The sequence below is a fragment of the Anabas testudineus genome, chromosome 17, assembly GCF_900324465.2.
Source record: "Anabas testudineus chromosome 17, fAnaTes1.2, whole genome shotgun sequence".
NCBI classification, from domain to species: Eukaryota; Metazoa; Chordata; class Actinopteri; order Anabantiformes; family Anabantidae; genus Anabas; species Anabas testudineus.
Genome location: NC_046626.1, coordinates 22,675,509 through 22,819,687, shown reverse-complemented (window position 1 = coordinate 22,819,687; position 144,179 = coordinate 22,675,509). Strand labels below are relative to the sequence as shown.

The 144,179-nt window shown below is 41.2% G+C and overlaps 1 pseudogene and 4 gene segments (V, D, J or C); all 5 read left to right on the top strand.

Moving 5' to 3' along the window:
• Positions 1 to 2,167: 2,167 nt before the first annotated feature.
• Positions 2,168 to 2,723, top strand: LOC113163359 (the record flags this gene model as incomplete). The annotated part of the segment is given in 2 exon segments: positions 2,168 to 2,328; positions 2,419 to 2,723. Coding segments are annotated over 2 exon segments (423 nt in total), but the record flags the coding sequence as incomplete, so codon positions are not given.
• A 9,332-nt stretch (positions 2,724 to 12,055) lies between these two features.
• LOC113163360 lies at positions 12,056 to 12,803 on the top strand. The segment is given in 2 exon segments: positions 12,056 to 12,193; positions 12,297 to 12,803. Coding segments are annotated over 2 exon segments (396 nt in total).
• A 12,874-nt stretch (positions 12,804 to 25,677) lies between these two features.
• On the top strand, positions 25,678 to 93,161 carry LOC113163896. The segment is given in 4 exon segments: positions 25,678 to 25,786; positions 71,469 to 71,558; positions 90,315 to 90,508; positions 93,120 to 93,161. Coding segments are annotated over 4 exon segments (381 nt in total).
• On the top strand, positions 44,531 to 45,588 carry LOC117152981 (annotated as a pseudogene).
• Positions 93,162 to 142,747: 49,586 nt separating the features above from the next.
• Positions 142,748 to 144,179, top strand: part of LOC113163877 — a 4,888-nt gene continuing 3,456 nt past the window's right edge. Inside the window, 2 exon segments of the V gene segment in view lie at positions 142,748 to 142,865; positions 142,956 to 143,259. Coding sequence covers positions 142,748 to 142,865; positions 142,956 to 143,259 — 422 coding nt within the window.

Sequence of the window (144,179 nt, the reverse complement as noted above, 5' to 3'; positions counted from 1 at the left end):
TCAGAACATCAACATCAATGACTACCGGACAGTTGCACTCACCCCAGTGGTCATGAAGTGCTTTGAAAAACTGACATCACTTCAGTACTCCCACCATCCTTCGACCAACACCAGTTTGCGTACAGGGCGAACAGATTCACACAGGATGCCGTAGCCACTGCCCTCTACATTGCACTGTCCCACCTGGAGCAGCAGGGGAACTATGTGCGGATGCTCTTTGTGGATTATAGCTCTGCATTTAACACAATTCTTCCTCACAAACTGGTAAACAAACTGTTGGACCTAGGACTCCCACACTCCACCTGCTCTTGGATCAAGAGCTTCCTCTCTGATCGCAGTCAGAGGGTGAGAGTGGGCCCACACACCTCCAAGGTCCTGGCTCCCCACAGGGCTGTGTGCTGAGCCCCCTGCTCTACACTCTGTACACCTATGACTGTACTCCTGCTCACCACAGCAACACTATCGTCAAGTTCGCAGATGATACCACGGTGGTGGGACTCGTCTCAGGGGGGATGAGTCTGCCTACAGAGACGAGGTGGAACAGCTGACATTGTGGTGCAGGGGGAACAATCTGCTCCTTAACACCTCCAAGACAAAAGAGGTTGTCCTTGACTTCAGGAGGACGAAAACTGAGGTTCCTCCACTGTACATCAGTGGGCACTGTGTTAAGAGGGTGTCAGACTTCCACTTCTTGGGGGTCCACATAGAGGAGGATCTAACCTGGGGAGTACACACCTCTGAGCTGATAAGAAAGGCCCAGCAGAGACTGCACTTCCTAAGGGTACTTAGGAAGAACAACATCTCCCAGAGAGAGCATCCTCACGTACTGTGTTTCTGTGTGGTTCAACAGATGTACAGTGGCTCAGAGGAAAGCTCTCCAGAGAGTGATCAAAACAGCACAGAGGATCACCGGTTCCACTCTCCTCCCTCCAGAAGAACTTCACAGTTCCCGCTGCCTCAAAAAAGCTCAAACCATTCTCAGGGACACTACACACCCTGGACACTCTCTCTTTGAACTGCTGCCATCAGGGAGAAGGTTCAGATCAATCAAAACTAGGACTGACAGACTCAAGAAAAGCTTCTATCCAATTGCAATAACTACATTAAACACTGTAAAGAACGGACTATAGAAACTAGTACTGTAACTGTGACAGTATGCTCACTTGTGGGAGTGAGAGCTGGTCCGCAGCACAATGTGAGGTTCTTTTGTTTACTTGAATGGTTGCTTGTGTCTTATTTTGTCTTTTTGACTGTCTCTGATTATTTATTCTGTTTTTTTTATTATTTCTTTTCATTGTATATATGGCACAGACTGGTTGGCACCTTAATCTCGTTGTACGATGTTGCAATGACAATAAAGTTTATCTTTATCTTTATCTTTATCTTTAACATCAGAAATCAATAAAGTGCAAAATGAAAAGCAGCATTTAGGCAAATATAATTTAGTTTTTTACATCATGACTGCAGAACTAAAAATAGTTTATCATAAAGTTCATAACAACCATGAAAACAAATGCAAAGTCAGACTGGTTCATCTAATGTGTTTCAACTTACTTTTAACTTTACACATGACTTTGATGATACTATTCTGGTAAAAAGAATGAGTTTCCATTTGTAGTTTGATTCAACAGAATATTAAGAAAAAACAACAAATCAAAAGAACCCAAATAATATTTGTTGGTACCAATATCTATCTATATCAATCTATATTTCCTTTTATGAACATCCATTATTGATTCTTTTGTCCTACTGTGACTGTAACGAGGGTAACAAGTGGTGTCACAGTTAATCTGTGCTAGTGACACAGAGACCTCTGTGGAAAAGTCATGATGATTGAACCTGACAAAAAGCTATTAGTCTCATTAGAAACAGAGAGGAGCATGAAGAGAGACTGATCAAAGTCAAGTGCAGCACAGGAGATCCTTTCTACCAGTGGCTATAAAACTGTACAACTTCTCCCCGCTCTGTAAGGGGGAGGGGAAGTGACAATGATCAAATGTATTTTTGTTGGTGTGGCTCTTTTCTTACCTTCTGAACAGAGAGCAGCTGTAACGAGCTAAAACTATTTCCCTCTGGGATCAATAAAGTTTTTAATCTTGGTACAAAGTGTGTTTAGTGTCCAGTTGTCAGCAGAGGGAATAATACAGAGCTGTGAATGAGCCCTGTCACTGTGATCAGGTTCCTCCTTCTAATCCACCAACTTAGTGTTGATGAAGACTAAACAGAGAGATCACAGCCTTCTTTCTACTCGCTGTAGCTCCCAGTTCCTCAACACTGCAGATATGACGCCTCTGTTCATCTCAGTGCTGCTGGCTGCTATGTGCCTTGGTATGAACACAAGTCTGTTTCTTTGATATCAATCCAACATTGACATGATTCTTTAACAGCACACTGATACTGTTTGCTGGTGTTTTACAGGATGCAGAGCACAAAAAGACAACGTGCTGCAACCAGAAGGAGACGAGACTCAGACTGAAGGAGACACAGTAACACTGGACTGTCTGTATAACAGCAGTTCAACAAATGATTATCTGTTCTGGTACAAACAGGATGGAAACAACAGACCCAGATTCATCTTGAGCCTCTTTAAGATCGGCCAGGGGAAAACAGAGGATGAATTTAAGGAGAGATTTTCTTCTAGACTGAATTCCACCTTTAGATCAGTTCCTCTGAAGATCCAGAAGCTTCACGTGTCTGACTCTGCTGTGTACTACTGTGCTCTGAGGTCCACAGTGACAGGAAACAGAAAAACTCTGTATAAAAACCTTTGGAGCAAAGAAACAGAAAACTCCACAACATCCACTAGAGGGACTCACACACTGTTCAACTTCAGTTACCAAGATAAAGAGCATCCAGAACATTTTGACTTACCTTTTTCCAAATTTCGTTTTGCTACAGTTTTTTTTCCAAAAAGGATTTAATTAATGATTTTACTCAAAATCTTACAAATAAAACCCCATAATATCAATGTTAAAGACCTTTGCTTGAAATCTTCGCAAATTTATTAAAAATTAAAAAAATCATGTTTTCACAGTCTTTGCCATGATTTTCAAAACTGAGCTCTTGTTCATTCTGTTTCCACTGATCTTCTTTGTCATGTCAACTTGTTTGGAGTCCACCTGTGGGAAATTCAGTTGGTTGGATATGATTTAGAAAGACATACACCTGTCTGGATGAGGTCCCACAGTTAACAGTCAGAGCACAAACCAAACCATGGAGTCCAAGAATTTATATGTAGAACTTGGAAACAGGATTATATCAATCACAGAGCTGGAGAAGGGAACGGAAAAGTTCTGCAGCATTAAATGTTCTAATGAGCACAGCAGCCTCCATCATATAAGGAGGCAGGAGGTTTTTTACCTGGCTACTTGTAGTACCTCTGATTTGTACTGTCTGGCAGCTGTCCAACCACAATTTTCCCAAGGGGATCAATAAAGTATTTATTATTATTATCATCTGTAAAAGGAAGAACTTTGGACTACTAGTACTCTTCCTAGAGCGGCTGTTCTAGTGAATGACTGAAATGAAGCGAATGACTGAAAGAGGAGCATTAGTCAGGGAGTTGACCCATAACCCGATAGTCACTCTGAAAGAACTCCAGTGTTTCTCTGCGAAGAGAGAACGTTCTAGAAGAACAACCATCTCTGCAGCACTCCACCAATCAGGCCTGTACGGTAGAGTGGACAGATGGAAACCACTCCTCAGTAAAAGTTTGATAAAATGCACCTGAAGGACTCTCAGAACATTCTGAGAGAATTCTTTACGCTCATGAGACAAAGTTGCAATGAAGAGTCTCTGAGAGACTGAGAATTCTTATCTACACATAAACCTGGAAGCTTCCCATAAACGGAACAACTTCCAAAATCAGTCCAGGAACTGTTGTGAAAATCCTCTAACTTGTCTGAGAGAGACTCAGAGACATGAACTCAATACTGACTTCTAGTGTATAGGTCCTGTTCTGTACAAGAAGAAGTGCAGGCGTACAGAGGGGTAACTGCCATACATGGTACAGTGATGTGAAAACACATGACTTGAACTGTGCTTGGTAGGATTAAAGAGGAGCACTGAGCTGTATTTAAAGAGACGACTCGAAGGCATTTATTTAGACATTATTCAGCTGTGTCTCAGTATATTGACCTTAATAAACCCAACAACACTTTTTCTGTCTCTTTGTCGGATTTTTATGAAGAACTTCATTTTTGACACGGAGGGAAACATGATTCAAGATTCAAGTTTAAAAAAACTTTATTAATCCCAGAAAAAAATTATTTTGCCTAATTGCACTTGTTCTCAACACAGACAACCGCACAAGATCCACACCAACACAAATACACAATAACATTAATACAGAAACCCCTCCCCAAACTGCCACCTTACTGTGGTGGAGGGGTTTGCGTGTCCGAATGACCCTAGGAGCTATGTTGCCGGGGGCTTAATCCCCTGGTAGGGTCTCCCAAGGCAAACAGGTCCTAGGTGACGGGCCAGACTAAGAGCAGTTCATAAACCCTTCATGATGAATATAACATCAAGGTCGGTTACGTCGCCCGGATTGGCGTCACCGGGGCCCCACCCTGGAGCCAGGCCTGGGGTTGGGGCACGTAGGCGAGCGCTTGGTGGCCGGGACCTTTCCTACGGGACCTGGCCAGGCGCAGCCCGAAGGAGCGACGTGGGACCACCTTCCCGTAGGCCCACCACCCGCAGGAAGGCGCATAGGGGGTCGGTGCAGTGTGGATTGGGTGGCAGCCGTGTGGAGGTGCTTCGACAACCCAATCCATGGACAAGGAATCTGGCGATCAAGACATGGAATGTCACCTCACTGGGTGGAAAGGAGCCTGAACTTGTGTTGGAGGTTGAGCGGTACCGAACGGCCTCCCAGATCTAAACCCGAGTGGTGTTTTGTTATTGGACTTCTGTGCTAGTCACAGTTTGTCCATAACGAACACCATGTTCAAGCATAAGGGTGTCCATCAGTGCACGTGGCACCAGGACACCCTAGGTCGGAGGTCTATGATCGACTTTGTGGTTGTGTCATCTGACCTCCGACCATATGTCTTGGACACTCGGGTGAAGGGAGGGGCTGAGCTGTCAACTGATCACCACCTGGTGGTGAGTTGGATCCGGTGGCGGAGGACGGAGCTGGATAGACCTGGCAGACCCAAACGTATTGTGAGGGTCTGTTGGGAACGTCTGGTGGAATCCTCTGTCAGAGAGGTCTTCAACTCCCACCTCCGGGAGAGCTACAACCAGGTCCCGAGGGAGCCTGGAGACATTGAGTTCGAGTGGACCATGTTTTCCACCTCCATTGTCAATGCAGCTGTTCGGAGCAGTGGCCGTAGGGTCTCTGGTGCCTGTCGCGGCGGCAATCTCCGAACTCGGTGGTGGACACCGGAAGTAAGGGAAGCCGTCAAGCTGAAGAAGGAGTCTTACCAGGCCTGGTTGCCCTGTGGGACTCCTGACGCAGGTGATGGGTATCGGCAGGCCAAACGTGCCGCAGCCCGCGCGGTCACAGAGGCAAAAACTTGGACCTGGGAGAAGTTCGGCGAGGCCATGGAGGAGGCGCCTCAGAAGGGGAAAGCAGTTTCCTGCCAACACTGTTTACAGTGGAGGTGGGGAGCTGCTGACTCGGACTGGGGACGTTGTAGGACGGTGGAAGGAATACTTTGAGGATCTCCTCAACCCTGTCAACACGCCTTCTGTTGAGGAAGCAGAGGCTGGGGTCTCAGAGGTTGATTTCCCTGGTCGAAGTAGGTAGTCACCGAGGTAGTCAGTAAGCTCCTCGGTGGCACCAGGGCTGGATGAAATTCGCCCTGAGTACCTTAAGTCTCTGGATGTTGTAGGGCTGTCTTGGTTGTCGCCTTTGCAGCATCGCGTGGAGATTAGGGACAGTACCTCTGGACTGGCAGACCGGGGTGGTGGTTCCTCTTTTTGAAAAGGGGGACCGGAGGGTGTGTTCCAACTTATAGGGGGATCACACTCCTCAGCCTCCCTGGGAAAGTCTATGCCAGAGTGCTGGAGAGGAGAATTAGGCCGCTAGTCGAACCTCGGATCCAGGAGGAACAATGCGGTTTTCGTCCTGGCCGTGGAACACTGGACCAGCTCCATACTCTTGCTAGGGTGCTCGAGGGTTCATGGGAGTTCGCCCATCCAGTCTACATGTGTTTTGTGGACATGGAGAAGGCGTTTGACCGTGTCCCTAGCGGCATCCTGTGGGAGGTACTTCGGGAATACGGGATTCGGGGCCCTTTGTTAAGGGCCGTTCCGTCCTTGTATGACCGGAGTAGGAGCTTGGTTCGCATTGCCGGCAGTAAGTCAGACTTGTTCCCGGTGCACGTTGGACTCCGACAGGGCTGCCCTTTGTCACCGATCCTGTTCCTTACTTTTATGGACAGGATTTCTAGGCGCAGCCAGGGGCCAGAGGGAATCCGGTTTGGGGACCACAGGATCTCATCTCTGCTTTTTGCAGATGATGTTGTCCTGTTGGCCTCATCAGACCGGGACCTCCAGCAGGCACTGGGGCGGTTTGCAGCCGAGTGTGAAAGGGCTGGGATGAGAATCAGCACCTCCAAGTCCGAGTCCATGGTTCTCAACCGGAAAAAGGTGGCTTGCACCCTCCAGGTTGGGGGGGAGATCCTCCCTCAAGTGGAGGAGTTTAAGTATCTTGGGGTCTTGTTCACGAGTGAGGGAAAAAGGGAGCGTGAGATTGACAGACGGATTGGTGCATCGGCAGCAGTAATGCGGTCGGTGTACCGGTCCGTCGTGGTGAAAAAGGTTTCTCGATTTACCGGTCAGTCTAAGTTCCTACCCTCACACCTATGGTCATGAGCTTTGGGTCATGACCAAAAGGACAAGGTCGCGGATACAAGCGGCCGAAATGAGTTTCCTCCACAGAGTGGCTGGGCGCACCCTAGGGTGAGGAGCTCAGTCACCCGGGAGGAGCTCGGAGTAGAGCCGCTGCTCCTCTGCATCGAGAGGGGCCAGATGAGGTGGCTTGGGCATCTGTTTCGGATGCCCCCGGGACGCCTCGTAGGGGAGGTTTTCCGGTCATGTCCCACCGGGCGGAGGCCCCGGGGAAGACCCAGGACACGTTGGAGGGACTATGTCTCTCGGCTGGCCTGGGAACGCCTCGGTGTTCCCCCGGAAGAGCTGGAGGAGGTGTCTAGGGAGAGGGAAGTCTGGGCATCTCTGCTTAAGCTGCTCCCCCCGCGACCCAGCCCCGGATAAGCGGTGGAAAATGGATGGATGGATGGATGGATGGATCAATACAGAAAACTCAATATTTGTACAGAATATAACATAAATTGTCAGTTCCCCCTGCCTTTACAGAGTGGGGGAGGAATTGTAGACATTAATGGTCACAGGTAGAAAGGACCTCCTGTGGTTCACTGCGGAGCATTTAATGTTAATTAGTCTTTGGCTGAACGTGCTCCTCTGTCCAGCCAACAAACTGTGCAGTGGGTGGGAGGGATTGTCCAGGATTGAGAAGAGTTTAGACAGCATCCTTCTTTCAGCTACAACATGTAGAGGGTCCAGATCCACCCCCAGAACAGAGCCAGCCCTCCTGATCAGTTTGTTCAGCCTGTTGGTTTCTACCACCTTCATAATACAGAGATGGAGATGGCTCAGGTGACTCTGAACCATTTCTCAGTTATTGTGGTAGAGATTAGTTGGCTGGGGGACCAGACTCCTCTCTTATGTCCTCTCCAATTACAGTGTACTGTAAGAATAAGTATGTGAACTATGTCATTCGTCATAAAATGTGATCTGATCTTCATCTAACTCTAGAGTATTAATAAATTTAATGTGCCTAAAATAATAACACAAAACATTTTGATCCTTCATGTCTTTTATTTTTTAGAAGAACCATAAAATCCATAAAGTGTTTATGGAAAAAGTATGTCTGAACCCTCTCAAAAACTAACTGGAGTCAGGTATTAACATACCTGGAGGTGTATTAAGAAAATCTGTTTGTAGATGTGAAGTAGAGCTACTTTGACTGACAAGAAACACTCTACCTTTTTGAGTTTGCTCTGCACATGAAAATGACTCTTATGTGCCATGCCTCACCAAAAAGAGCTTTCAGAGGATCCACAATCAAGAATTGATGATTTACAAAAATCTGGAAAGGGTTACAAAGTGATGTGAAAGACTTTAGAAATTCACCAGTCTGCAGTTAAACAATCTACAAATGGAGACACTTTGGGACTGTGGCTACTCTACCAAGAAGTGGGCGATGAGTCAAAATGACCCCAAGAGCACAACAAACACTCATCAGTGAGATAAAGACCAGACCCTAAGTGACAGTCAAAGATTTGAAAGCATCATTGGAACTGGCTAACATCTGTGTTCATGAGTCTACAGTAGGTAAAACATTGAACAATCTGTGTCTATGGCAGGACACCACGAAGGAAGCTGCTGTTTACTAAAAAGAACATTACTGAACGTCTGAAGTTTAACAACGAGCACATTGACACTCCACAGCAGTATTGGTCAAACTAGACTGATGAAAATATATTAAACTATTTACTATTCAGAAAGAACACCCAGCACTACATCTGGTGTAAAAGGTCACTGCATATAACCATGAAAACATCTTCCCAACTGTAAAGTATGGTGGAGGAAACATCATGATTTGGGCCTGCTTTGCTGCATCACGACCTGGACTGCTTGCAGTGATTGAGAGGAAGATGAATTCCCAAGTGTATCAAAAAGTTCTTCAGCATATTGTGAGAACGTCTGTACGTCAGCTGAAACTCTGTAGAAGTTGAGTGATGCTACAGGACAATGACCCAAAACACACAACAGAACGACTTCAGAAAAACAAAATCCACCTTTTGGAGTGGACAAGCCAGAGCCCAGACCTCAACCCAACAGAGATGCTGTGGAACGACTTGTAGAGAGCCACACATGAGACGTCCAAAGAATATGACAGAGCTAAAGTAGTTCTGCAGGAAGAATGGACTAAACTTACTCCTGAACAATGTGCAGGTCTGATCGACAGGAACAACCTGGATGAGGTTTTTGCTGCCATGGGGTCATCCAGTTATTGATTCCAAGAGTTCACATACTTTTTCTTCTAGAACTAGGTTTTAATGGTTGTTCTCAATAATCAATTGATGTGATTAATACAGAAAACTTGATCTATCTGCAGCTTTCAACACTGAATGACCAGATCCTTCTTTCTGCACTCTCTAATTTCTGCTTCACTGGTAAAGCTCTGACCTGACTAAGGTCCTACTTATCTGGAAAAACGTTCTGCGTGTAGGAGGCTGTCATTGCAGAAAACGTCCTACAAGGAGCAAAGACAAATTACATCAGGCTTTGATCACATCATAGGTTTAGTTTTGAGCTACAACTGGCTCCATGGAGGAGAATGAAGGAGAATGTCCTTTGGACTGAACCAAACCTCCTGGTACAGTTCATCAGGTCAGTGAAACCGTCCCCAGTACTGCAACAGGTCGTCTCAAAGAGTTTGTTTCCATTTTAATGTGAAGCTCAGTGAATTTCACCAGGAACAAATGTTTCATTTTACTGTGACTTCCTAAAATAAAGAAATTTTACTGATTCTCTCGCTGCATGTTCTGTTCTTCAGCACAAACGTTTTATCTGAACATGAATCAAAGAGTCAAAACGGTCACAAGTTTCTGTAGATTCCTCCTTCAGTTCACACTTTATGTGGTGATGATGATGATGATGATGCAGCATCACTGTCATTCTACAGCTTCCATCAGTCTGAATGGAAACAGAGCACAGTAAGAGGAGGAGCTCCACCACTGAATATGAAAAGCTTCATTGAGGAAGTGAAGAGCTGCTGTCTTCTCTCTATTGTTCATTCAGTACAAGTGAAAATAATGTTACTGCTCTTCATCTGGATGATGATGGTCTCCTTTCAGACTGGTGAGTAATCAGACAGCATCAAGTTGTAAGAACAGCTGGTAACATGGGGACAAAGGTTTAGTTTATGAGTGGTTCGGGTTAGGGAACTGAATTTACTACTAAACTCACTTTAATGATATTTTAAAATTTTTCCAGGATCCTCTGAGGATTTACTGAAACCATTTAAAGATGTGATGATGGCTTTGGAAGGAGACCCTGTGACTCTGACCTGTAAATATTCAGGATCTGTCGACTACCTCTACTGGTATCAACAGGAGTCCAGTTCATCTCCACAACTTGTCATGGCAGAATATTCAGAGGAAACAGAAAAGTTCTCATTTAGACACAACAAAACAAGAAAGGAGTTTCATCTGCAGATCTCCTCTGCTGCAGTGTCTGACTCTGCTGTGTACTACTGTGCTCTGAGGCCCACAGTGACAGGAAACAGTAAAACTCTGTACAAAAACCTTTGGAGCAAAGAAACAGTAAAACTCCACAACATCCACTAGAGGGACTCACACACTGTTCAACTTCAGTTACCAAGATAAAGAGCATCCAGAACATTTTGACTTACCTTTTTCCACAATTGCACTTTGTTACAGTCTTTTTCCAAAAAGAATTCAATTCATGATTTTCCTCGAAATCTTATAAATAAAACCCATATGTCAATGTTATAGAACTTTGCTTGAAATCTTTGCAATTAAAAAAAAAAAAAAAAAATCATGTTTTCACAGTCTTTGCCATGATTTTCAAAACTGAGTTCTTGTTCATCCTTTTTCCACTGATCATATTTGTCATGTTTCTACAACTTGTTTGGAGTCCACCTGTGGGAAATCCAGTTGACATGACATGATTTAGAAAGACATTCACCTGTCTGGATGAGGTCCCACATTTATATTTATATCGAGAATTATATCAATCACAGAGCTGGGGAAGGGAACGGAAAAGTTCTGCAGCATTAAGTGTTCTAATGAGCACAGCAGCCTCCATCATATAAGGAGACAGTATCTCAGGTGGTAGAGCAGTCGTCTATGAACCTCAGGGTGAGTGGTTGGATTCCTGTTTTTTACCTGGCTACTTGTAGTACCTCTGATATGTACTGTGTGCCAGCATCCAACCACAATTTTCCTAAGGGGATCAATAAAGTATTTATTATTATTATCATCTGTAAATGGAAGAACTTTGGACCGCTGGTACTTTAACTAGAGCAGCTGCTCGACCAAACTGAGTGATATAAAGAGAAGGGCTTTAGTCAGGGAGCAAAGGCTGTGAATACTTAGGTACATGTGAGATTTTTTCATATTTTATTTGTAATAACTTTCAATTTTATTAAATTATTACATATTTCAACAAACATGAGTTATTGTTCGGAGAAAATAATGAATTTATTCCATTTTGGAAAAAGACTGAAAAAGAACAAAATGTGTAAAAACTTAAGTGAAAACTTTCTGGATGCTCTGGATATCTTGAATACTGTCCATGAACATGAAGAACATTGTCTGTGTATCAACATTAATACTGAGGTTTTATTTTGTTATCAGCAGATTCATGTTGCACACTGATCTCTGTACTTCAGGAGGGAAACATTTGTCTCCTTCTGTTTGCAAACCCTGAAAAGGTGATCCATCCTTTACATACACACAGCTTCATTAGTGAGTTGGTATCTAAAATACAATTTAAAGACATCATCACCTACTACTACTATCCATTTTAAAAGGTATGTAACATTCATAAAAACTGTCTAAATGTTCATGTTTCCATGTGAATGTAGAATATGAAGATTATCACCATTTTCCTTCATGATAGATGTCATGAAAATCACCTGGTCTCATATTTAAACTCATTTCTACTAAAATGAGTCGTGGTGTTCCCAAACTTTCTGCAGCTGAGTGAATCCAAATGTGAGAGTTTTTATTTGATGCAGTAACTTGTCAACTAGTTCAAATAGAGTTGTGGACACTGTCTACTGTTGTGAATTTAACATAGAGGTTTCATTTCAGTGCTGGAGACTCATCTGGAAGTTGAGTTCTGGTAACTGGACTTCCTTCTTGTTCAGTCGAAACGTTTCAAAACTCATCAAGTAGCTTCTTCAGTCTGAGAATAGTTGGTCAGATGAATCCTTCAGGTTTGTTTCACTTCAGACAGATCTAAGAGGAGACAGAGATTCAGGGAGGAGCTGAGCTGTTACTGAACTAGGGAAGAGAGAGAAACTTGTAGATTCTACAGAGTTTAATACACAAACCAGAAACATTCACTATACTCAACATGATGTCATCAAAGTATTTTGTACTTCTACTACTGTTATTATTCATTCTAAAAGGTTTGTAAGATTCTTAAAACATGTGTCAATGTTCATGTTCACATGTGAATTCCTTAAATTGGGACTTTTCAACATGTTATAACTGAGTTTTCTTTTTCTTTAGGTGTCAACTGTCAAGGACTCACTGCAGCCAAGGTTGAAGAGTTCAGTGTAGAAGGCAGCTCTGTTACTCTGTCCTGCAAATACTCCAAAGGTGCTGCTGAATATTTCTTCTGGTACCGACAACATCCAGGAAAACACCCAGAGTTCCTCATCTCTCACTTGGAGTCAGGAAAGATAACAGCAAATCCAGTTTCTGGACTGTCTGTGACAGTGAGAAAGGATAAAACCCTCATGGATCTTCAGATCTCGTCTGCTGCAGTGTCTGACTCTGCTGTGTACTACTGTGCTGTGAGGCCCACAGTGACAGCAAAGCCACAGTCTCTGTACAAAAACACCAGCTGACACACTGACAAGCTGCTGGAAGCCTTTCTCCACCTGTTGAAGTGAACGTTTTCCCTCCACTAGAGGGACACATTATCCAGTAGGCGGTGCTCTACTTGTGCACTGTGTTCAACCATTCTGTCAATAAGAACTGCTGCTGTGAAGAGAACAATTCTCCCACTGAATGTTGAACATCAAACACTTTCTCCTGCTGCTTTCAACCTTGTTGTACAGATGGAACATTGGCTGTGGATTATTCTTGCTGCTCTTTGCTTTGGTAAGATGGGAAATAAACCTACTGATTGTTCTCCTTTAATCAATCCTCTTTATTGATCCATCTCTTCCTCTGCATGTTCTGTTCTTCCTCAGAGTGTAAAGGAGAAGACAAAGTGATCCAGACAACAGGAGATGTTACTGCTACTGAAGGAGACGCTGTTACACTCAACTGTATGTTTGAGACCAGTTATACAGGTCCCACTTTATTCTGGTACAAACAAGAAGCAAATGGTTTCCCAAAGTACATGCTGAGATGTATCTCAAACACAGCAGATAAAGCTCCAGAGTTCCAGAGCAATAGATTTGATGCTGCAATCGAAGACAAATCAGTTCCTCTGAAGATCCAGAAGCTTCATGTGTCTGACTCTGCTGTGTACTACTGTGCTCTGCAGCCCACAGTGACAGGAAACAGCAAAACTCTGTACAAAAACCTTTGGAGCAAAGAAACAGAAAACTCCACAACATCCACTAGAGGGACTCACACACTGTTCAACTTCAGTTACCAAGATCTTGTCTCTGTCATGAAGTCTAGTTCTGTCTCAGTCACAGTAACAGTAAGCGACACTTCAAAGTCTCAAATTTACATGAGACAACTGATAATTATGTTCACCTTTACTAGTACAAACATCATTCTGACCTTCAGGCTCCTCAGTTTATTCTATACAAAGGATCTAAATCATGGAGTGATCATGAATATATCACTGATGAACGAAATCCCAAACATCAGATTCATCAACTGAACCGACCACAAGTTAACAAGTTAAAGACTTGGACCAGTTGGAGTTCAGTTATTTCAGCAGGATACTGATTTACCACTAGGTGGAGCTTTATGTACCACCAGTAGTAGGAGAACCACAGTTTGGGAACCAGTGAGTTAAGATTTTTGAAACACAATGAACTGACTCAAAACCCTTAAAAATAAGAATAATAATAATAAAAACTAAGTATTTAGATGTTTCGGGGATGTTTTAATCATTAATAATGTTCTCTATAGACTGGATGTTGATGATGATAATAATAATAATAATAATAAATTTATTTATAGAGCACTTTTCTAAACATATGTTACAAAGTGCTAAAAACTTAGGATTATGACAGTGAGCAGTGATCAGGTCTGAGAAGTATTTAGCGCTGTCATTCTTTACCGTCGTATTGTAGTGGAGTAATGCTTCTTTCATAGTTTCATAATGCACTTGAAGTCCAGTTTTCTTCCATCTCCGCTCAGCTTTACAACTACGAATGCTGACATCTATCCAAGGCTGTTTGTTGGTGTCTTTACGAGACACTTTTGCAGTTTTTAAGGGAGCAGCAGCCTCTAGCGCAGAGGCACAAATATTATTGATAAGGCGGACGATATCAGAATCATAGAAAAGGTGCTAGTGAATTTAGCTGCTGACTGGCTGTTAAATAGACGGCGTTTAACTGTGGATTTCTGAGGTACAGTGATTGGATGAAGACAAGTATCAAATAGGACACATTTATGATCAGAGATGGAGTCCTTTAACTCAATGGAATTTAGAGTCAAACCTAAAGTGAATATCAAGTCAAGGGTGTGGCCCTGGTTATGGGTCGGACCTTTGACATGTTGAACCAGGTTGAAAGATTCAGTAAGACTGACAAAATCATTTGCTAGAATATTAGTATTATTGTCAATATGAAGGTTAAAGTCTCCAGCGATAATGACCTTATCATACCTCACAACAATGTCAGCAACAAACTGGGAAAATTCTGACAAAAAGTTACCATTAGCTTTTGGTGGGCGGTAGATGACCGTACAACATACAGGAACAGAGCAGTGGATAAGAAACGACAGAGCTTCAAAGCTGTGAACCTGTTTAAGTGATAGCATTGAGCATTTGAATTGATTTTTAAAGACCACAGCGACACCACCACCCCGACCACTTAATCTAGGGGAGGTAAAATAAATGAAATTAGGGGGACAGAGCTCCTGCAACTGGATAGATTCACCTATCCTCAGACAGGTTTCATTTAAGAAAAAGAAGTCTAAATTCTGAGAGAGGATAAAGTCATTTAAGAGAGATGTTTTGTTAGAGAGGGATCTAACATTTAGAAGACCAAGTCTTGTAGTAGGAGAACTAATATTAGTACTGGGGTTGGTCAGAGGCCTAACAAGATTAGAATAGTTTCTTTGTGCTGCTCTGTGACCTGTTTGCTGTCTGCCATTGATGATAACTGGAATAATATTGACACTGATTGGACCTTTGAGGGAGCTGGTGAAATGCCTCACTGATGAGGAGTAACACCTGCTCCCCCCTTGATGATAACCTGTGACAGGTGTGTTGTCCTGAGGTGGTACAGAGTGGACAAGACAGCTAGAGGAGAGAGAACTTAGGTTAGTGGGGATCACAGAACAGAGAGAGGAGGTGAGGGGAGCAGATCCCTGAGGTGAAGGTAGGAGATGAGGATCTCCAGGTGGTAAAAGGACGGGCTGTCAGTCATGAGGAGTACACTGAATGGCGTGCTGTATATTAGCAGTGAGCATGCGGCTGCCATGACGGCTGGGATGCAAACCATCATTCCTGAAAAATGAGGGTCTATCCCAGAAGAGGTTAAAGTTGTCAATAAATCCAAGATGCTGAGACTTGCAGGCAGACTGGAGCCAGGTATGAAGACTAAGGATTCTGCTGAAACGTCCAATACCTCTGCCTAGAGTGGGAATGGGGCCAGAAACAAAGACAGACTTGCTAAAAAGCTAAAAAGGGCATTAAAGTCCTTCTTAGTCAGTTCAGAGTGCTGGCGAGTGGTGTCACATGATCCAACGTGAACGATGACCCGGACAATGGAAGACGGAAGTGAGTCTAACAGACTCGGGAGTTTATCCAGAATTACCGGGACTGTGGCACCAGGGAAGCAGTGAATAGCTGCTTTGAAGAACCGGATGTGTCTGGTTATGGAGTCTCCAACAATTAAAGTGGTCGGAGAGAAGAGGGGCTGAGGAGAGCGTTCCGAGCTGGAGCCGTTGAAGTTGTGTCCATGTTCAGACGCCGTGCACCTGAGACGAGCGCCGAGCTGTAGCCGCGGCTACAGACACGGGAGAGGGGGGGGGCGATGAGGAGCAGCCGGCTCCACCGACTCAGAGCTCGGGAGTCCTCCGGAGCGTCTGAGCACGGCCTCCTTCAGGATCCTCCGGCGTGCAGACCTTGTCAAAGTCCGGGAGCGTTGCGCCAGCCGAGAGCTGGTGGCGTTCCGGGCCGGGCAGTCGTTACAGTCGGCGGGCGTCAATGCTGGTTGGAGATCGGGAGCCGGGGCCGAAACTCCGTCCGCTGGGTGGTTCGGGGCGTCGGAGGTCAAGGCCGCATAGCGGTTGGAAATGTTTATCTGGAGACGTGAAGGCTCCTGGTCCTGGTTCTTCTTCCCAAGCGTCACAACTTCGGCCCACGACGGCTGATGGTTCGGAGTCGAGCAGAGGGAAGGCCGCGGACAGCTGGAGGGATCCCACGGAGCCGTATCCTGGAGGGCCGTGGTGAGTGAGAAAATCCGCTTGGACTGCTCCGAGGCCACATCGACGACGCTGGTCAACAAGGACTCCTTCTGTCGAAGTTCATCAGACAGGCGACGGATGTCTTCCTTCAAGTCAGCGATCTTCTTGTAGGCTCTCAGAAGCAGCACGTTGTCCTCTCTGGGCGAAGTTGGCGCTGGAACAGCGGCCGCCATGTTGAGCTCAGACAAGAGAAATGTTTGTTATTGTTAAATAACCACGAAAAGATGTAAAATAACCAGTTTGGAAACACCGTTTAAAGGTAGATCGAGTTTATATGGAGATATGAGAAAGTGAGAAATACAACGAGAGCAGTACAAAGAGATTAACAAAGTTTAGAGCAGAGGAGTTAGGAACCCAAATGACAAACTTTTTAATATGCTACAACTTAGAAGAGTTCACATTCTAAGGTCAAAACCTTTTAGAGTCCCTGTTGAGCAGCACTAGATAATAGTGAAGAGGAATCACTGTCCAATGGTTGTCAATGGTTAAGGGCAACTGATCAAACTTGTGAAGGGGCAGACTGATGACCAGCGTCTCAGTGTTATCTGAATTTTAGACCAGAAAATTAAGTGACTTCCAATTTGCCTATGTAGGTAGGCAAGATACTAAATTTGTAATTTCAGAAGGGTCATCAGCCTTTACAGGGACGTACAGCTGCACATCATCCACATAACAGTGGAACTGAATTTCATGACCGTGTGTAGTTTGGCCAATATGTGAAATATAAAGAGAGAAGAGAGGAGGGCCGAAAACCGAGTCCTGGGGTACTCCACATTTAACGTCAGAAAATATCAACATGCTGAATTGTTCAAAACAAACAAAATTTGGAAATTGACCTGTTGTTTCTAATCACACATGGATCTGCACACTTGTTATTGTACAGTAACAGTACACTTGGGGAAGTAGGAAAAGTCCGACTTTACAACAAGGGATTATTAATAATTAGGATGTTGTGTGCAAAAGAACAAAGAACAGTATAAAAAGTGTTGAGTCACTTGAATTGAAGGAAATTGGTAGAAAAGCTCACTTTTAATTTTAGAAATTAAAATGTAAAATAAAATAGGAAGATTTTAATTCTTGATTTGAATCAGTTACATTATTTTGTAAGTTTTTCCTGGACAGCTTCAGTGTTGATGGTTCAAAATCAGCAGAAGGTTTTTATCTGCTTATGAAGAAATGATCAAACACCAAAAGCAAACAGACATAAAACCTTCCGACCACCAGTTGATTCTAAATGCTGCCACCAGTCTGAGAACCAGGAGGAAGAGGAACAGAGAGAAGTGAAAGTACAGATCTAAGAGGAGACAGAGGTTCAGGGAGGAGCTGAGCTGTTACTGAACTATAGAAGAGAGAGAAACTTGTAGATTCTACAGAGTTTAATACACAAACCAGAAACATTCACTGTACTCAACATGCTGGGCTTGGTGTGTTATGTACAAACTCTGCTGTTATTATCTGTTCTAAAAGGTACGTTAGATACATACAAAGTATATTTCAGTGTTATATGAATATATAGATCTATGAATATGAACTGATGTTTCAATGTTTTTAGGTGTCAGCTGTGAAGATCTAACTCCAGTAAAGAGAGAAGAGTTCAGTTTAGAGGGAAACTCTGTTACTCTGATCTACACATTCTCCAAAAAAGCAGCTGCTGCTGATGAGTTTTACTGGTATCGACATCATCCAGGAAAACCATCAGAGTTCCTCATTTACATTTCAGGACTAAATATTACAAGAACAGGAGATTCTCTAAAGTCAGACCCAAGATTCTCTGCTAAACTGTCTGGAGAAATAAATGTGGATCTGCAGATCTCCTCTGCTGCAGTGTCTGACTCTGCTGTGTACTACTGTGCTCTGAGGTCCACAGTGACAGGAAACAGTAAAACTCTGTACAAAAACCTTTGGAGCAAAGAAACAGAAAACTCCACAACATCCACTAGAGGGACTCACACACTGTTCAACTCTGATGATCCAGACTCTTTGTTTTTGTATTGAAACAACTGATTTTTAGATATTAGATGTTAATCAACTTGTTTTAAACACAGATGAAAATATTAATTATGTTACTGAAGATTTACTGTTATTAGAAACAGGAAATATCTATTATATATCTATTAATAAGCCATAAAACTTGAAGTAGATTCCCACATAAAGTTACATCAAAGAAACTCTCAACACTACAACTCTACATTTACTAGAGCTGGAAAACAACAGCTACAAAGAAAACCCATTGTTTCCTCTCTCCTACAGTCCAACATGGTACAGTCCAACATGGCACAGTCCAACATGGTACAGTCCAACATGGGACAGTCCAACATGGTACAGTCCAACATGGGACAGTCCAACATGGTACAGTCCATACTGACAACACCTGGTGGAGCAAAGGGGGCGTTCATGTGCACTCGATAATGAGAGCATCATCCTGAACCAGGAAGTGGACCTGGAAGAAAAGAGGAACCAAACCAATGAACACATATTTAAGTGAAACCTACTGAATAAAGTCAAAGTATTAATGAACTAAAGTGGATCCAAAGTTTCACTGTTACATCATTTTAACCAAACCTTAAACTAAAGTGTAAATAAACATGGTTTCTACTGATTATTACGACCCTCTTATTTTAACTGCTTCATCATTGGTGGATCAAATGACCTGGTCCCACCCACTGAAGTCCAAGTCAACCAATGAGATTGTTTGTGTGTCCAGAGCAGAAATGTTGGAGGAACTAAAAGCACAATCAGCTTGATGTTGAGGAGAAGGGCTGTGCAGCAGAGAGGCTGTTTAGTTGCTTCATTCTACTGCAGTGGAAGAACATTGTTCATCTGCTGTCTGTTTGGCTTCAACTCCTCCAAAGACATGTTGCTTTACCTCTTTCTCTGTTTCTCTCACTTTATAGGTGAGTTTCCAACTAATCCGTGTCTCATTGAACAGAATGATGATCTCAGCTCCAGTTGACTTGTTTCTGTCCACAGAGTAACACTGTACAGGGACATTTTCCACTGTCTTCTCCTCTCAGCCTCATGGACAATGTTCATCTAATGGCTTCATTTTCTCCACTTTTTCCAGGACTAATAGCTGGAGACAGCATCTCTGCTGATCAACATGAAGTCAGTGGAAGAGAAGGAGAATCTGTCACACTCAAATGTAGATATCAGACAAGTGATAATTATGTTTACCTTCACTGGTACAAACATCATTCTGAGCTTCAGGCTCCTCAGTTTATTTTATACAAAGGAGCAAAATCATGGAGTGATAGTGAATATATCCCTGATAAACGATATGAATCCCAAACATCACCTTCATCAACTGAACTGACCATAAGCAGACTAACCCTGGCAGACACAGCTCTCTACTACTGTGCTCTAGAAACACAGTGATACAAAGTGGAGAAGAGGCTGTACAAAAACCTGAACACAGATATCTGACTACTCTTCAAAGAGGAGGGAAGTGGTATTCAAACCACAGCTTCATATCAGATGGATTCTGCTAATTCCTGTTTCCTCACAGTCACTGTGGTTCCAGCTGCTCATGAAACACTGTGGGAGGATTCACATGAGCAGCAAATCCACATCAACCACAAACCAACTGGATGAGGATTCAAACACAGCAGGAAAAGAAGAAGTAAATAAACACATTTGACATCATGTTCATTGGTTAAGAAAACCTTTGGGGAATAGCATGAACTACAAATCCTGTATAACTCTGAATCTGTACTGTGAGACCATCTGAAAAGAAAACGTTAGAATGCTGGATTTTGAGGCCACATATCACAAGGTGATAACATCTGTAAGAAGCAAATCAAAGAGAATAAAAACCCAGAAGAAGAACAGAAGAGGATGTTTTGATGCTTCAACCAATAAAATGTGTTGAGGTGTGGTTTTGGTGTTGATAACATCCAGTGATATGAGGAGGAACAGGTTGAGGGAGGAGCAGCTCTGTCAAAGAGCAGAAGACAAAAGAACTCCCACTGTCAGATCCATTCAATATCTAAAGCAGACAGAACCCAGATACTGTGTGGAAGATGCTCTCACTGCAGTACTGTGGAATTGTTCCTTTGTTTCTGATCCTACTAAAAGGTAGGTTAAAGCAGGAAGAACAAATGTCTGGAGAGGATCTGTTTGGTAGAAACCACTGGAACAGACAATCAGAGTTCAACATCATCTTTACCAACATTGCTCCTCCTTTAGGTGTCAGCTGTGAACATCTGACTGCAGTCAACCATGAAGAGTTCAGTTCAGAAGGAAACTCTGTTACTCTGTCCTACAAATACTCCAAGAAAGCAGCTGGTGGTGATTATTTCTTCTGGTATCGACAATATCCAGGAAAACCACCAGAGTTCTTACTGTCTCACACAGGAACAGGAACAAAACATTACGATGATCCTGTTAAGACTTTGTGTTGGTGATTAAAACAACAGAAAATAAAACACTGATGACAGTTATTTACAGTGAGGGAAAAAATTATTTGAACCCCAGCTGATTTTGTAAGTTTGCCCACTAACAAAGAAATGATCAGTCTATAATTTCAATGGTAGGTTTATTTGAACAGTGAGACACAACAATGACAAAAAAAATCCAGAAAAATGCGTTTCAAAAAGAGTTATAAATTAATTTGCATTTCCACGAAGGAAAGAAGTATTTGATCCCTTCGAAAAACGTGCTTTAGTACTTGGTGGCAAAACCTTTGTTGGCAATCACAGAGGTCAGCCGTTTCTTGTAGTTGGCCACAAGGTTTGCACACATCTCAGGGGGGATTTTGGCCCACTCCTCTTTGCAGATCCTCTCCAATGTTTGGCAACTCGAACCTTCAGCTCCCTCCACAGATTTTCTATGGGATTAAGGTCTGGAGACTGACTAGGCCACTCCATGACCTTAATATGCTTCTTCTTGAGCCAGTGATTTGTTGCCTTAGCCGTGTGTTTTGGATCATTGTCATGCTGGAGTACCCAACCATGACCCTTTTCAATGCCCTGACTGAGGGAAGGAGGTTCTCACCCAACATTTGACGGTACATGGCCCCAGCCATCCTCCCTTTGATGCGGTGCAATTGTCCTGTCCCCTTGGCAGAAAAACACCCCCAAAGCATAATGTTTCCACCTCCATATTTGACAGTGGGGATGGTGTTTTTGGAGTCATAGGCAGCCTTCCTCCTCCTCCAAACACAGCGAGTTGAGTTGATGCCAAAGAGCTCGATTTTGGTCTTATCTGACCACAACACTTTCACCCAGTCTTCCTCTGAATCAGTCAGATGTTCAGTGGCAAACTTCAAACGGGCCTGTAGATGGGCTTTCTTGAGCAGGGGGACCTTGCGGGCACAGCAGGATTTCAGTCCTTCACGGCGTAGTGTGTTACCAACTGTTTTTTTGGTGACTATGGTCCCAGCTGCCTTGAGATCATTGACAAGTTCCTCCCCAGTGGTTCTTGGCTGATTCCTCACCGTTCTCATTATCATTGAAACTCCACGAGGTGAGATCTTGCATGGAGCTCCAGACCAAGGGAGATTGGCAGTTAATTTATGTTTCTTCCATTTGCGAATAATTGCACCAACTGTTGTCACCTTCTCACCCAGCTGCTTGGCGATGGTCTTGTAGCCCATTCCAGCCTTGTGTAGGTCCACAATTTTGTCCCTGACATCCTTGGAAAGCTCTTTGGTCTTGGCCATGGTGAAGAGTTTGGAATCTGGATTGATTGATTGCTTCTGTGGACAGGTCTCTTTTATACAGGTAACGAGCTGAGAGGGCTGCCAATGTCAGCTCGTTACCTGTATAAGATCCACCTGGGAGCTAGAGATCTTGCTGACGGATAGGGGATCAAATACTTATTTCCTTCATGGAAATGCAAATTAATTTATAACTCTTTTTGAAAAGCATTTTTCTGGATTTTTTTTGTCATTGTTGTGTCTCACTGTTCAAATAAACCTACCATTGAAATTATAGCCTGATCATTTCTTTGTTAGTGGGCAAACTTACAAAATCAGCTGGGGTTCAAATAATTTTTTCCCTCACTGTATATAGATAATATTAGATTACAGATGTTTCATAGTTTCCTTTACGTTCAGATTAAAATAAATAAATATCTAATACTACAAGATGTAAATATAAGATTTAACATTTCCTCCTTAACTTTGACTTTTTGCCTTGTTCCTCACTTGTAAGTCACTTTGGATAAAAGCGTCTGATAAGTGACTAAATGTTAAAAAAGAAGCTAGTTCTCACAACACAGTTGACTTCTGATGAATAAAGCTGCATCTGGAATGACACCAAGATTTCTTGACTGGGAGTTAATTATCTATGACAAAAGACCCAAGAGTGCTGAGTACAGTTGAGATGAAGAGGTTTGTCATGTTCTGATCTAACTGTCAGAAGGTTTTGACCACTGAGGATTGTACATCCAGATAAGTTATGAATGGAGAAAACACAAATCACCAGGTTTCAGTGGGAGATACAACAGAGTGGTGATAGTAATTCAGACTCTTTGAACGGACCTGGTTGTTGTGGCTCAGTTTTTATTCCAAGAGCCGTTTGAAAGAACGATTCAATCTCATTCTTTTTCCTATTTATTTGTTAGAGGTAGAGGTTTCTGGGTTCAAATTCAAATTTTCAAATTCAAATTTTATTTGTCACATACACAGTACGATATGCAGTGAAATGCTTAGGCGACTGCCCGTGACCTTAAAAAATAAAAGACTATTAAAGACTTTGACTAAGAACTAAATATCTGTACAAGAATAAAATATTTGTACAGTACAATGTACAATATAGGAAAAATATAAGAAAAATATAAGAAGATAATAAAACCTGGGTGAACAAGGTAGAAAAAATATAGAATTTGGAATTGGGTTCTATGTGATATAATGTGTACATGTAAAATGTGTAGACCTATCCCCTTAAAACTAAAACATCCCATTGTGATAATTATCTTTACATGAGATGCGTGTACTTGGTTTAGCAGCACTAAATTACTCAGACGTCCTGTGATCTGTCAGTGAGCTGCATTCTAAACATTACATGTATCCAGGTTCAGGTCAGTGGCAGATGAACCCTGTGCATCAGTTTCATTCAAAGAAAGTCCTTCCTGGATGTTTGTGCAGAGCTGGTGTCATGTTCATTAGAGTTTTAAATCACCTGTTAGAACACAGATCTATTGTTTAGATCTGTAAGAGGGTGACATTTGTATCCAATGGTAACAAATATTGTACATTTTCAAAATAAGATATACAGAAACCTTTATAGAATACATATTACAAAGCCTAATATGGAGCCTTGTGGTACTCCACCTGTGATAGATCAGAGTAAGAAGTCATTATCAGTTTAAACAGGTCAAACAATCAGCAGGTCCAAGACGATGGAATGAGATTTGGTTCTGGTACAAAAAAAACAGCAGAGACTGGATGGAAAGTTACCACCAACAGTTAGCAGCAACCTGGAGAGAGAGACAGAGCAGACAGGGATCTTAAATAGTCCCTGGTCCTGGTGTAATCACTTACCCAGTAGGACCTACTGGGTAAGTGATCAGTAGGTGGTCAGTAGCACAGGAGCACCTCAGGGGACTGTCCTCTCACCTTTCCTCTTCACCCTGTACACCTCAGACTTTCAGTACAACACTGAGTCCTGCCATCTGCAGAAGTTCTCAGATGACTCTGCAGTGGTTGGGTGTATCGGCGGTGGGGAGGAGACCGAGTACAGAGGTCTGGTGGACAGTTTTGTGAAGTGGTGTGGGAACAACCATCTCACCTTGAATGTAAGCAAGACCAAGGAGATGGTTGTGGACTTCAGGAGGAAGAAAACTGGCTTTGACACTGTGTCCATTCTGGGTGAGAAGGTGGATGTGGTGGAGAGGTACAGATACCTGGGAGTTCACCTGGACAACAGACTGGACTGGAAGTTCAACACAGAGGCTGTATACAGGAAGGGACAGAGTAGACTCTACTTCCTGAGGAAGCTCAGGTCCTTTAATGTGTGCAACAAGATGCTGCACATCTTTTACCAGTCTGTTGTAGCCAGTGCAATATTCTTTGCTGTCGTTTGCTGGGGCAGCAGCATCAGAGCCAGCGACACTAAGAAACTGAATAAGCTGATCAGGAAAGCTGGCTCTGTGCTGGGGGCTCCTCTGGAACCTTTACAGCAGGTGGTGGAGAGGAGGATGCTGCACAAACTACTGAGCATCATGGAGAACAGCTCACATCCTCCCCACAGCCTGCTTATCAAACAGCGGAGCAGCTTTAGTCAGAGACTTCTCCAGCTCCGCTGTGACAAGAAACGGTTCAGGAAGTCATTTGTGCCAACAGCCATCAGTCTGTACAATGACTCCCTGACAGAGAGTCAGTGTCCACGCTGTTGGTTTAACAATGTGTAACTTAGTCACTTTACATTCAAGTCCTACAGTGTGTTTAGTTGTTATTATTGTGTATACTGTCTATTCTTGTACTGTGTCTCGTGTATTGTTGTGTAGATTATGTTATGTTATGTTACTTATGTTCAAATGTTTTCTGTGTAATGGCTGTTACAACACCAAAATTTCCCCTTGGGGATCAATAAAGTATCTATCTATCTATCTATCTATCTATCTATCTATCTATCTATCTATCTATCTATCTATCTATCTATCTATCTATCTACCTACCCAGTCACATGCAGCCAGGGACACAGGCAGGGAGCAGAAATGAACTGAAGGGAAGGTTTAGAAACAAAAAGAGGCAAGAATGAATTAAAAGACTGAAAATGATTCAAATAATTTAAATACCTGAAGTTCAGGACTAAAACAAATCCTCTGTTACCGTCAGGAGAGCGGACTCTGCTCTGCTCTGTCCTGTGATGTTCACAATGTTGAATTTGTCTAAGAACCGAGAACACAGAGAGCAACCTCTTCATAAATCGTAAAAGAGGAGAAAAGAATAAAAATGAAAGGTTTAGGTTTTGGTTTTTGTTTTCTAGTTTTATAAAGTAACCTCCTCTGTATTTTCAACATGTTGTAATTTGATGTGGTGTACCACATGGGTTAGTCCTGGGTGTTCTTAAGTACAAATGTTCAGTCACCACGTCACTTCAGATTATTTGGGAATAAACTAAGTTCAATAACAGTTGGTTTATAACACATGAAGTGCTGGTGACAAAGACCACTATTAAATTAAAGGAGTCAAAACCTGGGAAAAAACCTTTACACCTCTACATGATTCTAAATGCTGCCACCAGTCTGAGAACCAGGAGAAGTGAAACTACAGATCTAATAGGAGACAGAGGTTCAGGGAGGAGCTGAGCTGTTACTGAACTATAGAAGAGAGAGAAACTTGTAGATTCTACAGAGTTTAATACACAAACCAGAAACATTCACTGTACTCAACATGATGTCATCAAAGTATTTTGTACCTTTACTACTGTTATTATTCATTCTAAAAGGTTTGTAAGATTCTTAAAACATGTCTCAATGTTCATGTTCACATGTGAATTCCTTAAATTGGGACTTTTCAACATGTTATAACTGAGTTTTCTTTTTCTTTAGGTCTCAGCTGTCAAGGACTCACTGCAGCCAAGGTTGAAGAGTTCAGTGTAGAAGGCAGCTCTGTTACTCTGTCCTGCAAATACTCCAAAGGTGCTGCTGAATATTTCTTCTGGTACCGACAACATCCAGGAAAACACCCAGAGTTCCTCATCTCTCACTTGGAGTCAGGAGAGATAACAGCAAATCCAGTTTCTGGACTGTCTGTGAAAGTGAGTGAGGATAAAACCCTCATGGATCTTCAGATCTCGTCTGCTGCAGTGTCTGACTCTGCTGTGTACTACTGTGCTGTGAGGCCCACAGTGACAGCAAAGCCACAGTCTCTGTACAAAAACACCAGCTGACACACTGACAAGCTGCTGGAAGCCTTTCTCCACCTGTTGAAGTGAACGTTTTCCCTCCACTAGAGGGACACATTATCCAGTAGGCGGTGCTCTACTTGTGCACTGTGTTCAACCATTCTGTCAATAAGAACTGCTGCTGTGAAGAGAACAATTCTCACACTGAATGTTGAACATCACACACTTTCTCCTGCTGCTTTCAACCTTGTTGTACAGATGGAACATTGGCTGTGGATTATTCTTGCTGCTCTTTGCTTTGGTAAGATGGGAAATAAACCTACTGATTGTTCTCCATTAATCAATCCTCTTTATTGATCCATCTCTTCCTCTGCATGTTCTGTTCTTCCTCAGAGTGTAAAGGAGAAGACAAAGTGATCCAGACAACAGGAGATGTTACTGCTACTGAAGGAGACGCTGTTACACTCAACTGTATGTTTGAGACTAGTGACTCATTTCCCTATTTGTTCTGGTACAAACAAGAAAAAAATAACTTTCCTAAATACATTTTGCGACGTGACACGATTGGAACAAAGGATAATGCTCCAGAGTTCAACAAGCAAAGATTTGATGCTGCAATCGAAGACAAATCCGTTCTTCTGAAGATCCAGAAGCTTCATGTGTCTGACTCTGCTGTGTACTACTGTGCTCTGAGGCCCACAGTGACAGGAAACAGCAAAACTCTGTACAAAAACCTTTGGAGCAAAGAAACAGAAAACTCCACAACATCCACTAGAGGGACTCACACACTGTTCAACTCTGATGGTTTGATGAAACAGTTTCATTTCATTTTTGTAGTGATAAAAGTCAGAACATCAGACATCAATAAAGTGCAAAATGAAAAGCAGCATTTAGGCAAATATAGTTTAACTTTACATCATAACTGTAAAACTAAAAATAGTTTATCATAAAGTTCATAACAACCATGACAACAAATACAAAGTCAGACTGGTTCATCTAATGTGTTTCAACTTACTTTTAATTTACTTTACACATGACTTTGATGAAACCATTCTGGTAAAAATAATTTGAGTTTCCACTTCTTTTATTAAACCAGTTTTCAGCAACCTTTAACACCCAAAGATCCATTTGGACCCAGTTTCCACGGAAAAAACCCACAGAGCCGCAAATACCTTTTGGCATCTAAAATGAACATAATATTGTTTTTTTCACCTTTACGCTTTGTATAAAAAACTAAAGTGTGTTTCTTATGACATTTATGAAGTGCTACAGAGAAAATTAAATTTAATTTATCTAATGAACACATTTTGAACTTTCAAAAAAATATGACACAAATAAATAATTAAATAAATAAATAAATAACACGTCGAGTTGAAGGTCTCTTTCAAATGAATGAAAAAGCTGAACTTAAATTATCCACGCAGCAAACAGAAGATGCTGTTAGCTGCCGAGCGTGTATCGAACATTAATTAAAAAATTTAACTGGAAAAAAAAGCCCTACGTCACCAAACAATGAAAAATAAATATTTGCAAAACATCTGCATACACATTTATTTTACCAAGTCGTAGCTGTAAGAAGTCCTTTTCATCTTTACACAGGACTGTAAGCCGTCGTCTGTGTTTGTTTTTAACGTAGTTCATGGTGAAGAGTAGCTGCTCACATATGTATGTGGATCAGAAGATCGACAGAACTCCAAATGCATATTTCTTCATGTTTATGTAGCTGTCTGTGATGAATTCCATGTTTCAAACATGAGTTTGTCCGGCCTTTGAAGGCTCTCAGTATCACTCTATTTGTGATTCTATATTCAATTTAATACTTATACATTTATTTTCCCAACCCACGTGGAGCTTCAACAAAGATGAAGAATTAAGAATAAACAACAAATCAAAAGAACCCAAACATATTTGTTGGCACTAATACAAAACTTTATAGATAATGTTTCTGAGAACAACCTCCCTGATGTCAACCAGTCTGACTTAATGAGCGCTCACTCCACAGTAATGGTCCTTTGTACCTTTGACACTGAAGCACCAGATCCTTATTTCTCCACTCTCTGATCTGGGCGTCACTGGTGCAGCTCTGATCTGGCTCAGGTCTTACTTATCTGGACAAATCTCCAAGGTATCTTGGTGGGAACACATTTCTAATTCTCACAGTCTCCCAAACGGTGTACCGCAGGGCTGTGTTCTTGGTCCTCTTTTCTTTTCCATCTGTACTACACATCTCTCTGTACATTTCTGCAGGATTCCCCGACTTCAGAGCTAAATGTTTTCTGTTTGCAGTTACGGGTCGAACCAATGAAAGCAGATGGCCACCCAACCTGAGCCTGGCCCTTCTGAAGTACTTATAAATTGAGGTAGAATTGCTCTGATACAGAAATAATCTGAGTAAATGTAACTCTGAAAGGTAGAGAAATCTATTTAATGTCACCACCCACTGAAGTCCAAGTCAACTAATGAGATTGTTTTTGTGTCCAGAGCAGAAATGTTGGAGGAACTAAAAGCACAATCAGCTTGATGTTGAGGAGAAGGGCTGTGCAGCAGAGAGGCGGTTTAGTTGCTTCATTCTACTGCAGTGGAAGAACATTGTTCATCTGCTGTCTGTTTGGCTTCAAGACATGTTGCTTTACCTCTTTCTCTGTTTCTCTCACTTTATAGGTGAGTTTATAACATAGAGGAAAATCATGTTAACCTGTTGGTTAATATATTTTATCTGATATTGTTAATGTCAAATCTTAAAATGCATCCTAACATTATCAGTCTCTTGATGTTAGACTCTCTTACAGACTAACGGACATGAATGAAACTTATTTTGCAGCCATGGGTTCTATGAACAGCATCAGTCCAGAAAAAACTTTAGAAGTTGTTACAGAGGGAAGAAACATCAACCTGACCTGTAAATATGAAGGTGGTATCTACAACATCCAGTGGTACCGACAACATCAGAGATCCAGACCAGAGTTCCTGCTCTCCATCACAGAAGGAGGATTGATTCATCCACCTGATCCTGATTTTCCAGCTCGCCTTGATAAAACAGAGAAATGTGTGGATCTGGAGATCATCTCAGCTAAAGTGTCTGACTCTGCTGTGTACTACTGTGCTCTGCAGCCCACAGTGACAGGAAACAGTAAAACTCTGTACAAAAACCTTTGGAGCAAAGAAACAGAAAACTCCACAACATCCACTAGAGGGACTCACACACTGTTCAACTTTAACATATAATTTTTAGTTATACTTAGAGTTGAACTGACAGCTGAGACCCATTCACCAACGAGTTTAAATAGTCTACAGCTGTTTTCTGTGGGTTCCTGTTTTTGATGAATCCTGTTTAGTCTGGGTGGATGAGTATGGGGGTGACAGTCTCTACACCAGTAGCTTTGGTAATAACTTTTAAATCTGTGTTGATGATGTTCTTTCTCTCTCTTGTTTTTGTATCTTTAGAATAAACTGAATTTATTTGTGAGTCACAAATAAAAAGACAATGATCCTGACTGGTTTAGACAGAAACTATGTTTCCATGTTGACCACGTTTTTCAGTAAATTTCCAAATTGAAGAAAATGAGTTTTATCTAAGATCTAAAGACTTTACTGAACATATTTCTGTGTGTAGTTTCGACTCTGAGCTGCTGCAGAACAGTCGAATCAAAAGCTCAGAGCGCAGGATACTGTAGGATACCTGGTCCCAGGCCTGCTGCCCTGCTTCTCTTCCAGCCATCCCTGTACTACCCACTGCTGATTACCTGGATCAGGTGCATCTTCCAGATTCTGTGTCAGGTAATTTCTTCCACATACACAAGAGGCACCTCCACTCCTCACTGAAATAAAGTAAAGTTTCTCCCTATAGAAGATCAGCATGTCTGCTGATTCTCCTGATGTAGAGTTTAGCTGTGATGTCCAGTGACGAGGTGAAGAGTTTAGTGACCTGTGATTCAGAGTTTAGACATATGTCTAACTATTCAGGATTCTTGTACATCTGACATCCACAAATTCTTATCCAATTCAAACCATAGATTCAAAATCCAAATCCCAACAACACATTCAAGATCCAACACAGAAAAGCAGAGAGCCGTGTGCCAGTGACGAGGGGCAGGTGGGGACTGAAGACAGGAACAGACACAGGTTGGTAGCACAGGAAATCAGGGAGATAATCAGGCTGAAGAGTAGGTGCAGTCGTATCTTACACTGGATGAATGGAACAAAGCAAGTTAAGGAAACCAGTGACCGAGCACATATCATCAGAGAGTGGTCGATGGACTGAACAAAATCTCAGGAGGAACAGAGGGAATGAAGATGAAACTAATTCAAGAAAATAAAGTGTCAGGAATCAGGAAGTCAAGGACAAAACCCTGACAATGTCTGTCTTATAAATGATGACTTCATTAACTTTGTATGACAGTGATCACATGATGAGTTGAAGTAACAGCAACAGGCAGAAGTTGGATGGAGTCAAACACTAGTCTCTCTGTGAAAGTCCTGTTTTTGTTGTATCACCCATCAACCCTGCAGCACTGGGACAAATTAACTGTTAACATTTATTTTACAGGACGACAGTTTTGTACAAAGTGTGTTTACTGTAAAGTCACTGTAAAATATCAAGTTACTAAAATAAAGACAAAATCTGGAGGTGATGAAGCTTCTTTCTACCGTGACCTGCTTTGGTTTAACAATAGTCTGAAGAAGAGAAAGTGGACATTCAGCAAATATTTCTGAGACTGAGCTGATTAGGAATCAAATAATCTCACTGAGTGAACTGAACATTGGAAGGAGGAGAATCTCTAACGGGTTCTTACCTGGTCCCACCCACTGAAGTCCAAGTCGACCAATGGGATTGTTTTTGTGTCCAGAGCAGAAATGTTTGAGGAACTAAAAGCACAATCAGCTTGATGTTGAGGAGAAGGGCTGTGCAGCAGAGAGGCGGTTTAGTTGCTTCATTCTACTGCAGTGGAAGAACATTGTTCATCTGCTGTCTGTTTGGCTTCAAGACATGTTGGTTTGTTAAGTCACTCAAATCTTGGTTTAGATCCCTCCACCTGCTTCTGATGAGTCAGAGATGAAGATCTTAACCCTGATTTTTCAGGACATTTGAAAGTTGTTCAATGAAACAAAGGAAACACAAAGACAAAATCCTCTAAACCCAGATTCAGAGTTAGAGGGAATCCCAAACTTACAAACCTACTAAATAAAGTTAAAGTATTAATGAACTAAAGTGGATCCAAAGTTTCTCTGTTACATCATTTTAATGAAACCTTAAACTAAAGTGTAAATAAACATGGTTTCTACTGATTATTATGACCCTCTTATTTTAACTGCTTCAACATTGGTGGATCAAATGACCTGGTCCCACCCACTGAAGTCCAAGTCAACCAATGAGATTTGTGTTTGTGTTTGTGTGTCCAGAGCAGAAATGTTGGAGGAACTAAAAGCACAATCAGCTTGATGTTGAGGAGAAGGGCTGTGCAGCAGAGAGGCTGTTTAGTTGCTTCATTCTACTGCAGTGGAAGAACATTGTTCATCTGCTGTCTGTTTGGCTTCAACTCCTCCAAAGACATGTTGCTTTACCTCTTTCTCTGTTTCTCTCACTTTATAGGTGAGTTTATAACAGAGGAAAATCACATTGAGCTGTTGGTTAATATATTTTATGTGTCAAATCTTAAAATGCATCCTAACATTATCCATCTCTTGATGTTAGACTCTTTTACAGACATGAAATATTAACTGACATGAATAAAACTTATTTTGCAGCCATGGGTTCTATGAACAGCATCAATCAAGTAAAAACCGAAGAAGTTGTTACAGAGGGAAGAAACATCAACCTGACCTGTAAATATGAAGGTGGTATCTACAACATCCAGTGGTACCGACAACATCAGAGATCCAGACCAGAGTTCCTGCTCTACATCACAGAAGGAGGATTGATTCATCCACCTGATCCTGTTTTCCCAGCTCACATTGATAAAACAGAGAAACGTGTAGATCTGGAGATCATCTCAGCTAAAGTGTCTGACTCTGCTGTGTACTACTGTGCTCTGCAGCCCACAGTGACAGGAAACAGCAAAACTCTGTACAAAAACCTTTGGAGCAAAGAAACAGAAAACTCCACAACATCCACTAGAGGGACACTAGAGCTCCAATTGACAACAGAAGTTATTTAAAGGCACTTTACAGTGAAAGGTTTAAGATCTTCAGACCTAAGACCAGCATCACTTTGGGACAGGATGCTCCAAATTTTAAACTGTTTTTGTTAGTGTCTCTGAGATTTTTAGGCCCAAACAGTATAACCTCTGTCTTGTCTGGATTTAGGAGAAAGAAATTGGAGGACATCCAGGCCTTTATGTCTTTTAAGCAGCTTGAAGTTTGACTAATTGATTAGTTTCTTCTGGTTTCATAGATAAGTATAGCTGGGTATCATCTGCATAACAATGGAAATTTATAGAGTGTTTCCTAATAATCTTGCTTAAAGGGGACATATATAAAGTGAAAAGAATCGGTCCAAGCACAGATCCCTGTGGAACTCCATAGCCGACTTGGCTGTGCATGGAAGACTCATCATTAACGTGTACGAACTGAAATCTATCCAATAGATACGATTTAAACCACTCTAGTGCTGTTCCTTTGATTCAAATGACATGTTCCAGTCTGTGTAATAAAATGTTGTGATCTATAGTGTCGAATGCAGCACTAAGATCTAACATGACGAGTATAGAGAGTAGTCCATTGTCTGATGCTAGTAGAAGATCATTAGTGACCTTTACCAGTGCTGTTTCTGTACTATGATGTACTCTAAATCCTGACTGGAAATCTTCATACAAGTTATTGCTACGCAGGTGGTCGTACAATTGCTTAGAAACTATCTTTTCAAGGATTTTAGAGATAAAGGGCAGATTGGATATTGGTCTATAATTCGCTAAGACCCCTGAGTCCAGAGTAGGCTTTTTGAGTAGGGGCTTGACTACAGCAACCTTAAAAGCCTGTGGTACGTAGCCTATTTGTAAAGATAGATTGATCTGATCTAATATGGATGTGTTGATCAAAGGTAAGACATCCTTGAGGAGTCTAGTCGGGATGGGATCTAAGAGACATGTTGATGGTTTAGAGGAATTAATTACTGAAATTAATTCAGAATGATCTACGGGGAGGAAGCAGTCTAAGTACGAGCGTGGATCTAGAGTTGTTGTACAATCCATGCTATATGCAGGGATGATCTGATCAATTTTTTCTCTGATAGTTATGATTTTATTTGTAAAGAAATTCATAAAATCATTGCTGCTGAGAGGTGAGGGAATACTAGGCTCAACAGAGCTATGACTGTTTGTCAGCCTGGCTACCATGCTGAAAAGAAACCTGGGGTTGTTCTTATTTGACTCTATTAATATATTGATATAGTGCGCAGGCGCGAGCCTTGCTGCAGCCGATTTACCGCTGTTCTCATCTTGTGATGTCTTTTTCTGTATTTTATCTTATTATTTTTATTCCTTTTGTGTAGATAAGTTACTAGTTTTTGAAATTAAGTTTTACCCTCTCACATCATGTTGTTCGAGAGAGTTTTTATCTCCGTTTTTACCTTTGGTTTCATTCTCTCACTAATCCGAAAGACCGGAGCGCAACAGCTGCTCCATCACCATGGAGACAGCTCCTTTGTTTACACCCGGGATCAGCTGATCTTACTGAGGACGGCCGGAGTAAAGGATCAAACTTTAAACATTCCAGAGGAGATCAGAAGAAGGACAACGAGGGGATGTAGAGGAGGCAAAAAACAGCAAGGAGGAAATAAAGAACAGAGAAGAGCGATGTTCAGAGAGAAGGTGAGAAGATTCAAACCTCATCTCCCCTCTCTGATTATGGGTAATGTGAGATCACTGGACAATAAAATGGACGAACTGACAGCTCTAGTGAGGATGGAGAAAATCTTTACAGAGTGTAGTTTAATGTGTTTCACAGAGACATGGCTGCATGATGGTATTCCTGACTCCAGTGTTAATATAGACGGTTTTAGCACCGTGACCTGGGACAGGAGGAGAGAGGAGAGCGGTAAGAGGAGAGGAGGGGGGCTCGCCGTTCTCATTAACAACAGGTGGTGCCATCCTGGTCATGTCACTGTGAAAGAGCGTGTATGCAGCCCTGATATTGAACTGTTGGCTGTGGGACTTCGTCCATATTATTTGCCCAGAGAGTTTTCTCACTCCATATTAATCTGTTTACGTTCCTCCATCCGCTAACGCCGCTGCTGCGTGTGACGTCATTCAGACGGTCACCTCCAGCCTGCAGACCAGACACCCTGACGCCTTCTTTATGATCTCTGGAGACTTTAATCACGCCACCCTCAATAAGACACTTCCTACCTTTACCCAGTTTGTGAGCTGTCCCACCAGGGGGGAGAGGACATTGGACCTGATGTATGCTAATGTTAAAGATGCCTACAGCTCCACTGCCCTCCCCCCTCTGGGAAAGTCGGATCACAACCTGGTACATCTCCTCCCACAATACACACCTTTGGTTCAGAGGCAGCCTGCCACCATTAAAACTGTAAAGAGGTGGACAGAGGGGGCACACCTTGCCCTGCAGGGATGCTTTGAAGAGACAGACTGGAAGTCTCTCTGTGAACCTCACGGTGAGGACATTGATGGACTGACAGACTGCATCTCTGACTACATTAATTTCTGTGTGGACACCCAGGTACCTACAAAAACCATTTGCTGCTTCCCAAACAATAAGCCCTGGGTCACTCAAGACATCAAAGCCATCCTGAATGACAAAAAGAAAGCATTCAGATCAGGAGACAGGGAGGCAGCAAGGAGGGTCCAGAGACTGTTGTCTGTCAAGATCAGGGAGGGGAAGGAGACTTACAGGAGAAAACTGGAACAGAGTCTTCAACAGAACAACACCAGGGAGGTTTGGAGGGGCATGAGGACCATCACTGGCTACAAGTCCAGCAGCCAGGAGAATGTGGGGACAGTGGACCGAGCCAATGAATTGAATAATTTCTTCAATCGATTCCAGGCTGATCCACAGAGCCCACTTCAGTTCACCAACTGCTCCTCAGTCCCTCCCCTACACGACTCAGCCACCACCCTAACAATCTCAGCTGAGCAGGTGAGAAGAGAGCTGAACAGGCTTCACCCCACAAAGGCTGCAGGTCCTGATGGAGTCAGCCCAAGGGTGCTGAAAGCCTGTGCTCCTCAGCTATGTGTTGTTCTCCAACACATCTTCAATCTCAGCCTGCACCTGGAGAGAGTTCCTCTAGGGTGGAAAAAGTCGTGCCTTGTTCCAGTGAATAAGACGCCACGTCCCAGAGTCCTCAATGACTTCAGACCAGTGGCTCTGACATCACACATCATGAAGGCTTTTGAGAGGCTGATCCTGGAGTCCCTCCGACCTCTGGTCAAACCCTCACTTGACCCCCTCCAGTTTGCTTATCAACCCCATATTGGAGTGGATGACGCCATCATACACCTTCTCCATCGCACCTACACCCACCTGGACAAGCCTGGGGGCTTAGTGAGGATCATGTTTTTTGATTTCTCCAGTGCATTCAACACCATCCAGCCTGCACTGCTGGGAGAGAAATTAAAAAACATGCAGGTCAACACTCCCCTGATTTCCTGGATCATGGACTACCTCACCAACCGGCCACAGTACGTCCGCCTGCAGAACTGTGTGTCTGACACTGTGGTCTGTAGCACACGTGCTCCACAGGGGACAGTTCTGTCTCCATTCCTCTTCACCCTGTACACCTCAGACTTCAGGTACAACTCAGAGTCCTGTCATCTTCAGAAGTTCTCTGATGACTCTGCAGTTGTAGGATGTATTAGGGGTGGAGATGTCACAGAGTACCGTGGAGTGGTGGACAGTTTTGTTGACTGGTGTGGACTCAACCATCTGCAACTGAACATCAATAAAACAAAGGAGCTGGTGATGGACTTCAGGAAATCTGGGAGTCCTGTCATCCCTCTCTCTATACAGGGGGAGGAGGTGGAGGTCGTGTCCGAGTACAAATACCTGGGAGTGTACTTGGACAACAAACTGGACTGGACCAAAAACTCATCAGCATTGTACAGAAAGGCTCAGAGCCGGATGTACTTCCTGAGGAGACTCAGGTCCTTCAACGTCTGCAGCACCATGCTGCGGATGTTTTATGAGTCTGTGGTGGCCAGTGTCATCTTCTATGCTGTGGTCTGCTGGGGCAGCAACATGAAGGTGGCAGACACTAAGAGACTAAACAAGCTGATTAGGAGGGCTGGCTCTGTTCTGGGGGTGGAGCTGGACCCTCTACATGTTGTGGCTGAGAGGAGGATGCTGTTCAAACTCCTCTCAATCTTGGACAACCCCTCCCACCCACTGCACAGTGTGTTGGCTGGACAGAGGAGCACGTTCAGCCAAAGACTTATTAACATTAAATGCTCCACAGAGCGCCACAGGAGATCCTTTCTACCTGTGGCCATCAATCTGTACAATTCCTCCCCCCTCTGTAAGGGGTTGGGGAAGTGAAACTGTCATATACTTGTGACCTAATTTCATTTATCTATTTTCTATTCTACATATTCTGTATATATATTGACTTTTTCAGTATTGATGTTATTGTGTATTTATGTTGGTGTTGGATCTTTCCTGGTTGTGGTTCCTTTTCTTTCTGTCTGTTTTGAGAACAATGGTAATGAGGCAAAACAATTTCCCTCTGGGATTAATAAAGTTTTTTGAATCTTGAATCTTGAATTAATGAGGAGTAATATGAAGTTCTAGCTTTAATTGTAATTACCTGAAAGTTAACTTTGTGCTGTGGTTCATCCTGTGATGTTCAGTGTTGTCTATATAAGACTGACTTGACAGAAAACCAGTAAAACCTTTTTACATCATGGATTTTTTCATCATGAAATAACAATAATCTTTTCCTTTGGGTTTCAGCTATGAAGAGTTGAGTTTAGAAGGAGACTAACTCTGTTCCACAAATACCCTAAACTGTCAACTGGTGATTAACAATATTCAGGAAATCCACAGAAAAACTTCAAGAATCTTGGACAAACACAGAGTTTAGAATTTACTTTGAAATGACAGGAAGAAGATGGACGTGGATCAGTTAGAGTGTAACAGCAAATCCTCCAACATCTAATACAGACGACACTTCCAAACGTCGAACTATGTCAAACCAAAGTTGAAAACAATAAATGTTTAACAGTATTATTAACAATGACCTTTTCCCCCCATGAAAGATTTTATAACACGTGAAGTGTTGGTGTTAAAGACCATCCAAGAATCAGATGAGTCAAAATTAAATCAAATTATTACTCGTACCACTTATTGTCTGGATGTAATATTCAACACTGAGGTTTTCTGTCATTGTGAAATAATTAATGTTGTTTCCACCATAAAACAATAATTAACTTCTTCTTATGTTGTATGAATCTGATCTATTCTGTAAGTCACTGCAGCTACATTTATATTAATGTTGTTAAAAAACACATTTAAACACTAAAAACAAACATATATTAAACCTTCCAACCTTCACCTGATTCTAAATGCTGCCACCAGTCTGTGAACCAGGAGAAGTGAAAGTACAGATCTAAGAGGAGACAGAGGTTCAGGGAGGAGCTGAGCTGTTACTGAACTACAGAAGAGAGAGAAACTCATAGATTCAGTGGAGTTCAGCACACAAACCATTTCCTTTAATCATCATGCTGTCATTGGACTGTGCTTTGGTTTCTCTACTGCTTCTCTTCACTCTAACAGGTCTGTTAGGTAGAAAATAGGTTTTATTAACCAACATCTTCACTGGTCACTGAGTCTTTTCTCATCTTTTAAATGTGTTTTTCTTTCAGGTGTCAGCTGTGAAGATCTCACTCCTGTTAACAGTGAACAGTTCACTATTGAAGGAAACTCTGTTACTCTGATCTACAATTACCCCAAACTATCAAGTAGTAATTATTTCTTCTGGTATCGACAGTATTCAGGAAAACCACCAGAGCTCCTCATCTCACACTCTGCTACAGGAGCAGTGGGAACTGAAAAAATCTCTGGACTGAAGGTTAAAGTGGAACAAAAACAACTCATGATGAACATCTCCTCTGCTGCAGTGTCTGACTCTGCTGTGTACTACTGTGCTCTGCAGCCCACAGTGACAGGAAACAGTAAAACTCTGTACAAAAACCTTTGGAGCAAAGAAACAGAAAACTCCACAACATCCACTAGAGGCACTCACACACTGTTCAACTTTACTACATCAGTGTTTGTGTTTCTCTGTCTTTGTATCTTTAAATAAAAAGACAAAGTCTCAAATGGTTTTGACAGACATATTTCTTTGTTGACCATTCTCCTCAGTAAGTTTCTAATTTAATGAATAAATCATATTTGGTCTAAAATCTTTCTAAAAGACTTTCCTCAGGTTGTTTGTGTGTAGTTTAGTCTCAGAGCTGCTGTTGTCAAAGCTCAGAAACTGTCTGGACAAACAAAGAAGTAATAAATGATAAAACAGTAAAACACACTAAATACAGAGGCAGAAACAGCCTCTATTATTTAAGAGACTGACGGTCACTTGTATCTTCTGCTTATTTCCTTGTTTCTCCCCATGGACAAGTTACAGACAGACCAACACCCTCTACCTGGTGAACCTACTTCAGCACTGATGGATGAACCTGAGACAGTCCTAGAATCAAGCAAAGCTGCTGCTGCTCTTCCAGCCACGTTAACCATGAGTACATCATGTGGCCCCAGACCCTGATGGACCATCACCCACAGCAGAGCCATCAGACTTACCTCATGCTGCAGTGGCCCTGGGTTGGATCCTATACTTGTAGTATTTGAGTCCAGTCTGGAAGCTGGACAGGTTTCCACTAACTGAGAGTTTGTGATCAGACTCTGGGACATGTTTTAGACCCACTCTCTGACCTTTGGTGACAAACGTCTATCAAACAGCTCCGTAACAAGGATTTCTGCAGCCTGATCCTTGGGGATCCATTCTGGTATCATCCAGTCTTGATGCAGGTTAGAAAGGGAACTGTAGAATCTGGTCTGATACCCGGTTCTGAGTCTTTCCAGTGTGTTAAAGAGCCGGTCTTCCTGTCCACACTTTATCTGGTCTGTGATGTGCGGCTGCTAAGCACCTTAAAATACAAGATACCGTGGCCTAATCCAGAACCCCAGACACTGACAGGGTGTCCAGATCTTAGTCTGAGGCAGGTTTCCTCCTTCACTTTTCTTTTGTCTCGTCTCCTGATCCGGTTTGTTAAGTCACTCAAATCTTGGTTTAGATCCCTCCACCTGCTTCTGATGAGTCAGAGATGAAGATCTTAACCCTGATTTTTCAGGACATTTGAAAGTTGTTTAATGAAACAAAGGAAACACAAAGACAAAATCCTCTAAACCCAGATTCAGAGTTAGAGGGAATCCCAAACTTACAAACCTACTAAATAAATTTAAAGTATTAATGAACTAAAGTGGATCCAAAGTTTCTCTGTTACATCATTTTAATGAAACCTTAAACTAAAGTGTAAATAAACATGGTTTCTACTGATTATTATGACCCTCTTATTTTAACTGCTTCAACATTGGTGGATCAAATGACCTGGTCCCACCCACTGAAGTCCAAGTCAACCAATGAGATTTGTGTTTGTGTTTGTGTGTCCAGAGCAGAAATGTTGGAGGAACTAAAAGCACAATCAGCTTGATGTTGAGGAGAAGGGCTGTGCAGCAGAGAGGCTGTTTAGTTGCTTCATTCTACTGCAGTGGAAGAACATTGTTCATCTGCTGTCTGTTTGGCTTCAACTCCTCCAAAGACATGTTGCTTTACCTCTTTCTCTGTTTCTCTCACTTCATAGGTGAGTTTATAACATAGAGGAAAATCACATTGAGCTGTTGGTTAATATATTTTATCTGATATTGTTAATGTCAAATCTTAAAATGCATCCTAACATTATCCGTCTCTTGATGTTAGACTCTTTTACAGACATGAAATATTAACTGACATGAATAAAACTTATTTTGCAGCCATGGGTTCTATGAACAGCATCAATCAAGTAAAAACCGAAGAAGTTGTTACAGAGGGAAGAAACATCAACCTGACCTGTAAATATGAAGGTGTTATCTACAACATCCAGTGGTACCGACAACATCAGAGATCCAGACGAGAGTTCCTGCTCTCCATCACAGAAGGAGGATTGATTCATCCACCTGATCCTGTTTTCCCAGCTCGCCTTGATAAAACAGAGAAACGTGTGGATCTGGAGATCATCTCAGCTAAAGTGTCTGACTCTGCTGTGTACTACTGTGCTCTGCAGCCCACAGTGACAGGAAACAGTAAAACTCTGTACAAAAACCTTTGGAGCAAAGAAACAGAAAACTCCACAACATCCACTAGAGGGACTCACACACTGTTCAACTTCAGTTACCAAGATCTTGTCTCTGTGTCATGAAGTCTAGTTCTGTCTCAGTCACAGTTGACTTGTTTCTGTCCACAGAGAAACATTTTCTCCTCTGTGTTTTTTCTAATTTCTTCATTTTCAGAGACGATTTGACAAAGTCTCAAACAACATGAACAAAAAACAGAAAAACCTTTTAAATTGACTTTGAAACAGTAAGTGAACAGGTGACTGAGTCGTTTACACAGTTTTATCTCAGTGTTAACTGAACCCTGTTCACTTCAAAGCCTCAAATTTACATGAGACAACTGATAATTATGTTCACCTTTACTAGTACAAACATCATTCAGACTCTCAACACTTTTTTCTCTGCTTGTAAGATATATAGAAACATACAGATGATGTACATGAATCTAATTAGCAGCCATGACTTGCTTTAACATGTAAAGTAGTTGTTTGTTAGTGGTTGTCCATTGGATGTGTTGCTTAGCAACAGTGAAGAACCAGTCCAACTGTAACTATTTGTGTTGATGGAGACAAATAACTGATTCAATACAAATATCAGCACGGCTGTGACACCTACAGCACTCAGCCTGCAGACCACAGCCGTGCTGATATACAGTCCAACAGCACTCCTGCTCATGTGGTGTTGTTTAATTCACAAAAAAGATGCCAAAGGAAGCCTCTATAAAATAAATATTACTGGACCTAATATGGTGCCTAGTGGTACTCCACCCAAGATAAGTCAAAGTAAGAGAACCTCTTCTCATTTGTAACAGACCAATCTGTCCTGGAGGTCAGAATCAAACCACTGAAGGGAAATGCCAACATGCTGCAGGTGGTCCAGGAGGACGGAAACATCGACTGTGTTACAGACAGCATCTTTTAACACAGTCCTAAACTGTCAACTGTTCATCATTTCTTCTGGTTCTAGCAATATCCAAGAAATCCACTGTCCTGCCACTAGATGGTGGAATAATACCACATATCGTGGCTGCGTGGAAAATGTTTTTGAGTTTTGTTCTGTTACGCTTGTCGTAGTTTTGGTCACAGGTCAGTCATGCTAACAGAGTAGTACAATAGTATCTGTGTAAATATCAAATCATATCTTGAGTTCTGCAGATCACAGGAATTCTATGTCAGTAAGTTCAAATACTGGTTCAGATAACTTTATATTGTAAAAACGTGTTTCGATGTTTGAACAACGATGTGAACGCAATGTTGATCTCCTTTAGCACGTTAAATGGGAATTCCAATATGAATTAGCACCAAGCTAATAGGCTAGTTTTTAGCATATCAAGACAGAATTTCATTTTTCTTTCACTGGGATGAGAAGCGTGTGAAACTGTTTGCAGATATTTAAATATGTCAGTTTTGATGTGGTTGATTTATATATGTTTTGTTTGTTTCAGTTTCACAGTGTTTTTATTTTGGAGGCAAATAAAAACAACAACAATAATAATAATCACTATTACCATTTCACAGACTGACCACTGAAATTAAAGCCACCTCTGTACAACCAGAACAGATGAATACAGCTCTCATTACACCTTTACTAAAACCCAACAAGGATCCAACTCTTCCTTCCAGCTACCATAAAGGGCAGATTGGATATTGGCCTATAATCTTAAACTCCTGAGTCCAGAGTAGGCTTTTTGAGTAGGGGTTTGACTACAGCAGCCGTAAAAGCCTGTGGTACGTAGCCTATTTGTAAAGATAGATTGATCTGATCTAATATGGATGTACAGATCAAAGGTAAGACATCTTTGAGGAGTCTAGTCGGGATCTAAGAGCCATGTTGATGGTTTAGAGAAATTAATTACTGGAATTAAGGGAGGTTCTGTTACAGTTCCTCACTTTGTCCACTGTCGGTTGGTTTTATTCTTGTCTCTCTCCTTCTTCTGCCACTTCCTGTTTTGGACTTCCTCTTCCTCCACTCACTGGACTCATTACTGACTGATTAAACTCACCTGTTAGTCTCAGTTGTTTTATAAGTTCCCCTCAGTCTTTTATTTGTTGCTGGTTTGTTACATCACACATGGTTAGGGTACTCTCTCCTTGTTTATCGTTTGGATCTTGTTCGTGCTACACCCTCCATCACTCCAGTTTGTTTGTTTCATCAAGCGCTTTCAATGTTTTATGGACTTTGTTCCCGTTTGTGAGTTTGTGTTGTTGCCTGCTATTCCAGTGCCTTTTCCTACTTCTTACTTTGTATTGTTTGGTTCATCTGTCTGTTAGCGTCTTCCTGCTTTAGGCAGTGATTTTGTTTACTTTGTATTGCAGCAGTGAGTTTGTTTGTGTTTTAGTTTGTATGTTTGTACTTTGACTGATTAGTTGGTTTATTAGTTTGTATTTTTCCTGTAGAATTTTCTGTTGTTACTTTATATGTCCGTTTATGTTTTTCTCTTTAAGTTGGTACTTTGTTAGTATTTGGTTCCCCGTGTCCCCTACATTTAGTTAATAAGTTATCCTTATTGTTCTTACCCGTTTGTCCAATTGTACCAGGATCTGAGTCATTTTATTTCAAATATTTCTGATTTTATTTTTTAAAGAAACTCATGAAGTCATTGTTAAGGGGATACTAGGCTCAACAGAGCCATGACTCTTTGTCAGCCTGGCTACAGTGCTGAAAAGAAACCTGGGCTTGTTCTTATTTAACTCTATTAATGAGGAGTAATATGAGGTTCTATCTTTAATTGTAATTACCTGAAAGTTAACTTTGTGCTGTGGTTCATCCTGTGATGTTCAGTGTTGTCTATATAAGACCGACTTGACATAAATCAGTAAATCTTTTAATTTCATCTTATAATAGGAAAGGATTCGCTTCCTGGGCTAGGATAAGAAACCTGGCCTGCACAGAACAGGACCAACTATTAGGACAACATTCAGATATATAGATCATATACACATTCTGTCAATAAGATGATACATGGTACATGATTTATAGTTCGAATTGTCACAACAGACAACAGTTCAACCATACAATTGCTGGAAACAGACAATTATAACAATCAACTAAATCAGCAATTAATCCATTATTAGTATTAAATATCTTAACACATGTATGCAAGTGATTAGGGAGTGAGCTAGTGCCCGCGCTAGGCTAACAACCCTTAGCAATACATACAAAATACAAACAATGCAGTGTGGTGCTAGCATAACTACAACAAAGCAAACACTCCCCAGTCCCCGGTTGTAAAATACCTCATACAGCACAACAAGGTGTGTTTGCAAATGGCCTGAGACATCTACAACTGAGAGTCATACCAGTAAGTGACATGACATAAATTAACAGAAGATTCCCCAGATATAACATTTAGGACCCTACCTGCAGCAGCTCCAAACTTCCTCACTCCACCATTAACATGAAGCGCCGCCATTTTTAAATAGCCGGAAGTCCCGCGAAATCTCGCGGTAAGCCCCGCGAGAAACCTCGCGAGATTTCAGACATCAGAACGGCTGGGTTACATAAGTCACTGCAGCTACATTTATACTACTGTTGTTAAAAAACAAACAAACATTTAAACAGTAAAAACAAACATACACTCACTGGCCTCTTTATTAGGTACACCTTACTAGTACCAGGTTGGACCCCCTTTTGCCTTCAGAACTGCCTTAATCCTTCATGGCATAGATTCAACAAGGTAGTGGAAAGATTCCACAAAGATTTTGGTTCATATTGACATGATAGCATCACACAGTTGCTTCAGATCCATCCATGATCCATGATGCGAATCTCCCGTTCCACCACATCCCAAAGGTGCTCTATTGGACTGAGATCTGGTGACTGTGGAGGCCATTTGAGTACAGTGAACTCATTGTCATGTTCAAGAAACCAGTCTGAGATGATTTGCGCTTTATGACATGTTGTTTTATCCTGCTGGAAGTAGCCATCACAAGATGGGTACACTGTGGCCATAAAGGGATGGACATGGTCAGCAAAAATACTCAGGTAGGCTGTAGCGTCGACACGATGCTCAATTGGTACTAATGGGCCCAAAGTATGCCAAGAAAATATCCACCACACCATTACACCACCCCCACCAGCCTGAACCGTTGATACAAGGCAACATGGATCCATGCTTTCATGTTGTTGACGCCATATTCTTGTTTGGTCACAGACTAAGTCCAATAACAGCTTGTTTATAACATATGGAGTGCTGGGGACATAGACCATTATTAAATCTAAGGAGTCAAAAACTGGGAAAAACCTTTACACCTTCACCTGATTCTAAATGCTGCCACCAGTCTGTGAACCAGGAGAAGTGAAACTACAGATCTAAGAGGAGACAGAGGTTCAGGGAGGAGCTGAGCTGTTACTGAACTAGAGAAGAGAGAGAAACTTGTAGATTCTACAGAGTTTAATACACAAACCAGAAACATTCACTGTACTCAACATGCTGGGCTTGGTGTGTTATGTACAAACTCTGCTGTTATTCTCTGTTCTAAAAGGTACGTTAGATACATACAAAGTATGTTTCAGTGTTATATGAATATATAGATCTATGAATATGAACTGATCTTTAAATGTTTTTAGGTGTCAGCTGTGAAGATCTAACTCCAGTAAAGAGAGAAGAGTTCAGTTTAGAGGGAAACTCTGTTACTCTGATCTACACATTCTCCAAAAAAGCAGCTGCTGGTGATGAGTTTTACTGGTATCGACAACATCCAGGAAATCACCAGAGTTCCTCATCTCTCACTCAGGAACAGGCAACATAATCCAAAGTCCAGTTTCTGGACTGTCTGTGACAGTGAGTGAGGATAAAACCCTCATGGATCTGCAGATCTCCTCTGCTGCAGTGTCTGACTCTGCTGTGTACTACTGTGCTGTGAGGCCCACAGTGACAGCAAAGCCACAGTCTCTGTACAAAAACACCAGCTGACACACTGACAAGCTGCTGGAAGCCTTTTCTCCACCTGTTGAAGTGAACGTTTTCCCTCCACTAGAGGGACACATTATCCAGTAGGCGGTGCTCTACTTGTGCACTGTGTTCAACCATTCTGTCAATAAGAACTGCTGCTGTGAAGAGAACAATTCTCACACTGAATGTTGAACATCACACACTTTCTCCTGCTGCTTTCAACCTTGTTGTACAGATGGAACATTGGCTGTGGATTATTCTTGCTGCTCTTTGCTTTGGTAAGATGGGAAATAAACCTACTGATTGTTCTCCTTTAATCAATCCTCTTTATTGATCCATCTCTTCCTCTGCATGTTCTGTTCTTCCTCAGAGTGTAAAGGAGAAGACAAAGTGATCCAGACAACAGGAGATGTTACTGCTACTGAAGGAGACGCTGTTACACTCAACTGTATGTTTGAGACCAGTTACCCAAGTCCATATTTGTTCTGGTACAAACAAGACGTCCATGGACCTCCAAAGTACATGACAAAAAGTTTCTCAAACACAGTAGATAAAGCTCCAGGGTTTGACAACGACAGATTTGATGCTGCGATCGAAGACAAATCAGTTCCTCTGAAGATTCGGAAGCTTCATGTGTCTGACTCTGCTGTGTACTACTGTGCTCTGAGGCCCACAGTGACAGGAAACAGCAAAACTCTGTACAAAAACCTTTGGAGCAAAGAAACAGAAAACTCCACAACATCCACTAGAGGGACTCACACACTGTTCAACTCTAGCGGTTTCACACAATCATTCTCAAATTGTCTCAAGTAATGTAAAAAAGAGAGAATTTATGCAAACGTCATGATAAAACACTGAAACCTATTAAAACTAAAGCCAACAAAGAGCAATAGAAGTCAATAACAGGTAGATTTCAGCATAAGGTAAAGAGAGAACAATTGTCCCTGTAAGTCATGTTTTATAGGTCAGGTGAACCTCATCAGGTGACTAACCTCCTGTATTAGGCAACTACATCCTGTTAGTACATGACAACCTCCACTGTTCACACTGTTCAACTCTGATGATTTGATGATGAAACAGTGTCGATTCTTTGTAGCTGTAAAAGTTAGAACATCAGTCAACAAAATACAGAGATGGAGATGGTTCAGGTGACTCTGAACCATTTCTCAGTCATTGTGGTAGAGATTAGTTGGCTGAGGGACCAGACTCCTCTCTTATGTCCTCTCCAATTACAGTGTACTGTAAGAATAAGAATGTGAACCATGTCATTTGTCATAAAATGTGATCTGATCTTCATCTAACTCTACAGTATTAATAAATTGAATGTGCCTAAACACAAAACATTTTCATCCTTCATGTCTTTATTGAGAAGAACCATAAAATCCATAAAGTGTTTATGGAAAAAGTATGTCTGAACCCTCTCAAAAAACTAACTGGAGTCAGGTATTAACATACCTGGAGTCGTATTAAGAAAATCTGTTTGTAGATGTGAAGTAGAGCTACTTTGACTGACAAGAAACACTCTAACTTATGTGCCATGCCTCACCAAAAAGGAGCTTTCAGAGGATCCACAATCAAGAATTAATGATTTACATAAATCTGGAAAGGGTTACAAAGTGATGTCAAAAACATTAGAAATTCACCAGTCTGCAGTTAAACAATCTACAAATGGAGACACTTTGGGACTGTGGCTACTCTACCAAGAAGTGGGCGATGAGTCAAAATGACTCCAAGAGCAACAACAAACAAACTCTCATCAATGAGATAAAGACCAGACCCTAAGTGACAGTCAAAGATTTGAAGGCATCATTGGAACTGGCTAACATCTGTGTTCATGAGTCTACAGTAGGTAAAACATTGAACAATCTGTGTCTATGGCAGGACACCACGAAGGAAGCTGCTGTTTACTAAAAAGAACATTACTGAACGTCTGAAGTTTAACAAAGAGCACATTGACACTCCACAGCAGTATTGGTAAAACTAGACTGATGAAATTATATTAAACTATTAACTATTCAGAAAGAACACACAGCACTACATCTGGTGTAAAAAGTCACTGCATATAACCATGAAAACATCTTCCCAACTGTAAAGTATGGTGGAGGTAACATCATGATTTGGGCCTGCTTTGCTGCATCAGGACCTGGCCAGCTTGCAGTGATTGAGAGGAAGATGAATTCCCAAGTGTATCAAAAAGTTCTTCAGCATATTGTGAGAATGTCTGTACGTCAGCTGAAACTAGAAGTAGAAGTTGAGTGATGCTACAGGACAATGACCCAAAACACACAACAGAACGACTTCAGAAAAACAAAATCCACCTTTTGGAGTGGACAAGTCAGAGCCCAGACCTCAACCCAACAGAGATGCTGTGGAACGACTTGAAGAGAGAGCCACACATGAGACGTCCAAAGAATATGACAGAGCTAAAGTAGTTCTGCAGGAAGAATGGACTAAACTTCCTCCTGAAGGTCTGATCCACAGCTACAGGAAGAACCTGGATGAGGTTTTTGCTGCCAAGGGTTCACATACTTTTTCTTCTAGCACTAGGTTTCTGTGGTTGTTCTCAATAATCAATTGATGTGATTAATACAGAAAACTTGATCTATCTGCAGCTTTCAACACTGAATGACCAGATCCTTCTTTCTGCACTCTCTTATTTCTACTTCACTGGTAAAGCACTGACCTGACTCAGGTCCTACTTCTCTGGAAAACCGTTCTACATTTAGGAGGCTTTAATGTAGGAAACATCCTACAAGTAGCAAAGTCAGATTACATCAGGCTTTGGTCACATCATAGGTTCAGTTTTGAGCTACAACTGGCTCCATGGAGGAGAATGAGGGAGAATGTCCTTTGGACTGAACCAAACCTCCTATTACATTTTATCAGGTCAGTGAAACCATCCACAGTACTGCAACAGGTCGTCTCAAAGAGTTGGTTCCATTTTAATGTGAAGCTCAGTGAATTTCACCAGGAACAAATGTTTCATTTTACTGTGACTTCCTAAAATAAAGAATCTTTACTGATTCTCTCGCTGCATGTTCTGTTCTTCAGCAAAAAAGGTTTTATCTGAACATGAATCAAAGAGTCAAAACGGTCACAAGTTTCTGTAGATTCCTCCTTCAGTTCAGACTTTATGTGGTGGTGATGATGATGATGATGATGATGATGATGCAGCATCACTGTCATTCTACAGCTTCCATCAGTCTGAATGGAAACAGAGCACAGTAAGAGGAGGAGCTCCACCACTGAATATGAAAAGCTTCATTGAGGAAGTGAAGAGCTGCTGTCTTCTCTCTATTGTTCATTCAGTACAAGTGAAAATAATGTTACTGCTCTTCATCTGGATGATGATGGTCTCCTTTCAGACTGGTGAGTAATCAGACAGCATCAAGTTGTAAGAACAGCTGGTAACATGTGGACAAAGGTTTAGTTTATGAGTGGTTCGGGTTAGGGAACTGAATTTACTACTAAACTCACTTTAAAGATATTTTGATATTTTTCCAGGATCCTCTGAGGATTTACTGAAACCATTTAAAGATGTGATGATGGCTTTGGAAGGAGACCCTGTGACTCTGTCCTGTAATTATTCAGGATCTGTCAACTACCTCTACTGGTATCAACAGGAGTCCAGTTCATCTCCACAACTTCTCAGCACAGAATATTCAGAGAAAACAGAAAGGTTCTCATTTAGACACAACAAAACAAGAAAGGAGTTTCATCTGCAGATCTCCTCTGCTGCAGTGTCTGACTCTGCTGTGTACTACTGTGCTCTGAGGTCCACAGTGACAGGAAACAGCAAAACTCTGTACAAAAACCTTTGGAGCCAAGAAACAGAAAACTCCACAACATCCACTAGAGGGACTCACACACTGTTCAACTCTGATGATCCAGAAGACTCTTTGTGTTGGTGATTAAAACAACAGACTTTTAGATATTAGATGTTATTCAACTTGTTTTACACACAGATTGTTATTAGAAACAGGAAATATCTATTATATATCTATTAATAAGCCATAAAAGTTGCAGTAGATTCCTACATAAAGTTACATCAAAGAAACTCTCAACACTACAACTTTACATTTACTAGAGCTGGAAAACAACAGCTGCAAGGAAAACGCATTGTTTCCTCCCTCCTACAGTCCAACATGGTACAGTCCAACATGGTACAGTCCAACATGGCACAGTCCAACATGGCACAGTCCAACATTGGACAGTCCAACATGGTACAGTCCATACTGCCAACACCTGGTGGAGCAAAGGGGGCGTTCATGTTCACTCGTTAATGAGAGCATCATCCTGAACCAGGAAGTGGACCTGGAAGAAAAGAGGAACCAAACCAATGAACACATAATTAAGTGAAACCTACTAAATAAAGTCAAAGTATTAATGAACTAAAGTGGATCCAAAGTTTCACTGTTACATCATTTTAACCAAACCTTAACCAAAAGTGTAAATAAACATGGTTTCTACTGATTATTACGACCCTCTTATTTTAACTGCTTCAACATTGGTGGATCAAATGACCTGGTCCCACCCACTGAAGTCCAAGTCAACCAATGAGATTGTTTGTGTGTAAAGAGCAGAAATGTTGGAGGAACTAAAAGCACAATCAGCTTGATGTTGAGGAGAAGGGCTGTGCAGCAGAGAGGCTGTTTAGTTGCTTCATTCTACTGCAGTGGAAGAACATTGTTCATCTGCTGTCTGTTTGGCTTCAACTCCTCCAAAGACATGTTGCTTTACCTCTTTCTCTGTTTCTCTCACTTTATAGGTGAGTTTCCAACTAATCCGTGTCTCATTGAACAGAATGATGATCTCAGCTCCAGTTGACTTGTTTCTGTCCACAGAGTAACACTGTACAGGGACATTTTCCACTGTCTTCTCCTCTCAGCATCATGGACAATGTTCATCTAATGGCTTCATTTTCTCCACTTTTTCCAGGACTAATAGCTGGAGACAGCATCTCTGCTGAACAACATTTAGTCAGTGGAAGAGAAGGAGAATCTGTCACACTCAAATGTAGAAATCAGACAGATGATGATGATGTTTTCCTTCACTGGTACAAACATCATTCTGAGCTTCAGGCTCCTCAGTTTATTCTGTGGAAAGGAGCAAAATCATGGAGTGATAGTGAATATATCCCTGATAAACGATATAAATCCCAAACATCACCTTCATCAACTGAACTGACCATAAGCAGACTAACCCTGGCAGACACAGCTCTCTACTACTGTGCTCTTGAAACACAGTGATACAAAGAGAAGAAGAGGCTGTACAAAAACCTGACCACAGATATCTGACTACTCTTCAAAGAGGAGGGAAGTGGTATTCAAACCACAGCTTCATATCAGATGGATTCTGCTAATTCCTGTTTCCTCACAGTCACTGTGGTTCCAGCTGCTAATGAAACACTGTGGGAGGATTCACATGAGCAGCAAATCCACATCAACCACAAACCAACTGGATGAGGATTCAAACACAGCAGGAAAAGAACAAAATGTGTACAGGTTGAAAGAAGAATGGACCCGATTAAAAAGAACAGACACAAATAGAGAGTGAAAATCATTGAATTTTCAAGTTAAATAGAGAAAAGGGAGATAATCCGGCAGCAGGAAGTGAGGCACAAAGACACTAGAACACAAAGTAGCAACAGAAATTCACTGCACCAAAGCAGGCAATAAACCCACAGAGCAAAGCAAAGGCACCAGTCCAAGATCCAAAGGAAAATCCAGAATTGAGCGAAGGTCCAAACACAATGAATCTAAAATGGGCAAAAGCAAAAGCAAAGTCTGAGGAAACACAGTGCAAGGTCGTGACTAGAAATCAGAGTGACAAACAGATTCAAAGCTGAAGAACTGGAAAGGTGGTGTTGACTAGAGGGAGTTTATAAAGGGAGGCTGGGGAACAGCTGAGACAGATCTGGTGATTAAGGTGATTAGGAGAAGTTTTCAAAGTGAGGACAGGGCCAGGAGGGGAACTGAAAGTCAAAATAAAAGCATGAGACAGGAAGTGGTGTCAGGATCACAACAAATATGATAAGAGCACTACACTGTACTAATAAGACAAGTGATGTGTAGCAGATGGTAGAAGAGCACAGCAGAGCAGAGAGAGAGAGAAAGCTGAGTAGATTGGATTTGAGTCTCATGCTACAGCTAGCTTGGTACAGACTGCAGCTTAAGTCAGAGCATAAACAAAAATCACTCAGATTAAACATCTGCTTGCACTTAAATTCATTTTGGCTCCTTTAGAAGCAACAGGAGTTGAAGCAGGATCATTTCAGCTCACTTCAGTTCATGCACATGGCACCAAATCACAAGGACATTCATCTTTATTATTTACAATTATTTATAAAACCCAACTTTTCACTTTGAGCAAGAGCAGCATGTGGCTGGGGATATATGGATTTTAAAACACACTAGACGTACAGGACTGTGCCTTCAAATCACCAAATCACAACAAAAGTGATTCTGTATACAGAATTCTATAAAAAAAAACAACAACACCAGGAGACAGTGGGGAGGAAAAACTCCCTTTAGAGGAAGAAACCTCCAGCAAAACCAGGCTCAGGGTGGGCGGCCATCTGCCTCGACCGGTTGGGATGAGTGGAAAGAGGAGAGAGAAAAGAACAACAACAGGACACAAAACACTGGACAGGTTGGTAGGAACAGTAACTGAAAACATACAACTCCAACAGAAAATGTATTTGAAACCACGTTGTACCAAATCAAAGTTACCTGTATAACTCATTGTCTGGATGTAACATCTAACACTGAGGTTTGCTGTTGTGTAAAATAATATTATTTCAACTTTGTTGAATGTTTAGAATCTGATCTATTCTGCCAGTCACTTTAGAAACTTCTGTCTTACTCTGGTTGAAAAGAACCATTTAAACACCAAAAACCAACTACACATGATCCTGTGTAGATTATTTATAGTGGTTTAAAACAACAGTTCATTAAACACATACTGTATGAACTAAAGTGTTTTTACACACAACAGAAACTGATAATGTCAAGTTAATGCAGCTTGTTTATAGAAAATCACTGTGATTTACACATAGATGAAAAAAATATCATCGATCATGTGACTGATCTGATATCTAATATTACAACACTTAATTATACCATTAAATCCTGTGGATTTCTACATAACGTTAAACCAAAGCAACTCAACACAGTTTCCTGTGGTTGCACAATAAATGGAAACTTCCAGATAACATACATTCATTAATTTGTGATACCTTCAGCACTCAGTGTGCAGCCTTGTGTCACAATTCAAGTGTTGAAGGACCCGATTATAATTATGATTCCAGACACATTATAGATAAAAGGAAGGAGTTTATTATCACTGGATAGTTTGTAGGATGATTCTGGAAATGGTCAGGGGGAAGCTAGGACCTCTGGGAGTGGAAGTCTTGGTTAACCATCATGGCAGTTGCAAAGGCAGGGTGCTATTTTCAAAACCCAAGGGGAATAACAAGACACAGGTGAAAACAATCAGGGTAATGAGTGAAGTTAGAGACATGACACATGGTAGAGAAATAAAGAGCCCAGATGAGGAAATGGAGGCTGGATCATGACATCATGTGTCTACGACCACATAACAACTGTGCAGATTGTGAAGACTTATTATTTAAATTATATACTATAAAAGGTAATTTCGCCAGACATTTATAAATTGTTTGACTCTTGTCACAGTTCTCAGTTCTTTACTCAGTTTGCTTTTCTTTAAATAATTTCTGTTACCCTTGGATCTTGAATAATAAATCAATTCTCAGAAGTTTATACTTCATTAAAAACCTTTTATATGTTGTAAAGTAAAGCTGCTTTTGAATTTGAACCTATTGATGCTAAATGTACTCACAGCTTTTATTCCAGAAAAGATGTTAAATGATTTGATTATCAGCAGATTCATGTTGTAACTGATCTCCTCACTTTAAGATCATGAAGTCAGTTCATCTTTGTACAGACTCTGAAAAAGAAGTGACAGCAAAAAGTCTGTGTACAAAAACACCAGCTGACACACTGACAAGCTGCTGGAAGCCTTTTTTCCACCTGTTGAAGTGAACGTTTTCCCTCCACTAGAGGGACACATTATCCAGTAGGCGGTGCTCTACTTGTGCACTGTGTTCAACCATTCTATCAATAAGAACTGCTGCTGTGAAGAGAACAATTCTCCCACTGAATGTTGAACATCACACACTTTCTCCTGCTGCTTTCAACCTTGTTGTACAGATGGAACATTGGCTGTGGATTATTCTTGCTGCTCTTTGCTTTGGTAAGATGGGAAATAAACCTACTGATTGTTCTCCATTAATCAATCCTCTTTATTGATCCATCTCTTCCTCTGCATGTTCTGTTCTTCCTCAGAGTGTAAAGGAGAAGACAAAGTGATCCAGACAACAGGAGAAGTTACTGCTACTGAAGGAGATGCTGTTACACTCAACTGTATGTTTGAGACTAGTGACTCATTTCCCAATTTGTTCTGGTACAAACAGGACGTCCATGGACCTCCAAAGTACATGACAAAAAGTTTCTCAAAGACAGTAGATAAAGCTCCAGAGTTTGACAACGACAGATTTGATGCTGTGATCGAAGACAAATCAGTTCCTGTGAAGATCCAGAAGCTTCATGTGTCTGACTCTGCTGTGTACTACTGTGCTCTGAGGCCCACAGTGACAGGAAACAGCAAAACTCTGTACAAAAACCTTTGGAGCAAAGAAACAGAAAACTCCACAACATCCACTAGAGGGACTCACACACTGTTCAAGTCTGATGATTTGTGATGATCATTCTTAAAATTGACTCATACAAAGTGAATAGGATAGAGGTGCAAACATCATGAAAAAAGAGTGGAACGTTTAAAAACTAAAGCCAGGTTATCTACATCTACAACCTTCCCTTTTGCCAGCAGCTCAGCATCTTGGCCATCACTCAAACTTCATACAAACTATGACTCATAACTGTAAAGGAGCAAATTAAGGGCAAGAAAAAGACTCAGGGGGAAATCTGTGAACTGGGAAATGAAGAGTTAGTGTCTCATAACCAGGATTAAAAGTAAAGCCTGACTTTTATATAAATTTGAGTTCAGGACTTTTTAGAGACAGTTCTAAAAACTAAGCCAATATCACCGCCCCCTCCCTCCCCCCTATGTGCAGCTTGTGATGTTTGGGAACCATGAATAAAGTTTGGGGAACAAAAACATGGAGTGTGGAAGCTGAGTCATGGCAACTGGACTTCCTTCTTCTTAGGTTGAAACGTTTCACTACTCATCCAAGTAGCTTCTTCAGTTTGAAGATCATTGGTTAGAGACCACAAATTTATCCTCCAGGTTAGTTTCACTCCACCCCTTGGCCTGAATAGACTCGTTAGGTGGAACAAAGGATGTGAAGGATGTGAAAATGTAATAGTCACACCTCTTTTAACCCCTCTTAACACCTAAAATAGGTCGTTAAGTGTGTCCAACCTGGTGCAGGTGTGAATTGGTCCTGATCTTTTTGGGGATAGATGAAAGGGCAGCATGATACATAGGAGACAGGTTGTGTCTAAGTCCTCCACCTCTGTTGAGTGAGGGGGTGTTGATTTAATTTATTTACAAGGCTTCTCTCACCCCTCTCTAAACCACTTGTCCTCTTTGTCCAATATTTGAATGTCACAGTCCTCGAACGAGTGTCCTTGGTCCTTAAGGTACACAGCTAATTCAGGACCTGAGATGTTTCCTCCTGTTTACCGGCTGTTTGATTTCTCCAATCTACAGCTCTTCACTGCACTGGACCACATACACTACATTGGTCATTTTGTGTTTTGAAGTTCAGTCTTTTATGTGGACCAGTCTTTGTCTGAGTGTGTTAGTGGGTTTGAAGTAGACAGGTATGCTGTGTTTTCTGAAAATCCCTTTTCAGCTTCTCTGAAACCCCAGCCATGTAAGGTATGACCAGGTTTTTGTGTTGGACCTGGGACTCCGACTGTTCCCTTGTTCTTTTTCTGGAACAAATTGCTGCCTTGTTGAATGCCTTATTGGGGTATCCACAAGTCTTGAGAGCTGATAACTTCAGCTGGACGACTGAGAATCGTCACTGACACTGCAACAGGATCACAGATATTCTTTGGTAGCAGAGTTATAACCCACCATCTAATCCATCACTGCCATAAAAATAGTTTGAAAAGTTTCAGATGACGTCTCTGTAACATCCAGACTGTCCCTCTATATAATTAGCCTGAAAATTTCTCCTGAATCAGAGTCTGAGAGAATCTAACATTCACCATCATCTTTAGCATTACAGTGCAGCTAAGGTGGCTACAATCTGCAAGCTAACCCAGTAAACCAACAAAACTTATGGCTTCAAATGTTGAATAATGCTCAGATTTAGGTCACAGACAGAATCAGTCCATCTTTGAGTTTCAGTCCTGAAATGAATCCGGCATCCACAAATCTACAGTTTGTTCAGATACTGAGACTCGACAATTTGTCAGTGTTGAACTTTGAATGGACCACTCAACGACTGGCTTCAATCTGTCTCATTTGACCGTGAACCTTTTCTGTGTCCATGTGGACAAACCCTGACCCCACAATTAGTGGACAACTGCTGTAATTTCTGATCCACTACTGCCTCTTAAAACATGAATATTTTAAATATCTAAATATTTCTCTCTCTTCCCTTTTTTTTAGAAACTATCAGCATCTCATGCCAACAGCCACTGAAGTCCAAGTCAACCAGTGAGATTGTGTCCAGAGCAGAAATGTTTGAGGAACTAAAAGCACAATCAGCTTGATGTTGAGGAGAAGGGCTGTGCAGCAGAGAGGCTGTTTAGTTGAATGAAGGCAGAACAGAGGACAAAGTGGAGGAAGTCAAAAAAGGAAGAATGGTGTAGTTGTCAGGGAGGAACTGAGACAGACTCTGAGTGTCATCAGGGAGGTGGACAAGGAGACTTGGTGGTGGAATAAGGAAGTCCAGGTGTGTATACTGTCGTAGAAATGTTTCCTCTTCCTCTAAATGTTGTTAAATCTTAGTAGACTTCAAGGAAGGACTCAGTGTGATGAACCATCTCAGTTTAACACGTACATGCCGGCATGGAGAAAACACCATAATCATGTAAATGTCTTCTGCTCTACCTCTCTCTAACCCTCATACTTATACTTCTCAGGGCCACCTCCAGATAGCATTCCTAAGGCACTAAGCATATGTGAACCATAAGGAAGACATAAATTTCTTCTACACATAGACTGTTTATACGATAAATTCCCACTAATGGTCTGTGTTTTTCACTCGTGTCATGTCCTATCTGTGAACCCTTGTCCTGCTTAGTATCTCTTGCGTTCTTTCATACTGAAGTTGCTCTTTTCTTCTACAATACAGAGAAAGAGGTACAGGTTGGGGAGGTAAAGAGACAGAGATGGACTATGATGTTTGCAGATGACATTCTGATCTGTGGTAAGAACAGGTGGATGAAAATCTAGAGAGGTGGAGGTGTGCTCTGGAAAGAAGAGGAATGAAGGTTAGAAACAGCAAAACAGAAAACATGTCTGAATGAGAGGGAACAAGAGGAACAGAAAACACCTGAACTATCAGCTGAGACTCCTCCCTTAGCAACATTCACGTTTTGTATCTTGAAGCGGAAACTGGTTCACACCCATGAGACATTTCTTAGTCACAGAATGAATTAAAAACATAACTAGTATCAGAACTCCCTGATCTGAATCTCTGATCCAGAAGCTTCAGCTCTCTGATGTACTAATGTGTAAAAAATTTGTTCATTGAATAAATTCATTCTTTTTTAAATTGTGTTTTTCAAAGACTTCATGATTTGAGTGGAGTCGTCTACATAGAGTTTTTACCATCACACACTCAGTTCTTTAATGGTTTTAGTTGTAAAACTGTTCTCTCTGTGGTTCTTTCTCTTAAGGCAGATGTGTCAAACTCACGGCCTGTGGTGTAATTATATTTGGTCCGCGAGATCATATCAAATGTGTATCAGAGCTGTATACAGCACATACACCGCTAATACTACAAATCCCAGAATGTTTTGTTGGCTCATCAGTCAAGACCGTCAAGCCCCCCTCCTTGTTTGTTGACAATCATTAGCATCCATGCAACCATCACATCGGACAAACTTAATCCACCCCTCCCCAAAAATTGTCAAATGAAAGATACCAAGTGCACAGATCGCTATAAGACTCAGCGTGCTCCGAGTTTATCGATTATTTGCTGACTTTGAAGCCCAGAAATGCAGATTTGAACTGCTCAGTAATCCGTTGTAATCCAGTAATCTGTTTGCGGTTGACATGGAAAGCACATCAACCAACCTCCAAACAGTTTCCATGATTCCTCCCCGACATGCTGGATTTCCTCAGCCCCAGACGTTGATGCACTTGCATCTAAGAAGAGACACCAGGTATCTGGCTTGAACCAATGTAAATCAGAGTGTAGCAAACGGAGCTTGAATGGTGCTGTCTTCATGCACTTTTTCTACTGTTAATAGTTGAAAGATTCTTTTTTTTATCAAAGTAAATTATTATTATTTTTTGGTTGTTCAGCTGTTGTCCTGTGAGAAAAGATTATTATTAAAAAGGAACTTGAAAGACTTCATTTAAATAAGAAGTGAATACGACTGATGTGTTTTATTTGAAATGTAATTTCTCATTTGTTTATAATGTTAAACTTTGCTTTCTCCAGATTCAATGTTTATTCAAAACTAAAGTTTGTTTCCATATGAAAAGGTTCAACATTATATATCTGGAGAGATGGAAAACGTGCACAATGCAGTTATTTTTCAATAAACATTGAGTTTGGCTCAAGACTTTGTCCCAGTTTTTAACTTTGGCCCACTGTGAATTTGAGTTTGACCCCCCTGTGTTAAGGTGTTACCACAGGGAACAACCTCAACAAATCCTATTGGGTGACATTTAGTTGTAATATATCCCACATTCTGGCGTTTGTGTGGTCTCTGGTAATGGAGTCTGACCCCTGTCAGAAAGTGACATCAGGAGTGTGTTTGTCACAGTGGAGATGTGAATTCTCACATTTTGCTGTTCAGACAAGTTTGAAATCAGTCATTGGACCGACCGACTCCTCTTGGATCATGTTCAATTAAATTTTTCAATTCCATTTTATTTGTAAAGCACCAAATCCCAACTTTAGTCATCTCAAAGCACTTCACAGTGTCTAAGGTTTAAGACCTTACAGAATATAACTGCATACAGAATTATATAAAAAACCCAATAACCCTACTGAGCAGCACCAGGAGACAGTGGAGAGGAAAAACTCCTCTAATTTAATCAGTTTATGTTAAATTTTATTTCTGTTTGTTTCTTGTGGCTGTGGATTGAAGAGCACAATAGTACATCAGAGACAGCTGAAGCTTCTGGATCTGAGATTCTTAGAAGATAAAACACTGTGGAAATGGTGTGAACATGGAACATATGACAAATAAAGGCTTCTTCTTAAAACCCTTTGAATGTGGTTAAGTAAAGCTGGTTTTGTAATGGAACGTGTTAATAACAACCTGAGTGGATTCTATTCATAAACCTAAAACATTTATGATCTTTGACTCTGAGATTTACTGTAATTATCTGCAAATTCATGTTGTATCTGATCTCCTCACTTGTGGAGCATGAAGACTGCGACTCTGTGTAAAAACCCGGAAAACTGATCAGTCCTTTAAATCAACGCAGAGACATTTTGTCTTTCTCTGTATAAAAAGACAAAATGCTGCCACCAGGCTGTGAACCAGGAGGAAGAGGATCTGAGAGACTGAAACTACAGATCCAAGTGGTGACGGAGGTTCCTCCTTCTAATCCACCAACTTAGTGTTGATGAAGACTAAACAGAGAGATCACAGCCTTCTTTCTACTTGCTGTAGCTCCCAGTTCCTCAACACTGCAGATATGACGCCTCTGTTCATCTCAGTGCTGCTGGCTGCTATGTGCCTTGGTATGAACACAACTCTGTTTCTTTGATATCAATCCAACATTGACATGATTCTTTAACAGCACACTGATACTGTTTGTTGGTGTTTTACAGGATGCAGAGCACAAAAAGACAACGTGCTGCAACCAGAAGGAGACGAGACTCAGACTGAAGGAGACACAGTAACACTGGACTGTCTGTATAACAGCAGTTCAACAAATGATTATCTGTTCTGGTACAAACAGGATGGAAACAACAGACCCAGATTTATACTAAGTCGTTTTACACTGGATGAAGGAAACACAGCAGACGAGTTCAAGGAGAGATTTTCTTCTAGACTGAATTCCACCTTTAGATCAGTTCCTCTGAAGATCCAGAAGCTTCATGTGTCTGACTCTGCTGTGTACTACTGTGCTCTGCAGCCCACAGTGACAGGAAACAGCAAAACTCTGTACAAAAACCTTTGGAGCAAAGAAACAGAAAACTCCACAACATCCACTAGAGGGACTCACACACTGTTCAGCTTCAGTTACCAAGATCTTGTCTCTGTGTCATGAAGTCTAGTTCTGTCTCAGTCACAGTTGACTTGTTTCTGTCCACAGAGAAACATTTTCTCCTCTGTTTTTTCTAATTTCTTCATTTTCAGAGAGGATTTGACAAAGTCTCAAAAAACATGAACAAAAAAATGAAAAACTTTTTAAATTGACTTTGAAACAGTAAGTGAACAGGTGACTCAGTCGTCTACACAGTTTTATCTCAGTGTTAACTGAACCCTGTTCACTTCAAAGCCTCTAAATTACATGAGACAACTGATAATTATGTTCACCTTTACTAGTACAAACATCATTCTGACCTTCAGGCTCCTCAGTTTATTCTATACAAAGGAGCAAAATCATGGAGTGATCATGAATATATCACTGATGAATGAAATCCCAAACATCAGATTCATCAACTCAACTGACCACAAGTTAACAAGTTAAAGACTTGGACCAGTTGAAATTCAGTTATTTCAGCGGGATACTGGTGTACCACTAGGTTTCAGGCAGAAGTTGAGACAGGTTCTTGGGGGTCAGGATGAGCTTCTAGATGACTGGGAAACTACAGCAGAGGTTATTAGGGAAACAGGTAGGAAGGTGCTAGGTGTGTCATCTGGAAAGAGGAAAGAAGGTAAAGACACTTGGTGGTGGAATGAGGAAGTACAGGAATGCATCCAGAGGAAGAGGTTGGCTAAAAGGAAGTGGGATGTAGAAAGGACTGAGGAAAGTAGACAGGAGTACAAGGAAGTGCAGCGTAGAGTGAAGAGGGAGGTGGCAAAGGCCAAACAGAAAGCTTACGATGAGCTGTATGACAGGTTAGACACAAAGGAAGGAGAGAAGGACTTGTACAGGCTAGCCAGACAGAGAGATAGAGATGGGAAGGATGTGCAACAGGTAAGGGTGATTAAGGACAGAGATGGAAAGGTACTAACAACCCAGGAGAGTGTGCAGAAAAGATGGAAGGAGTATTTTGAGGATCTGATGAATGAGGAAAATGACAGGGAAAGAAGAGAGGAAGATGTTGATGTTGTGGAGCAGGAAATAGCAGAGATTGGAAAGGATGAGGTTAGGAAGGCTCTGAAAAGGATGAAGAGTGGAAAGGCTGTTGGTCCTGATGACGTACCTGTGGAGGTGTGGAAGTGCTTAGGAGAGGCAGCAGTGGAGTTTCTAACCAGTTTGTTCAATAGGATTCTAGAGAGTGAGAAGATGCCTGAGGAATGGAGGAGAAGTGTTCTGGTTCCGATCTTTAAGAACAAGGGTGACACGCAGAACTGCAGCAACTACAGAGGAATAAAGTTGATGAGCCACACAATGAAGCTGTGGGAAAGAGTAGTGGAAGCCAGGCTTAGGAAGAAGGTGGAGATTTGTGAGCAGCAGTATGGTTTCATGCCCCGTAAGAGCACCACTGATGCTGTTTTTGCTTTGAGAATGTTGATGGAAAAGTACAGAGATGGTCAGAAGGAGCTGCATTGTGTCTTTGTAGATTTAGAGAAGGCGTATGACAGGGTGCCGAGGGAGGAGCTGTGGTACTGTATGAGGTCGTCAGGAGTGGCAGAGAAGTACGTCAGAGTAGTTCAGGACATGTATGAGAGAAGTATGACGGTGGTGAGATGTGCTGTAGGTCAGACAGAGGAGTTCAAGGTGGAGGTGGGACTACACCAAGGATCAGCTTTGAGTCCCTTCTTGTTTGCTATGCTGATGGACAGGCTGACAGATGAGGTCAGACAGGAATCTCCCTGGACAATGATGTTTGCGGATGACATTGTGATTTGCAGTGAGAGTAGAGAGCAGGTGGAGGAACAGCTGGAAAGGTGGAGGTTTGCTCTGGAAAGAAGAGGCATGAAGGTCAGTCGTAGTAAGACAGAATACATGTGTCTGAACGAGAGGGATCAAGGTAGAAGCGTTAGGTTACAGGGGGCTGAGGTGAAGAAGGTGCAGGAGTTTAAGTACTTGGGGTCAACAGTTCAGTGTGATGGAGAGTGTGGAAAAAAGGTGAAGAGGAGAGTGCAGGCAGGTTGGAGCGGGTGGAGGAAAGTGTCAGGAGTGTTGTGTGACAGAAGAGTGTCAGCAAGACTCAAAGGAAAGGTGTACAAGACAGTGGTGAGACCAGCTCTGCTCTATGGGTTAGAAACGGTAGCAGTGAGACAGAGACAAGAGGCTGAGATGGAGGTAGCAGAGATGAAGATGTTGAGGTTCTCCTTAGGAGTGACCAGGTTAGACAGAATGAGGAACGAGTACATCAGAGGGACGGCTCATGTTGTTTGTGTTAGCAACAAAGTCAGAGAGGCCAGACTGAGATGGTTTGGACATGTTCAGAGGAGGGATAGTGAATATACTGGTAGAAGGATGTTGGAGATGGAGCTGCCAGGCAGGAGGACAAGAGGACGACCAAAGAGGAGATATATGGATGTCTTAACAGAGGACATGAGCTTGGCTAGTGTTAGGGTAGAAGATGTTCATGATAGAGTTAGGTGGAGAAGGATGATTCGCTGTGGCGACCCCTGATGGGAAAAGCCGAAAGAGAAGAAGACTGGTGTACCACTAGGTGGAGCTTCATTAACCACCAGTAGTAGGAGAACCACAGTTTGGGAACCACTGAGTTAAGATTTTTAAAACACAATGAACTGACTCAAAACCCTTAAAAATAAGAATATGTGAAACTATTTAGATGTTTCAGGGATTTTTAAATAATTTATAATGTTCTCTATAGACTGGATGTTGATGATGACAAATTTTTTAATATGCTACAACTGAGTTTTCAGTTCTAACTGATTTTCTTTTAGATGTCAACTGATAAGAATTTACTGCATCCGGCGTTGAAGAGTTCATATTTTAAGGTCAATACCTTTTAAAATCCCTGTTGAGACGCACTAGGTAATAGTTGAGAGGAATAACTATCCATTGGCAGGCTAGAGCAAGATTCTAATTTTGTAATTTCAGAAGGATCATCAGCCTTTACAGGGACGTACAGCTGCACATCATCCACATAACAGTGGAACTGAATTTCATGACCATGTGTAGTTTGGCCAATATGTAAAATATAATGAGAGAAGAGAGGAGGGCCGAAAACCGAGCCCTGGGGTACTCCACATTTAACATCAGAAAATATCAACATGCTGAACAAGATTTTGCTGATAAACAAAAGTTGGAAATAGGCCTGTTGTTTCGAATCACACATGGATCTGGATACTTGTTATTGTTTAGTAACTGTACAATTGAGGGAAGTAGGAAAAGTCCCCCTTTACAACAAGGGCAGTCTTAAAAGTGTTGAGTTAGTTGGAGTCAATAAAATAAGTAGAAAGCTCACTTTTAATTGTAAGAAATTAAAATTTCAAATAAAATAGGAAGATTTTAATTCTTGATTTGCATCAGTTAAAGTATTTTTGTAAGTTTTTCCTGGACAGCTTCAGTGTTGATAGTTCAAAATCAGCAAAAGGTTTTTATCTGCTTATGAAGAAATAATCAAACACCAAAAGCAAACAGACATAAAACCTTCCGACCACCAGTTGATTCTAAATGCTGCCACCAGTCTGAGAACCAGGAGGAAGAGGAACAGAGAGAAGTGAAAGTACAGATCTAAGAGGAGACAGAGGTTCAGGGAGGAGCTGAGCTGTTACTGAACTATAGAAGAGAGAGAAACTTGTAGATTCTACAGAGTTTAATACACAAACCAGAAACATTCACTGTACTCAACATGCTGGGCTTGGTGTGTTATGTACAAACTCTGCTGTTATTCTCTGTTCTAAAAGGTACGTTAGATACATACAAAGTATATTTCAGTGTTATATGAATATATAGATCTATGAATATGAACTGATGTTTCAATGTTTTTAGGTGTCAGCTGTGAAGATCTAACTCCAGTAAAGAGAGAAGAATTCAGTTTAGAGGGAAACTCTGTTACTCTGATCTACACATTCTCCAAAAAAGCAGCTGCTGCTGATGAGTTTTACTGGTACCGACAACATCCAGGAAAACCACCAGAGTTCCTCATCTCTCACTTAGGAACAGGCAACATAATCCAAAGTCCAGTTTCTGGACTGTCTGTGACAGTGAGTGAGGATAAAACCCTCGTGGATCTTCAGATCTCGTCTGCTGCAGTGTCTTGCTTTGAAAACTGGCAAGAGGTCACATCACTTCAGTACTCCCACCATCCTTCGACCAACACCAGTTTGCGTACAGGGCGAACAGATTCACACAGGATGCCGTAGCCACTGCCCTCTACATTGCACTGTCCCACCTGGAGCAGCAGGGGAACTCTTTGTGGATTATAGCTCTTCACTTAACACAATTCTTCTTCACAAACTGGTAAACAAACTGTTGGACCTAGGACTCCCACACTCCACCTGCTCTTGGATCAAGAGCTTCCTCTCTGATCGCAGTCAGAGGGTGAGAGTGGGCCCACACACCTCCAAGGTCCTGGCTCCCCACAGGGCTGTGTGCTGAGCCCCCTGCTCTACACTCTTTACACCTATGACTGTACTCCTGCTCACCACAGCAACACTATCGTCAAGTTCGCAGATGATACCACAGTGGTGGGACTTATCTCAGGGGGGGATGAGTCTGCCTACAGAGACGAGGTGGAACAGCTGACATTGTGGTGCAGGGGGAACAATCTGCTCCTTAACACCTCCAAGACAAAAGAGGTCATTGACTTCCGGAGGACGAAAACTGAGGTTCCTCCACTGTACATCAGTGGGGACTGTGTTAAGAGGGTGTCAGACTTCCACTTCTTGGGGGTCCACATAGAGGAGGATCTAACCTGGGGAGTACACACCTCTGAGCTGATAAGAAAGGCCCAGCAGAGACTGCACTTCCTAAGGGTACTTAGGAAGAACAACATCTCCCAGAGAGAGCATCCTCACGTACTGTGTTTCTGTGTGGTTCAACAGATGTACAGTGGCTCAGAGGAAAGCTCTCCAGAGAGTGATCAAAACAGCACAGAGGATCACTGGTTCCCCTCTCCTCCCTCTAGAAGAACTTCACAGTTCCCGCTGCCTCAAAAAAGCTCAAACCATTCTCAGGGACACTACACACCCTGGACACTCTCTCTTTGAACTGCTGCCATCAGGGAGAAGGTTCAGATCAATCAAAACTAGGACTGACAGATTTAAAAAAAGTATTTATCCCATTGCAATAACTACATTAAACACTGTAAAGAACGGACTATAGAAACTAGTACTGTAACTGTGACAGTATGCTCACTTGTGGGAGTGAGAGCTGGTCCGCAGCACAATGTGAGGTTCTTTTGTTTACTTGAATGGTTGCTTGTGTCTTATTTTGTCTTTTTGACTGTCTCTGATTATTTATTCTGTTTTTTTTTATTATTTCTTTTCATTGTATAAATGGCACAGACTGGTTGGCACCTTAATCTCGTTGTACGATGTTGCAATGACAATAAAGTTTATCTTTATCTTTATCTCTTATCTTTCAAATCAATAAAGGGCAAAATGAAAAGCAGCATTTAGGCAAATATAATTTAGTTTTTTACATCATAACTGCAGAACTAAAAATAGTTTATCATAAAGTTCATAACAACCATGAAAACAAATGCAAAGTCAGACTGGTTCATCTAATGTGTTTCAACTTCCTTTTAACTTTACACATGACTTTGATGATACTATTCTGGTAAAAAGAATTTGAGTTTCCACTTGTTATTTGATTCAACAGAATATTAAGAAAAAACAACAAATCAAAAGAACCCAAATAATATTTGTTGGCACCAATACTAAACATTATAGATAATGTTTGTGAGAACAACCTCCCTGATGTCAACCAGTCTGACTTAATGAGCGGTCACTCCACAGTAATGGTCCTTTGTACCTTTGACACTGAAGCACCAGATCCTTTTTTCTCCACTCTCAGATCTGGGCGTCACTGGGGCAGCTCTGATCTGGCTCAGGTCTTACTTATCTGGACAAATCTCCAAGGTATCTTGGCGGGAACAAGTTTCTAACTCGTACAACCTCTCAAATGGTGTACCACAGGGCTCTGTTCTTGGTACCTCTTTCCTTTTCCATCTGTACTACACCTCTCTTTGTACCTTTTTGCAGGAATCCCTGATGTCAGGGCTAAATGTTTTCTGTGTGCAGTTAAGGGTCCAACCAGTGAAAGCAGATGGCCACCCACCCTGAGCCTGGTTCCCACTGGAGGTTGGTTCTTATTTATTGAAGTAGACTTTCTATGGTTCAGGAATAATCTGCGTAACTTCAACTTTGAAAGGTAGAGAATCTTCAAATTTATCTATGTTTTTTTGAGTCCCACCCACTGAAGTCCAAGTCAACCAATGAGATTGTTTGTGTGTCCAGAGCAGAAATGTTGGAGGAACTAAAAGCACAATCAGCTTGATGTTGAGGAGAAGGGCTGTGCAGCAGAGAGGCTGTTTAGTTGCTTCATTCTACTGCAGTGGAAGAACATTGTTCATCTGCTGTCTGTTTGGCTTCAGCTCCTCCAAAGACATGTTGCTTTACCTCTTTCTCTGTTTCTCTCACTTCATAGGTGAGTTTCCAACTAATCCGTGTCTCATTGAACAGAATGATGATCTCAGCTCCAGTTGACTTGTTTCTGTCCACAGAGTAACACTGTACAGGGACATTTTCCACTGTCTTCTCCTCTCAGCCTCATGGACAATGTTCATCTAATGGCTTCATTTTCTCCACTTTTTCCAGGACTAATAGCTGGAGACAGCATCTCTGCTGATCAACATGAAGTCAGTGGAAGAGAAGGACAATCTGTCACACTCAAATGTACATATCAGACAAGTGATAATTATGTTTACCTTTACTGGTACAAACATCATTCTGAGCTTCAGGCTCCTCAGTTTATTTTATACAAAGGAGCAAAATCATGGAGTGATAGTGAATATATCCCTGATAAACGATATGAATCCCAAACATCACCTTCATCAACTGAACTGACCATAAGCAGACTAACCCTGGCAGACAAAGCTCTCTACTACTGTGCTCTAGAAACACAGTGATACAAAGTGGAGAAGAGGCTGTACAAAAACCTGAACACAGATATCTGACTACTCTTCAAAGAGGAGGGAAGTGGTATTCAAACCACAGCTTCATATCAGATGGATTCTGCTAATTCCTGTTTCCTCACAGTCACTGTGGTTCCAGCTGCTCATGAAACACTGTGGGAGGATTCACATGAGCAGCAAATCCACATCAACCACAAACCAACTGGATGAGGATTCAAACACAGCAGGAAAAGAAGAAGTAAATAAACACATTTGACATCATGTTCATTGGTTAAGAAAACCTTTGGGGAATAGCATGAACTACAAATCCTGTATAACTCTGAATCTGTACTGTGAGACCATCTGAAAAGAAAACGTTAGAATGCTGGATTTTGAGGCCACATATCACAAGGTGATAACATCTGTAAGAAGCAAATCAAAGAGAATAAAAACCCAGAAGAAGAACAGAAGAGGATGTTTTGATGCTTCAACCAGTAAAATGTGTTGAGGTGTGGTTTTGGTGTTGATAACATCCAGTGATATGAAGAGGAACAGGTTGAGGGAGGAGCAGCTCTGTCAAAGAGCAGAAGACAAAAGAACTCCCACTGTCAGATCCATTCAATATCTAAAGCAGACAGAACCCAGATACTGTGTGGAAGATGCTCTCACTGCAGTACTGTGGAATTGTTCCTTTGTTTCTGATCCTACTAAAAGGTAGGTTAAAGTAGGAAGAACAAATGTCTGTAGAGGATCTGTTTGGTAGAAACCACTGGAACAGACAATCAGAGTTGAACATCATCTTTACCAACATTTCTCTTCCTTTAGGCGTCAGCTGTGAAAATCTGACTGCAGTCAACCATGAGGAGTTTCTTGACTGGGAGATAATCATCCATGACAAAGACCCAAGAGTGCTGAGTACAGTTGAGATTAAGAGATTTGTCATGTTCTGATCTAACTGTCAGAAGGTTTTGACCACTGAGGATTGTACATCCAGATAAGTTATGAATGGAGAAAACACAAATCACCAGGTTTCAGTGGGAGATACAACAGAGTGGTGATAGTAATTCAGACTCTTTGAAAGAACCCGGTTCTTGTGGCTCAGTTTTTATTCCAAGAGCCGTTTGAAAGAACGATTCATCTCATTCTTTTCCCTTTTTATTTGTTACGGGTGGAGGTTTCTGGGTTCTATGTGATATAATGTGTACATGTAAAATGTGTAGACCTATCCCCTTAAAACTAAAACACCCATTGTAATAATTATCTTTACATGAGATGCGTGTACTTGGTTTAGCAGCACTAAATTACTCAGACGTCCTGTGATCTGTCAGTGAGCTGCATTCTAAACATTACATGTATCCAGGTTCAGGTCAGTGGCAGATGAACCTTGTGCATCAGTTTCATTCAAAGAAAGTCCTTCCTGCAGGTTTGTGCAGAGCTGGTGTCATGTTCATTAGAGTTTTAAATCACCTGTTAGAACTCAGATCTATTGTTTAGATCTGTAAGAGGGTGACATGTGTGTCCAATGGTAACAAATATTGTACATTTTCAAAATAAGATATACAGAAGCCTTTATTGTTACGATTCCTCCCTCTGCCCGTCTGTGGGTTTTGTTTTGTTTTGTATTGTCTCTCACCCTCTTGCCACACCCATATATGGACTTCCTCCACTTTCCACTCTCAACTCACCAGACTAATTACAGACTCATTTCACCTGTTACTCCCTCTGTTTTATAAGCACCCCTCAGTCGTCAGTTGATTGCTGGTTTGTTGCTCATGCTCTACTCCACTCGTCAGTTTGTTCGTCCGTCAGTTAGTCACACTACTCTGCTTTATTCATGGACTTCGTTTGTTAGTGGTGGGCAAATGAAGCCTCATGAAACACTAAGGCTTTCCTAACAATTGTGTTGAAAAAGGTTCAAAGCTTCAAGGCCCCAGTGACGGTGACGTCTGGTGGTCAACTAGAGCCATAGCAACTTCTAAAGGGCACGACTGAAGCTCTGGCACTGTTTCAATCCCATGACACCAATGAAAGTTCAGAAAAGTCTGTGTGGTCATTCAAGTGTTTTGATCATTCATAACAAATACTAATTATATAGTCATTACAATGAAGTATGCAGATGCTCTCTCTCATACTCTAAAACACATTCCACATTAACCCAAAGAATCAATGCAAATTATAATATGGGTTAAATGTTGGTTAAGAGTTTATTAGGGTTTATTATCCCTAACAGGATCAGAGATCCTTCCTACTCTGCTAATGATCAGTGTTTGAATTCAGAAACATTGTTTATTTTTTTGTGTGTTTTTATAGAAAACCTTTAAAGATAATGGTTTGTCAGTTGATGACTTGTATGGTTGATTTGAAAGGATTATTTACAGAAGCAGAAGCAGTTAGTTGTCTTCACAGGTTTTTATTGAGAAATATTTTTTTTTCGGCTCATGCTCAGTGTGGCAGTGTCAAAATGATCCCAAACTTTAGAACATCTCTTATTAGTGGTACTCACCATGAAATCTGCCAAAATACTCTCACTGTCCAAATCTCTGTGTCCTCACAACCTCATTTGAAGCATAATGAATCATCTTAAATAGCTGGTTTGGCACCAAACACTCAAATCTATAAAACCTGTCAAGCTGTCACTGGCTCAGAATGCGCTGAAACACCATGAGCCAATGAAACACACTGAAACACTCTGAGCCAATAAAAAGCTTCGAAACATTTTGAAGGAACGAAGCGCGAAACGAAACAGCGATGATGTTCGAAGCTTCGAACGTCATCTGTCACGTGACTCTGGTGTTTCGACACAAGCTCCGATACAGTGATTCGAATCATTGCGTTTCAGGAAGAGTGACACAAGCTCCGAAGCCTCGGTATCATTTACCCATCACTATCGTTTGTGCCGTACTGCTCCACAACTCTGCTTAGTTTGTTTGTTTCTGTCTGTTTTTTCTGTAACATTTATAGAATAAATATTACAAAGCCTAATATGGAGCCTTGTGGTACTCTACCTGTGATAGATCAGAGTAAGAACTCATTATCAGTTTTAACAGGTCAAACAATCAGCAGGTCCAAGATGATGGAATGAGGTTTGGTTCTGGTACAAAAAACAGCAGAGACTGGATGGAAAGTTAGCAGCAACCTGGGGAGAGAGAGACAGAGCAGACAGGGATCTTAAATAGTCCCTGGTCCAGGTGTAATCACTTACCCAGTCACCTGCAGCCAGGGACACAGGCAGGGAGCAGAAATGAACTGAAAGGAAGGTGTAGAAACAAAAAGAGGAAAGAGTGAACAGAACAGATTAACGAGGCTTTCAGGGCTGAACCATGACAGACTGAGTTAAAGGCAGCAGACAGATTTAAATGACTGAAAATGATTAAAATAATTCAAATACCTGAAGTTCAGGACTAAAACAAATCCTCTCACTGTCAGGAGAGCGGACTCTGTGCTCTGTCCTGTGATGTTCACAATGTTGAATTTGTCTAAGAACCGAGAACAACCTCTTCATAAATTGTAAAAGAGAAGAAAAGGTTTTTGTATTTTAGTTTTTTATAGAGTTTATGAACACTTTTCTTACGCTGAGAGACAAAGACAATAAAGCACAACAAGGACACTGCTCGGCCTTTTTACTTGCAATGGGAGCCAGCCTGAGATCTAAGCATCATAAATGCTTCACCCAGGAATTTCCACCTCCGACTCCGTCCGTCTCCCCTTTTGTACAAGCTTTTTATTAAGGATGAGACACACCCTGAAGTTACAGATGTGGGTGTATGCTATGGTTACATGATGAATATAGGATGATCATATTGCAAGAAAAAGAACTCCATATAAAGATAAAACACTTGTAAGAAGAAAAGAAAACTCCATACAAGGATAAAACATTGGTTATAGGCGTATAGCAACAAGAACTGTTCAACTCCAAGGATGCTGACCTTTCCTTGACCTTTCCTGTTTCCTGTCTGTGTGCAAAGTGCAGCCTCAGCACAGTACAACATATTCTTGTTGCTTACAGGATTAAACATCACACACATGTATCCTTCATAATGACAATAAGTAACAAATTAGACCTATAAATGACGTAACATCTTAATAAGAAAATTATAAATCAGTGAGTAAATCCTTTTTACACTTTTAACCTCCTCTGTATTTTCGACATGTTGTAATTTGATGTGGTGTACCACAGGGGTCAGTCCTGGTGTTCTTAAGTACAAATGTTCAGTCACCACGTCAGTTCAGATTATTTGGGAACAAACTAAATCCAATAACAGTTGGTTTATGACACATGAAGTGCTGGTGACAAAGACCCTTATTAAATCAAGGGAGTCAAAACCTGGGGAGAAAACTTTACACATCTACTAAATGCTGCCACCAGTCTGTGAACCAGGAGAAGTGAAAGTACAGATCTAAGAGGAGACAGAGGTTCAGGGAGGAGCTGAACTGTTACTGAACTAGAGAAGAGAGAGAAACTTGTAGATTCTACAGAGTTTAATACACAAACCAGAAACATTCACTGTACTCAACATGATGTCATCAAAGTATTTTGTACTTCTACTACTGTTATTATTCATTCTAAGAGGTTTGTAAGATTCTTAAAACATGTCTCAATGTTCATGTTCCCATGTGAATTCCTTAAATTGGGACTTTTCAACATGTTATAACTGAGTTTTCTTTTTCTTTAGGTGTCAGCTGTCAAGGACTCACTGCAGCCAAGGTTGAAGAGTTCAGTGTAGAAGGCAGCTCTGTTACTCTGTCCTGCAAATACTCCAAAGGTGCTGCTGATTATTTCTTCTGGATGTTAAAGTGAGAAAAGATAAAACCCTCATGGATCTGCAGATCTCCTCTGCTGCAGTGTCTGACTCTGCTGTGTACTACTGTGCTGTGAGGCCCACAGTGACAGCAAAGCCACAGTCTCTGTACAAAAACACCAGCTGACACACTGACAAGCTGCTGGAAGCCTTTTCTCCACCTGTTGAAGTGAACGTTTTCCCTCCACTAGAGGGACACATTATCCAGTAGGCGGTGCTCTACTTGTGCACTGTGTTCAACCATTCTGTCAATAAGAACTGCTGCTGTGAAGAGAACAATTCTCCCACTGAATGTTGAACATCAAACACTTTCTCCTGCTGCTTTCAACCTTGTTGTACAGATGGAACATTGGCTGTGGATTATTCTTGCTGCTCTTTGCTTTGGTAAGATGGGAAATAAACCTACTGATTGTTCTCCTTTAATCAATCCTCTTTATTGATCCATCTCTTCCTCTGCATGTTCTGTTCTTCCTCAGAGTGTAAAGGAGAAGACAAAGTGATCCAGACAACAGGAGATGTTACTGCTACTGAAGGAGACGCTGTTACACTCAACTGTATGTTTGAGACCAGTTACCCAAGTCCATATTTGTTCTGGTACAAACAGGACGTCCATGGACCTCCAAAGTACATGACAAAAAGTTTCTCAAACACAGTAGATAAAGCTCCAGAGTTTGACAACGACAGATTTGATGCTGCGATCGAAGACAAATCAGTTCCTCTGAAGATCCAGAAGCTTCATGTGTCTGACTCTGCTGTGTACTACTGTGCTCTGCAGCCCACAGTGACAGGAAACAGCAAAACTCTGTACAAAAACCTTTGGAGCAAAGAAACAGAAAACTCCACAACATCCACTAGAGGGACTCACACACTGTTCAACTCTAGCGGTTTCACACAATCATTTTCAAATTGACTCAAGTAATGTAAAAAAGAGAGAATTTATTCAAAGGTCATGATAAAACACTAGAACCTATTAAACCTAAAGCCAACAAAGAGCAATAGAAGTCAATAACAGGTAGGTTTCAGCTTAAGGTAAAGAGAGAATAATTGTCCCTGTAAGTCATGTTTTATAGGTCAGGTGAACCTCATCAGGTGACTAACCTCCTGTATTAGGCAACTACATCCTGTTAGTACATGACAACCTCCACTGTTCACACTGTTCAACTCTGATGATTTGATGATGAAACAGTGTCGATTCTTTGTAGCTGTAAAAGTTAGAACATCAGTCAACAAAATACAGAGATGGAGATGGCTCAGGTGACTCTGAACCATTTCTCAGTTATTGTGGTAGAGATTAGTTGGCGGGGGGACCAGACTCCTCTCTTATGTCCTCTCCAATTACAGTGTACTGTAAGAATAAGAATGTGAACTATGTCATTTGTCATAAAATGTGATTTGATATTCATCTAACTCTAGAGTATTAATAAATTTAATGTACCTAAATAATAACACACAACATTCTGATCCTTCATGTTTTTATTGAGAAGAACCATAAAATCCATAAAGTGTTTATAGAAAAAGTATGTCTGAACCCTTTCAAACAACTAACTGGAGTCAGGTATTAACATACCTGGAGTCGTATTAAGAAAATCTGTTTGTAGATGTGAAGTAGAGCTACTTTGACTGACAAGAAACACTCTACCTTTTTCATTTTGCTTTGCACAAGAAAATGACTCTTATGTGCCATGCCTCACCAAAAGGAGCTTTCAGAGGATCCACAATCAAGAATTGATCATTTACATAAATCTGGAAAGGGTTACAAAGTGATTTGAAAGACTTTAGAAATTCACCAGTCTACAGTTAAACAATCTACAAATGGAGACACTTTGGGAATGTGGCTACTCTACCAAGAAGTGGGCGATGAGTCAAAATGACTCCAAGAGCAACAACAAACAAACTCTCATCAATGAGATAAAGACCAGACCCTAAGTGACAGTCAAAGATTTGAAGGCATCATTGGAACTGGCTAACATCTGTGTTCATGAGTCTACAGTAGGTAAAACATTGAACAATCTGTGTCTATGGCAGGACACCACGAAGGAAGCTGCTGTTTACTAAAAGAACATTACTGAACGTCTGAAGTTTGACAACGAGCACATTGACACTCCACAGCAGTATTGGTAAAACTAGACTGATGAAATTATATTAAACTATTAACTATTCAGAAAGAACACCCAGCACTACATCTGGTGTAAAAGGTCACTGCATATAACCATGAAAACATCTTCCCAACTGTAAAGTATGGTGGAGGAAACATCATGATTTGGACCTGCTTTGCTGCATCAGGACCTGGCCAGCTTGTAGTGATTGAGAGGAAGATGAATTCCCAAGTGAATCAAAAAGTTCTTCAGCATAATGTGAGAATGTCTGTACGTCAGCTGAAACTAGAAGTAGAAGTTGAGTGATGCTACAGGACAATGACCCAAAACACACAACAGAATGACCTCAGAAAAACAAAATCCACCTTTTGGAGTGGACAAGTCAGAGCCCAGACCTCAACCCAACAGAGATGCTGTGGAACGACTTGAAGAGAGCCACACATGAGACGTCCAAAGAATATGACAGGGCTAAAGTAGTTCTGCAGGAAGAATGGACTAAACTTCCTCCTGAAGGTCTGATCCACAGCTACACGAAGAACCTGGATGAGGTTTTTGCTGCCAAGGGGTCATCCAGTTATTGATTCCAAGAGTTCACATACTTTTTCTTCTAGCACTAGGTTTCTATGGTTGTTCTCAATAATCAATTGATGTGATTAATACAGAAAACTTGATCTATCTGCAGCTTTCAACACTGAATGACCAGATCCTTCTTTCTGCACTCTCTAATTTCTGCTTCACTGGTAAAGCTCTGACCTGACTCAGGTCCTACTTATCTGGAAAAACATTCTGCATGTAGGAGGCTGTCATTGCAGAAAACATCCTAAGAGGAGCAAAGTCAAATTACATCAGGCTTTGATCACATCATAGGTTTAGTTTTAAGCTACAACTGGCTCCATGGAGGAGAATGAGGGAGAATGTCCTTTGGACTGAACCAAACCTCCTGGTACAGTTTATCAGGTCAGTAAAACCATCCACAGTACTGCAACAGGTCGTCTCAAAGAGTTTGTTTCCATTTTAATGTGAAGCTCAGTGAATTTCACCAGGAACAAATGTTTCATTTTACTGTGACTTCCTAAAATAAAGAATCTTTACTGATTCTCGTGCTGCATGTTCTGTTCTTCAGCACAAACGTTTTATCTGAACATGAATCAAAGAGTCAAAACGGTCACAAGTTTCTGTAGATTCCTCCTTCAGTTCACACTTTATGTGGTGGTGATGATGATGATGATGATGATGATGATGATGATGATGCAGCATCACTGTCATTCTACAGCTTCCATCAGTCTGAATGGAAACAGAGCACAGTAAGAGGAGGAGCTCCACCACTGAATATGAAAAGCTTCATTGAGGAAGTGAAGAGCTGCTCTCTTCTCTCTATTGTTCATTCAGTACAAGTGAAAATAATGTTACTGCTCTTCATCTGGATGATGATGGTCTCCTTTCAGACTGGTGAGTAATCAGACAGCATCAAGTTGTAAGAACAGCTGGTAACATGTGGACAAAGGTTTAGTTTATGAGTGGTTCGGGTTAGGGAACTGAATTTACTACTAAACTCACTTTAAAGATATTTTGATATTTTTCCAGGATCCTCTGAGGATTTACTGAAACCATTTAAAGATGTGATGATGGCTTTGGAAGGAGACCCTGTGACTCTGTCCTGTAAATATTCAGGATCTGTCGACTACCTCTTCTGGTATCAACAGGAGTCCAGTTCATCTCCACAACTTGTCATGACAGAATATTCAGAGGAAACAGAAAAGTTCTCATTTAGACACAACAAAACAAGAAAGGAGTTTCATCTGCAGATCTCCTCTGCTGCAGTGTCTGACTCTGCTGTGTACTACTGTGCTCTGAGGCCCACAGTGACAGGAAACAGCAAAACTCTGTACAAAAACCTTTGGAGCAAAGAAACAGAAAACTCCACAACATCCACTAGAGGGACTCACACACTGTTCAACTCTGATGATCCAGACTCTTTGTGTTGGTGATTAAAACAACAGATTTTTAGATATTAGATGTTAATCAACTTGTTTTAAACACAGATGTAAATATTAATTATGTGACTGAAGACTGTTATTAGAAACAGGAAATATCTATTATATATCTATTACTAAGCCATAAAACTTGCAGTAGATTCCTACATAAAGTTACACAAAAGAAACTCTCAACACTACAACTCTACATTTACTAGAGCTGGAAAACAACAGCTACAAAGAAAACCCATTGTTTCCTCCCTCCTACAGTCCAACATGGTACAGTCCAACATGGTACAGTCCAACATGGTACAGTCCAACATGGTACAGTCCATACTGACAACACCTGGTGGAGCAAAGGGGGCGTTCATGTGCACTCGTTAATGAGAGCATCATCCTGAACCAGGAAGTGGACCTGGAAGAAAAGAGGAACCAAACCAATCAACACATATTTAAGTGAAACCTACTGAATAAAGTCAAAGTATTAATGAACTAAAGTGGATCCAAAGTTTCACTGTTACATAATTTTAACAAAACCTTAAACTAAAGTGTAAATAAACATGGTTTCTACTGATTATTACGACCCTCTTATTTTAACTGCTTCAACATTGGTGGATCAAATGACCTGGTCCCACCCACTGAAGTCCAAGTCAACCAATGAGATTGTTTGTGTGTCCAGAGCAGAAATGTTGGAGGAACTAAAAGCACAATCAGCTTGATGTTGAGGAGAAGGGCTGTGCAGCACAGAGGCTGTTTAGTTGCTTCATTCTACTGCAGTGGAAGAACATTGTTCATCTGCTGTCTGTTTGGCTTCAACTCCTCCAAAGACATGTTGCTTTACCTCTTTCTCTGTTTCTCTCACTTCATAGGTGAGTCTTTAGACAGAGAAGAAATTCTCTTTTAACCAGTCAAATTGTTTATGTCTGTTTAACATTAATGTTAATACAGTCTCTTTATGTTAGACTCTCTTACAGATTAACTAACATAGATAAAACTTATTTTGCAGTCATGGGTTCTATGAACAGCATCAATCCAGTAAGAACTGAAGAAGTTGTTACAGAGGGAAGAAACATCAACCTGACCTGTAAATATGAAGGTGCTATCAACAACATCCAGTGGTACCGACAACATCAGAGATCCAGACCCGAGTTCCTGCTCTACATCACAGAAGGAGGATTGATTTATCCAGCTGATTTTGTTTTCTCAGCTCACATTGATAAAACAGAGAAACGTGTGGATCTGGAGATCATCTCAGCTAAAGTGTCTGACTCTGCTGTGTACTACTGTGCTCTGCAGCCCACAGTGACAGGAAACAGCAAAACTCTGTACAAAAACCTTTGGAGCAAAGAAACAGAAAACTCCACAACATCCACTAGAGGAACTCACACACTGTTCAACTCTGATGATCCAGACTCTTTGTATTCGTACAATCGTAAATATCTGATAGTACAAGATATTAATCAGCCATAAAACCTATAGTGGATTCCTACATAAAATTACACCAAAAAACTCCCAACACTTTTTCTTCTGCAAGATATATAGAAACATACAGATGATGTACATGAATCAAATTAGCGGCCATGACTTGCTTTAAAATGTAAAGTAGTTGTTTGTTAGTGGTTGTCCATTGGATGTGTGGCTTAGCAACAGTGAAGAACCAGTCCAACTGTCTAACTATTTGTGTTGATGGAGACAAATAACTGATTCAATACAAATATCAGCACGGCTGTGATACCTACAGCACTCAGCCTGCAGACCACAGCCGTGCTGATATACAGTACAACAGCACTCTTGCTCATGTGGTATTGTTTAATTCACAAAAAAGATGCCAAAGGAAGCCTCTATAAAATAAATATTACTGGACCTAATATGGTGCCTTGTGGTACTCCACCCAAGATAAGTCAAAGTAAGAGAACCTCTTCTCATTTGTAACAGACCAATCTGTCCTGGAGGTCAGAATCAAACCACTGAAGGGACTGTTCCCAAATGCCAACATGCTGCAGGTGGTCCAGGAGGATGGAAACATCGACTGTGTTACAGACAGCATATTTTAACACAGTCCTAAACTGTCAACTGATCATTTCTTCTGGTATCAGCAATATGCAACAGTAGCTCAGGTGGTAGAGCAGTCGCCTTCGAGGGCGGGTTGATTCCTGTTTTGTCCTGAATACTTGCTCAGGTGTCCTCAGCAAGTAGTCTCCCCTTTAAATGCTGATCTCCACTCAGTTCTGATGATGAACCAGAGTTTGGACACATCCAGTATGAAGTAAAGCTCTCACTCATTTTAAAGGTTAAAGGTTGTTTCTCCCTTCAGACTGGTTCAATCCCTGATGATACACCACAGTGTGCAGACTTACCTCAGGCTGCTGTGGTCCTTGTTGGACCTCATGATTTTTATTCCCACATACTGTAATTGTGCGTTCACTCTCTCAGCTGTGCTCCACATCCTCAGACCTCAACAGAACCTGTAGAAATAACTAAAGTTCAGGCTGAACTGTGTCCCTCCAGTTTCTTCCTCCAATCACTCCTCCTCCTTGTAAGGTTCATTAAGTCATAGGACTGATCCTGCCTGGTTAAAGTACTTAGTAAATACCAAGGGTGAACTCAGACCATCAAAGCTATTTCAGATGTTGGTAACATTAACTTTTCCACTGAGGCTTTAAAATGTACAAGAACTCTACAACATCTTATTTAGACCTGAGTTACATTTACTAGAGCTGGTAGGAAAACAACAGCTACAAAGAAAACCCATTGTTTCCTCCCTCCCACAGTCCAACATGGTACAGTCCAACATGGTACAGTCCAACATGGTACAGTGCAACATGGTACAGTCCATACTGACAACACCTGGTGGAGCAAAGGGGGCGTTCATGTGCACTCGTTAATGAGAGCATCATCCTGAACCAGCAAGTGGACCTGGAAGAAAAGAGGAACCAAACCAATCAACACATATTTAAGTGAAACCTACTGAATAAAGTCAAAGTATTAATGAACTAAAGTGGATCCAAAGGTTCACTGTTACATCATTTTAACCAAACCTTCAACTAAAGTGTAAATAAACATGGTTTCTACTGATTATTACGACCCTCTTATTTTAACTGCTTCAACATTGGTGGATCAAATGACCTGTTCCTACCCACTGAAGTCCAAGTCAACCAATGAGATTGTTTGTGTGTCCAGAGCAGAAATGTTGGAGGAACTAAAAGCACAATCAGCTTGATGTTGAGGAGAAGGGCTGTGCAGCAGAGAGGCTGTTTAGTTGCTTCATTCTACTGCAGTGGAAGAACATTGTTCATCTGCTGTCTGTTTGGCTTCAACTCCTCCAAAGACATGTTGCTTTACCTCTTTCTCTGTTTCTCTCACTTTATAGGTGAGTTTCCAACTAATCCGTGTCTCATTGAACAGAATGATGATCTCAGCTCCAGTTGACTTGTTTCTGTCCACAGAGTAACACTGTACAGGGACATTTTCCACTGTCTTCTCCTCTCAGCCTCATGGACAATGTTCATCTAATGGCTTCATTTTCTCCACTTTTTCCAGGACTAATAGCTGGAGACAGCATCTCTGCTGATCAACATGAAGTCAGTGGAAGAGAAGGAGAATCTGTCACACTCAAATGTAGATATCAGACAGATGATGATTATGTTAGACTTTACTGGTACAAACATCATTCTGAGCTTCAGGCTCCTCAGTTTATTTTATATAAAGGAGCAAAATCATGGAGTGATAGTGAATATATCCCTGATAAACGATATAAATCCCAAACATCAGCTTCATCAACTGAACTGACCATAAGCAGACTAACCCTGGCAGACACAGCTCTCTACTACTGTGCTCTAGAAACACAGTGATACAAAGTGGAGAAGAGGCTGTACAAAAACCTGAACACAGATATCTGACTACTCTTCAAAGAGGAGGGAAGTGGTATTCAAACCACAGCTTCATATCAGATGGATTCTGCTAATTCCTGTTTCCTCACAGTCACTGTGGTTCCAGCTGCTCATGAAACACTGTGGGAGGATTCACATGAGCAGCAAATCCACATCAACCACAAACCAACTGGATGAGGATTCAAACACAGCAGGAAAAGAAAAAAGAAATAAATCCAACAAGATACAAACACATTTGACATCATGTTCATTGGTTAAGAAAACCTTTGGGAAATAGCATGAACTACAAATCCTGTATAACTCTGAGGAACCTGTACTGTGAGACCATCTGACAAAGAAACATTAGAATGCTGGATTTTGAGGCCACATATCACAAGGTGATAACATCTGTAAGAAGCAAATCAAAGAGAATAAAAACCCAGAAGAACAGAAGAGGATGTTTTGATGCTTCAACCAGTAAAATGTGTTGAGGTGTGGTTTTGGTGTTGAGCAGCTCTGTCAAAGAGCAGAAGACCAAAGAACTCCCACTGTCAGATCCATTCAATATCTAAAGCAGACAGAACACAGAGACTGTGTGGAAGATGCTCTCACTGCAGTACTGTGGAATTGTTCCTTTGTTTCTGATCCTACTAAAAGGTAGGTTAAAGCAGGAAGAACAAATGTCTGTAGAGGATCTGTTTGGTAGAAACCACTGGAACAGACAATCAGAGTTGAACATCATCTTTACCAACATTTCTCTTCCTTTAGGCGTCAGCTGTGAAAATCTGACTGCAGTCAACCATGAAGGGTTTCTTGACTGGGAGATAATCATCCATGACAAAGACCCAAGAGTGCTGAGTACAGTTGAGATTAAGAGATTTGTCATGTTCTGATCTAACTGTCAGAAGGTTTTGACCTCTGAGGATTGTACATCCAGATAAGTTATGAATGGAGAAAACACAAATCACCAGGTTTCAGTGGGAGATACAACAGAGTGGTGATAGTAATTCAGACTCTTTGAAAGGACCCGGTTCTTGTGGCTCAGTTTTTATTCCAAGAGCCGTTTGAAAGAACGATTCATCTCATTCTTTTCCCTTTTTATTTGTTACGGGTGGAGGTTTCTGGGTTCTATGTGATATAATGTGTACATGTAAAATGTGTAGACCTATCCCCTGTGTACTACTGTGCTCTGAGGCCCACAGTGACAGGAAACAGTAAAACTCTGTACAAAAACCTTTGGAGCAAAGAAACAGAAAACTCCACAACATCCACTAGAGGGACTCACACACTGTTCAACTTCAGTTACCAAGATCTTGTCTCTGTGTCATGACGTCTAGTTCTGTCTCAGTCACAGTTGACTTGTTTCTGTCCACAGAGAAACATTTTCTCCTGTGTTTTTTCTAATTTCTTCATTTTCAGAGAAGATTTGACAAAGTCTCAAACATGATGTGATGGCTGCACTCGCTGCCACACAAGTGAACTGTGGGTAATCTCAGGTATTGGTTTAGATTCATGTACTTTAACCACCATATTCAAGTTTATACATTTAGAATGTAAAGAAAGAAAACAGTCACAGTTTATTTAATATACTTTATACATTGCCAGTTTCTATTTGTAGAGCGCACATTTAGTTATCTACTGTACTTTCATACTTATGTTTAACAATTCTTACCTACGTTATTTTACATTTTTTTGAGTTACCAGTGCTGAGATAGCCGAAGCCAGTTACTGTTGCTGCTGCTACTGGTGGTCTTGCGGCCCTGAATACAGACCTGTTTTATACAGGAAGAGGTTCATTAGACTGTACCATAGCCTACTACCTGTGAGGGGGGATTTAGGTTGGCATGTTGTGTTCTATGTTAATCATATTCCTTCGTGGAGGGAGTTATTTTTTATTAATTGTTTAATTATCTCAGACCGAGATGAAAAGACCGTGATGTTGAACTGTTTTGAAGTTTTGTTAGTAGTATTTGTTTGTAGTTACCCCCTGTGTGTCAAATGGTCTGATCAGACATTATAGATGTTCCCTGGTGTGTTCCTTTAGGTAGGTCAGTTGGTTTTGTTAGTTTATTCAGTTGAAGTTGCGTTTGTCTAGTCTACTTTGTTGAGTTTAGTCTCTTCTGTTGACCTCTTTTATGGGCCCTAAGAGTTCTTAAATATGTTGTGTAATTTTTCTTTCACATTAAAAAAAAAAATAATAAACCCATTTTGTGACAGTCCACCTGAGTTTCCTCTTGCCTGCCTGCTTGGTCCTTCAGACATGAAGAAAAAACAGAAAAACTTTTTAAAATGACTTTGAAACAGTAAGTGAACAGGTGACTCAGTCGTCTACACAGTTTTATCTCAGTGTTGACTGAACCCTGTTCACTTCAAAGCCTCAAATTTACATCAGACAACTGATAATTATGTTCACCTTTACTAGTACAAACATCATTCTGACCTTCAGGCTCCTCAGTTTATTCTATACAAAGGAGCAAAATCATGGAGTGATCATGAATATATCACTGAACGAAATCCCAAACATCAGATTCATCAACTGAACTGACCACAAGTTAACAAGTTAAAGACTTGGACCAGTTGGAGTTCAGTTATTTCAGCAGGATACTGGTGTACCACTAGGTGGAGCTTCATGTACCACCAGTAGTAGGAGATCCACAGTTTGGGAACCACTGAGTTAAGATTTTAAAAACACAATGAACTGACTCAAAACCTTTAAACATAAAAATATGTGAAACTAACTATTTAGATGTTTCAGGGATTTTTTTAATCATTTATAATGTTCCCTATAGACTGGATGTTGATGATGCCAAACTTTTGATGACCAGCATCTCAGTGTTATCTGAATATAAAAGCAGAAAATTATGTGACTTCCAATTTTACAGGCAGGCAGGTGAGATTCTAATTTTGTAATTTCAGAAGGGTCATCAGCCTTTACAGCAACGTACAGCTGCACATCATCCACATAACAGTGGAACTGAATTTTATGACCGTGTGTAGTTTGGCCAACATGTAAAACATAAAGAGAGTAGAGAAGAGGAGGGCCGAAAACCGAGCCCTGGGGTACTCCACATTTAACATCAGAAAATATCAACATCCTGAATTGTTCATACACAATTTTTAAAGATTTTGCTGATGAACAAAAGTTGGAAATTGACCTGTTGTTTCTGATCACACATGGATCTGGATACTTGTTATTGTTCAGTAACAGTACATTTGAGGGAAGTAGGAAAAGTCCGACTTTACAACAAGGGATTATTAATAATTAGGATGTTGTGTGCTAGAGAACAAAGAACAGTCTTAAAAGTGTTGAGTCACTTGGAGTCAAGGAAATTGGTAGAAAAGCTCAATTTAAATTGTTAGAAATTAAAATGTAAAATAAAGTTGGAAGATTTTAATTCTTGATTTGAATCAGTTAAATTATTTTGTACATTTTTCCTGGACAGCTTCAGTGTTGATAGTTCAAAATGATCAAACACCGAAAGCAAACGGTCATAAAACCTTCCGACCACCAGTTGATTCTAAATGCTGCCACCAGTCTGAGAACCAGGAGGAAGAGGAACAGAGAGAAGTGAAAGTACAGATCTAAGAGGAGACAGAGGTTCAGGGAGGAGCTGAGCTGTTACTGAACTATAGAAGAGAGAGAAACTTGGAGATTCTACAGAGTTTAATACACAAACCAGAAACATTCACTGTACTCAACATGTCGTCACTGCAGTATTTTGGATTTTCTCTACTGTTTCTTTACAATTTAAATAGTATGTTACGTCATGATGCACAAGAAAGTTTAATTCATCATGTGATTTGTTCTTTGACTTTTTTTAAAACAAGAAATAACATTTCTCTTTTTTCAGGTGTCAGCTGTGAAGATCTCACTGCAGTCAATGATGAAGAGTTCAGTTCAGAAGGAAACTCTGTTACTCTGTCCTACAAATACTCCAAGAAAGCAGCTGGTAGTGATTATTTCTTCTGGTATCGACAATATCCAGGAAAACCACCAGAGTTCTTACTGTCTCACACAGGAACAGGAACAAAACTACAAAATCTAGTTGCTAGAATGTCTTTCACTGTGAGCAAGGAGAACACTGGAATGGATCTGCAGATCTCCTCTGCTGCAGTGTCTGACTCTGCTGTGTACTACTGTGCTCTGCAGCCCACAGTGGCAGGAAACAGCAAAACTCTGTACAAAAACCTTTGGAGCAAAGAAACAGAAAACTCCACAACATCCACTAGAGGGACCCACACACTGTTCAACTTCAGTTACCAAGATCTTGTCTCTCTGTCATGAAGTCTAGTTCTGTCTCAGTCACAGCTGACTTGTTTCTGTCCACAGAGAAACATTTTCTCTTTGTTTTTTATAATTGCTTCATTTCCAGAGAAGAATTGACAAAGCTTAAAAAAACATTAACAAAAAACTTTTTAAATTGACTTTGAAACAGTAAGCGACACTTCAAAGTCTCAAATTTACATGAGACAACTGATAATTATGTTCACCTTTACTAGTACAAACATCATTCTGACCTTCAGGCTCCTCAGTTTATTCTATACAAAGGATCTAAATCATGGAGTGATCATGAATATATCACTGAACGAAATCCCAAACATCAGATTCATCAACTGAACCGACCACAAGTTAACAAGTTAAAGACTTGGACCAGTTGGAGTTCAGTTATTTCAGCAGGATACTGGTGTACCACTAGGTGGAGCTTCATGTACCACCAGTAGTAGGAGAACCACAGTTTGGGAACCAGTGAGTTAAGATTTTTAAAACACAATGAACTGACTCAAAACCCTTAAAAATAAGAATATGTGAAACTATTTAGATGTTTCAGGGATGTTTTAATCATTAATAATGTTCCCTATAGACTGGATGTTGATGATGATAATAATAATAATAATAATAAATTTATTTATAGAGCACTTTTCTAAACTATGTTACAAAGTGCTAAAAACTTAGGATTATGACAGTGAGCAGTGATCAGGTCTGAGAAGTATTTAGCGCTGTCATTCTTTACCGTCGTATTGTAGTGGAGTAATGCTTCTTTCATAGTTTCATAATGCACTTGAAGTCCAGTTTTCTTCCATCTCCGCTCAGCTTTACAACTACGAATGCTGACATCTATCCAAGGCTGTTTGTTGGTGTCTTTACGAGACACTTTTGCAGTTTTTAAGGGAGCAGCAGCCTCTAGCGCAGAGGCACAAATATTATTGATAAGGCGGACGATATCAGAATCATAGAAAAGGTGCTAGTGAACTTTGCTGCTGACTGGCTGTTAAATAGACGGCGTTTAACTGTGGATTTCTGAGGTACAGTGATTGGATGAAGACAAGTATCAAATAGGACACATTTATGATCAGAGATGGAGTCCTTTAACTCAATAGAATTTAGAGTCAAACCTAAAGTGAATATCAAGTCAAGGGTGTGGCCCTGGTTATGGGTCGGACCTTTGACATGTTGAACCAGATTGAAAGATTCAGTAAGACTGATAAAATCATTTGCTAGAGTATTAGTATTATTGTCAATATGAAGGTTAAAGTCTCCAGCGATAATGACCTTATCATACCTCACAACAATGTCAGCAACAAACTGGGAGAATTCTGACAAAAAGTTACCATTAGCTTTTGGTGGGCGGTAGATGACAGTACAACATACAGGAACAGAGCAGTGGATAAGAAATGACAGAGCTTCAAAGCTGTGAACCTGTTTAAGTGATAGCATTGAGCATTTGAATTGATTTTTAAAGACCACAGCGACACCACCACCCCAACCACTTAATCTAGGGGAGGTGAAATAAATGAAATTAGGGGGACAGAGCTCCTGCAACTGGATAGATTCACCTATCCTCAGACAGGTTTCATTTAAGAAAAAGAAGTCTAAATTCTGAGAGAGGATAAAGTCATTTAAGAGAGATGTTTTGTTAGAGAGGGATCTAACATTTAGAAGAGCAAGTCTTGTAGTAGGAGAACTAATATTAGTACTGGGGTTGGTCAGAGGCCTAACAAGATTAGAATAGTTTCTTTGTGCTGCTCTGTGACCTGTTTGCTGTCTGCCATTGATGATAACTGGAATAATATTGACACTGATTGGACCTTTGAGGGAGCTGGTGAAATGCCTCACTGATGAGGAGTAACACCTGCTCCCCCCTTGATGATAACCTGTGACAGGTGTGTTATCCTGAGGTGGTACAGAGTGGACCATACAGCTAGAGGAGAGAGAACTTAGGTTAGTGGGGATCACAGAACAGAGAGAGGAGGTGAGGGGAGCAAATCCCTGAGGTGAAGGTAGGAGATGAGGATCTCCAGGTGGTAAAAGGACGGGCTGTCAGTCATGAGGAGTACACTGAATGGCGTGCTGTATATTAGCAGCGAGCATGCGGCTGCCATGACGGCTGGGATGCAAACCATCATTCCTTAAAAATGAGGGTCTATCCCAGAAGAGGTTAAAGTTGTCAATAAATCCAATATGCTGAGACATGCAGGCAGACTGGAGCCAGGTATGAAGACTAAGGATTCTGCTGAAACGTCCTATACCTCTGCCTAGAGTGGGAATGGGGCCAGAAACAAAGACAGACTTGCTAAAAAGCTAAAAAGGGCATTAAAGTCCTTCTTAGTCAGTTCAGAGTGCTGGCGAGTGGTGTCACATGATCCAACGTGAACGATGACCCGGACAATGGAAGACGGAAGTGAGTCTAACAGACTCGGGAGTTTATCCAGAATTACCGGGACTGTGGCACCAGGGAAGCAGTGAGTAGCTGCTTTGAAGAACCGGATGTGTCTGGTTATGGAGTCTCCAACAATTAAAGTGGTCGGAGAGAAGAGGGGCTGAGGAGAGCGTTCCGAGCTGAGACCACTGGAGTTGTGTCCATGTTCAGACGCCGTGCACCTGAGACGAGCGCCGAGCTGTAGCCGCGGCTACAGACACGGGAGAGGGGGGGGCGATGAGGAGCAGCCGGCTCCACCGACTCAGAGCTCGGGAGTCCTCCGGAGCGTCTGAGCACGGCCTCCTTCAGGATCCTCCGGCGTGCAGACCTTGTCAAAGTCCGGGAGCGTTGCGCCAGCTGAGTGCTGGTGGCGTTCCCGGCCGGGCAGTCGTTACAGTCGGCGGGCGTCAATGCTGGTTGGAGATCGGGAGCCGGGGCCGAAGCTCCGTCCGCTGGGTGGTTCGGGGTGTCGGAGGTCAAGGCCGCATAGCGGTTGGAAATGTTTATCTGGAGACGTGAAGGCTCCTGGTCCTGGTTCTTCTTCCCAAGCGTCACAACTTCGGCCCACGACGGCTGACGGTTCGGAGTCGAGCAGAGGGAAGGTCGCGGACAGCTGTCTGCTGACATCTGCTGTCTGTTTGGCTTCAACTCCTCCAAAGACATGTTGCTTTACCTCTTTCTCTGTTTCTCTCACTTTATAGGTGAGTTTCCAACTAATCCGTGTCTCATTGAACAGAATGATGATCTCAGCTCCAGTTGACTTGTTTCTGTCCACAGAGTAACACTGTACAGGGACATTTTCCACTGTCTTCTCCTCTCAGCCTCATGGACAATGTTCATCTAATGGCTTCATTTTCTCCACTTTTTCCAGGACTAATAGCTGGAGACAGCATCTCTGCTGATCAACATGAAGTCAGTGGAAGAGAAGGAGAATCTGTCACACTCAAATGTAGATATAACACATCATCATCTGATGTTTACCTTAACTGGTACAAACATCATTCTGAGCTTCAGGCTCCTCAGTTTATTCTCTGGAAAGGAGCCAAAGGATACACTAGTGAATATATCCCTGATAAACGATATAAATCCCAAACATCACCTTCATCAACTGAACAGACCATAAGCAGACTAACCCTGGCAGACACAGCTCTCTACTACTGTGCTCTAGAAACACAGTGATACAAAGTGGAGAAGAGGCTGTACAAAAACCTGAACACAGATATCTGACTACTCTTCAAAGAGGAGGGAAGTGGTATTCAAACCACAGCTTCATATCAGATGGATTCTGCTAATTCCTGTTTCCTCATAGTCACTGTGGTTCCAGCTGCTAATGAAACACTGTGGGAGGATTCACATGAGCAGCAAATCCACATCAACCACAAACCAACTGGATGAGGATTCAAACACAGCAGGAAAAGAAAAAAGAAATAAATCCAACAAGATACAAACACATTTGACATCATGTTCATTGGTTAAGAAAAACCTTTGGGGAATAGCATGAACTACAAATCCTGTATAACTCTGAGGAACCTGTACTGTGAGACCATCTGACAAAGAAACATTAGAATGCTGGATTTTGAGGCCACATATCACAAGGTGATAACATCTGTAAGAAGCAAATCAAATACAATAAAAACCCAGAAGAAGAACAGAAGAGGATGTTTTGATGCTTCAACCAGTAAAATGTGTTGAGGTGTGGTTTTGGTGTTGATAACATCCAGTGATATGAGGAGGAACAGGTTGAGGGAGGAGCAGCTCTGTCAAAGAGCAGAAGACAAAAGAACTCCCACTGTCAGATCCATTCAATATCTAAAGCAGACAGAACCCAGATACTGTGTGGAAGATGCTCTCACTGCAGTACTGTGGAATTGTTCCTTTGTTTCTGATCCTACTAAAAGGTAGGTTAAAGCAGGAAGAACAAATGTCTGGAGAGGATCTGTTTGGTAGAAACCACTGGAACAGACAATCAGAGTTGAACATCATCTTTACCAACATTTCTCTTCCTTTAGGTGTCAGCTGTGAACATCTCACTGCAGTCAACCATGAAGAGTTCAGTTCAGAAGGAAACTCTGTTACTCTGTAAGCAAGACCAAGGAGATGGTTGTGGACTTCAGGAGGAAGAAAACTGGCTTTGACACTGTGTCCATTCTGGGTGAGAAGGTGGAGGTGGTGGAGAGGTACAGATACCTGGGAGTTCACCTGGACAACAGACTGGACTGGAAGTTCAACACAGAGGCTGTATACAGGAAGGGACAGAGTAGACTCTACTTCCTGAGGAAGCTCAGGTCCTTTAATGTGTGCAACAAGATGCTGCAGATCTTTTACCAGTCTGTTGTAGCCAGTGTGATATTCTTTGCTGTCGTCTGCTGGGGCAGCAGCATCAGAGCCAGCGACACTAAGAAACTGAATAGATCAGGAAAGCTGGCTCTGTGCTGGGGGCTCCTCTGGAACCTTTACAGCAGGTGGTGGAGAGGAGGATGCTGCACAAACTACTGAGCATCATGGAGAACAGCTCACATCCTCTCCACAGCCTGCTTATCAAACAGCGGAGCAGTTTTAGTCAGAGACTTCTCCAGCTCCGCTGTGACAAGGAACGGTTCAGGAAGTCATTTGTGCCAACAGCCATCAGCCTGTACCATGACTCCCTGACAGAGAGTCAGTGTCCACGCTGATGGTTTAACAATGTGTAACTTAGTCACTTTACATTCAAGTCCTACAGTGTGTTTAGTTGTTATTATTGTGTATACTGTCTATTCTTGTACTGTGTCTCGTGTATTGTTGTGTAGATTATGTTATGTTATGTTACTTATGTTCAAATGTTTTCTGTGTAATGGCTGTTGCAACACCAAAATTTCCCCTTGGGGATCAATAAAGTATCTATCTATCTATCTATCTATCTATCTATCTATCTATCTATAATCTATCTATCTATCTATCTATAATCTATCTATCTATCTATAATCTATCTATCTATCTATCTATAATCTATCTATCTATCTATAATCTATCTATCTATCTATCTATCTATCTATAATCTATCTATCTATCTATCTATCTATAATCTATCTATCTATCTATCTATCTATCTATCTATCTATCTATCTATCTATCTATCTACCCAGTCACATGCAGCCAGGGACACAGGCAGGGAGCAGAAATGAACTGAAGGGAAGGTTTAGAAACAAAAAGAAGAAAGAATGAATTAAAAGACTGAAAATGATTCAAATAATTTAAATACCTGAAGTTCAGGACTAAAACAAATCCTCTGTTACCGTCAGGAGAGCGGACTCTGCTCTGCTCTGTCCTGTGATGTTCACAATGTTGAATTTGTCTAAGAACCGAGAACACAGAGAGCAACCTCTTCATAAATTGTAAAAGAGGAGAAAAGAATAAAAATGAAAGGTTTAGGTTTTGGTTTTTGTTTTCTAGTTTTATAAAGTAACCTCCTCTGTATTTTCAACATGTTGTAATTTGATGTGGTGTACCACATGGGTCAGTCCTGGGTGTTCTTAAGTACAAATGTTCAGTCACCACGTCACTTCAGATTATTTGGGAATAAACTAAGTTCAATAACAGTTGGTTTATAACACAGGAAGTGCTGGTGACAAAGACCACTATTAAATTAAAGGAGTCAAAAACTGGGAAAAAACCTTTACACCTCTACATGATTCTAAATGCTGCCACCAGTCTTTGAACAGAGAGAAGTGAAACTACAGATCTAAGAGGAGACAGAGGTTCAGGGAGGAGCTGAGCTGTTACTGAACTATAGAAATGAAAGAAACTTGTAGATTCTACAGAGTTTAATACACAAACCAGAAACATTCACTGTACTCAACATGATGTCATCAAAGTATTTTGTACTTCTACTACTGTTATTATTCATTCTAAAAGGTTTGTAAGATTCTTAAAACATGTCTCAATGTTCATGTTCACATGTGAATTCTTTAATTTGGGACTTTTCAACATGTTATAACTGAGTTTTCTTCTTCTTTAGGTGTCAACTGTCAAGGACTCACTGCAGCCAAGGTTGAAGAGTTCAGTGTAGAAGGCAGCTCTGTTACTCTGTCCTGCAAATACTCCAAAGGTGCTGCTGAATATTTCTTCTGGTACCGACAACATCCAGGAAAACACCCAGAGTTCCTCATCTCTCACTTGGAGTCAGGAAAGATAACAGCAAATCCAGTTTCTGGACTGTCTGTGACAGTGAGTGAGGATAAAACCCTCATGGATCTTCAGATCTCCTCTGCTGCAGTGTCTGACTCTGCTGTGTACTACTGTGCTGTGAGGCCCACAGTGACAGGAAAGCCACAGTCTCTGTACAAAAACACCAGCTGACACACTGACAAGCTGCTGGAAGCCTTTCTCCACCTGTTGAAGTGAACGTTTTCCCTCCACTAGAGGGACACATTATCCAGTAGGCGGTGCTCTACTTGTGCACTGTGTTCAACCATTCTGTCAATAAGAACTGCTGCTGTGAAGAGAACAATTCTCCCACTGAATGTTGAACATCAAACACTTTCTCCTGCTGCTTTCAACCTTGTTGTACAGATGGAACATTGGCTGTGGATTATTCTTGCTGCTCTTTGCTTTGGTAAGATGGGAAATAAACCTACTGATTGTTCTCCTTTAATCAATCCTCTTTATTGATCCATCTCTTCCTCTGCATGTTCTGTTCTTCCTCAGAGTGTAAAGGAGAAGACAAAGTGATCCAGACAACAGGAGATGTTACTGCTACTGAAGGAGACGCTGTTACACTCAACTGTATGTTTGAGACCAGTGATCGAGGTCCCACTTTATTCTGGTACAAACAAGAAGCAAATGGTTTCCCAAAGTACATGCTGAGATGTATCTCAAACACAGTAGATAAAGCTCCAGAGTTCCAGAGCGATAGATTTGATGCTGCAATCGAAGACAAATCAGTTCCTCTGAAGATCCAGAAGCTTCATGTGTCTGACTCTGCTGTGTACTACTGTGCTCTGAGGCCCACAGTGACAGGAAACAGCAAAACTCTGTACAAAAACCTTTGGAGCAAAGAAACAGAAAACTCCACAACATCCACTAGAGGGACTCACACACTGTTCAACTTCAGTTACCAAGATCTTGTCTCTGTCATGAAGTCTAGTTCTGTCTCAGTCACAGTAACAGTAAGCGACACTTCAAAGTCTCAAATTTACATGAGACAACTGATAATTATGTTCACCTTTACTAGTACAAACATCATTCTGACCTTCAGGCTCCTCAGTTTATTCTATACAAAGGATCTAAATCATGGAGTGATCATGAATATATCACTGAAGAACGAAATCCCAAACATCAGATTCATCAACTGAACCGACCACAAGTTAACAAGTTAAAGACTTGGACCAGTTGGAGTTCAGTTATTTCAGCAGGATACTGGTTAAGCACTAGGTGGAGCTTCATGTACCACCAGTAGTAGGAGAACCACAGTTTGGGAACCAGTGAGTTAAGATTTTTGAAACACAATGAACTGACTCAAAACCCTTAAAAATAAGAATAATAATAATAAAAACTAAGTATTTAGATGTTTTGGGGATGTTTTAATCATTAATAATGTTCTCTATAGACTGGATGTTGATGATGATAATAATAATAATAATAATAAATTTATTTATAGAGCACTTTTCTTTTGTAACATATGTTACAAAGTGCTAAAAACTTAGGATTATGACAGTGAGCAGTGATCAGGTCTGAGAAGTATTTAGCGCTGTCATTCTTTACCGTCGTATTGTAGTGGAGTAATGCTTCTTTCATAGTTTCATAATGCACTTGAAGTCCAGTTTTCTTCCATCTCCGCTCAGCTTTACAACTACGAATGCTGACATCTATCCAAGGCTGTTTGTTGGTGTCTTTACGAGACACTTTTGCAGTTTTTAAGGGAGCAGCAGCCTCTAGCGCAGAGGCACAAATATTATTGATAAGGCGGACGATATCAGAATCATAGAGAAGGTGCTAGTGAATTTAGCTGCTGACTGGCTGTTAAATAGACGGCGTTTAACTGTGGATTTCTGAGGTACAGTGATTGGATGAAGACAAGTATCAAATAGGACACATTTATGATCAGAGATGGAGTCCTTTAACTCAATGGAATTTAGAGTCAAACCTAAAGTGAATATCAAGTCAAGGGTGTGGCCCTGGTTATGGGTCGGACCTTTGACATGTTGAACCAGATTGAAAGATTCAGTAAGACTGATAAAATCATTTGCTAGAGTATTAGTATTATTGTCAATATGAAGGTTAAAGTCTCCAGCAATAATGACCTTATCATACCTCACAACAATGTCAGCAACAAACTGGGAAAATTCTGACAAAAAGTTACCATTAGCTTTTGGTGGGCGGTAGATGACAGTACAACATACAGGAACAGAGCAGTGGATAAGAAACGACAGAGCTTCAAAGCTGTGAACCTGTTTAAGTGATAGCATTGAGCATTTGAATTGATTTTTAAAGACCACAGCAACACCACCACCCCAACCACTTAATCTAGGGGAGGTGAAATAAATGAAATTAGGGGGACAGAGCTCCTGCAACTGGATAGATTCACCTATCCTCAGACAGGTTTCATTTAAGAAAAAGAAGTCTAAATTCTGAGAGAGGATAAAGTCATTTAAGAGAGATGTTTTGTTAGAGAGGGATCTAACATTTAGAAGACCAAGTCTTGTAGTAGGAGAACTAATATTAGTGCTGGGGTTGGTCAGAGGTCTAACAAGATTAGAATAGTTTCTTTGTGCTGCTCTGTGACCTGTTTGCTGTCTGCCATTGATGATAACTGGAATAATATTGACATTGATTGGACCTTTGAGGGAGCTGGTGAAATGCCTCACTGATGAGGAGTAACACCTGCTCCCCCCTTGATGATAACCTGTGACAGGTGTGTTGTCCAGAGGTGGTACAGAGTGGACCATACAGCTAGAGGAGAGAGAACTTAGGTTAGTGGGGATCACAGAACAGAGAGAGGAGGTGAGGGGAGCAGATCCCTGAGGTGAAGGTAGGAGATGAGGATCTCCAGGTGGTAAAAGGACGGGCTGTCAGTCATGAGGAGTACACTGAATGGCGTGCTGTATATTAGCAGCGAGCATGCGGCTGCCATGACGGCTGGGATGCAAACCATCATTCCTTAAAAATGAGGGTCTATCCCAGAAGAGGTTAAAGTTGTCAATAAATCCAAGATGCTGAGACTTGCAGGCAGACTGGAGCCAGGTATGAAGACTAAGGATTCTGCTGAAACGTCCTATACCTCTGCCTAGAGTGGGAATGGGGCCAGAAACAAAGACAGACTTGCTAAAAAGCTAAAAAGGGCATTAAAGTCCTTCTTAGTCAGTTCAGAGTGCTGGCACATGATCCAACGTGGACGATGACCCGGACAATGGAAGACGGAAGTGAGTCTAACAGACTCGGGAGTTTATCCAGAATTACCGGGACTGTGGCACCAGGGAAGCAGTGAGTAGCTGCTTTGAAGAACCGGATGTGTCTGGTTATGGAGTCTCCAACAATTAAAGTGGTCGGAGAGAAGAGGGGCTGAGGAGAGCGTTCCGAGCTGAGACCACTGGAGTTGTGTCCATGTTCAGACGCCGTGCACCTGAGACGAGCGCTGAGCTGTAGCCGCGGCTACAGACACGGGAGAGGGGGGGGCGATGAGGAGCAGCCGGCTCCACCGACTCAGAGCTCGGGAGTCCTCCGGAGCGTCTGAGCACGGCCTCCTTCAGGATCCTCCGGCGTGCAGACCTTGTCAAAGTCCGGGAGCGTTGCGCCGGCCGAGTGCTGGTGGCGTTCCGGGCCGGGCAGTCGTTACAGTCGGCGGGCGTCAATGCTGGTTGGAGATCGGGAGCCGGGGCCGAAACTCCGTCCGCTTGGTGGTTCGGGGCGTCGGAGGTCAAGGCCGCATAGCGGTTGGAAATGTTTATCTGGAGACGTGAAGGCTCCTGGTCCTGGTTCTTCTTCCCAAGCGTCACAACTTCGGCCCACGACGGCTGATGGTTCGGAGTCGAGCAGAGGGAAGGTCGCGGACAGCTGGAGGGATCCCACGGAGCCGTATCCTGGAGGGCCGTGGTGAGTGAGAAAATCCGCTTGGACTGCTCCGAGGCCACATCGACGACGCTGGTCAACAAGGACTCCTTCTGTCGAAGTTCATCAGACGGATGTCTTCCTTCAGGTCAGCGATCTTCTTGTAGGCTCTCAGAAGCAGCACGTTGTCCTCTCTGGGCGAAGTTGGTGCTGGAACAGCGGCCGCCATGTTGAGCTCAGACAAGAGAAATGTTTGTTATTGTTAAATAACCACGAAAAAGTGTAAAATAACTAGTTAGAAACACCGTTTAAAAGTAGATCAAGTTTATATGGATATATGAGAAAGTGAGAAATACAACGAGAGTAGTACAAAGAGATTAACAAAGTTTAGAGCAGAGGAGTTAGGAACCCAAATGACAAACTTTTTAATATGCTACAACTTAGAAGAGTTCACATTCTAAGGTCAAAACCTTTTAGAGTCCCTGTTGAGCAGCACTAGATAATAGTGAAGAGGAATCACTGTCCAATGGTTGTCAATGGTTAAGGGTAACTGATCAAACTTGTGAGGCAGACCGATGACCAGCGTCTCAGTGTTATCTGAATTTAAGACCAGAAAATTAAGTGACTTCCAATTTGCCTATGTAGGAAGGGAAGATTCTAATTTTGTAATTTCAGAAGGGTCATCAGCCTTTACAGGGACGTACAGCTGCACATCATCCACATAACAGTGGGACTGAATTTCATGACCGTGTGTAGTTTGGCCAATATGTAAAATATAAAGAGAGAAGAGAGGAGGGCCGAAAACCGAGTCCTGGGGTACTCCACATTTAACATCAGAAAATATCAACATGCTGAATTGTTCATACACAATAACAAGATTTGCTGATGAACAAAAGTTGGAAATTGACCTGTTGTTTCTAATCACACATGGATCTGGACACTTGTTATTGTTCAGTAACAGTACACTTGGGGAAGTAGGAAAAGTCCAACCTTATAACAAGGGATTATTAATAATTAGGATGTTGTGTGCAAAAGAACAAAGAACAGTCTTAAAAAGTGTTGAGTAACTTGAATTGAAGGAAATTGGTAGAAAAACTCACTTTTAATTTTAGAAATTAAAATGTAAAATAAAATAGGAAGATTTTAATTCTTGATTTACATCAGTTAAATTATTTTTGTTTTTCCTGGACAGCTTCAGTGTTGATGGTTCAAAATCCGCAAAAGGTTTTTATCTGCTTATGAAGAAATTATCAAACACTAAAAGCAAACAGACATAAAACCTTCCGACCACCAGTTGATTCTAAATGCTGCCACCAGTCTGTGAACCAGGAGAAGTGAAAGTACAGATCTAAGAGGAGACAGAGGTTCAGGGAGGAGCTGAGCTGTTACTGAACTATAGAAGAGAGAGAAACTTGTAGATTCTACAGAGTTTAATACACAAACCAGAAACATTCACTGTACTCAACATGCTGGGCTTGGTGTGTTATGTACAAACTCTGCTGTTATTATCTGTTCTAAAAGGTACGTTAGATACATACAAAGTATATTTCAGTGTTATATGAATATATAGACCTATGAATATGAACTGATGTTTCAATGTTTTTAGGTGTCAGCTGTGAAGATCTAACTCCAGTAAAGAGAGAAGAGTTCAGTTTAGAGGGAAACTCTGTTACTCTGATCTACACATTCTCCAAAAAAGCAGCTGCTGGTGATGAGTTTTACTGGTATCGACAACATCCAGGAAAACCACCAGAGTTCCTCATTTACATTTCAGGACTAAATATTACAAGAACAGGAGATTCTGTAAAGTCAGAACCAAGATTCTCTGCTAAACTGTCTGGAGAAAAAAATGTGGATCTGCAGATCTCCTCTGCTGCAGTGTCTGACTCTGCTGTGTACTACTGTGCTCTGAGGCCCACAGTGACAGGAAACAGCAAAACTCTGTACAAAAACCTTTGGAGCAAAGAAACAGAAAACTCCACAACATCCACTAGAGGGACTCACACACTGTTCAACTCTGATGATCCAGACTCTTTGTTTTCGTATTGAAACAACTGATTTTTAGATATTAGATGTTAATCAACTTGTTTTAAACACAGATGAAAATATTAATTATGTGACTGAAGACTTACTGTTATTGGAAACAGGAAATATCTATTATATATCTATTAATAAGCCATAAAACTTGCAGTAGATTCCTACATAAAGTTACATCAAAGAAACTCTCAACACTACAACTCTACATTTACTAGAGCTGGAAAACAACAGCTACAAAGAAAACCCATTGTTCCTCTTTCCCACACTCCAACATGGTACAGTCCAACATGGTACAGTCCAACATGGCACAGTCCAACATGGTACAGTCCAACATGGTACAGTCCAACATGGGACAGTCCAACATGGTACAGTCCAACATGGTACAGTCCATACTGCCAACACCTGGTGGAGCAAAGGGGGCGTTCATGTGCACTCGTTAATGAGAGCATCATCCTGAACCAGGAAGTGGACCTGGAAGAAAAGAGGAACCAAACCAATGAACACATATTTAAGTGAAACCTACTAAATAAAGTCAAAGTATTAATGAACTAAAGTGGATCCAAAGTTTCACTGTTACATCATTTTAACCAAACCTTAAACTAAAGTGTAAATAAACATGGTTTCTACTGATTATTACGACCCTCTTATTTTAACTGCTTCATCATTGGTGGATCAAATGACCTGGTCCCACCCACTGAAGTCCAAGTCAACCAATGAGATTGTTTGTGTGTCCAGAGCAGAAATGTTGGAGGAACTAAAAGCACAATCAGCTTGATGTTGAGGAGAAGGGCTGTGCAGCAGAGAGGCTGTTTAGTTGCTTCAGTCTACTGCAGTGGAAGAACATTGTTCATCTGCTGTCTGTTTGGCTTCAACTCCTCCAAAGACATGTTGCTTTACCTCTTTCTCTGTTTCTCTCACTTTATAGGTGAGTTTCCAACTAATCCGTGTCTCATTGAACAGAATGATGATCTCAGCTCCAGTTGACTTGTTTCTGTCCACAGAGTAACACTGTACAGGGACATTTTCCACTGTCTTCTCCTCTCAGCCTCATGGACAATGTTCATCTAATGGCTTCATTTTCTCCACTTTTTCCAGGACTAATAGCTGGAGACAGCATCTCTGCTGATCAACATGAAGTCAGTGGAAGAGAAGGAGAATCTGTCACACTCAAATGTAGATATAACACATCATCATCTGATGTTTACCTTAACTGGTACAAACATCATTCTGAGCTTCAGGCTCCTCAGTTTATTCTCTGGAAAGGAGCCAAAGGATACACTAGTGAATATATCCCTGATAAACGATATAAATCCCAAACATCACCTTTAACAACTGAACTGACCATAAGCAGACTAACCCTGGCAGACACAGCTCTCTACTACTGTGCTCTAGAAACACAGTGATACAAAGTGGAGAAGAGGCTGTACAAAAACCTGAACACAGATATCTGACTACTCTTCAAAGAGGAGGGAAGTGGTATTCAAACCACAGCTTCATATCAGATGGATTCTGCTAATTCCTGTTTCCTCACAGTCACTGTGGTTCCAGCTGCTAATGAAACACTGTGGGAGGATTCACATGAGCAGCAAATCCACATCAACCACAAACCAACTGAATGAGGATTCAAACACAGCAGGAAAAGAAAAAAGAAATAAATCCAACAAGATACAAACACATTTGACATCCTGTTCATTGGTTAAGAAAACCTTTGGGGAATAGCATGAACTACAAATCCTGTATAACTCTGAGGAACCTGTACTGTGAGACCATCTGACAAAGAAAGATTAGAATGCTGGATTCTGAGGCCACATATCACAAGGTGATAACATCTGTAAGAAGCAAATCAAATACAATAAAAACCCAGAAGAAGAACAGAAGAGGATGTTTTGATGCTTCAACCAGTAAAATGTGTTGAGGTGTGGTTTTGGTGTTGATAACATCCAGTGATATGAGGAGGAACAGGTTGAGGGAGGAGCAGCTCTGTCAAAGAGCAGAAGACCAAAGAACTCCTACTGTCAGATCCATTCAATATCTAAAGCAGACAGAACACAGATACTGTGTGGAAGATGCTCTCACTGCAGTACTGTGGAATTGTTCCTTTGTTTCTGATCCTACTAAAAGGTAGGTTAAAGTAGGAAGAACAAATGTCTGGAGAGGATCTGTTTGGTAGAAACCACTGGAACAGACAATCAGAGTTGAACATCATCTTTACCAACATTTCTCCTCCTTTAGGTGTCAGCTGTGAACATCTCACTGCAGTCAACCATGAAGAGTTCAGTTCAGAAGGAAACTCTGTTACTCTGTCCTACAAATACTCCAAGAAAGCTGCAGCTGATGAGAATTTCTTCTGGTATCGACAATATCCAGGAAAACCACCAGAGTTTTTACTGTCTCACACAGGAACAGGAACAAAACATTACGATGATCCTGTTAAGACTTTGTGTTGGTGATTAAAACAACAGAAAATAAAACACTGATGACAGTTATTTATATAGATAATATTTGATTACAGATGTTTCATAGTTTCCTTTACGTTCAGATTAAAATAAATAAATATCTAATACTACAAGATGTAAATATAAGATTTAACATTTCCTCCTTAACTTTGACTTTTTGCCTTGTTCCTCACTTGTAAGTCACTTTGGATAAAAGCGTCTGATAAGTGACTAAATGTTAAAAAAGAAGCTAGTTCTCACAACACAGTTGACTTCTGATGAATAAAGCTGCATCTGGAATGACACCAAGATTTCTTGACTGGGAGTTAATTATCTATGACAAAAGACCCAAGAGTGCTGAGTACAGTTGAGATGAAGAGGTTTGTCATGTTCTGATCTAACCTATCAGAAGGTTTTGACCACTGAGGAATGTACATCCAGATAAGTTATGAATGGAGAAAACACAAATCACCAGGTTTCAGTGGGAGATACAACAGAGTGGTGATAGTAATTCAGACTCTTTGAAAGAACCCGGTTCTTGTGGCTCAGTTTTTATTCCAAGAGCCGTTTGAAAGAACGATTCATCTCATTCTTTTTCCTATTTATTTGTTAGAGGTAGAGGTTTCTGGGTTCAAATTCAAATTTTCAAATTCAAATTTTATTTGTCACATACACAGTACGATATGCAGTGAAATGCTTAGGCGACTGCCCGTGACCTTAAAAAATAAAAGACTATTAAAGACTTTGACTAAGAACTAAATATCTGTACAAGAATAAAATATTTGTACAGTACAATGTACAATACAGGAAAAATATAAGAAAAAAATATGAAGATAATAAAACCTGGGTGTAGCTAGGTGAACAAGGTAGAAAAAATATAGAATTTGGAATTGGGTTCTATGTGATATAATGTGTACATGTAAAATGTGTAGACCTATCCCCTTAAAACTAAAACATCCCATTGTGATAATTATCTTTACATGAGATGTGTGTACTTGGTTTAGCAGCACTAAATTACTCAAACGTCCTGTGATCTGTCAGTGAGCTGCATTCTAAACATTACATGTATCCAGGTTCAGGTCAGTGGCAGATGAACCCTGTGCATCAGTTTCATTCAAAGAAAGTCCTTCCTGGATGTTTGTGCAGAGCTGGCATCAGGTTCATTAGAGTTTTAAATCACCTGTTAGAACACAGATCTATTGTTTAGATCTGTAAGAGGGTGACATGTGTATCCAATGGTAACAAATATTGTACATTTTCAAAATAAGATATACAGAAACCTTTATAGAATACATATTACAAAGCCTAATATGGAGCCTTGTGGTACCCCACCTGTGATAGATCAGAGTAAGAAGTCATTATCAGTTTAAACAGGTCAAACAATCAGCAGGTCCAAGACGATGGAATGAGATTTGGTTCTGGTACAAAAAAACAGCAGAGACTGGATGGAAAGTTACCACCAACAGTTAGCAGCAACCTGGAGAGAGAGACAGAGCAGACAGGGATCTTAAATAGTCCCTGGTCCTGGTGTAATCACTTACCCAGTAGGACCTACTGGGTAAGTGATCAGTAGGTGGTCAGTAGCACAGGAGCACCTCAGGGGACTGTCCTCTCACCTTTCCTCTTCACCCTGTACACCTCAGACTTTCAGTACAACACTGAGTCCTGCCATCTACAGAAGTTCTCAGATGACTCTACAGTGGTTGGGTGTATCAGCGGTGGGGAGGAGACCGAGTACAGAGCTTTGTGAAGTGGTGTGGGAACAACCATCTGACCTTGAACGTAAGCAAGACCAAGGAGATGGTTGTGGACTTCAGGAGGAAGAAAACTGGGTTTGGCACTGTGTCCATTCTGGGTGAGAAGGTGGAGGTGGTGGAGAGGTACAGATACCTGGGAGTTCACCTGGACAACAGACTGGACTGGAAGTTCAACACAGAGGCTGTATACAGGAAGGGACAAAGTAGACTCTACTTCCTGAGGAAGCTCAGGTCCTTTAATGTGTGCAACAAGATGCTGCAGATCTTTTACCAGTCTGTTGTAGCCAGTGCGATATTCTTTGCTGTCGTCTGCTGGGGCAGCAGCATCAGAGCCAGCGACACTAAGAAACTGGGGGCTCCTCTGGAACCTTTAGAGCAGGTGGTGGAGAGGAGGATGCTGCACAAACTGCTGAGCATCATGGAGAACAGCTCACATCCTCTCCACAGCCTGCTTATCAAACAGCGGAGCAGTTTTAGCCAGAGACTTCTCCAGCTCCGCTGTGACAAGGAACGGTTCAGGAAGTCATTTGTGCCAACAGCCATCAGCCTGTACAATGATTCCCTGACAGAGAGTCAGTGTCCACGCTGATGGTTTAACAATGTGTAACTAAGTCACTTTACATTCAAGTTTTACTGTGTGTTTAGTTGTTATTATTGTGTATACTGTCTATTCTTGTACTGTGTCTCGTGTATTGTTGTGTAGATTATGTTATGTTATGTTACTTATGTTCAAATGTTTTCTGTGTAATGGCTGCTGCAACACCAAAATTTCCCCTTGGGGATCAATAAAGTATCTATCTATCTATCTATCTATCTATCTATCTATAATCTATCTATCTATCTATCTACCCAGTCACATGCAGCCAGGGACACAGGCAGGGAGCAGAAATGAACTGAAGGGAAGGTTTAGAAACAAAAAGAGGAAAAAATTAATTAAAAGACTGAAAATGATTCAAATAATTTAAATACCTGAAGTTCAGGACTAAAACAAATCCTCTGTTACCGTCAGGAGAGCGGACTCTGTGCTCTGCTCTGTCCTGTGATGTTCACAATGTTGAATTTGTCTAAGAACCGAGAACACAGAGAGCAACCTCTTCATAAATCGTAAAAGAGGAGAAAAGAATAAAAATGAAAGGTTTAGGTTTTGGTTTTTGTTTTCTAGTTTTATAAAGTAACCTCCTCTGTATTTTCAACATGTTGTAATTTGATGTGGTGTACCACATGGGTTAGTCCTGGGTGTTCTTAAGTACAAATGTTCAGTCACCACGTCACTTCAGATTATTTGGGAATAAACTAAGTTCAATAACAGTTGGTTTATAACACATGAAGTGCTGGTGACAAAGACCCTTATTAAATCAAGGGAGTCAAAACCTGGGAAAAAACCTTTACACCTCTACATGATTCTAAATGCTGCCACCAGTCTGTGAACCAGGAGAAGTGAAACTACAGATCTAAGAGGAGACAGAGGTTCAGGGAGGAGCTGAGCTGTTACTGAACTAGAGAAGAGAGAGAAACTTGTAGATTCTACAGAGTTTAATACACAAACCAGAAACTGTACTCAACATGATGTCATCAAAGTATTTTGTACTTCTACTACTGTTATTATTCATTCTAAAAGGTTTGTAAGATTCTTAAAACATGTCTCAATGTTCATGTTCACATGTGAATTCTTTAAATTGGGACTTTTCAACATGTTATAACTGAGTTTTCTTTTTCTTTAGGTGTCAGCTGTCAAGGACTCACTGCAGCCAAGGTTGAAGAGTTCAGTGTAGAAGGCAGCTCTGTTACTCTGTCCTGCAAATACTCCAAAGGTGCTGCTGATTATTTCTTCTGGTACCGACAACATCCAGGAAAACACCCAGAGTTCCTCATCTCTCACTTGGAGTCAGGAGAGATAACAGCAAATCCAGTTTCTGGACTGGATGTTAAAGTGAGAAAAGATAAAACCCTCATGGATCTTCAGATCTCCTCTGCTGCAGTGTCTGACTCTGCTGTGTACTACTGTGCTGTGAGGCCCACAGTGACAGCAAAGCCACAGTCTCTGTACAAAAACACCAGCTGACACACTGACAAGCTGCTGGAAGCCTTTTCTCCACCTGTTGAAGTGAACGTTTTCCCTCCACTAGAGGGACACATTATCCAGTAGGCGGTGCTCTACTTGTGCACTGTGTTCAACCATTCTGTCAATAAGAACTGCTGCTGTGAAGAGAACAATTCTCCCACTGAATGTTGAACATCACACACTTTCTCCTGCTGCTTTCAACCTTGTTGTACAGATGGAACATTGGCTGTGGATTATTCTTGCTGCTCTTTGCTTTGGTAAGATGGGAAATAAACCTACTGATAGTTCTCCTTTAATCAATCCTCTTTATTGATCCATCTCTTCCTCTGCATGTTCTGTTCTTCCTCAGAGTGTAAAGGAGAAGACAAAGTGATCCAGACAACAGGAGATGTTACTGCTACTGAAGGAGACGCTGTTACACTCAACTGCACATTTGAGACTAGTTATACAGCTTATTTGTTCTGGTACAAACAAGAAAAAAACAACTTTCCTAAATACATTTTGCAACGTGACACTATTGGAACAAAGGATAATGCTCCAGAGTTCAACAAACAAAGATTTGATGCTGCGATCAAAGACAAATCAGTTCCTCTGAAGATCCAGAAGCTTCATGTGTCTGACTCTGCTGTGTACTACTGTGCTCTGAGGCCCACAGTGACAGGAAACAGTAAAACTCTGTACAAAAACCTTTGGAGCAAAGAAACAGAAAACTCCACAACATCCACTAGAGGGACTCACACACTGTTCAACTTCAGTTTAACTTGTATAAGATTCATGTGTGTTGAAGAGTTTCTGAATCATCTCTTTAAACAGACCATTCATCATTTACCTGTAACATACAACAGACAGTTTTTTAGCTAACAGAAATAAACCATCTTCACAACTGTGCTTGTTTTAAAGCTGGTAGTCCATGTTTAACCCTTCATGGTGTTTTGATTTATTATCAAAAGATTAAAGATATCATTATTTATTCAAACTCAGACTCGTTGGCTCATTATCTGTGAACAACATTGATCAGAACACATCTCACTGACCACACATTGTACATCTACACACATACAGGATGTTCGGGTCTGGGGCTAATAAAGCTGTAGCATTTCCAGGTCCTGTGTACCTTCACTTTGTCCCTCTGCTGTCTGGACGTGATGTCAGTTTGTGTGTGAGACAGTGTGAGTTTAGTGTTTTAAACTTGAAGCACCGACACCTGTCTGCTCTCACATTCTGCACATTTGAGCCTCTGTCTTGAGGGAATTGATCTTTATCTGTTGGTGGACGAGCTCGGTGCGCTGACTTCAAGCCAGCGGTAATATCGTGAGTGCAGCATCATGTGTTTTACTGAGACCTGGCTGCAGGAACATATCCCGGACTCCAACTGCACCATCAGCGGCTTCAGGACTGTGCGGGCGGACAGAGACTGTAGGAGTAGTGGTAAGAGGAGAGGAGGGGGGATTGCAGTGCTTGTGAGTAACAGGTGGTGTAACCCCGGTCATGTTACTGTAAAGGAGCGTCTCTGTAGCCCGGACATTGAACTGTTAGCTGTAAGTCTACGTCCATATTATCTACCGAGGGAGTTTAGCTGTGTTATTGTCATTATGACGTACATTCCCCCGTCAGCCGCTCCTGAAGTAGCGTGTGACGTCATCAACTCAGTCACCGCTAACTTACAGAACCAGCATCCAAACTCCTTCATAATAATAACAGGAGACTTCAACCACACGTCTCTGGACACAACTCTCCCCACTTTTTCCCAGTTTGTCAACTGCTCCACCAGAGACAATAAGACCTTAGACTTACTGTATGCAAACATTAAGGATGCATACACCTCCACTGCTCTCCCTCCCTTAGGCAGATCTGACCACAACCTGGTGCTCCTCACCCCCGTCTACACTCCTATCGTTCAAAAACAGACAGTGACCACGAGAACTGTAAGGAAGTGGTCTCTGGAAGCTACTGAGACTCTGCAGGGGTGATTTGAATCCACAGACTGGAATGTTTTCTGTGACCAACATGGAGACGACATCAATTCCATGACAGACAGCGTCACAGAGTACATTAACTTCTGTGTGGACAACATCATCCCAACCAGGACAGTGAGGTGCTTCTCTAACAACAAGCCCTGGATCACCAGCAACTTAAAGGAGCTGCTGAACAGGAAGAAGAAGGCCTTTTTGGAGGGAGACAAGGACCAGGTGAAGTCTGTGCAGAGAGAGCTGAGGGTGAGTCTGAGGCAGAGTAAGGACGCGTACAGAAGGAAGCTGGAGAACCAACTCCAGCAGAACAACATGAAGCATGTGTGGTCTGGAATGAAGAAGATCACTGGCTTCAAGGAGAAGGGGAACCAGGTGGAAGGGAACCTGGACAAGGCCAACGAGCTGAACCATTTTTTAAACAGGTTTACAGCACTACCGCCCTCCCTCTCCCCCTCCTCCACCTCCAGACTCTCTGCTGCACCCTCCCCCTCCACCCCCTCCTCTGCCAGACTCACAGACAGAACAGCGTCTATCTATCTATCTATCTAATCAACTTGTTTTAAACACAGATGAAAATATTAATTATGTGACTGTAGATTGTTATTAGAAACAGGAAATATCTAATAGTACAAGATATTAATCAGCCATAAAACCTGCAGTAGATTCCTACATAAAGTTACACCAAAGAAACTCCCAACACTTCTGCTTGTAAGATAAATAGAAACATACAAATGATGTACATGAATCAAATTAGAGGCCATGACTTGCTTTAAAATTTAAAGTAAAGTAGTTGTTTGTTAGTGGTTGTCCATTGGATGTGTTGCTCAGTAACAGTGAAGAACCAGTCCAACTGTCTATTTGTGTTGATGGAGACAAATAACTGATTCAATACAAATATCAGCATGGCTGTGATACCTACAGCACTCAGCCTGCAGACCACAGCCGTGCTGATATACAGTTCAACAGCACTCCTGCTCATGTGGTGTTGCTTAATTCACAAAACAGATGCCAAAGGAAGCCTCTATAAAATAAATATTACTGGACCTAATATGGTGCCTAGTGGTACTCCACCCAAGATAAGTCAGAGTAAGAGAACTTCTTCTCATTTGGACCAGACCAATCTGTCCTGGAGGTCAGAATCAAACCACTGAAGGGACTGTTCCCAAATGCCAACATGCTGCAGGTGGTCCAGGAGGATGGAAACATCAACTGTGTTACAGACAGCATCTTTTAACACAGTCCTAAACTGTCAACTGTTGATCATTTCTTCTGGTACCAGCAATATTCAAAATAATTATCATCATCATATTTATCACCATCAGTATTTCACAGACTAACCACTAAAATTAAAGCCACCTCTACAAAACCAGAACAGATGAATACAGCTCTCATTACACTTTTACTAAAACCCAACAAGGACCCAACTCTTCCTTCCAGCTACCATCCCCCATCACTCATCAACACAGGTTTATTACCAAAGCTCTTTCTACTAGTATAGACTGTCACCCCCATACTCATCCACCCAGACCAAACCGGACTCATCACTTGCATCTAGTCCAACCTGGGGGTGATAGATGACCTGTAGTGGGTCTAAAGAGGTTTCAGTCTGAGGCCTTAAATGGGTCAGTACCAGTCTGTCCAACACCCTCCACATTTCAAGGACTGATGTTCATTTGTTTAATCTTCTATTTATTTCCCATGTTTATCACCATAGACACATGTTACAGAGACCCCCCCCCCCCCCCCACACACACACACACCCCTTTAAATGCTGGTCTCCACTCAGTACTGATGATGAACCAGAGTTTGGACACATCCAGTATGAAGTAAAGCTCTCAGTCATTTTAAAGGTTAAAGGTTGTTTCTCCCTTCAGACTGGTTCAATCCCTGACGATCCAACACAGTGTGCAGACTTACCTCAGGCTGCTGTGGTCCATGTGGGACTGTGTCCCTCCAGTTTCTTCCTCCAATCACTCCTCCTCCTTGTAAGGTTCATTAAGTCATAGGACTGATCCTGCCTGGTTAAAGTACTTAGTAAATACCAAGGGTGAACTCAGACCATCAAAGCTATTTCAAATGTTGGTAACATTAACTTTTCCACTGAGGCTTTAAAATGTACAAGAACTCTACAACATCTTATTTAGACCTGAGTTACATTTACTAGAGTTGGTAGGAAAACAACAGCTACAAAGAAAACCCATTGTTTCCTCCCGCCCACAGTCCAACATGGTACAGTCCAACATGGTACAGTCCATACTGACAACACCTGGTGGAGCAAAGGGGGGCATTCATGTGCACTCGTTAATGAGAGCATCATCCTGAACCAGGAAGTGGACCTGGAAGAAAAGAGGAACCAAACCAATGAACACATATTTAAGTGAAACCTACTGAATAAAGTCAAAGTATTAATGAACTAAAGTGGATCCAAAGTTTCACTGTTACATCATTTTAACCAAACCTTATGTTAGAGTAAAAATGATTTACTCACTGATTTATAATTTTCTTATTACAATGTTATTTCACTCATAAGGATAATTTCTTGTTTTTTACTTATTGTCATTATGAAGGATACATGTGTGTGATGTTTAATCCTGTAAGCAACAAGAGCATGTTGTACTGTGCTGAAGCTGCACTTTGCACACAGACAGGAAACAGGAAAGGTCGGGAAAAGTCAGCGGCCTTGAAGTTGAAGAGTTCTTGTTGCTATACTCCTATAAGCAGTGTTTTATCCTTGTATGGAGTTGTTTTTCTTACAAGTGTGTTATCTTTCTATGGGGTTCTTCTTCTTGTAATATGATCACCATTTAACCACACCATACACCCACATCTGGAACTTCAGGGTGTGTCTCATCTTTAATAAAAAGCTTGTACAAAGGGGAGACGGACGGAGTCGGAGGTAGAAATTCCTGGGTGAAGCATTTATGATGCTTAGATCTCAGGCCGGCTCCCCTTGCAAGTAAAAAGGCCAAAGAGTGTCCTTGTTGTGCTTTATTGTCTTCATCTCTCAACGTATGAAAAGTGTTGTGGTTATTTTAAACCCGACACCTTCAACTAAAGTGTAAATAAACATGGTTTCTACTGATTATTACGACCCTCTTATTTTAACTGCTTCAACATTGGTGGATCAAATGACCTGGTCCCACCCACTGAAGTTCGAGTCAACCAATGAGATTGTTTGTGTGTCCAGAGCAGAAATGTTGGAGGAACTAAAAGCACAATCAGCTTGATGTTGAGGAGAAGGGCTGTGCAGCAGAGAGGCTGTTTAGTTGCTTCATTCTACTGAACTGACCATAAGCAGACTAACCCTGGCAGACACAGCTCTCTACTACTGTGCTCTAGAAACACAGTGATACAAAGTGTAGAAGAGGCTGTACAAAAACCTGAACACAGATATCTGACTACTCTTCAAAGAGGAGGGAAGTGGTATTCAAACCACAGCTTCATATCAGATGGATTCTGCTAATTCCTGTTTCCTCACAGTCACTGTGGTTCCAGCTGCTCATGAAACACTGTGGGAGGATTCACATGAGCAGCAAATCCACATCAACCACAAACCAACGGTGGCACAGGGGCAGGAAACACAGTGCAAGGTCGTGACTAGAAAGCAGAGTGACAAACAAATTCAAAGCTGAAGAACTGGACAGGTGGTGTTGACTGGAGGGAGTTTATAAAGGGAGGCTGGGGAACAGCTGAGACAGATCTGGTGATCAGTGTCAGGGGAGAACTGGTGATTAAGGTGATTAGGAGAAGTTTTCAAAGTGAGGACTGGGCCAGAAGAGGAACTGAAAGTCAAAATAAAAGCATGAGACAGGAAGTGGTGTCAGGATCACAACAAATAAGATAAGAGCGCTACACTGTACTAATAAGACAAGTGATGTGTAGCAGATGGTAGAAGAGCACAGCAGAGCAGAGAGAGAGAGTCTCATGCTACAGCTAGCTTGGTACAAACTGCAGCTTAAGTCAGACAAAAATCACTCAGATTAAACAGCTGTTTGCACTTAAATTCATTTTGGCTCATTTAGAAGCAACAGGAGTTGAAGCAGGATCACTTCAGCTCACTTCAGTTCATCCACATGGCACCAAATCACAAGAAAATTCATCTTTATTATTTACAATTATTTATAAAACCCAACAATTCTCCTTGAGCAAGAGAAGAGGTGGAGAGGAAAAACTCCCTTTAGAGGAAGAAACCTCTAGCAAAACCAGTCTCAGGATGGGCGGCCATCTGCCTTGATTGGTTAGGATGAGTGGAAAGAGAAGAGAGAAAAGAACAACAAGCAAGACGCAAAACACTGGACAGGTTGGTAGGAGCAGTAACTGCAGACTGAAAACATACAACTCCAACGGAAAATGTATTTGAAACCACGTTGTACCAAATCAAAGTTACCTGTATAACTCATTGTCTGGATGTAACATCTAACACTGAGGTTTGCTGTGGTGTAAAATAATATTATTTCAACTTTGTTGAATGTTTAGAATCTGATCTATTCTGCCAGTCACTTTAGAAACTTCTGTAGTACTCTGGTTGAAAAGAACCATTTAAATACCAAAAACCAACTACACATGATCCTGTGTAGATTATTTATATCCTACCTCCTCCTTGGAGCTGTATAGATATTTGTGTTTTTGAATTGAAAAACTAAGCTAACATCTTTATAGAAACTCAGGTCCCTCCTTGTTAAGATACATACATTACTCACGAACAATTAAAGCCATGTGGAAATAAACAGGCAGAAGAAAAAGTAAAAACCAGAATCCAATTCCAGGGATAAAATGAGGATGAATAAAGTATACAACTAAACACTAAGTACTAGAGTCATAAAGGGACAACAAAGGGCACGGTGCAATCCTGAAAAGTGACCTGAAAAGGTCACTGCTACCGTTACAGGAAAACTCCCAAGGTAGAGGTTCCAAGGTCGGAAATCCAAATACAATTCCAGATAAGAAAGTCCAGGTCAGAGAGCTAAGCAAGCAGGGACAATCTGATTATTGTTATTCTTACACATTCACTGTTCTTGTTCTGTTCTTTGGTTGTTGTTGTAAAGCTGCTTTGCGACAATGTGAATTGTAAAAAGAACTATACAAATAAAATTGAATTGAATTGAATTCAAGCAGGGATTTCAGGGACCAGAGGTTCAGAACCCTGTCTGGTACAGGAGGCATCACTGGCAGGAGGCCCAGCTGTTGGGGGTGTGGCATCAGCTGTTGGGGGTGTGGTGTCAGCTGTTGGGGATGTGGTATCGGCTGTTGGGGGTGTGGTATGGGCTGTCGGGGGTGTGGTGTCGGCTGTTGGGGGTGTGGTATCAGCTGTTGGGGTTGTGGTATAAGCTGACGGGGGTGTTGTATAAGTTGTTGGGGATGTGGTGTCAGCTGTTGGGGGTGTGGTATCAGCTGTCGGGGGTGTGGTGTCAGCTGTTGGGGGTGTGGTGTCAGCTGTTGGGGGTGTGGTGTCAGCTGTTGGGGGTGTGGTATCAGCTGTTGGGGGTGTGGTGTCAGCTGTTGGGGGTGTGGTATCAGCTGTTGGGGGTGTGGTGTCAGCTGTTGGGGGTGTGGTATCAGCTGTTGGGGGTGTGGTGTCAGCTGTTGGGGGTGTGGTATCAGCTGTTGGGGGTGTGGTATCAGCTGTCGGGGGTGTGGTATCAGCTGTTGGGGGTGTGGTATAAGTTGTTGGGGACACCATTACAAAAACTGGTGTTGCAACAGATTAGTTCACTGACAATCACATTGACAAAAACACTTTGTATGAGCGGCAAACTTGTTATGATGGAAACAGCTGCACACAGATTTGCAGATGCGCAGCAGAAAGCCCCAACTACCGTATTTTCCGCACTATAAGGCGCACCGCATTATAAGGCGCATAGAATAGACGCTACAGTAGAGGCTGGCGTTACGTTATGCAACATTAGATGGAGCTGCGCTAAAGGGAATGTAAACAAAACAGTCCGATAGGTCGGTCAAACTTTAATTAATAGATTACAAACCAGCATTCTGACAACGCTATACTATAGTATTGTTCTTAAAATTGATCAGAGTGAGAGTTGTGTATTTTAGTTGATCTTTCTTAAGATAATTAGTTGCAGAGTGAGCGCTCTTTCCACTCTCTGTTCAATAGTACAGCTTTGACGTATTTTCTCCGTCGGTAAATTAAACTAGTTTAGTTTCCACAGTAAAACCAACTGGTTCATGTCTATGCTGAGTGTGATTTATACGGTTGTGCCTTGGAAAGCATTTGTCTTTGTAAGTATTAACATGTTTATTGTTATTAGAAGTATGTTAGTTGTTACCTGTTACATGTGATAAATTACGTGTGCGTGTTATTGTAATTAGCTTCATTCAAGTCAAGCTAGCGTGTGCGAGTGTAACATACCAAATGTGTAACGATGTGTATTATTGTTAATTTAGTTTCTTTCCGTTTCTTTCAGTTACATAAAGAAAAGATAGGATAAAATGTAGTTGAGAGCAATGTACTCCTCAGTTCACAACTCCAGTAAAGACAAGAAACTGCACCATTGATTCATTAATGTTAAATTCTCTGGCTGCTGGTCTGTTCCCGTGTTCTACTGCGTGACTGACTCAATATTGATCCATATATAAGGCGCACCGGATTATAAGGCGCCCTGTCGGCTTTTGAGAAAATGAAGGCTTTTAGGTGCGCCTTATAGTGCGGAAAATATGGTAATACAAATACAAAAGCAGAAACATAAAGCTGAGGTTACTTTAAAACGTAATGGAATCAAAGTAGAGTTTAGTATAAATAACATAAGTGCCGGGAAATTCCTCTCTAGTTTAATACATAGGTTTCCACCACTGTCTGGTTTCCCAGATTTCAGAAGCTGGAATTGATTCGAAACACTCTTAAGACACATTTGAAGACAATCTACATAAAATCTTTTATTTATAAATGTATATTTTAACATACACTCACCTTTTGATTGAAAACATCTGTCCTCCACTCCGTCACACTGTAATGATGTGGTACATGGCGTGCTGAGGGTTTCACAACACTGAAGGCCGTTAGCTGATGGAGAAGCAGGGTCTGAAACCAAATAGAATAAGATCATTTATTTGAGGCAGAGAGAATTTTAAAACTGAAAATGTTAAAAGTAGCAGGATGTCACTCTGTTTATCTGTCTTGTCTTTTCTTATATCACATAATCTCTCATTAATCTGTACTTACAAGGTAGATTTTCTAAGTTACAGTTGTCTGTGTCACAGCAATTAGCAGATAAAACTGTGCTCCAAGTTTCCCTGCAAATGTCTGATTGGCTGTGGTTGGACACAGGTCGGATGGTGCACACGTCTTCCAGACAAACCTTTCTGTAGGTCCATTTAAATTGGCTGCAGAGTCAAAACACAGTTGGTTCATGTTGACAGAAGCACAAAGAACCTTGCACTATATGTATTTGACTATACATGTATTTATATCATAAAGAAAACTTTAACTAGAATAGAAGCTGTGATACACTTCATGTCTGAGGAACAGGTTTGATTTACTGAGGTTGAACACTGCAGATCGGTGCAACGTTGACACACGAGTGCTGCAGCTGCAGAGAGAAATAGTGAAGCTGATCAAATATCAATGAAGTGTGTTAAAATGGTTTAAATGGTCTAAAATACACAGAATATTCTTTATTTCCCTTTATTGTCTTTCATTTCTTTACAGTTTGTTTTACCAATGCACTATATCTTAGTTAACAGATGTAGTTATGTTTTATTCAAATCTTATTTACAGTCATATTTACATTCTCCTCTTAAAAACAGTTTTTCCAGGTTTAAACGACGTCCTGGATCTGTAGAAACTACTCTATGGAATACGTGGAGCTACCTGTGCTGAAGAGTGTCCCGGTGAGTGCCAGAGAAAGAGTCAGCTTCATCCTGATGAACAGGTAGGTGCTGTGGTGGATTGGTTTTCCTGGGTGGTGACAGTGCACTTGATCAGTGCTGCTGCACTTTATATACTGCACAGGTGTCGTACAAGTGGTTAACAGGTGAATACAGACACGTCAGGCAGTGGGTGTGTTCCCTTTTTTACAGCATTCACTCGTCTGTGCGTCACTTAAATATCATCATGTGACTTTATCCCGACTTTTGTTCATCTAGACTTTATTTGTGCAGAATTGTGCACCAAAACAAAATGTGTAAAATATGATATTGAATCATGCAACAGTGTTTTTAAAGAGAGATGAAAATAAACTCTATTAACAGAGGTACTCAAAACTGAACAGCAAAGGAAAGAAGATGAATCGTGACCTCTTTGTCTTTTGATACAGCTGTCTCATTGAGACGCAGTGTCCAGTCATTATTATTAACTTAATTGGGGGGTGTGGGGGGTGGTTGTCAGCACTGCTGCCTCTTAGCTGGAAGAACCTGGCTTCAAATCCAGTTGGAGTCTTCACGTTTCTGTTTGGGTTTTCACTGGACCCAAAAGATGCAGTCGGGTTATGTTCGAGGTTGAAGACTCTAAATCGCTCTTAGGTGTGAACGGTTTTCTGTCTCTGTATGTCGACCCTGTCCAGGTGTGACCCCGATTAACTCCAACGAAAACTGGTACTTTGTGACGTCGTTCAATTTAAACAAGCTACAGTAATACAATTACAAACAGACACATACATTCCTCATCACATCTGTAGGTCGTAGTGACCAGGGGTTAACCCGGGCGTCTGTCCTCCTTCAGGTTCTGTCTAATCTCTAAACGAATGTCAAATCAGGTTTTGACTCAAATTCAATTTGAATCAAATTACAGTCATTCACTTACTTCAGCTGTGGAGCAAATGAAACAACAGGTAAAAAAGGGAACTTGACCTAGTTATTTATGCCAAATGTACAAATCATTCCCTGCTTAAGCGAAACCAAACCTGCACCATTCACCCCCTCATAAAATGCTTATTCACTCATTTTACATAATGTATACATTTAGCAGTTAGTTTAGGATCAGCGATAAGATAAATTCACGCTGTGTGGCACCTTTTACGTGTCATTTATCTGTTATTCACCTATTTCCTTGCAAAACCAGTTCTCAAGCCAATTTGTGACAGAGACTGGGAAAAACAGCAGGAAAAGGAAACGTTTCATTTACCACGTCAAACAGCTTGTGTGTGTCTTGTTTCTCTGGCATGTTGTCAAACTGGCATCATGTTAGCACACTGTGAAACATCTCTACATCTTAATCCACCAACATTCATACACGTTTCTCATGACATAAGTAGGTTGTGTATCACCAGGGGTTGAACTGAACCAGAGTCTTCTCAGAGTTAACAGACAAATGTAGAATCAGTTTCTGACTTTATCAGATCACAGTCAGAGTCAAACTGTAGCAGAAACACTATGTTTGTCCCACAGAAGGTCAATAAACGTCTCTGCACAGCAAACAGACTTTGTTCAGTATATGAACGTTTCCATTTTCTATTTAATTCTTTTCTCTGGAGATTTTCTTTTACTCTAGTTTATTACTGGAAGGTTGTGCTGCTTAACTGCTATCATATCTGCATCATTACAACTAGCATAAAACCTAATCTCTGAAGTAAAAAGGCAACATGTAGTCGGTCTAATAAACAGATCATTTATTATGTCAGCTACTGTGGAAAGAAGTAAATTTATTTAATCCCCCATGAACCTGCTCAAGTACTAAAGTAGAATAGGAACCATAGGGAATAAGATGACGTCTACTTGACAGGAACAAACTGAGTAAGTCTGATAAATTCATTCTCAACTTCGACTGGGTAACAACACGTAGATTCACACGATATTCCTACGCTGCTGTTCAAGGAACTACTTTAAGTAACAACAAGTGAAATTTGTCTAAATAAGTTTTAACCTTGAAAGATCCTGTCTTGATTTAGCTTTGTGGGATGTTTTATTTGAAGGTCAATATGAGTCTCTGCTGAACTTTGGAGTGCAGTTATCAAATCCAATCAGATCTATTTATGAAGCACTTTGAAAGCAACATCTTGTTGACCAATAAATAAAATAAATAAAAGGTACAATGAGAAGAATTACAAAAAAAAAAACACGAGAGTCATCAAACCATGTTTAAAAAGACTGTATCAGACTTTTACTGTGCATCAAAAGCCAAGAAGAATAAATAGGTTTTAAGCAAAGATTTAAAATGTTGCCAGGTCTGATGCTGCTTTAACATCAAGACGTGAGTTATTCCACAAAGTAGAAGCTAACACAGAGAAAGCATTTGGCTGTTGGAAGATCTAAAAGGAACTGATTAGAAGACCTGAGTGATCTCACTGGTTTGTGCCTGTGTCGCAGTCCATTCTGGAAACAAAGATCAATAACTTCAAATCAGTTCTGAATGGAACTAGAAGCCAGTGAAGAGAGGCCAGATCAGGGGAAAACACCGCTGAACAAGTCGAAAGACCGGCAGCAGCATTTTGAACCATCTGAAGACGGGCGGAGGGTTAACTCCAGAATACAGCAGCCAGGTCTGGAGCTAATAAAAACATGACCTGCTTTTCAAAGTCAATGAAAGAAGGGAATGACTTGAGCCTGCTTAGCAGCCTCAGCTGAGACATCTGGAACTGGATTTATCTGTTCATCAAATCTCAGATCACTGTCAGACATCACCCCCCCTTTAGATGAGGAGCCAGGGGACAAGACCCTGATCACAGACCTTTATTGCAGCAGTCACCAAAGAGCACGCACTCAGTTCTGCTTTCAACAAGATGTAGAACGTGAAGTCCAGCCATGTTCTCAGACCCCTCAGAGGATCAGGTGACATGTCCCACGTAGTGAACTTCTAGTCTTCCCTGCCAGACCTTCAACTCAACATAACATCAGCATTAACATTGGATCTGCGGTGATTGTCCCTACTAAGTCAGCCAGAAACCTGGGGGTCATCATTGATGACCAGCTAACCTTCACGGAACACACAGTCTCTAGGTCGTGTAGATATGCCCTCCACAATATCAGAAAGATCAGACCCTACCTGACGGAGTACACAACCCAACTCATTGTACAGGCGTTGATCTTATCTCATCTTGACTACTTCAATGTACTTCTGATGGGTTTACCGGCATCCACGACCAAACCCCTCCAGATGATCTAAAATGCAGCAGCACGCCTCATCTTCAATTAACCAAAAAGGTCTCATGTCACACCACTCTTCAGATCTATGCACTGGCTTCCTGTGGCTGCAAGGATCAAGTTCAAAGCTCTGTCTCTTGCCTACAGAGTGGTTAACTCCACAGCTTCATCTTATCTCAGTTCAATCATTCAGGTCTACATCCCCTCCATATATTTACATAGGTATAGTTGAATGTCATCTGCATAGCAATGGTAGGTCCAACCAGGTTTCTGTAAGATTGACCCCAAGGATAATGAGCATGGATAATGAAAACAGCTGGACCAAGGTTCACAGAACCAGAAACACACATCTTGTGTCCGGAGAGCAGAACTTTCTGCATCATTGTTCTCATTTTCATCAGGGACAGACTTAAATTTCTCTGAGTACAGACATTAAAACAAAGGTTTTTTTTAATGTTTGTTTGATATAAATTACCACACTAGATATGTATACATAGAATAATACAGTTAGGTCAGACTGAAAGTTAAAGAAGAAACTGGGTGGATTACAGTGGCATCAATTATTGTATTAAGTGGACTCCAGGAGTCAGAGAACAAAGAATCAAATGATGATTATTATCTTGGTGAAGACGGTTCTTTCCTTTGACTTTTCATTTACATCTCTAGTTTTTATATGATGTATCACAGGGCTGATGTCAGCAGGGAGGTTATTACAGAAGAGCAGGGCCTGGTAGGAAAATGCCCCACAGCTTTTCTTTTTGACTCAGTCTCAATGATATGTTTATTGTTGTGATGACAGAGGAGGAAGGATCAAATGTGAGTCCGAGATCTTTGGCTGTCAAACTCACACAGTTGTCAAGAGTTGAGAACTGAGAACTGATCAAAGTTGTGAAGGGGCAGACCGATGACTTGTTATTCTGAAATTCTGTAAAAGTGGCATCAGTCTGCAAACTGCATCCAGAGAAAATACTAGTTTCAGACTGTGTTCCAGCTGTGGCAGCTGAAGGTGAAAGAGGTTTGTCTCTATTTCTCTGCACTTTGATTCTTAACCAGCTTTAATCTACTTTACAGTACTGGTGCCAGATTTAAAAATAACAACTTGAGCCACTCTGATGTCTGCTCAAGGTTTTTCCTGTTGTTTCTCTTATTCTGGACACTTTGAATCTGATCAGACACCACAGGTCTCTCTAGAATTACAAACTGCCAGTAACTTTTGCACTGGAGACATGATTACCGTGGTGTCTGCATGTCCATGGACTACTATGCTGGGAAGACACAGCGACCCATGAAGCAGCAGGACTGCCTACAAACACTGGACTCTACGGTGCTACATGAAGCAGAAGTGCAGCTGCTGGGAGGCCTAACAGCTTTGGCAGTGGTACATTCCTCCAATCTCTCTTTTTCTATTTACTTTTTATTCTGAAGGAAGAAGGAAGTGAGAGACTGCTGCGTCCTGTTTTTGACAGACTCTCTAGCTGGAAAATAAACTATGAACTGACAGATGTGTGTCGCTACTCACTGCTCTCCTGACATTCTACCTGCCCAGACAGCTGTTAACGTCACCCCCACATCTGCCTCGACCGGTTGGGGTGAGTGTAAAGAGGAGAGAGAAAAGAACAGCAGGCAACAAGAAACAACAACAAGCAGCAGAAACACTGAACAGGTTGGTAGAACCAGGAACTGGACTCTGGAGATCTACAGGTCCAACGAGGAGGAAACACAACTACAAGAGAGAGAAGACACAAAGTTAATGACATGAAATTTGGGTATTTGAATGGATAGAGGAGAAAAGAGAGAGGAGAGGAGTTAATTATTATTATTATTTAATTTTAAAAATGATATAATGTAATTTCTGTTGCCCTTGGATCATGAATAATAAATCAATTCTCAGAAGTTTATGCTTCATTAAAAACCATTTATATGTTGTAAAGTAAAGCTGCTTTTGAATTTGAACTTATTAATGCTAAATCTACTCACAACTTTTATTCCAGGAACGATGTTTAAATGATTTGATTATCAGCAGATTCATGTTTTAACTGATCTCCTCACTTTAAGATCATGAAGTCAGTTCATCTTTCTACAGACTCTGAAAAAGAAGTGACAGCAAAAAGTCTCTGTACAAAAACACCAGCTGACACTGACGAGCTGCTGGAAGCCTTTTCTCCACCTGTTGAAGTGAACGTTTTCCCTCCACTAGAGGGACACATTATCCAGTAGGCGGTGCTCTACTTGTGCACTGTGTTCAACCATTCTGTCAATAAGAACTGCTGCTGTGAAGAGAACAATTCTCCCACTGAATGTTGAACATCACACACTTTCTCCTGCTGCTTTCAACCTTGTTGTACAGATGGAACATTGGCTGTGGATTATTCTTGCTGCTCTTTGCTTTGGTAAGATGGGAAATAAACCTACTGATTGTTCTCCTTTAATCAATCCTCTTTATTGATCCATCTCTTCCTCTGCATGTTCTGTTCTTCCTCAGAGTGTAAAGGAGAAGACAAAGTGATCCAGACAACAGGAGATGTTACTGCTACTGAAGGAGACGCTGTTACACTCAACTGTATGTTTGAGACCAGTTTTACAGGTCCCACTTTATTCTGGTACAAACAGGATGGAAACAACAGACCCAGATTTATACTAAGTCGTTTTACACTGGATGAAGGAAACACAGCAGACGAGTTCAAGGAGAGATTTTCTTCTAGACTGAATTCCACCTTTAGATCAGTTCCTCTGAAGATCCAGAAGCTTCATGTGTCTGACTCTGCTGTGTACTACTGTGCTCTGCAGCCCACAGTGACAGGAAACAGCAAAACTCTGTACAAAAACCTTTGGAGCAAAGAAACAGAAAACTCCACAACATCCACTAGAGTCAAGTCAACTTTATTTATAAAGCACTTTTAAAACAGCAGACCGACCAAAGTGCTTAACAATTTAAAATAGAAGAATAGAACATGATAAATGTGCAATCAAAATTACCAACAAAACATTTAAATAAAAGTTAGAATATAAAAGAACTAAAAGGAATAAAATACAATAAAAATCTTTAAGCCAACTTCTCATACTGGGTCAAAAGCCGAAGAGAAGAAATGAGTTTATAAAAGAATTTTAAAATGAACTCTAAGATGGACGGCAGCCAGTCAGCGAGGCTAAAACCAGGGTAATGTGCTCTCTCCTGCGAGTTCCACTCAGCAAGCATGCAGCAGCATTTTGTACCAGCTGAAGACGGGACATGGACGAATGAGACACACTAAAATACAGAGAATTACAGTAATCCAGCCGAGTCGTAACAAAGGCATGGATCACTGTCTCAAAGTGCTTTTTTGACAGAAACAGAAATATTATATATCATATTAATCAGCCATAAAACCTGCAGTAGATTCCTACATAAAGTTAAACTCAACACTTTTTTCTCTGCTAGTTAGATAAATAGAAACATACAGATGATGTACATGATTTCACACTTTCTTCTCTTCCTGTCTGTTCTTTGAGGTTTTGGTATTAGTATTAGTTGATATTATAATCTTTGGTCTCCTTTTCATTTCAGCTATCACACCTCCCTGCATGTTCCCGCTCCTCAACCTCTGTCCACCTTGTTCACCTTCATCTGGTTCACCTGTGTCATTGTCTCCGCCTCATCACTATATAAGTTACTCCACAACTCTGCTCCATTGTCAGTTCTTCATCTTCTCTAGTTAGACTGCACCATCCTGTCTGAACCCGATCACTTTAATCACCACCCCACCTTCTCTACTTCCTGAGGAAGCTGAGGAAAGCCCACCTGCCGCCCCCCCATCCTGACTACATTTTACAGGTGGACCATTGAGAGCAAGGTCCTACAGCTGATGGTGAGGACAGCTGAGAAGATCATTGGAGTCTCTCTCCCCTCCATCACGATCACTTACACCACACGCTGCATTCGCAAAGCTAGCTGCAATGTGGACGACCCCCCCCCCCTCACACCCAATCAATCTTCACACTTCTGCCATCAGAGAAGAGACTCTGGAGCATTCGGACCCTGTTGTGGAAATTTTTCTCTGCTGGTGAAAAATGAAATAGAGACTCTGCCGGCCGAACAGGTTTTATTTCTTTGTAAAGAAGGTGAATCAACACGCGAGCGGTCAGAATGAAGAAAGACCCTGAACAAAGGGAAATCAGGGTTTTGTACAAAGAGCTTAAATTCCCATTACAGGTCCTCACAACGAGACTGTTAAACAGTTTCTTCCCTCAAGCATCAGGCTCCTCAACACACACAAACTGAACTGCTGCCTATTTACTGTTTTAATGTTTTCATGTCTTTCAACTTGCTGTTCTCACATCATTTCCACCATCATCTTTACAGTACATCAGATGTAAATTGTACATTTCAGCTACTGGTCGCTGCTGTTTTGTGCCTCTGTCACGAGCCTAGGATCCGACTCCATTGCCAGAGATCACACAGGACCAGAGACCTGAGATGAGAAGTGTTTTATTGACAATAACGCAGTGGACGAAAGTCGGGAACTTGTGGCCCGACAGAGTTGTCGTCAGTGTGGTCTAAATGAGGAAACAGAGTTAAATTGAGTCTGGCTGGATCTTGGGGTAATGTGAATCTTTGAGTACTCACTGAAGTCCTGATGAGCTGTGGCTGAGAGAGGAGGTAACCAGAGAGAAGACTGAAGAGTTGTGTAGATTCCAGAATATAGTGGAGATTCTAAAATGGCCGACAGTAGAGTGCAGTATGTTGACTGGGAGCAGAGGTGGAATGGTATGATCTGCAGAACATGCTAAGTGGCAAAAGCACAGTGGGCTAGTGAACAAAAAACAGTCAACAGATTTCCAGAAAGCCAAGGCGCAGAGTAAGAGACAAATCCAGGGTCATACACAAGAAACAGTCCAAGCACTAATTTCCAGAAGGCGAGATCCGAGGTCCAAACAACAATCCAGGTCAGTACTGATAAGTAATATAGAAAACAGAGATCCAATAGACTGATAACGATGTCAGGGGACGGTCCAGGTCGTACACAAGGGAATCCAATTTAGGGACAGAGGGGAGCAGGAACAGGTCAGGCAGAAAACACTCACATTGTCAAAGAGCAGAGCAGAGGCAGGTCAAAACAGAAGGCAGGTCCGGTTAGGGGGGAGTCAAGCAGAGAGAGGTTTCAGGTCAGGCAGGGTTTGTTTCCAAAAAGCAATTCCAAGATAATGCTGGATAGTACTGATCACAGGTTGACATACAACTATCTGGCAAAGAGGAGGCTGACTGACCTGCTAATAAAGAGGCAGGGGAAGCACAGGTGCAGACAATCGTTAATTATCAGAACCATGGTTCTAGAGGAACGTTGTCTCATTTCACTATTTACTGCTTCAGCTATATGTGGTTGGAATGACAATAAAGCTTCTTGACATGAAGCCTGTTCACTGCAAAGCCTCAAGTTTACATCAGACAACTGATAATCATGTTCACCTTTACTGGTACAAACATCATTCTGAGCTTCAATCTCCTCAGTTTATTCTACACAAAACATCATGGAGTGATCATGAATATATCCCTGATGAACGAAATCCCAAACATCAGATTCATCCACTGAACTGACCACAAGTTAACAAGTTAAAGACTTGGACCAGTTGGACTTCAGTTATTTCAGCAGGATACTGGTGAAGCACTAGATGGAGCTTCATGTACCACCAGTAGTAGGAGAACCACAGTTTGGGAAACACTGAGTTAAGATTTTTGAAACACAATGAACTGACTCAAAACCCTTAAAAATAAGAATATGTGAAACTAAGTATTTAGATGTTTCAGGGATTTTTAAATCATTTATAATGTTCTTTATAGACTGGATGTTGATGATGACAAACTTTTTAATATGCTACAACTGAGTTTTCAGTTCTAACTGATTTTTTCTTTAGATCTCAGCTGTCAAGAATTTACTGCAGTTTTTACTCCGAGGTTGAAAAGTTCACATTTTAAGATCTATACCTTTTAGAGTCCCTTTGAGCCACACAAGGAAATGAGGATTAACTCCCTTTACCTGAAGAAACCTCTTTACAGGGACGTACTGCTGCAGATCATCCACATAACAGTGGAACTGAGGAGGGCCGAAAACCGAGCCCTGGGGTACTCCACATTTAACGTCAGAAAATATTAACATACTGAACATGTTTAAAGATTTTGCTGATGAACAAAAGTTGGAAATTGACCTGTTGTTTCTAATCACACATGGATCTGGATACTTGTTATTGTTCAGTAACGGTACACTTGGGGAAGTAGGAAAAGTCCAACCTTATAACAAGTGATTATTAATAATTAGGATGTTGTGTGCAAAAGAACAAAGAACAGTCTAAAAAGTGTTGAGTCACTTGAATTGAAGGAAATTGGTAGAAAAACTCACTTATAGAAATTAAAATGTAAAATAAAATTGGTAGATTTTAATTCTTGATTTGAAACAGTTAAAGTATTTTGTACGTTTTTCCTGGACAGCTTCAGTGTTGATGGTTCAAAATCAGCAAAAGTTTTATTTAGTTATGAAGAAATGATCAAACACCAAAAGCAAACAGACGTAAAACCTTCCGTCCACCAGTTGATTCTAAATGCTGCCACCAGTCTGAGAACCAGGAGGAAGAGGAACAGAGAGAAGTGAAAGTACAGATCTAAGAGGAGACAGAGGTTCAGGGAGGAGCTGAGCTGTTACTGAACTATAGAAGAGAGAGAAACTTGTAGATTCTACAGAGTTTAATACACAAACCAGAAACATTCACTGTACTCAACATGATGTCACTGCAGTATTTTGGATTTTCTCTACTGGTTCTTTCCATTTTAAATAGTATGTTACGTCATGATGCACAAGAAAGTTTAATTAATCATGTGATTTATTCTTTGGATTTTATTTAATCAAGAAATAACATTTCTCTTCCTTCAGGTGTCAGCTGTGAAGATCTCACTGCAGTCAACGATGAAGAGTTCAGTTTGGAAGGAAACTCTGTTACTCTGTCCTACAAATACTCCAAGAAAGCTGCAGCTAATGATTACATCTTCTGGTATCGACAGTATCCAGGAAAACCACCAGAGTTCTTACTGTCTCACACAGGAACTGGAACAAAACTACAAAATCTAGTTCCTAGAATGTCGTTCAATGTGAGCAAGGAGAACACTGGAATAGATCTGCAGATCTCCTCTGCTGCAGTGTCTGACTCTGCTGTGTACTACTGTGCTCTGAGGCCCACAGTGACAGGAAACAGCAAAACTCTGTACAAAAACCTTTGGAGCAAAGAAACAGAAAACTCCACAACATCCACTAGAGGGACTCACACACTGTTCAACTTTACTACATCAGTGTTTGTGTTTCTCTGTCTTTGAATCTTTAAATAAAAAGACATAAAGTCTCTAATGGTTTTGACAGACATATATTTCTTTGTTGACCATTCTCCTCAGTAAGTTTCTAATTTAATGAATAAATCATATTTAGTCTAAAATCTTTCTAAAAGACTTTCCTCAGGTTGTTTGTGTGTAGTTTAGTCTCAGAGCTGCTGTTGTCAATGCTGAGAAACTGTCAGGACAAACAAAGAAGTAATAAATGATAAAAACAGTAAAACACACTGAATACAGAGGCAGACACAGCCTCTATTATTTAAGAGACTGACGGTCACTTGTATCTTCTGCTTATTTCCTTGTTTCTCCCCATGGACACGTTACAGACAGACCAACACCCTCTACCTGGTGAACCTACTTCAGCACTGATGGATGAACCTGAGACAGTCCTAGAATCAAGCAAAGCTGCTGCTGCTCTTCCAGCCACGTTAACCATGAGTACATCATGTGGCCCCAGACCCTGATGGACCATCACCCACAGCAGAGCCATCAGACTTACCTCATGCTGCAGTGGCCCTGGGTTGGATCCTATACTTGTAGTATTTGAGTCCAGTCTGGAAGCTGGACAGGTTTCCACTAACTGAGAGTTTGTGATCAGACTCTGGGACATGTTTTAGACCCACTCTCTGACCTTTGGTGACAGACGTCTATCAAACTGCTCCGTAACAAGGATTTCTGCAGCCTGATCCTTGGGGATCCATTCTGGTATCATCCAGTCTTGATGCAGGTTAGAAAGGGAACTGTAGAATCTGGTCTGATACCCGGTTCTGAGTCTTTCCAGTGTGTTAAAGAGCCGGTCTTCCTGTCCAGGCTTTATCTGGCCTGTGATGTGCGGCTGCTAAGCACCTTAAAATACAAGATACCGTGGCCTAATCCAGAACCCCAGACACTGACAGGGTGTCCAGAACTTAGTCTGAGGCAGCTTTCCTCCTTCACTTTCCCTTTGTCTCGTCTCCTGATCCGGTTTGTTAAGTCACTAAAATCTTGGTTTAGATCCCTCCACCTGCTTCTGATGTGTCAGAGATGAAGATCTTAACCCTGATTTTTCAGGACATTTGAAAGTTGTTCAATGAAACAAAGGAAACACAAAGACAAAATCCTCTAAACCCAGATTCAGAGTTAGAGGGAATCCCAAACTTACAAACCTACTAAATAAAGTTAAAGTATTAATGAACTAAAGTGGATCCAAAGTTTCACTGTTACATCATTTTAACCAAACCTTAGACTAAAGTGTAAATAAACATGGTTTCTACTGATTATTACGACCCTCTTATTTTAACTGCTTCAACATTGGTGGATCAAATGACCTGGTCCCACCCAGTGAAGTCCAAGTCAACCAATGAGATTGTTTGTGTGTCCAGAGCAGAAATGTTGGAGGAACTAAAAGCACAATCAGCTTGATGTTGAGGAGAAGGGCTGTTTGTAAAAGCCCTTAAAAGCGAGGTATTGAGCATGACACACGACAACTTCTCCTCAGCTCATGTGCGTATTGAGTGAAGGAAGAGAAGCGAGGTGACCTGAGTACCTCAGCCACGCAACGCTCCCCCTGCTGGACGTAACTCCATTCTCCCCCAACCCAGTCCACTCCATTGTGGCACTGACACCGGCACAAGACACATTACAATTTCTCCATCCGTCACATACTCCCCATCAAAAATAGATGTTGTCCTCAACATCATTAACCAAAACAGTCATCAACTATGGTAGAACATGTTCAAACAGGTTTGTTACAGGCTGGACTCTTTTGTTACATTTTGTTTGTCCGTTGTCAGTTCCATGTTGCAGGTTAATTTACAGACTGGAACTCTTTTAGTACATTCAGGTATTTCCTCTATCAAACACACTTGTAGCTACGTGAAAACTGTCCATATACACTTTTCCGAAATCAAGCACAGTCATTGTGATAGAGTCTCTTATCGTACAATGTCCATAACAGCAAAACTTTACTTTACGCCTCTGGGTGTGTAGATTTATTATACTTAATCTGAAGGATATTACACAAAGACGTGAACTGTTAAGAATTTACTGCATTCAAGGTTGAAGAGTTCACATTTTAATGTCAATACCTTTTAGAGTCCCTGTTGAGCAGCACTAGATAAGAGTGGAGAGGAATAACTCTCCATTGGTTTTCAAGGGTTAAGGGTAACTGATCAAACTTGTGAAGGGGCAGACCGATGACCAGGATCTTAGTGTATCTGAATCTGAATTTAAGACCAGAAAATGATGTGACTTCCAATTTTAGGCAGTTAAGATTCTTGAAGAATTTTGTAGTATCAGACGCTTTATCAGCCTTTACAGGGACGTAGAGCTGCACATCATCCACTTAACAGTGGAACTGAATTTCATGACTGTGTGTAGTTTGGCCAGTGCATAAGATATAAAGAGTGAAGAGAGGAGGGCCCTGGGGTACTCCACATTTAACATCAGAAAATCAACATGCTGAGTTGTTCATTGAAGTGAAAAAGTTTTGTTAAGAAACAACAAACAAACTAACCTCAGGAAAGAAAAAGTCACAGAAAGGAAACCCTTTTTATCAAGTCTACTCAAAACACCACCTGTGGATTTATGACCCTTAAGAATGTAAGGGATGATCAGTGACATGAGACGCCAGGTCTTCAGGACATGTGATAAGACATTTGGTATTTGCATTTGTGTGGGGGTTGTTTTCTTTGTGCCTATGAAAGTGGAACTGGCGATGTCTTCTCTCCATGCTGCATGTAGTGAACCTGAAATGAATCCTCACGCTAGTGTCTTAGTTTTTTTATTCTTGTGAGAACTTTCCACGACATCATACACAATTTTCTTTTTTTGCTGATAAACAAAAGTTGGAAATGAGCCTTTTTTTCTAATCATACCTGGATCTGGATACTTGTTATTGTTCAGTAACAGTACACTTGAGGGAAGTAGGAAAAGTCAGATATTACAACAAGGGATTATTAATAATTAGGACGTTGTGTGCAAGAGAACGAAGAACCGTCTTAAAAGTGTTAAATCACTTGGAGTCAATGAAATTGGTAGAAAATGTCACTTTTGATTGTTAATTAATTAAAATGTAAAATAAAATAGGAAGATTTTAATTCCTGATTTACATCAGTTAAAGTATTTTTGTAAGTTTTTCCTGGACAGCTTCAGTGCTGATAGTTCAAAATCAGCAAAAGGGTTTTATCTGCTTATGAAGAAATGATCAAACACCAAAAGAAAACAGACATAAAACCTTGCGACCACCAGTTGATTCTAAATGCTGCCACCAGTCTGAGAACCAGGAGGAAGAGGAACAGAGAGAAGTGAAAGTACAGATCTAAGAGGAGACAGAGGTTCAGGGAGGAGCTGAGCTGTTATTGAACTAGAGAAGAGACAGAAACTTGAAGATTCTACAGAGTTTAATACACAAACCAGAAACATTCACTGTACTCAACATGCTGGGCTTGGTGTGTTATGTACAAACTCTGCTGTTATTGTCTGTTCTAAAAGGTACGTTAGATACATACAAAGTATATTTCAGTGTTATATGAATATATAGATCTAAGAATATGAACTGATCTTTCAATGTTTTTAGGTGTCAGCTGTGAAGATCTAACTCCAGTAAAGAGAGAAGAGTTCAGTTTAGAGGGAAACTCTGTTACTCTGATCTACACATTCTCCAAAAAAGCAGCTGCTGCTGATGAGTTTTACTGGTATCGACAACATCCAGGAAATCACCAGAGTTCCTCATCTCTCACTCAGGAACAGGCAACATAATCCAAAGTCCAGTTTCTGGACTGTCTGTGACAGTGAGTGAGGATAAAACCCTCATGGATCTTCAGATCCCGTCTGCTGCAGTGTCTGACTCTGCTGTGTACTACTGTGCTGTGAGGACCACAGTGACAGCAAAGCCACAGTCTGTGTACAAAAACACCAGCTGACACACTGACAAGCTGCTGGAAGCCTTTTTTCCACCTGTTGAAGTGAACGTTTTCCCTCCACTAGAGGGACACATTATCCAGTAGGCGGTGCTCTACTTGTGCACTGTGTTCAACCATTCTGTCAATAAGAACTGCTGCTGTGAAGAGAACAATTCTCCCACTGAATGTTGAACATCACACACTTTCTCCTGCTGCTTTCAACCTTGTTGTACAGATGGAACATTGGCTGTGGATTATTCTTGCTGCTCTTTGCTTTGGTAAGATGGGAAATAAACCTACTGATTGTTCTCCTTTAATCAATCCTCTTTATTGATCCATCTCTTCCTCTGCATGTTCTGTTCTTCCTCAGAGTGTAAAGGAGAAGACAAAGTGATCCAGACAACAGGAGATGTTACTGCTACTGAAGGAGACGCTGTTACACTCAACTGTATGTTTGAGACCAGTTTTACAGGTCCCACTTTATTCTGGTACAAACAGGATGGAAACAACAGACCCAGATTTATACTAAGTCGTTTTACACTGGATGAAGGAAACACAGCAGACGAGTTCAAGGAGAGATTTTCTTCTAGACTGAATTCCACCTTTAGATCAGTTCCTCTGAAGATCCAGAAGCTTCATGTGTCTGACTCTGCTGTGTACTACTGTGCTCTGCAGCCCACAGTGACAGGAAACAGCAAAACTCTGTACAAAAACCTTTGGAGCAAAGAAACAGAAAACTCCACAACATCCACTAGAGTCAAGTCAACTTTATTTATAAAGCACTTTTAAAACAGCAGACCGACCAAAGTGCTTAACAATTTAAAATAGAAGAATAGAACATGATAAATGTGCAATCAAAATTACCAACAAAACATTTAAATAAAAGTTAGAATATAAAAGAACTAAAAGGAATAAAATACAATAAAAATCTTTAAGCCAACTTCTCATACTGGGTCAAAAGCCGAAGAGAAGAAATGAGTTTATAAAAGAATTTTAAAATGAACTCTAAGATGGACGGCAGCCAGTCAGCGAGGCTAAAACCAGGGTAATGTGCTCTCTCCTGCGAGTTCCACTCAGCAAGCATGCAGCAGCATTTTGTACCAGCTGAAGACGGGACATGGACGAATGAGACACACTAAAATACAGAGAATTACAGTAATCCAGCCGAGTCGTAACAAAGGCATGGATCACTGTCTCAAAGTGCTTTTTTGACAGAAACAGAAATATTATATATCATATTAATCAGCCATAAAACCTGCAGTAGATTCCTACATAAAGTTAAACTCAACACTTTTTTCTCTGCTAGTTAGATAAATAGAAACATACAGATGATGTACATGATTTCACACTTTCTTCTCTTCCTGTCTGTTCTTTGAGGTTTTGGTATTAGTATTAGTTGATATTATAATCTTTGGTCTCCTTTTCATTTCAGCTATCACACCTCCCTGCATGTTCCCGCTCCTCAACCTCTGTCCACCTTGTTCACCTTCATCTGGTTCACCTGTGTCATTGTCTCCGCCTCATCACTATATAAGTTACTCCACAACTCTGCTCCATTGTCAGTTCTTCATCTTCTCTAGTTAGACTGCACCATCCTGTCTGAACCCGATCACTTTAATCACCACCCCACCTTCTCTACTTCCTGAGGAAGCTGAGGAAAGCCCACCTGCCGCCCCCCCATCCTGACTACATTTTACAGGTGGACCATTGAGAGCAAGGTCCTACAGCTGATGGTGAGGACAGCTGAGAAGATCATTGGAGTCTCTCTCCCCTCCATCACGATCACTTACACCACACGCTGCATTCGCAAAGCTAGCTGCAATGTGGACGACCCCCCCCCCCTCACACCCAATCAATCTTCACACTTCTGCCATCAGAGAAGAGACTCTGGAGCATTCGGACCCTGTTGTGGAAATTTTTCTCTGCTGGTGAAAAATGAAATAGAGACTCTGCCGGCCGAACAGGTTTTATTTCTTTGTAAAGAAGGTGAATCAACACGCGAGCGGTCAGAATGAAGAAAGACCCTGAACAAAGGGAAATCAGGGTTTTGTACAAAGAGCTTAAATTCCCATTACAGGTCCTCACAACGAGACTGTTAAACAGTTTCTTCCCTCAAGCATCAGGCTCCTCAACACACACAAACTGAACTGCTGCCTATTTACTGTTTTAATGTTTTCATGTCTTTCAACTTGCTGTTCTCACATCATTTCCACCATCATCTTTACAGTACATCAGATGTAAATTGTACATTTCAGCTACTGGTCGCTGCTGTTTTGTGCCTCTGTCACGAGCCTAGGATCCGACTCCATTGCCAGAGATCACACAGGACCAGAGACCTGAGATGAGAAGTGTTTTATTGACAATAACGCAGTGGACGAAAGTCGGGAACTTGTGGCCCGACAGAGTTGTCGTCAGTGTGGTCTAAATGAGGAAACAGAGTTAAATTGAGTCTGGCTGGATCTTGGGGTAATGTGAATCTTTGAGTACTCACTGAAGTCCTGATGAGCTGTGGCTGAGAGAGGAGGTAACCAGAGAGAAGACTGAAGAGTTGTGTAGATTCCAGAATATAGTGGAGATTCTAAAATGGCCGACAGTAGAGTGCAGTATGTTGACTGGGAGCAGAGGTGGAATGGTATGATCTGCAGAACATGCTAAGTGGCAAAAGCACAGTGGGCTAGTGAACAAAAAACAGTCAACAGATTTCCAGAAAGCCAAGGCGCAGAGTAAGAGACAAATCCAGGGTCATACACAAGAAACAGTCCAAGCACTAATTTCCAGAAGGCGAGATCCGAGGTCCAAACAACAATCCAGGTCAGTACTGATAAGTAATATAGAAAACAGAGATCCAATAGACTGATAACGATGTCAGGGGACGGTCCAGGTCGTACACAAGGGAATCCAATTTAGGGACAGAGGGGAGCAGGAACAGGTCAGGCAGAAAACACTCACATTGTCAAAGAGCAGAGCAGAGGCAGGTCAAAACAGAAGGCAGGTCCGGTTAGGGGGGAGTCAAGCAGAGAGAGGTTTCAGGTCAGGCAGGGTTTGTTTCCAAAAAGCAATTCCAAGATAATGCTGGATAGTACTGATCACAGGTTGACATACAACTATCTGGCAAAGAGGAGGCTGACTGACCTGCTAATAAAGAGGCAGGGGAAGCACAGGTGCAGACAATCGTTAATTATCAGAACCATGGTTCTAGAGGAACGTTGTCTCATTTCACTATTTACTGCTTCAGCTATATGTGGTTGGAATGACAATAAAGCTTCTTGACATGAAGCCTGTTCACTGCAAAGCCTCAAGTTTACATCAGACAACTGATAATCATGTTCACCTTTACTGGTACAAACATCATTCTGAGCTTCAATCTCCTCAGTTTATTCTACACAAAACATCATGGAGTGATCATGAATATATCCCTGATGAACGAAATCCCAAACATCAGATTCATCCACTGAACTGACCACAAGTTAACAAGTTAAAGACTTGGACCAGTTGGACTTCAGTTATTTCAGCAGGATACTGGTGAAGCACTAGATGGAGCTTCATGTACCACCAGTAGTAGGAGAACCACAGTTTGGGAACCACTGAGTTAAGATTTTTGAAACACAATGAACTGACTCAAAACCCTTAAAAATAAGAATATGTGAAACTATTTAGATGTTTCAGGGATTTTTAAATCATTTATAATGTTCTTTATAGACTGGATGTTGATGATGACAAACTTTTTAATATGCTACAACTGAGTTTTCAGTTCTAACTGATTTTTTCTTTAGATCTCAGCTGTCAAGAATTTACTGCAGTTTTTACTCCGAGGTTGAAAAGTTCACATTTTAAGATCTATACCTTTTAGAGTCCCTTTGAGCCACACAAGGAAATGAGGATTAACTCCCTTTACCTGAAGAAACCTCTTTACAGGGACGTACTGCTGCAGATCATCCACATAACAGTGGAACTGAGGAGGGCCGAAAAACCGAGCCCTGGGGTACTCCACATTTAACGTCAGAAAATATTAACATACTGAACATGTTTAAAGATTTTGCTGATGAACAAAAGTTGGAAATTGACCTGTTGTTTCTAATCACACGTGGATCTGGATACTTGTTATTGTTCAGTAACAGTACACTTGGGGAAGTAGGAAAAGTCCAACCTTATAACAAGTGATTATTAATAATTAGGATGTTGTGTGCAAAAGAACAAAGAACAGTCTAAAAAGTGTTGAGTCACTTGAATTGAAGGAAATTGGTAGAAAAACTCACTTATAGAAATTAAAATGTAAAATAAAATTGGTAGATTTTAATTCTTGATTTGAAACAGTTAAAGTATTTTGTACGTTTTTCCTGGACAGCTTCAGTGTTGATGGTTCAAAATCAGCAAAAGTTTTATTTAGTTATGAAGAAATGATCAAACACCAAAAGCAAACAGACGTAAACCTTCCGTCCACCAGTTGATTCTAAATGCTGCCACCAGTCTGAGAACCAGGAGGAAGAGGAACAGAGAGAAGTGAAAGTACAGATCTAAGAGGAGACAGAGGTTCAGGGAGGAGCTGAGCTGTTACTGAACTATAGAAGAGAGAGAAACTTGTAGATTCTACAGAGTTTAATACACAAACCAGAAACATTCACTGTACTCAACATGATGTCACTGCAGTATTTTGGATTTTCTCTACTGGTTCTTTCCATTTTAAATAGTATGTTACGTCATGATGCACAAGAAAGTTTAATTAATCATGTGATTTATTCTTTGGATTTTATTTAATCAAGAAATAACATTTCTCTTCCTTCAGGTGTCAGCTGTGAAGATCTCACTGCAGTCAACGATGAAGAGTTCAGTTTGGAAGGAAACTCTGTTACTCTGTCCTACAAATACTCCAAGAAAGCTGCAGCTAATGATTACATCTTCTGGTATCGACAGTATCCAGGAAAACCACCAGAGTTCTTACTGTCTCACACAGGAACTGGAACAAAACTACAAAATCTAGTTCCTAGAATGTCGTTCAATGTGAGCAAGGAGAACACTGGAATAGATCTGCAGATCTCCTCTGCTGCAGTGTCTGACTCTGCTGTGTACTACTGTGCTCTGAGGCCCACAGTGACAGGAAACAGCAAAACTCTGTACAAAAACCTTTGGAGCAAAGAAACAGAAAACTCCACAACATCCACTAGAGGGACTCACACACTGTTCAACTTTACTACATCAGTGTTTGTGTTTCTCTGTCTTTGAATCTTTAAATAAAAAGACATAAAGTCTCTAATGGTTTTGACAGACATATATTTCTTTGTTGACCATTCTCCTCAGTAAGTTTCTAATTTAATGAATAAATCATATTTAGTCTAAAATCTTTCTAAAAGACTTTCCTCAGGTTGTTTGTGTGTAGTTTAGTCTCAGAGCTGCTGTTGTCAATGCTGAGAAACTGTCAGGACAAACAAAGAAGTAATAAATGATAAAAACAGTAAAACACACTGAATACAGAGGCAGACACAGCCTCTATTATTTAAGAGACTGACGGTCACTTGTATCTTCTGCTTATTTCCTTGTTTCTCCCCATGGACACGTTACAGACAGACCAACACCCTCTACCTGGTGAACCTACTTCAGCACTGATGGATGAACCTGAGACAGTCCTAGAATCAAGCAAAGCTGCTGCTGCTCTTCCAGCCACGTTAACCATGAGTACATCATGTGGCCCCAGACCCTGATGGACCATCACCCACAGCAGAGCCATCAGACTTACCTCATGCTGCAGTGGCCCTGGGTTGGATCCTATACTTGTAGTATTTGAGTCCAGTCTGGAAGCTGGACAGGTTTCCACTAACTGAGAGTTTGTGATCAGACTCTGGGACATGTTTTAGACCCACTCTCTGACCTTTGGTGACAGACGTCTATCAAACTGCTCCGTAACAAGGATTTCTGCAGCCTGATCCTTGGGGATCCATTCTGGTATCATCCAGTCTTGATGCAGGTTAGAAAGGGAACTGTAGAATCTGGTCTGATACCCGGTTCTGAGTCTTTCCAGTGTGTTAAAGAGCCGGTCTTCCTGTCCAGGCTTTATCTGGCCTGTGATGTGCGGCTGCTAAGCACCTTAAAATACAAGATACCGTGGCCTAATCCAGAACCCCAGACACTGACAGGGTGTCCAGAACTTAGTCTGAGGCAGCTTTCCTCCTTCACTTTCCCTTTGTCTCGTCTCCTGATCCGGTTTGTTAAGTCACTAAAATCTTGGTTTAGATCCCTCCACCTGCTTCTGATGTGTCAGAGATGAAGATCTTAACCCTGATTTTTCAGGACATTTGAAAGTTGTTCAATGAAACAAAGGAAACACAAAGACAAAATCCTCTAAACCCAGATTCAGAGTTAGAGGGAATCCCAAACTTACAAACCTACTAAATAAAGTTAAAGTATTAATGAACTAAAGTGGATCCAAAGTTTCACTGTTACATCATTTTAACCAAACCTTAGACTAAAGTGTAAATAAACATGGTTTCTACTGATTATTACGACCCTCTTATTTTAACTGCTTCAACATTGGTGGATCAAATGACCTGGTCCCACCCAGTGAAGTCCAAGTCAACCAATGAGATTGTTTGTGTGTCCAGAGCAGAAATGTTGGAGGAACTAAAAGCACAATCAGCTTGATGTTGAGGAGAAGGGCTGTTTGTAAAAGCCCTTAAAAGCGAGGTATTGAGCATGACACACGACAACTTCTCCTCAGCTCATGTGCGTATTGAGTGAAGGAAGAGAAGCGAGGTGACCTGAGTACCTCAGCCACGCAACGCTCCCCCTGCTGGACGTAACTCCATTCTCCCCCAACCCAGTCCACTCCATTGTGGCACTGACACCGGCACAAGACACATTACAATTTCTCCATCCGTCACATACTCCCCATCAAAAATAGATGTTGTCCTCAACATCATTAACCAAAACAGTCATCAACTATGGTAGAACATGTTCAAACAGGTTTGTTACAGGCTGGACTCTTTTGTTACATTTTGTTTGTCCGTTGTCAGTTCCATGTTGCAGGTTAATTTACAGACTGGAACTCTTTTAGTACATTCAGGTATTTCCTCTATCAAACACACTTGTAGCTACGTGAAAACTGTCCATATACACTTTTCCGAAATCAAGCACAGTCATTGTGATAGAGTCTCTTATCGTACAATGTCCATAACAGCAAAACTTTACTTTACGCCTCTGGGTGTGTAGATTTATTATACTTAATCTGAAGGATATTACACAAAGACGTGAACTGTTAAGAATTTACTGCATTCAAGGTTGAAGAGTTCACATTTTAATGTCAATACCTTTTAGAGTCCCTGTTGAGCAGCACTAGATAAGAGTGGAGAGGAATAACTCTCCATTGGTTTTCAAGGGTTAAGGGTAACTGATCAAACTTGTGAAGGGGCAGACCGATGACCAGGATCTTAGTGTATCTGAATCTGAATTTAAGACCAGAAAATGATGTGACTTCCAATTTTAGGCAGTTAAGATTCTTGAAGAATTTTGTAGTATCAGACGCTTTATCAGCCTTTACAGGGACGTAGAGCTGCACATCATCCACTTAACAGTGGAACTGAATTTCATGACTGTGTGTAGTTTGGCCAGTGCATAAGATATAAAGAGTGAAGAGAGGAGGGCCCTGGGGTACTCCACATTTAACATCAGAAAATCAACATGCTGAGTTGTTCATTGAAGTGAAAAAGTTTTGTTAAGAAACAACAAACAAACTAACCTCAGGAAAGAAAAAGTCACAGAAAGGAAACCCTTTTTATCAAGTCTACTCAAAACACCACCTGTGGATTTACGACCCTTAAGAATGTAAGGGATGATCAGTGACATGAGACGCCAGGTCTTCAGGACATGTGATAAGACATTTGGTATTTGCATTTGTGTGGGGGTTGTTTTCTTTGTGCCTATGAAAGTGGAACTGGCGATGTCTTCTCTCCATGCTGCATGTAGTGAACCTGAAATGAATCCTCACGCTAGTGTCTTAGTTTTTTTATTTTTGTGAGAACTTTCCACGACATCATACACAATTTTCTTTTTTTGCTGATAAACAAAAGTTGGAAATGAGCCTTTTTTTCTAATCATACCTGGATCTGGATACTTGTTATTGTTCAGTAACAGTACACTTGAGGGAAGTAGGAAAAGTCAGATATTACAACAAGGGATTATTAATAATTAGGACGTTGTGTGCAAGAGAACGAAGAACCGTCTTAGAAGTGTTAAATCACTTGGAGTCAATGAAATTGGTAGAAAATGTCACTTTTGATTGTTAATTAATTAAAATGTAAAATAAAATAGGAAGATTTTAATTCTTGATTTGAATCAGTTAAAGTATTTTGTACATTTTTCCTGGACAGCTTCAGTGCTGATAGTTCAAAATCAGCAAAAGGTTTTTATCTGCTTATGAAGAAATGATCAAACACCAAAAGAAAACAGACATAAAACCTTGCGACCACCAGTTGATTCTAAATGCTGCCACCAGTCTGAGAACCAGGAGGAAGAGGAACAGAGAGAAGTGAAAGTACAGATCTAAGAGGAGACAGAGGTTCAGGGAGGAGCTGAGCTGTTATTGAACTAGAGAAGAGACAGAAACTTGAAGATTCTACAGAGTTTAATACACAAACCAGAAACATTCACTGTACTCAACATGCTGGGCTTGGTGTGTTATGTACAAACTCTGCTGTATTGTCTGTTCTAAAAGGTACGTTAGATACATACAAAGTATATTTCAGTGTTATATGAATATATAGATCTAAGAATATGAACTGATCTTTCAATGTTTTTAGGTGTCAGCTGTGAAGATCTAACTCCAGTAAAGAGAGAAGAGTTCAGTTTAGAGGGAAACTCTGTTACTCTGATCTACACATTCTCCAAAAAAGCAGCTGCTGCTGATGAGTTTTACTGGTATCGACAACATCCAGGAAATCACCAGAGTTCCTCATCTCTCACTCAGGAACAGGCAACATAATCCAAAGTCCAGTTTCTGGACTGTCTGTGACAGTGAGTGAGGATAAAACCCTCATGGATCTTCAGATCCGTCTGCTGCAGTGTCTGACTCTGCTGTGTACTACTGTGCTGTGAGGACCACAGTGACAGCAAAGCCACAGTCTGTGTACAAAAACACCAGCTGACACACTGACAAGCTGCTGGAAGCCTTTTTTCCACCTGTTGAAGTGAACGTTTTCCCTCCACTAGAGGGACACATTATCCAGTAGGCGGTGCTCTACTTGTGCACTGTGTTCAACCATTCTGTCAATAAGAACTGCTGCTGTGAAGAGAACAATTCTCCCACTGAATGTTGAACATCACACACTTTCTCCTGCTGCTTTCAACCTTGTTGTACAGATGGAACATTGGCTGTGGATTATTCTTGCTGCTCTTTGCTTTGGTAAGATGGGAAATAAACCTACTGATTGTTCTCCTTTAATCAATCCTCTTTATTGATCCATCTCTTCCTCTGCATGTTCTGTTCTTCCTCAGAGTGTAAAGGAGAAGACAAAGTGATCCAGACAACAGGAGATGTTACTGCTACTGAAGGAGACGCTGTGACACTCAACTGTACGTTTGAGACCAGTTATGCTCCAACACTGATCTGGTACAAACAAGAAGCAAATAACTTTCCTAAATACATTTTGAGACGTGACACAATTGGAACAAAGGATAATGCTCCAGAGTTTGACAGCAACAGATTTGATGCTGTGATCGAAGACAAATCAGTTCCTCTGAAGATCCAGAAGCTTCATGTGTCTGACTCTGCTGTGTACTACTGTGCTCTGAGGCCCACAGTGACAGGAAACAGTAAAACTCTGTACAAAAACCTTTGGAGCAAAGAAACAGAAAACTCCACAACATCCACTAGAGGGACCGACACACTGTTCAACTCTGATGGTTTGTGAGGATCATTCTTAAAATTGACTCATACAAAGTGAATAGGAGAGAGGTGCAAACATCATGAAAAAAGAGTGGAACGTTTTAAAACTAAAGCCAGGTTATCTACATCTACAACCTTCCCTTTTGCCAGCAGCTCAGCATCTTGGCCACCATCACTCAAACTTCATACAAACTATGACTCATAAGTCTAAAGGAGGAAATTAAGGGCAAGAAAAAGACTCAGGGGGAAATCTGTGAACTGGGAAATGAAGAGTTAGTGTCTCATAACCAGGATTAAAAGCAAAGCCTGACTTTAATATAAATCTGAGTTCAGGACTTTTTAGAGACAGTTCTAAAAACTAAGCCAATATCACCGCCCCCTCCCTCCCCCCTATGTGCAGCCTGTGATGTTCAGGAACCATGAATAAAGTTTGGGGAACAAAAACATGGAGTCTGGAAGTTGAGTCATGGCAACTGGACTTCCTTCTTCTTAGGTTGAAACGTTTCACTACTCATCCAAGTAGCTTCTTCAGTCTGAAGATCATTGGTCAGAGACTCATTAGTTGGAACAAAGGATGTGGAGGATGTGAAAATGTAATAATCACACCTCTTTCAACCCCTTAAGACATAAAATACGTCCTTAAGTGTGTCCAACCGGGTTCAAGTGTGAATTGGTCCTGATCTTTTTGGGGATAGATGAAAGGGCAGCATCTCACCTCTGTTGAGTGAGGGGGTGTTGATTTACTTTATTTTCAAGGCTGCCCTCACCCCTCTCTCAAACCACTTGTCTTCTTTGTCCAATATTTGACGTCACAGTCCTCGAACGAGTGTCCTTTGTCCTTAAGATGAAGGTACACAGCTAATTCAGGACCTGAGATGTTTCCTCCTGTTTACCTGCTGTTTGATTTCTCCAATCTACAGCTCTTCACTGCACTGGACCACATACACTACATTGGTCATTTTGTGTTTTGAAGTTCAGTCTTTTATGTGGACCAGTCTTTGTCTGAGTGTGTTAGTGGGTTTGAAGTAGACAGGTATGCTGTGTTTTCTGAAAATCCCTTTTCAGCTTCTCTGAAACCCCATCCATGTAAGGTATGACCAGGTTTTTGTGTTGGACCTGGGACTCCGACCGTTCCCTTGTTCTTTTACTGAACAAGTTGCTGCCTGAAGGTCTTATTGGGTATCCACAAGTTTTGAGAGCAGATAACTTCAGCTGGACGACCAAGTATCATCACTGACAACAACATGGAGGCACTAAGAGTTACAAAGACACTGCAACAGGATCACAGAGATTCTTTGGTAGCAGAGTTACAACCCACCATCTAATCCAGGGGTGTCAAACTCATTTTAGTTCAGGGGCCACATACAGTATAATTTGATGTCAAGTGGGCCGGACCATTAAAATTGATCTAACTATAAATAACAATAAATGAATGTTTTCCCCTTTGTTTTAGTGGAAAGAAGTACAATTACATTAGGATATTTTTTATTTAATGAACTATCCTATTACAAAACACGTTATGAAGAAAGTCAGATTTCCCAAGAAAAACGTGCAGTTTGCTTCAGTTTATCATTTAAATGTGTGCATTACAACTGATCACAGTGATTGTACAAAAGGCACAAAACACAAAAGTCACAGGTATTTAGATTTGAAAAATATGGTAGCCTATTGCACTTCAACATTAAATTAACTTAACATATAGGAATCATTTTTACTCTACATGTGTGATAATTCTCAAAACTTAAATTGACCCCCCCACATCTTACAAACTTTAGTGGTGGCCATTTTAAATGTGTTAGATAGAAAGTAATCACCTGTAAATATAAGATTTATACATGAAACACACATAAAAAATACATACATAAACTTTATGACCAAACTCTTTTGTAGTGAAGTTTTCTCCTTTTTGAGAAAGACATTTTGGCTAATGAGGGTGCGAAGGCGAGTACAAAAGTAAGTAGATGTAGTAAGTAGATATATCGTAGTAATCACTGAACATTAGCTGTGTCTATCTCAGAATTGTTTCGTCTTTTTCTTCTTCTTCTTTCAACTACTCCATGTCTAAAACACCCTAGTGCCCCTAGCGAACAATTTAGGAATAGTTTATTTTTCAGAAATCCTACTTCATGTCTCATTGCATTTTTTCACTTTCAGATTTATCCTGTGGGCCAGACTGAACCCCTTGGCGGGCCGGTTCCGGTTTGACACCCCTGATCTTTAGCATTACTGTGCAGCTAACGTGGCTACAATCTGCAAGCTAACCCAGTAAACCAACACAACTTATGGCTTCAAATGTTGAATAATACTCAGATTTAGGTCACAGACAGTGTGACAGTGAATCAGTCCATCTTTGAGTTTCAGTCCTGAAATGAATCCAGCATCCACAAACTAGTTGGAACTTTACCCACACCGTTATAAACTGGACCGCTCTGGTAAAAACAAATAAATCAACAGTTTGTTCAGATACTGAGACTCGACAATTTGTCAGTGTTGAACTTTGAATGGACCACTCAACGACGGGCTTCAATCTGTCTCATTTGACCGTGAACCTTTTCTGTGTCCATGTGGACAATCCCTGACCCCACAATTAGTGGATAACTGCTGTAATTTCTGATCCACTACTGCCTCTTAAAACATGAATATTTTAAATATCTAAATATTTCTCTCTCTTCCCTTTTTTTTAGAAACTATCAGCATCTCATACCAATAGCCACTGAAGTCCAAGTCAACCAATGAGATTGTTTGTGTGTCCAGAGCAGAAATGTTGGAGGAACTAAAAGCACAATCAGCTTGATGTTGAGGAGAAGGGCTGTGCAGCAGAGAGGCTGTTTAGTTGAATTAAGGCAGAGCAGAGGACGAAGTGGTGGAAGTCAAAAAAGAATGAATGGTGTAGTTGTCAGGGAGGAACTGAAACAGTCTCTGGGTGTCATCAGGGAGGTGGACAAGGAGACTTGGTGGTGGAATAAGGAAGTCCAGGTGTGTATTCTGTCGTAGAAATGTTTCCTCTTCCTCTAAATGTTGTTAAATCTTAGTAGACTTCAAGGAAGGACTCAGTGTGATGAACCATCTCAGTTTAATTCGTACATGCCGGCATGGAGAAAACACCATAATCATGTAAATGTCTTCTGCTCTACCTTTCTCTAACCCTCATACTTATACTTCTCAGGGCCCCCTCCACATAACATTCCTGAGGAACTAAGTATATGTGAACCATAAACAAAACATCAATTCTTCTACACATAGACTGTTTATACGATAAATTCCCACTACAGGTCTGTGTTTTTCACTCGTGACCTTGTGACCCAGAACTCCATCTCCTACCCATGTCCTATCTGTGAACCCTTGTCCTGCTTAGTATCTCTTGCGTTCTTTCATACTGAAGTTGCTCTTTTCTTCTACAATACAGCGAAAGAGGTACAGGTTGGGGAGGTAAAGAGACAGAGGTGGACTATGATGTTTGCAGATGACATTCTGATCTGTGGTAAGAACAGGTGGATGAAAATCTAGAGAGGTGGAGGTGTGCTCTGGAAAGAAGAGGGATGAAGGTTAGAAACAGCAAAACAGAAAACATGTGTGAATGAGAGGGAACAAGAGGAACAGAAAACACCTGAACTATCAGCTGAGACTCCTCCCTTAGCAACATTCACGTTTTGTATGTTGAAGCTGAAACTGGTTCACATCCATGAGACATTTCTTAGTCACAGAATGAATTAAAAACAGAACTAGTATCAGAACTCCCTGATCTGAATCTGATCCAGAAGCTTCAGCTCTCTGATGTACTAATGTGTAAAAAATTAGTTCATTGAATAAATTCATTCTTTTTTAAATTGTGTTTTTCAAAGACTTCCTGATTTGAGTGGAGTCATCTACATAGAAGTTTTTACCATCACACACTCAGTTCTTTATTGGTCTTAGTTTAGTTCTCTCTGTGGTTCTTTCTCTTAAGGCAGATGTGTCAAACTCACGGCCCGTGGTGTAATTATATTTGGTGTATCAGAGCTGTATACAGCACATACACCGCTAATACTACAAATCCCAGAATGCTTTGTTGGCTCATCAGTCGAGACCACCACGCCCTCCTCCTTGTTTGTTGACAATCATAAGCATCCATGCAACCATCACATCGGACAAACTTAATCCACCCCTCCCCAAAAATGGTCAAATGAAAGATGCCAAGTGCACAGATCGCTATAAGACTCAGCGTGCTCCGAGTTTACCGACGATTTGCTGACTTTGAAGCCCAGAAATTCAGATTTGAACTGCTCAGTAATCCGTTGTAATCCAGTAATCCTGCGGTTGACGTGGAAAGCACATCAACCAACCTCCAAACAGTTTCCATGATTCCTCCCCGACATGCTGGATTTCCTCAGCTCAGAGCTTAACCCCAGACGTTGATGCACTTGCATCTAAGAAGAGATGCCAGGTATCAGGCTTGAACCAATGTAAATCAGAGTGTAGCAAACGGAGCTTGAATGGTGCTGTCTTCATGCACTTTTTCTAGTGTTAATAGTTAAAAGCAGTAAATTATTATTATTTTTTGGTTGTTCAGTTGTTGTCCTGTGAGAAAAGATTATTATTAAAAAGGAACTTGAAAGACTACAGAGAGAATTATTAATATTTTTTATTCATTTAAATAAGAAGCGAATACGACTGATGTGTTTTATTTGAAATGTAATTTCTCATTTGTTTATAATATTAAACTTTGCTTTCTCCAGATTCAATGTTTACTCAAAACTAAAGTTTGTTTCCATATGAAAAGGTTCAACATTTTTATCTGGAGAGATGGAAAACGTGCACAATGCAGTTATTTTTCAATAAACATTGAGTTCGGCTCACGACTTTGTCCCAGTTTTTAACTTTGGCCCACTGTGAATTAGAGTTTGACCCCCCTGTGTTAAGGTGTTACCACAGGGAACAACCTCAACAAATCCTATTGGGTGACATTTAGTTGTAATATATCCCACATTCTGGCCTTTCCGTCGTCTCTGGTAGTGGAGTCTGACCCCTGTCAGAAAGTGAGGTCAGAAGTGTGTTTGTCACAGTGGAGAATAAATTCTCACATTTGCTGTTCAGACAAGTTTGAAATCAGTCATTGGACCGACCGACTCCTCTTGGATCATGTTCAATTAAATTTTTCAATTCCATTTTATTTGTATAGCACCAAATCCCAACTTTAGTCGTCTCAAAGCACTTCACAGTGTCTAAGGTTTAAGACCTTACAGAATATAACTGTATACAGAATTCTATAGAAAACCCAACAACCCCACTGAGCAGCACCAGGAGACAGTGGAGAGGAAAAACTCCTCTAATTTAATCAGTTTATGTTAAATTTTATTTCTGTTTGTTTCTTGTGGCTGTGGATTGAAGAGCACAATAGTACATCAGAGACAGCTGAAGCTTCTGGATCTGAGATTCTTAGAAGATAAAACACTGTGGAAATGGTGGTGTTGTGGTCTAATACTAATTATGTTTTTAATCCATCCTGTGACCAAAAATGTCACATGAGTGTGAACCAGTCTCAGCTTACCTTTAGGAGAAGCTCCTCTTCAGTGGGGTTGTTACTCTCTAATACATCTATTTTACAACTGTACCACATAAAAACATTGATGTTCCACTAGCTGGCCTGGTGGCTCCATGGCGTCCACTGCCCCCCAGGAGGGTGGGTTCAATGCAGAGGACACATTTCACTGTGACATGAACATGGGATATATGACAAATAAAGGCTTCTTCTTAAAACCCTTTAAATGTGGTTAAGTAAAGCTGGTTTTGTAATGGAACGTGTTAATAACAACCTGAGTGGAATCTATTCATAAACCTAAAACATTTATGATCTTTGACTCTGAGATTTACTGTAATTATCTGCAGATTCATGTTGTAGCTGATCTCCTCACTTGTGGAGCATGAAGACTGCGACTCTGTGTAAAAACCCTGAAAAACTGATCAGTCCTTTAAATCAACACAGAGACATTTTGTCTTTCTCTGTATAAAAAGACAAAATGCTGCCACCAGGCTGTGAACCAGGAGGAAGAGGATCAGAGAGACTGAAACTACAGATCCAAGTGGTGACGGAGGTTCCTCCTTCTAACCCACCAACTTAGTGTTGATGAAGACTAAACAGAGAGATCACAGCCTTCTTTCTACTCGCTGTAGCTCCCAGTTCCTCAACACTGCAGATATGATGCCTCTGTTCATCTCAGTGCTGCTGGCTGCTATGTGCCTTGGTATGAACACAACTCTGTTTCTTTGATATCAATCCAACATTGACATGATTCTCTAACAGCACACTGATACTGTTTGTTGGTGTTTTACAGGATGCAGAGCACAAAAAGACAACGTGCTGCAACCAGAAGGAGACGAGACTCAGACTGAAGGAGACACAGTAACACTGGACTGTCTGTACAACAGCAGTTCATCAAATGATTATCTGTTCTGGTACAAACAGGATGGAAACAACAGACCCAGATTCATCTTGAGCCGCTTTAAGATCGGCCAGGGGAAAACAGAGAATGAATTTAAGGAGAGATTTTCTTCTAGACTGAATTCCACCTTTAGATCAGTTCCTCTGAAGATCCAGAAGCTTCATGTGTCTGACTCTGCTGTGTACTACTGTGCTCTGAGGCCCACAGTGACAGGAAACAGCAAAACTCTGTACAAAAACCTTTGGAGCAAAGAAACAGAAAACTCCACAACATCCACTAGAGGGACTCACACACTGTTCAACTTAAGTCTTGATTCTTTATGCTCATGAGACACAGTTGTGTTGAAGAGTCTCTGAGAACTGTTTTCAGTAGTAGGTCTCTCGACAGGGGTCGGCTCATCCTCGACTCTTTCATTTCACATCTTGGTCACATGGAATTGTAAATATTGGGTAGAGACCAGAGCAGCACCACACAGCTCCTCCATCACCTTAATCCAACTAATGCTCATTTTGTTTTATACATATTCATATTTTCTCTCCCATTAAAAGTTGAACTGGTGAAGAAACAGGCAGCAGTTGTTGTATGAACAGTCTCTGCCATCTCACTGCTGAAGCTTCAGACGTGGTGTCTTGGTGGCCTCCCTCACTAGTCATCATGATGAGCTGAACTGAACTAGAAGAACTGAACATAGACCTGGAAGCTTCCCTTAAATGGAGCAACTTTCAAAATCATTCCAGGAACTGTTCTGAAAATCCTCTAACTTGTCTGAGAGACTCGAGATTCAAGATTCAAAAAAATGTATTAATCCCAGTGGGAAATTGTTTTGCCTCATTACCATTGTTCTCAAAACAGACAGAAAGAAAAGGAACCACAACCAGGAAAGATCCAACACCAACATAAATACACAAACATAAATACACAATAACATCAATACCGAAAAACTCAATATATATATACAGAATATGTAAAATAGATAAATGAAATTGGGTCAAAATATATAGATTCACAGCAAGTATCTGACACTTTCACTTCCCCCACCCCTTACAGAGGGGGGAGGCTGTGGCGCTCTGTGGAACATTTAATGTTAATCAGTCTTTGGCTGAACGTGCTCCTCTG